The following is a 119,273-nucleotide window of genomic DNA, read 5'->3' on the forward strand; positions in this document are numbered from 1 at the left end:
AAAGACCCTGATGTAGGGAAAGATGGAAGGCACAAGGAGAAGGGGACGACAGAGAATGAGATGGTTGGGCAGTGTTCTTGAAGTGACTGGCATGAGTTTGGCCAAACTGCGGGAGGCAGTGGAGGATAGGGGTGCCTGGCGTGCTCTGGTCCATGGGGTCACAAAGAGTCAGACCCGACTGAACGACTGAACAACAACAACAAACTTGAGAAGTCTAGCTTGCTATAATTAGAAACCACCATTCTTGCACTTCCTTGATGGTTCGTGTACCCTTCCTTAAAAAAACACAACACTCCCAAATCCTTTCTTTAAATAATCAGTTATGCAGCTTCCTCAAACATTTCCTATGTGGAAAAACATTTGCTTCTATCTTTCCCCCATAAGGCTCCCAAGTTTATTGCTCTCAGAGCACTTGGATCCTTTCCAAATTCCATGATAATTTTAAAAATGTTTTTAGGCCACCTTTCAGGATAGAAAGTCCACTCAATGAGACTTACACAAATAGGAAGTAATCAAAACGACATAGGAAGCTGCCTTATGCGAAGCCAGAGCACTAGTCGACCTAGCATGGTCTATGTTGATGGGCAGAAGCTCTCCAAGGTTTTTGGACAGGGGTTTCTGCCAGCCTTATCTGAAGATGCCATTCAGAGCTGTGACCTTCAGCTTGTGAAGGATGTTCTCTGCTATGGTCCTTCCCATAATCAGTGCCAGTTCCAAACACCAAGATGTACCAGCTTCAAATTTTGAAAACTAATTGTTTTACCTCACCTATAGGACAGCTGTGCACATTGCAAAGGGCGCAGTGCTGGCAAAACCCCAGCCGCCAATCATCTTAATTTGCTCAGAGGCCTCTGTTTAAATTAGCATATGCAAATTCGCATCATGGGCCTATGCCCTTGAGGCTTTTAAGAACCTAGAGGCGCCCCTGTATCTAACCCTCAGGGTCTGCATCTGCAGTCTGCTTCTAGCAAACAGCCTGACTGAAACGGAAGGACATCTCAAGATCTAATACTGTGTGCATTCACAGATGATTCTGGTTTTGCCACTATATTATCATCATTCATACTACAGCATACATTATAATTATTCCTACTTGCCCAGGGCAATAACAATTCTTTCCAATTTACTAGAAAAACTGCTCAAACCACTTGGATTGATATATAGGTACACATCAGCAGGTAAAAATCCTATTAATTGTATACAGAAAAGCTCAAGGAGCAAATTATGAAAAAAGACAAAATGATACTTCAAGGTCAGAAGCCAGAAGGCAAATGAAAAGCCCTTTAAAAAGAATTGTGAAGTTTAATATATTGGTCATCCCACATTGTAGTTTTTCATGTTTTCAAAGTCTCGCAGAAACCCATAATGAGAATTATGATGCTAAAGGTCTGTAGCTTGCGTCTGATGCATTAGGCTCATATACGTACTAAAAATAAAATAACACTGTTCCAAACAGGTTATTTATACCAAAAACATCTTTTGCGCTTAATTAAAATGTTATTCTCAAATATATCTTGAAAGCCTAATTTTTAAAAAGCAAACTTTTATCCCCCCCCCAATCTTAGCTGCACTGAATGATTGAAACCTAGTCGAGGACCTTGCAACAAAAATGAAAATATGAGCATGTTATTTCCACTTTTTACTGTGATGGCATTTTATAGTCATCGTAAGCACCACGTTTTCAGTCTTGTCTTTGAGAAGATTGTTTGTCAACCCTTAGAAATAAGGTGATTGATGATTGAATAAATCATTAGGCGTGAAAAGAAGCGTGCTTGCAAAGGATGTGTCTGGGAGAAGAGACAGGTTGTCTCGAAGGCAGAAGTGTACTGTAAAAGCAGAAGGCGACTGTTGTTTCTGCCAGAGATTCAGATCATCTTCCAAGGACTTCTTCACCACAGGAGTTTTCAATGTAGGACCATCCTCTGCAAGGGAAAATTCCTGTGGGTAAAAGGGAAATAGGAAAGCATGGCATGAATTCTAGGAAAGTCACTAGTTTAGGTTCTTTGACAATGATAGGGAACCTGTGGTGAACCTTGAGATGCTGGACTAGAACTCCCAACATGCCTGGCCACCAGCCATGCTGGTGCTGATAGGACTTAGTAGGTTCTATGGATTCAGGAGAGAAACCAGAATTCAAACCATGTGTTTCTTGGCAACTCAGTACAATTAAATTCTGCAGAAAAGCAGTCATTTCATAACTTGTGGTTGTTGCTCTGCTAGAGGAGCTGCGTTAGAGGATAAGGGTGACCAAATATAATTTGATAGACCCAGGATTTATTCCACTGTGAGTTGTGGCTACTATGATGTTACTGGGTTACAAACATTTGTAAATTTATTGTTTTCACAGGTATTATTATTTACAGTAGCTGTCTGTACCAATACATCATCCTTGACACAAGCCCTGTTGGTTGCCTTTATGACAATTCACTCACCATCTGTGGTGTGTGATAAAGGGAATATTTTGCTGCATACCATATTAACTGTAAGTTATAACCAATGCTTTAAAAAAAGACAGTGGGCTTGGTTATTTGGAGCTTCCTTAGAGGGTAAAGATACAGCATTATGTCTTCTGTCAAAAATGTGCATTAGAGCCCATGCGAATGGTGTGCAGGTATATTCACGTACTCTAAAGGAGAAATTGAGCCGAAGTACAGGATTTGACTTCTGAGCATCTTGCCTTTCTGTCTCTTTGACACTATATTTAAAACTCCTGACAATAGTGTCTTCTCTTACAATAACCAACCTATAAAATCTACCTCCCCTGAGACTTACACACACACACACACCACCTTCTTATCTTGCTTAGATCTTTCAGTCTGATCAGTAGCCAAAACCCTGAACCAAAAATGACTTAAGAGAAACAGAAATAAGTTGAACATGCAGTTGGAACAGGCTAGGGTCTAGTAGGTCCCCACCGCAAGCCCCACTGCAAGCTAAATAATGCGTATTACGTACATTGTGGTTCTACCCTTCCCAACCCCTTTAAAGAAAGAAGACAGAATTCTTAGCCCAGCAGATGTCTTTGACAGAGATTAAATTTTAACCCATGGGTGACTCCATGAAAAATGGGTTTTCAAAACCTCTGTGTTCTGAAAGATGCTCCTGAGATGATTGACACAAAGAGCTTGTTAAATTTTAAGTCAGCCTCCTGCTTCCTGCAAGGGCAGGACTGTCAGTTCTAGATACAGAGATGTTCTATCTATTCACAGAGCAGGTAAAAACACAGATAACAACCATGTAAGGTTTCTGTGACAATGCTCCCCATTAGTCTTTCCCACCCATGGCTCAATGAAGGTTCGGGGGCTTTCCCTGCTGGGACTATGTAACATTTCCTAAAGGGATGTTGGATTCAGGGTGTGCCGATACCAACTCCTGCCAGCCAAGTTCTGAACTAGGATAGATTTTTTACTTAAGTGTTACACCTACATATTCAAGCGTTATTTTTGGACATAACTCAGAGGTCAATGTTCTTTCTTTGGTCCAAAAGAACACCGGTTATTCCTTCAGCTCATCATTATGAGACAGAGACACGGCTATCCACAACTTCTGGTAATCTAAATTTGCTGCATGTCTCCAATATCTGCATGCTGGACGTAATTATTAGAATAGAACTGTAGGGCTGGAAAGGACTGTGAGTATCATCTAGTACAGTGGTACCTCAGAAGTCGAACAGAATCCATTCCAGAAGTCCATTCAACTTCCAAAACGTTCAGAAAGTAAGGTGCAGCTTCCGATTGGCTTCTGGGTTTGCGGCGTTTGGGAGCCAAAACGTTCGACTCACAAGGCGTTCGGGATCCAAGGTATGACTGTACAACCCGCTGCAATGCAGCAATATGCAGCTAGCCCGTTTGGGGATTGAACTAGTGGCCTTGGCATTATGAGCACCACACTCTAACCAACCAAGCTAACCGGCAACTACAACACAACACCATGGGATTTAAAGGATATTGTTTTGACTTCTATACAAATGCCTTGATATTTCATGTGATTTCCACTTTCCATCCAATTCTGCCCAACTCATGCTTCTAAAAAGCCCTTGCTACACCTTTGCATTTGCCCACTTTGCAATGGCCACATTGTTTTTAGCTATATAGCAAGGGCCCTCACCTAAGAAGCAAGTTTAAAAGGCTATTATTTATTTTGATGGCTCGCTGAAGTCAGGAAAATAATACCCTCTTGTAAATGCTGTTGCAGAAAAGAGTCAATTTTCATTTTAGTTAGCGGTGATCAGGATCTATTCCTAGATTTGCTGAATAAAGATTTAATCATTAATTCCATGGTGGAAGCAGAGGCACCACAACATCGGAGTAAAAGCAGGCAGTCTTAGATAGATCTTCTCTGCATTGTGGATTCTCCCTTCCTCCCCTAATCCAAGGTGTCTTGTCCCAATGTCATTGGACCGTCACTAAATGCCTCACTGTGTTCTTCACAATGCAGAAGCTCAGCACCTTCAACCCTAGTCTGGAAAGCTGGGAGTGTACACACACACACACAGTGGTACCTCGGGTTACAGACAGTTCAGGTTACAGACGCTTCAGGTTACAGACTCCGCTAACCCAGAAATAGTACCTCAGGTTAAGAACTTTGCTTCAGGATGAGAACAGAAATCGTGTGGTGGCAGCGCAGCGGCAGCGGGAGGCCCCATTAGCTAAAGTGGTACCTCAGGTTAAGAAGAGTTTCAGGTTAAGAACGGACCTCCAGAACGAATTAAGTTCTTAACCCGAGGTACCACTGTATATACCCGGTATATATAATTTATTTTTTTGTTTTTGTTTTTGGAACACTTGGTCTTAGTCTCGAGCAGAAAGAAGCACAGCAGGACAGTCAAAGCAGATTGTGGATGTTGGGAGGGAAAGGGATGAGAAACCTAATAAAACCAGTCCCATAAATTTAGGCCAAGCAAAGGTTTCTAGGAAACAAGATCCGAGTTGGTGGAGACGAGACAAGGTGAGCCACGCCATGCATAAAAAGCAAATCCTCAGAGCTGATCTCCACCCCTTCTGCCATTCCAAGCATATCCATATGAAAGTGTTCTGTGAGCAATCGGGAAACAGTGCGACCCTGGAGAAATAATTAAGAAATGAGCTCTACTGGTTGGTGGCATCTGTCCCGAAAGGGAACAAAAGTGTCTTTTGTGAAGCCTTTTCCGCAGGGGGGGGGGGGGAAGCCTCCTAGAGTTTGAACAGTATCCACAGCCTCCCCTGGAATTAAACCCAAAGCAAAGCTTTATTGTTCCCTTTCACTTTGACTGCTGCATGTGAGGGTGAAAAATCCCAAGAGGTTTTAAAATATTACTGATAGGCTAGGCTTGGCTGCTTTTTCCCTGGGACATGAATCAACTTTATTGCGAAAAACAAAAAGCCATTAGTGTTATTGAGGCACAGACAGTGTCGGTGAATATACGCAGGGGTGAAAGGGTAAACAAATACTTAACAGCATGAAGATATGCTTCTGCTGTTTTGAAAATAGATAGAAAAGGGATTTAAAAAAAAATTTGCCCAGAAAGTAGTGTAGCAAAAATTTCAGACATGAACAAAATCTTAAGAGGTAAAAGATATGAGGCATGCCACTTAAATGTCCCGAATCTCAGGTTTCAAGGGAGGGATGGAGTCTGGTCCCAATTCTTGCATTATTTCGGTATCCTTCGCAGATGACAGTTTCCCTTAGTAGATTAGATCCTGTCAGTCAGATTGTCAAGCGCCCTAAGCAACGAACAAGCTTCACTGCTTTTAAGACAAGAGACTGGAGGAGAAGTTATAAAAAATAAAGTCTGCCACAGGTAAGCTGTGCTTACAAGCCATAGCAGAAGGCAACTCCATTGCATAACAGAATGCAATTATTATTATTATTACTACTAGTAATATTATTACTTATTAATAAACACTCTCAACATGTCTCAACCACAAGTAGATAAAAATGGAGTACTTTTTTTCCTAACAGATCTCAAAAGGTTGTCCCTAGACTATCACTGCATCAGCTCTAATTGGTTAGACATTTTGAGATATAAAAGTAGATTCCTTATAGGACAAGTTAAAAACAACTTTAATCCAATTGATTTCAATGGTAAGTAAGTTCAATTAACTGAATTTCAATCCAATTCATCACCTTCCTGATTTCATCCCATGATGCTCTCTGACCGTGAAACACATTGGTTCTATTGCTCTACAACAGCAAACATAATAAAATACCTTTACAACTTTGGGGATTTTCCTCATATCTTTGGTTGCCTGTGAACTGGTCAGTCCTCCTGTTCCTCAGCTAATGTGACCCCCAAAATATATCTGAGATATTTCCCTAACATAATGGAAGCATCAAATCCATTACTTTGACTTTTTAAAGACTTGTTTTCCTGGCCACAGGACAGATCACAACATGTTCTTGTCTCAATTTATCCTAATGATCTTGTGGATTAGATTAGGCAGAAAGATAATGACTTGCTCAAGGCAACCCACAGAAAGCTTCTTGGCTCAGTGAGATCTGAACTCTGACACCCTACTACTCAAACAATATCTCTAACACTTACCAGGTCCACACCATACATTGCATGCCTGTATTATAAAGTTGTAGCTGCTAGATAAAAAAAAATACCTGCACCATCTCCTCAGAAGCTCAACAACCTTTGCTGATTCAACAGGGTCCATTGGCAGGCGAAGGATCGTCATCGTTGTATCGCCTATTCCTTTGGGAGGGACTTGGTGAAGGGAGAGAGTTAGCCCTAAATTGGGGGGGAGAGAGATAAACAGAGAAGTTTTCTTTAAAGTTGCCTTTAAACCTGTGAATTACAGTAGGAAAAGGGATTATTACTGCATGTGATGTCAAGGCCTATGGTGTACACACATTCACATCAGAGGTAATGCCTAGCTCATAGAGTTAGGTTGATGGAAGGTATATTCAAAATGACATCAAGAACTTCCCATCAAAGCAAGGTGATGGCCATTAAATGGCTAAGCAATGCTTAGCTCCAAGCACACACACACACACACACACACACACACACAATATTCCAACACAACAAAGAGGGTGCTTTCAGTAGTTGCATTTCACTATTCTTCTACAACTTCCAGAGCCTCAGTGAGGGAGGAATACAGCTGCTTACTGCTATTGCTAAAAAGAAAACATCCCTTGGCTTAAATACTACTAGCCTCCCAAGTAAGACCGAGAGCTGGCAGCTGTTCTGCAGTGATTAAAGGATTCACTCATCTTCTAGTGCCTTGCCTTGGCTGAGCATTACACAAAGTTTTTTATGCTATTATCACATAGTTCAGTCCCACTAGTTTTAAGGATTCCATCAAGTTAAAGGGTTCTTTAAAATCCTCAATTCATTTTTAATCTTAAACCATTGATCTCTCTCTGTTTATTTCTTAATACTTCTTCCTAAACAAGGTGAATCTTTATGAAACACCTTGGCAAGGTTCAGCTCAAACAGAAAATGATGGTTAAAGACATTCCACGTCAGGCTATTCATTCATTTAGGCTTAGGCTGGAGACCCCGGAAAGCCACTGCCAATCAGAATACACAGTGTTGATCTCTCCCACCACTTGATACTAAATCCTTTAAAGTGGAGACAGCAGGAATTGAACCTGGGCCTTTCCATATGCAAAGCACGCCTTCAAACCCTCAGCTAACCACAGTTTGCAAAGATATTGATACTCATGGAACAATGGTTTGCTTAAGGTTTTAAAGCAAAACAGAAGCAATCCTTGACTGCAAATCCTGGCCTTTTCTGCACAACTATAGTTTATGCAAACCACAGTTTCCTGAGTTCAGACACCAAAGGAAAGCCATGATGCCACCATAGTCTCTTAGCATGACATGACATGGTTTGAACCTTGGATCTTCTACTGGCAAGGCATGTGGTCTACAGAGCTACACTCCCTTCACACCAACAGAAAAACTGGTTTCAGGCATTCCCTTTTCCCAGGGAACCCACACCTGTTATCCCAAGAATCCTAACTGTTAGAGTGATATAGTATACAGAACAAGTATATCAGTCTGAAGTATAAATAGGATCTAAAATCAGATAACCATTTTGGGGGCTTCATGCAATCTATGAACCTGTTTTTCCCCACTGTGAAAGTGTGTTGGGCAGACTGTTGTTGTTTAGTCGTTTAGTCATGTCCGACTCTTCGTGACTCCGTGGACCAGAGCATGCCAGGCACTCCTGTCTTCCACTGCCTCCTGCAGTTTGGTCAGACTCATGTTGGTAGCTTCGACTACCATTTCTATTCTTTGGTCAGACTCATGTTGGGCAGACTAACAGTGTGTTATACCTTGAGCACAAACTGGTGTCTTGGTTCAATGAATTGTGTTTGCGGGTGTGAAGGAAGGAACACAGCTCATCCAAGTAGGCCATGATTTGCAGCTGGAACCGCCAATTAACACACCTGTTTTTTTCAGGTTAGCCTTAAGGAGACGGGGGGGGGGGCAAAGTTTGTGCAGACTGAGAAAGAGCCTCTAACAGTAATTAAGTGAATTGGGGTTGAATAAACAAATACACAGAATCAATGAAGATAATGAGAAGATGAGATGGGAGTGAACAGAGCAGGCAATAAAAGTGAAGCAGATGTGGAGAGGAGGCAGTATCTAAGCATGTTGTAGAAATAAGCAAGAGGAAAATGAGGAGCATCTTCCCCACCCAACGCAAGGAATCTGGTTAAATCTATACACATTTGTGAATACAAAACCTGCCTTTCTCATGAGACATCTGCTTGTGGCATAACCTGCCATACTCCAGCTGTGAACAGCTTTCAACCGGCATGCATCCACATATACCAACACTCAGGGAAAGGAGGGCAGTGACCAATTGCAGCAGACAGGTATAACAAAACAAAAAGCAAAGCAAAGCAAAACGAGAAAATTAGACCAAGTTAGGGAGCATTTGTATTCCCAGCATGAACACTGGCCATCTCATGGTCCCTAGAGCACTGGGCAACCACTTTGTGTAAACCTGTAAACAGAAGCTACTCAGCTTATGGGGCAGACCAGCCTCTTGCTCTGATTTGCCTCTTGCTCAGCAGAATACCAAAAGCTAAGTCTCAGGCACCGTGGTTCCTTACAGAAACTGAAAGATCACGAGTGCACCCACAGCAATAGGATAGGTGCAGAGTTAGTGTGATGGGAGAGGAAGGCAGAGACTTGGAGGTTCAGTGGGACCACAGACTGCCCCTTGAGCAACAAGGCCCAAACCAAAATAATCCCCTCTGAGAAACCACAGCCTTTATTCCCCCTTCTACTCCTCTCACTTTTAATACAGCATGATTTTATTGCTATTTTCTGGCTGTCAAGTTTATGTAGCTGCTTGTACACCTGCATGTAACTATAAAGGTTCGGGGGGGGGGATCAACAGGCAAAAGAGAGGTGGCAGGAGGGGTGCGAGTGGCACGTCCAATCTGTCGCAATCCATTTCTGCAGAGCGGCAGCAGAACACTTGCTAATGCAGTGAAGATCCCGGGGAAGTCTTGAGCGTTTTGTGACACATGGCGAGATGCTCCCCAGTGTATTCATCTTCCACACAGTCTATTTTACTGCCTATCCATCATTTGGAACAGGCAAAATATGAAAAAGAAAAACCCACACCAACCAACCAAGCAACCCCCCTTCAAGGTGTCTTGAGAATGAGTTTATGTAAGACATCACTCAAGCACATATAGCTGTAAAGCCACTGCTAGGGAAGAAATGCTGGTGGGGGGCAGAAACACAGGTGGGATATTGGAAAATATTTAACAGCCAAAGGGGAGGACATGGCATCAGAAAGCAGAAGCAGGAGACAAATTCAGGAGCTAAAAATCAATGAACTGCTTTAAGGGTACTTGCAGATTTGATAAAGATTGTAGTATGCAGAGACTGAGGGCATTTCATGAAAATGTAGCCCCATCAACAGCCCCATATATACTCCCTTGACTCTCCAGTTGTAATCTTAATGGTGGATCATGCTAACTCAGAAAATAAGTGATGCAAGGCTGCTCAGAGCCCAGCCTTCCACTCTAGCCTCACAACTGGAAATGGAGTCGCAATGGCAATTCCTGTGGCCTGGCAGAAAGACTGCGCTGCAATGCACAAGGAACATATGGCTCAATAAGTTCATTTTAATAGAAAGGAAAGGATCACACAGACGTGAAGCTCCATGGAAATGCAACTCCATGTGCATACCAGAGTTCCCATACCCATCACAGGAAAGGACGATAGGTAACTCTTGAGATATTTCATCATCTGACAACTTGAACCTTATGTTATTCATTGAGTGACACCAACAGTAACAGCATGAATCACCATGTTCTTGTTCGGGGTGCATCTCTATAAGGATTATGAAGGACTCAGCACCCACAGTCTCCATGTCTACAGTCTGCACCTTGTTTTTATAGAATAATAAGTGTTGGAAGGGAACTCGAGGGTCATTTGGCCCAACCCCCTGCAATGCATGAATCTTTTGTCCAATGTGGGGCTTGCACCCATGACCCTGAGATTAAGAGTCTCATGCTCTACCGCCTGAACTATCCACAGGGCATCTATGTTACATCTATTTCTACCCTTTCTCAGCAGTACATTGGGAGTCCTTCCTCATCCCCCCCCCCTTCTCCATCCCAGCACTGGTAGTTTGCAGGTACCCCCTTGAAAATATCCCTTTAAGGTAGAAATGCTGAGGAAATATAGGGAACTGTTGTCCAGACTCAGCCTATATATGATTCCAATTGCTCCCAATACATTAATTGATCTGGATGTAATGGCCTTCCCTTGGAGATAGCTGGCGTTTAGTTTTAGTCATATTGGTCTTCTAGAAATGATTTTAATGGTGTTGGGAAAGAGACTTGAAGGCACTGAGATGCGGGAAAGGGATGTGCACCTGGTCAAAGTGCTCAGACCCTAAATGAAGCAAATGATGTCATATGCTGAGTGGCCATTTCTGGCCACGTTACCAAAGATACTGGAAATGGGATGATGGAGTCAATGACTTCATCCTGTTCTTTGCTTACACAATCGGAGGTGGTGAGGGCATGAATAACTCCACCAATTTACTTTCCTATATTTTTCCATGGAAGCAAAACCATTTCCCTTAGTTGTTGGACTAAAGGGGATTCCAGAATAGGATGGGGAGGAGCAGAAGGAATAGACTTCCTGTTCTAGGAAAGGAAAATAGTTTAAGGCACGGCACAGGAGGAAAACTCTCTCTTCATACTATGAGCTGCTTCATACACTAGAATTTTTCTATATAGATTGGCACTTCTGTGTAGAAAATGGCTGCTGTATCAGTCGGGGTTTTCCCTTCACACCTGTATATGGCAAAACGGCACATACCGGTATCTATATTGCATTCTTCTCATGACAGCAGAGCTTTGCCACTAAGATGCATGTGAGTTGGAGAGGAAGAGAAAGGGGAAAAACCTGCAGCCCTCGAACTGTTTAGTTGAGTGGGGACAGGGGTGGTCTGAAGAATGGATAGGCACCTAATCTCTAAAATATCACCTAAATCCCAGCAGAGACACCACCAGCCTCCCTCAGGCAACCAAAGCTCCCACCCATCCTGCCTCAGAAGTCTGTCTTATTTTGGAAAGAACTCAGCTGCTGTGGCTGAAAAGGGAGGTGGGAGAACCCACCCATCCCACTTGGAGAAGCAAGGATGGACACTCTGGGTTTCCTACTGGTATTGAAGAAGATTCCTGGCACAAGATGTGTGGATGGGGTGCAGGAAAAGTTCTGGAAGCAGGAAAGAGCAACTAGGAAGGGCATAGAGAGGAAACCAAAAAGGGACTTTTGTGCTTTCTGATGGCATGCAATGCTGGAAAGGAGTGGAGGCAGTGATCCATGTCTAAAACAAATGGTGCTGGGGCTAAAGCCCAAACAACTATCACATCATGAGCCTGCATGTTTCTAAAATTGCATGTGGGCATAGATAACTTGCAATTGCTCAGTAGTCAGGATAATGTGCTCCTCAAGTACTCGGAGATACTTTGTCTTATACATTCAAGGACCCAGCCCTGGTAATTTAAAACAGATCTCTAAGAGAGCCCTAGTACGATGAAGCACCATTCTTTTTGGGCGGTGGGGTTCCTTATTTCATTTTTTGGTACCAAGGTAATGTGTATGCAGGTAACTTGCATCTTGAGTTAGGGTTTAGTTGGGGACGAACAACACATTTACATACGAAAATGCATAAAGCCAGGATCTCCTGGTGATGCTGTTTGCCTGGCTCTGGGAAAGAGGCATGAGGGCTCTGGCAGTGTCCTAGAGCCCTCGCGCCTCCTTACCAAAGTCTTTTAAGCACTTGCCCAGCTTTGGGAAGGCGGGGTGGGGTGGGGGAGCTCTAGGACCCTGTCAGAGCCTTGCGCCTCCTTCTCAAATTCCATGGGCCTCACTTACCTAGCTCTGGGATGGCGGTGCTAGGGCTCTGGGATGCTGACTGGTGCAGGTAAGCTCACAAACATCACAGCTTTGCGTAGGTGGGTGGAAGGGAAATAAACAAATGTAGAATAGGTTTCCTCTCTCCCCAATTTATTTATATACCACCACCACCTCCTGTGTGCAAAGCTGAATTGTATGATCATGTGAGCTAGCTTAAGCATAAGACTTGAAAAGGTGGGGTGAGGGGCAATATACCCCGTTCATCTGGCTGGGTTTCCCCAGCCACTCTGGGAGGCTTACAGCACATAAAAAATGGTAAAACTTCAGACATAAAAAAAACTTCCTGACACATGGCTGCCTTCAGATGTCTTCTAAAAGTCAGATGGTTGTTTATCTCCTTGACATCTGTTGGGAGGGCGTTCCATGGGGGGCACCACTACAGAGAAGGCCCTCTGCCTGGTTCCCTGTAATCAGTGAGGGAACCGCCAGTAGGCCCTCAGAGGTGGACCTCCGTGTTAGGGCTCAACAATGGGGGTGCAGACGCTCCTTCAGGTATACTTGTGAAAAAGAGAGAGAGATTGGCTTTAAAGGGGTAGCCAGTGAGAAAATCGGGCTGCAGAAAAATGCCCCACACAGCCTTCAGACATGAGTGTTCTGCTATTGTCATCAAGGGAGTGGGGTGGACACACCAGAGAAATGTTTGGAGGCTACAGGAACCCAACCCATGCCTGGGGAGGAGAGTGGCTGAGTTTTACATATTGATTGACAAAAGAAAGCATCAGGCAAACATCTCTCCCCCCCCACTCCCCTCTTGGGGCTGTGACCTGTGGGTGTGACAGTGTATGCAAACTTCTTCTCTATGCATATCCATGCAGAAAATTAGACATGTGTGAAGCAGCTTCCAGGTTCTTTGTTTCATAAAAACACAAGCTTGAAATGTAGATGGGGTGGGGGTGGAGAGAGGCATGTTCACAGCAGCCCTATTGGAGGCAGCAAAAAACGCAGCTGTTCCAAAAGCAGCTCGCAGACTCTGCTGTGCGTGGCACATTCTCACCTCAAAAGCTCTCAGAACAATTTCTGTACATTATACGCAATGATGTTCCTTTGGAACGGCAGCGCATGTGCCACTCATTAGCATGTCACCAAGAGCAACATCTGCAGTGATGAGCCAGAATTATTATTAGTGCTCCTTCCACCCAGCCCCTCTTTTATCACTCCCCCTTTGCCTCCAAAACTTCTTTACCAGAAAACTGACACTCTCGCTGAGGAGATCAGATTCTGGGAATCAGGGAATATGACAGCATTAGTAGAGAAGCTTCCAAAAAACCCTCTGATGCTCTTTATTAATTTAGAATCCCATGAATATCAATGAAAAATTGAAGAAAAGAGGCATAAAATGCTTGTCTCTTGTGAGGGGTGAATAGTGTGGCAGGTTTCAGTCATTTTGCATGTCATTTTATTTTATTTTTTGCTCTATGCACTGCAATGCTAACATAGACAAATAAGCATATTTCAGGGGAATAAAATGATTTCCAGGTTGTGATTTCTGTATGGTCAAAACTCCAGACTGGGCCAGTACATTTAGCACTTGGGTAGCCTTTCAAAAAGGGACACGGGAGACGCTGTGGGTTAAACCACTGTGCAACTTGGTTTTGCACAAACGCCAGCTCCCTCCGCCTTTAAAGCAAAATGAGCACCGCAACCCGAGAGTCGTTCGCGACTGGACTTAATTGTCAGGGGTCCCTTTACCTTTTAGCCTTGCAAAATAAGGAGATGACACAGTTGCTTCCTGTTTCCTGTATGTAGTACTTTTACTGCTGACCCACCTTCTCCTTGTTGACCACCCACAGACCTGCGCTTGTGAGGCAGCAAAAGCACCACTTCCCTAACACAGGACTACACTGTCCCCAGAGCACGCAATTGTCAGCAGCACACATGTCCAGAACTAACTTTGCTGCTCTGCAGAACACAGAAGTGTCGGCATTTTATTCCATACCACATCACTGTTAACAGCCTATGAAACAGAGATATACATGCAGCTGATTAAGACCTGTCTCTGTTGGATCGAACCAAGTGGCTGTCTAGCACTTCTAAGGCCTGCTTCAGATGTAATGGGGGAAAGCCTATATTCCTGCTAGATGGATGAACATCCCTGACCCCCTCCCATACCTGCTGCACAAAAGATAAGAGGTGGTTAAAGCAAAACAGATGCTTCCAAAGTAAACCATAGTCCTTCCCAGTCATATTCACATTCAAAATTGGCTTGTTTAATTGACAGCTCATTAAAACAAGCCAGCGTATGAAGCCACAATGTGATCTTGTTTCCAGTTTAATCAAACTACAGTTCCCAATGTCTGGACAGGTCAAGGAACTGTGGTTTGTTTTGAAAGTGGAAGCAGATGGATCCAAATTGAGGTGGAGAGAGCAGGGTGGAGCACCTGAACCCAAGACCTCATTCACATGGCAGGAAACCACTGATGTATGTGAACAGCCAGTTAGATGCCCCATAGGAAGTTCAAAAGCAGAGCAAAATAGATCATTCTCTAGTATTCAAAATCTTAAAAGTATGGTACTCTGCTCATCCTTTAGCAGCAGCAATGCTCCAGGGCGTGGAAGAGTGAACCTTCAGCTGAATATCCACCAGTACCCTTTCCAACAAAAAAAACCTATTAAAAATCAATCAGTTTGAATGTACGTCTTTTCCAAAGTCAAACAGATGAGCAAATCTCTCACCTTTGTGGAAATTCTCCTGATTAGCTGGTAATGGGATGTGTGGCTTGAATAAAATTAATCTGTCCCAAACAGCAAAAAGCTTGTGCAGCAGAGATGACAAATAGCTGATCTAATTCACCTTCATATGACCAAACTTCCATTTTATTGCATTCAGCCTCCTCCCTTTTCATCTCTATGGTAGCTACTCACAAACAATAATGTCAGAGGGAAAATGTGCTAAAAGAGGAAGGGGGAAAGGACTGTGCAATTCCTTTCGCTGGAACTTCAGGACTTGCTACTGAGGAGCTAAGGAAAAGGACACAGAAAAGTTTTTCCCATCGGATTGTCTGCTCAGATAAGACCTTGCAACTGACAGATGAGAATACGCTGTGTGCTTGGTTTATAAATATCTCACTCCCCCCCCCCCTTTCCTACATACTTATATATTACTTCAGTGCTTGGACCAGGCAGAATTTTCTCTTGCTGTCATGCTTCATTCCTCAGAGTGCAGATTAAAGGCAGGAAGCAAGGAAGACACTGGGATTAGCCTGAAGTTCTCCCTTGAAAATCAGGAGACCAGACACAAAGGATTCTTGGGGACATATGAACAAGCAGCTGACGTCTGTCACCACAGACTGCTGGAACGTGAATAGACATGTTGGGACAGGGCTTGCTTGTCCCTGTATCCAGAGATTTGAAACAGCAAGGCAGCAGGTTGGTAAACAGAGGCGAATTCAGAAGCCACAAATATGCTGGTGTTCTCAAAGATTCTATTATTCCACCACTTACAAGACACTCAGCAGCAGGCCTTTGTTTTAGTTCCACTGCCAGGGGGACTGCATGGTGAGGTGGCATGACATAGGGTCTTCTCAGTGGTGGCACTCAGGTGTCTCAAATGCCTTCCATTTGAGGATTGACCTGGTGGTGCGTCTTACTTGAGTTTCAAGCTCTAGTTAAAAACCCATCTTTTAAGTCTGGATTTTGCAGGAGGTTGTGATGTGGTCAGCCACTATTGCATATAGCAACACAATTGCTGTATTACTATTCCCCCCCCCCCACGCACAATTTTTTATTTAAAACAAAGACAAAACAACTACATATAGTCAGAGAATCATCTCTGTGCTTTATTACTATGAATTTTTTTAAAAAAATAGATTTAAATTGTAACATTTTATATTTGTTATAACCCATCCTGGGATTTAGATTAGGGACAGACTTATAAATAGAAGCAAACAGCAGCAGCAGCAACAACAATGAAGGGACTCAGGTTCTCTCTGACCTCTTTATTAAACTCAACCTTCTTCCTAAGACCTACCAGTATATAGCACTGGGAAGCAGCTGTAGAATGATTTCTACACAACTGCCTGATCCACAATTGTTCTGCACCTCAAGCTGGCCTGGTTACCAGTATTTCCAAAGTTTCCTACAACAAGGAAAAGTCTAGTGTTTGATTAAACTTTGAAAGGCATTTGGCTGGCCACTCTTAGAATACTGGACTAGTCTGATCTTGCTGGTTCCAACCTATATGCTCTTATATGCTCTCATGTCCTTTAGTAAGGCAACTTTGCAAATAGTTAACTTGCCAGTCTGCTCTGCCATTTGCCACCTCTTTTCTTTCCACCATCTCAACGGCGTCCTGAATATTCCACATCTAGAATAAATGCACTTTAATTGCCATGATTTCAGTGGAATTCAGTACACCTAAATTTCCAGAATTGCATCAAAGGATTTAAAAAATACCAGCACTACACTAACACTTTGAGGTGAAGTTGTTGTTGCTAACTGTTGATTCACAGTACAGTGGTACCTCTGGTTGCGAACGGGATCTGGTCCAGAGCCCCGTTTGCAACCTGAAAGGTCCACAACCTAAAGCGCCGAATCTGCGCACACACATGGTGCGATTCAGTGCTTCTGTGCATGCACCATTCTGGTACTTCCGGGTTCGGCGCATTCGCAACCCGTGCCGAACGCAACCCGAGGTATGGCTGTAAAGGAAAGTTATCTGCCAAAAAGATACAGATGGAAGTGGCATTGTGTAAGGCATTCTAGGGAGCAAATTATGATTCACTTTGATTATTCTAATGATCCTATAGAAATTATCAACAAATTTCTCCTTTAATATGCCACCAGATGTCTAGCTCACAATTCACAGATGGGCTGGTGAGATGGATTTTTAGCTCTGGAATTTGTTCTCTCTTCATGTTAGGAGGCAAACAAAAGTTGAAAATAGGGGGGCATTCATATGGTTTGGGGTGGTAAGGGGTATGTGTGTGTGTGTGTGTGTGTGTGTGTGTGCGTGTTTGATTGGACTGCTGGGGATGGAACAGATGGGGTTCTGAAGACATTCTGTATGTACAATTCTCTAATGGAATATGCTCTTCTCTTCCCAACTAATGCCAAGATCAAACTCTATTCTGGTTGTGTTTATCACAGTGAGAGATGAAAAGCTAGAGCTCGCTCACAGAGGTAAATAATCGGAGATCAATCAGCTACTAATGGAGGGACCACATCATTTTGCTCTGAGTGGGAAAGGCATGCTGGTTTGGCAAAAGAACAGTCTTCTTGATCCTTCTTCTAAAAGCTACCCATAGAGGTAAATCTATTTTTAGCCAGCTCTTGCCAATTTAAATGCAACCTAATGATAAACCCAAGCATGCTGAATATGCAGCTCGAGAAAGAGACAGACTGTGAATTTTCTTTTTACAACAGACAACTAGAAAAAAATAAAGATTTTGTATCGAGGAAAAACTGGTGTAAATTTGCTACATTTACTAGCCACTGTTGTTTCATTCGCACAGCCACCGTAATCCAGCACACACAATTTGTGCACAGAAATCTATTTCTGAACAGGGATTCTTCATTTATAGATTCGGGCATAGGCACATCGTACACCTAGCAGAGTGTACTCTGGGAATCCTGCATCAGGAAAACACACTGAGTAGAAGACCAGGTCCCTGATAGTACTGCTTTGGCAGACACAGTGCTCCACTCTTTCTCTAGACTTCCCCTGACAACTGCCTGTGCCTTCTAAGAAATCTGGTCTGAATGTTATTACCCCAAAGAAATACACGAACTGAGAGTGAGATCATTGGCCTGCCTGTTCTTGCCTACTGTGACTAGCTGCAATTCTCCAAGATCTTTGGCAAGTGGACTTTTCTCTGTCCTGTACCAAAACGTACCGTATTTTAATTGGAGATGTTAGGGATTGAACCTGGGAGCATGTGCTCTACCACTCAACTATTCCTTCCTTTTTCTTGAGCATTCAAATTTTCACACTATATGATTGCTGCTGCTGCTGTAGCACTTCTCCATGTACAGAGAATTTTACACTGTCGGTTGCCTCAACCAAATCCTATGTAGCAGGTTAGGATGCAAGATACTGTATATTCTGGCGTATAAAACTACTTTTTAATCCAGGAAAATCTTCTCAAAAGTCGGGGGTCGTCTTATACGCTGGGTGGAGAATCTGTGGTCGAGTATATCTCAAACACTCTTTTTTAACTGGGAAAGTTGGGGGTCGGCTTATACGCCCAGTCGTCTTATATGCCGGAAAATAGGTAACTATTTTCCCCAAGCTATTTAGTGAATCTCTTTATGTTAAACCAAGCTACAAAAATAATAATAAAGTAAGGTAGTAACTGCTCTAAAATGCACTTAGCTACATCCTCCTGCAATGTGTTTCCTCGGCACTGACGGTTGCCATTCAACACAGCGTTAACATTATTACTATGCCATGACTGTCAAGCTAGTTTGAATTCAGCCTTGCTCACTGGCAAAACTGACTGGCAAAAGGCAACACACAGGCAGCCATTTCATTGCCCTTATGAAAGCCAGCTCTGTGTTGTGCTGCTGCATCCCATTTCTTGCAAATTCAAAAATACACTGCTCTGAATTATAAGTGTTCTATCTGGGAAGATGCAAGTGGAAGGGTTTTGTTTTTGTTTTTGTTTTTTAAAAAAAGATGATCGATCATTAGGAGCTCCACCACCTCTGCACTTGATTGCCAGAGGAAGTTCAGGGCAGTGACTCATCCAGCCACTTGGTACAGCTTTGATAATGCATAAAATTACCAATAAGGAGTTAGGCTCGTGCCACACTGCAATCATAGGAGAGGCTGAAACATGGGATCAACTCACTCATTCAGTATAACCAGTTGTTAAGCACTGTTATTCTTAGAAAGGTTTTTTTTATTTTGCCATAAATTCCTGATATTCTGAAGTTCAAACTGAATTTCTTTAACGACAAGGATTTTTCTCATGGTCTAAAAATTTGGCTTACTGTGCTACCTCATGGTAATGTAATGTATGTTGATTAACAGCCCGATGATAAGATCATTTTGGTGTGAGGTGAGGATATTTATAGCAAGAGTAATAAAAAGACATTGTTATTTAGGGGAATTGAATTTAATTCTAAATTATATTCCGGAAACGTGGGAGATTTCAAGGGGTCAAAAAAAATGGATGTACCGTGCTATATTAGAAGCAAAAAAACTTGTTTTGATGAATTGGAAGAGCCTCAAAAAGTTTCCATTGAGCACATGGATTGGACAGATTAGCTACATACGAAATAATTGCATGTCAATGCAAAATAAGAATGGATAAATATGAAGAAATCTGGAACGAATATTACTTATCAAACCTTTATTAGGCATTTACGAATATTTAAGCGATAAGGCGGACAGTGGTGGGAAGTAGAGGGAGGAGAGAGAGGTAGGAAAATATTGTTTTAAAAGGTGTAGTCATAGGTATATCAGTGTATCCAAATCTGAATTGTCAAATTGTGTTATTAATGTTATTATGGTTTTTGTTGTATGTGTCTTTTGCGGTTGATGTTTGTATCAAAAAAATGATTAAATAATTTTTAAAAAAATGTATGTTCAGTAAATAAGATGCAATTTGGTGGTCAGTCAACAAGTGTGCAGAACTATATTTTCCTCCTGGTTGCCTTCTTTCTATTTACCTGACTATGTGTGTGCCAAATATCCTGCAATGGAACCAGAATATGCTTCTTGTGGAACAAATTCCACTCCCAACTGCTTGAGTTATAAAATGGTTCCAGCGTGCAATAGCTAGCTGAACAAGGGCAAAGAATTTGATTTCCATTTCCCAAAATCAACTCATATATGGGTAAAGGTAAAGAGTCCCTGGATAGTTAAGTCCAGTCAAAGGCGACTATGGGGTTGCGGCGCTCATCTCGCTTTCAGGCCAAGGGAGCAGGTGTTTGTTCACACACAGCTTTCTGGGTCATGTGGCCAGCATGACTAAGCCGCTTCTGCAGCAATGGAACACCATGATGGAAGCCAGAGCATACGGAAACAACGTTTACCTTCCCGCCACAGTGGTACCTATTTATCTACTTGCGCTGGTGTGTTTTGAACTGCTAGGTTTGCAGGAGCTGGGACAGAGCAACGGGAGCTCACCCCATCCTGTGGATTCAAATCACCGATCTTCCAATCGGCAAGCCCAAGAGGCTCAGTGGTTTAGACTACAGTGCCACCCTCGTCATACGTGGTGAGGGACTAGAAGAACAATATGTGAATAAACCTTCTTAGGCCCAGACTCAAAGGTTATGGCATTCTTTTCTCAAAGCAGTACGAATACTCTGCAATGTCTCTTGGAACGAAACAAATTTCAAAATGACAAGAAGACATACTACAGTTGGCGCCTTAACACACACAGGGAAATGGGCAATCCGAGAGACAAAGCAAGGATCTCTACAATCAAAAATCCAATATAATTCCTCAAGGGCAGCTATTCATACAAGTCTACGCACAGCATCAGGCTCTTCTCACTGCTTCACTTCAGAACACCATTCTATCATGCCAAGTTTTTTTGATGCAGCAGAAAAAGCGAAGTCATTATTTAGCTTGCGCTCAGTTTCTTACTGATACTTCCTGGAAGAAAACTATGCTTGGAATGGGGCACACTGATCAATGTGCTAACATGGCATAACAAATCGCAACCTTACCCTGATGCAGCCAATAGCTTAGTCCAGAAAAGCTGCATCCAGATATAAGGAAGCAAATATTTAGGACTGGGGTGTGGGAAAGAAAATGAAACCACTCTCACCAATTTCCTTCAGGCAAAGTGGCTTTTAACAGACAAGAATTCTGCCAAATACCAGCAATACCAGATCTTCGCTAAACACCCCCAGCACTCAATGCCTCTTACTGTATACATTACAAACTGTGTTCTCAGAAACTTCAATCAGATAAGGTTAATGTTAATCAAAATTGACACTGATGGAGAAAATGGTGGAATAGGAGCTTTCTAGAGCTCTGAAAAGATGCATGCCATGTTGAAGCAGGAGACCCAACAGTTTGAGCAGATTCCTGAAAGTCCCAGCAAAGGCTAACAAGGCGAATTAGACCCCTTGGCTCCCAAGTGCTGGCTGCTGACCTACTTTAGGAGCAGAGCGTACCACAATATTATGGTAATGTATTCTGTGTGAGCCAAGCCATGCTTACTTGACTCTAATTGTCCAATCACATCCTGATTTGAGAAACTTATATACATTTTTTTTTCCAGATCAGACTAAGCTATAATTTGGGTAACATTTGCATCTAGGCTTCGCTTCACCTCTCCTCTCCTCTCTTCTCTTCCCTCAACAGATGCCTTTATGCTTTGCCTTAACTCTATCTTGTACTAAAATGTTTTTGGAAGCAGATATACTATCTTGTACCAGGTAGGCTACCCCACCTCCCAATAGCTATTTGTTTAGTGGTTGCACGTAAAGCACAAGTACCCTGTAAATGCAGTTGGATTACAACTCCCATTTCCCCTGACTATTGACTATGCTGGCTGAGAATGATGGGAGCTGGAATCCAAAAACACCTGGGAGCATACCACATTGGCTACTACTGACCTAAAGGATAGCTGTGCACTTATTTTCCTGGGGCTGAGCACTTCTTTGGTGATCACTCACAGCCGAGTAAGATTGTCTTCTATGAACACGGTCTTAACCGTGAGTCCATAAGTGACCAAGGAGAACAATTCTGGATCCACACGTCCTTCCACAGTGGGGACAAGAGACTCACCACATGGTCTTTATAGCTTTATTTCAAGTCTACCTTTGCAACAAAACCATAAGGCAAGCATACCAGCCTCTCAGTGCTACCCTCCTTGTGAGCGCCGCCGCCGCCGCCTTTTATCTACTCATGTCTACCTGAGGAAAGCTGTATTAGGTGCCCAAACATGGGACATTTGCTGGCATTCTTCAGTCAAAGGAAGCAGCAATGAGTGGAGAGGTGGTAAAGGTTAAAAATGATGGGACTGAACCAATACTGGTATGCTCATCTGGATCAGCACTGCACTGTCAAGTCTCTTTCTATACTGCATCTGTCTAAATTGCTGCAAAAAAAATATGGCAGGGGGAGTCATATAAAAGCCTTCATGTGTTATAGCAGAGTCAGTGTTTTCTTTTTCTAAAGGTCACGTCGGGAAGCAAGAGACAAAGCAAATGCCAACAATTACAAATTTAGTATGCAATGGGGAATCTCTTGTCGGTATTAAAAAAAAAAAAGCCATTTAAAGCACTTATGGGAGCACAGGGCTGGGACTGGTCAAAAGATTTAGATCTCAATGCAAGTGATACACTGAAGAATTTAAAAGACCTTCCATTGGGCTTTATAGATTAAGACAGCAGGTCTCATTCTGGTATTTACTAAGGTATCTGTATGGTGTTTTACATCTGGGTTCCTAAACAAAAAGGCACATGTTAAGCTGTTATTTAAGTTGGCAATGGAAAGTTTACTTATGTGTAAGAGAATACTGTATACCCACATAAATGAAAAATTAACTAAACATAGTAAGACTTAAACTAACAAATGTACCCAATGGAAATGAAATTCCGCTGTTGGGAGTTATTTCACTGAAAAGCTTGGTAATCACTGGTGTCAATTACCGATATTCAAATCACGGCCAACACCCTCCTGTGTTGCTGGGGCCAGGTGTACAGACAAAGGTAGTTATCAGTGGAATGTGCCAGCCCTTGTATGAACAAGTACTAATTATTAACCAACAGGATATACTTCACTGAACTACAATCTGCCACTGTTATGAAATCCAACTATGCCATTCAAGAATGGACTTGCTTTCATTCTTAACACAGCAAGAGTGCAAGTAAAAGGTTGCACTGCAGCATCGGAAGTCTCCAACACACAGTCCTGATACATATATCCTAAAGGGTTTAAGCAGGCAAAAGAAGAAGAAGAAGAAGAAAGCCTTCTTATGTAGATCTCTGCCTGAATAAGGACTTGTGTTGCAGCAACTATACAGTAGTTGAATTATTCCAAAATCTTGTGGGTTCCTCGTCCCCTATTCCACTCTAGTTCAAAGCAATTTGCAAAACCACATGAAGTACAGTATTTGAACAACTTGTTTCTATGATTTTTAAAAATATATAATAGGAACTGAATACAGTCAAACTGAGTACAGACAACGAAAGCACAGCTTCCGATTGGCTGCAGGAGCTTCCTGCACTCAAGCAGAAGCTGCGTCAGACTTCTGGCTTCTAAAAAACATTCAAAAACTGGAATACTTACTTTCGGGATTCTGGCATTCGGGAGCCGAAACGTTCCAAAACGGAGGCGTTTGGGAACCAAGGTTTAACTGTACATACTTCTCATAAATATATATAAACTACATCAAACCCCACCCCACCCGAGCCTAGTAGTCTCTTTAACCAATGGCAAGGCTTATGAATCCATGATTTGTTAATAAACGCAGCAGGTAGTGAGTGGGAAGAGGTCATTCTCTTGAGCTAGTCTGTTTTTCCTTGCTTGCCCAGTTCCAAAGTAATGGAAATGCCAAGAATTGGACTGTAAGATCTGCAGGGGGAGTGCTGTTTTCAAGGAAAGAACTGAGTAAGAAGAAAATTAAAATGTTTGAATTTGAGACTTATTGGTCTAACAGTTATAATTAAAGTTAACTAGGAGAAATAATCATGGTGGAATGATGGAACAACTGCATTCACAGGGCTGGAAATGCCCCAAGCCATTGTCTAGAAACTAAGAACTAGGAATGTGGAGTGTTGGTATCTACAAATTTGACTCTTTTGAAATATCTTCCCCACCGAAAGCATAGAGTATATGGAAAGATGGCTTGGCTTCTCAAAGTTTGATCAACTCATGTGCTTGAAAGAGGGGGCACCACTTTAAATCCATGCATGCACATTATTAGACTGTTCACATCTTCATCATTTCTTCCTTGCCTCTGAAATGGCCTTCATGGTGTGATTGTGCAGAGTGATCTCAATTCTTCCAATCCCCATTCAAGTTGTTCGTGCATCAATCAAGGCCTAGCCCATCTAGGGAATAAAGCTCTGCTCATCCCCTCCCCTCCCTCTGGTTCGCTTGCAAACAGATCTCTTTATGCTGCTTCAGCTGTTTCGAGCAACTCACAAGTGGCAAGGTGAAGAGAGAAAATTATAGGCACGGTAAAAACAGTGCTGCGCTTGCAGCTGAAGTAAAAGGGTGTTTTCCCCATCACTCCCATTAAACAGAACAATTAGTTAAACCCAGCAAAAATAGTCATTACCGGTCCCAGCTCCAGCCACCTTGGGACTGACCCCAATAACAATTCAGCATTCAGATACTACAAATTAGATTCAGTGACGATACACACAGTATAATGTTGGAGTTGTTGATGCTGGAGACACAGCATTACGGGTAAGGACTCCCTCCTTAGTGCTTATTCACAACACTAGCATTTTCTGGGTTGTTCCATTAGTGTTCTTCATTCCTCCACTTCTAGATTTTAACAAACACCATGTAACTCAAAAGGTTAGTGGGAAAGGACTTGGAAGTCATGCTTATTCCACCTCAGCAAGGCATACTGAATTTCATCCAACGCTGGATGGCATTCTAAACTGGTGAGCAAACAAAATAAATAATGTGTACTCTACATATTCAGAAGAGAGGGAAAGGAAAGATGTGGCACATTCCAATTTGGGAATGTATCACAACAGAACATGAGGGGCTGTCATGTGATGTTCCCTGGCATCACAAAATGTTTATGGAAAGCTAATATGTCAAGCAGACTGGGGCTTGTTTTCTTCCTTACCTACTAGTCTTCTTTGTGCAGGTAAATGAGGCAGGACTTGTCTTTATGCCTTTTTGTACTCTAAACCAGGCACGGGGAACCTTTAGCCCTTGGGCCCAGTTAGGCCTGTGAGAGGTCCTAATCTGGCCCAGAAGGCTATGCCCATGCTTGAGATCACACCTGCCATCAGGTGTAGAACCAGAAAAGCCATGCCTAGAAAGGAGCAAGGAGTGTTTACTCTGAATGTTCTTCTTCAAGTGCAGCTTCCTTTTAAATGCAGTGCTAAATGCAAGTCCGCTGGGCCAGCTCCCAATCAGAGCTTCTGAGTGGAACCAATCCTTGCCAAAATCAGAGTTTACCTTTGGTGCTGAATTTAAATTGAACTCAAGCCGGGCAACAAAGGGAAAAATGTTCCTTTGCAGATGCAGCTTGAATCCAAACCATCCCTGCCAAGAAGTGGGAAAACACTCCTGATTCTCTCCTTTGAAACTGAGTCACCTGAAACCAGGGTGTTGTCAGGTGATCTGACAGATGTGGCAGGTGCCCTAACAACCTGTCAAAGTGAGGCACGATGGTAAGAGGGGTCTGGACTTGGCCTGGTGCCTCCACAGCTCTGCACTACGAGTGCAGGATTTTGGATGTAATAGTGGAGGTGAGTAGAGCAAAGTATCTCTGTGATCTATACCCATGGGGAAGTGTCCAAGTCATGCCACCTGTTCCTTTTCACCATCAGCCAGTGAGAAGTGCAGATCTAGACATAGGAGGTATCTCCACAGAGACCTGCTCCCCAGTGTAGTCCTCCTTGAATCAAAGCACCCCATGTCTTTCGCGCAGAATGCACCAGAGAAGATGGCATAGGCACCCTAGTATTCTCTTCTCCAGAAACTACCTCTTCTTGTGAAGGAGGCTACCCACAGCCTGAGAGAATGAAAGGCCTTACCATAGACTGCTTCACTCGTGAGAAGGATGAAGTAACTGAGAAGAGGGCTGAATGACTTGAGGTGACTGAGGAGTGCATGTGTGCACACCGAGAAGACAAAATAGTTCACTATTTGTTATGAACTCCCATTAATCTTTATCAGTCTTAGGCCACTCATTTCTCTTCTCACTCACCTCACACTCGTTATATCAAATCTGAAGAGGTCCTGTATTATTTGAACTCCAAACATCTGCCATCAAATTATTTTTCTCTCCCGGTTCAGTGACCTGTGATTCTGCATCACTGAGCAAAAGAGGGTTTATCTGCAGACAACAGGCTTGTCAGTGGAACGCCTGTCTCTCCTAGCTTAAATGTTGTGGGTTCATGATGTTTTTTGGTGGGGGGAGGGGGCTGAAAAATGCAAGGGCTACTCCACAGATGACAAGCTAAGAAGCCACCCGCACCTTTCAACCTGACCTGAACAATCCAAAATAGGTACTTGAGATGGTTAAGTGATCTGTTAAATGATGTCAACTGCTGAAGTAACAGCAGAACATCTACAGTGAAAATGAGCAAATCAGTCAGATATGCTGTGATTTAATTATGCTGTCAGGAGGAAACAGTTCATCAAGCAATAATGATTGATTGCTGATTCCCCCCCGCCCCACCCAAGATGCAGCAGCGTTTTCTAACCGAGAAAAAGAAGTGATCAACTCTACTATCCCACTTTGCCCCTTGCTCTCTTGCTGGATCAACAGGCTCATGGGAAATGCTTTTAAGTGTCCATTTACTGATGTAAATGACAGTGAAGCAATCCAAAAGTGCCAGTGACATCTGCGTGAATGCAGAATGAATTCATTATGATTGGCATCGTTACAACGAACAGCAAATGTATCCATAAGAGCAAGACATTTAAAAGTAATGGTTTTCCAGATTCCTTGTCCATAAAAGTGATAATGAGGAAACTCGTGTAACTACATAAATTAGAGGAAGGCTCGCAAACTGGCAAAGTGCCATTTCAAGGTGTGGGGAGATGTGTTCATGTGCTGATTTCTCTTTAGGAAGGACAGAATTAGGTCTTCTTCGGAAGGCAGCTTCCCCAGGGACTGTAGCATTAAATGTAAAATGGGGGAGGGGGAGAGAGATGGGAAAGAGGGGAGAGAGTGAAAGAATTGGCTGCTCTCCAAGTGATCGTGCCACAAGTGCTAATCTTGTGAGCATCCTTGACTAAAAGAAGGTGGGTACAGTTTGAATAAGGGACACTGATTCAGGGTGTCCTATCCTTGCAAACTCTTCCATCTGTATGTGTCCTTACTGTTTCCCCTTCCACTGTGAGCTGCTTGGGTCTTCTAGCTTCAGTGATTCCAACCAACAAACAGTGTGCTATAGTGGTTAGTGTGTCAGTCTAGGACCTGGAAACCAAATCCCCAATCGGCCATGAAGCTCAACGAGGAGAACCGTGAGCTCCGGGTAGTGGGGGAGGGGAGATATAAATGCAGCAATAAATAAATAAATAAATAAATAAATAAATAAATAAATAAATAAATAAATGTTGCATTTGGAGTCTCTGATGTAGGAGCTCATGAGTACAGTGGTACCTCAGGTTACATACGCTTACATACTCCGCTAACCCAGAAATAATGCTTCAGGTTAAGAACTTTGCTTCAGGATAAGAACAGAAATCGTGCTCTGGTGGCGCAGCAGCAGCGGGAGGCCCCATTAGCTAAAGTGGTGCTTCAGGTTAAGAACAGTTTCAGGTTAAGAATGGACCTCCGGAACGAATTAAGTACGTAACCAGAGGTACCACTGTAGATTGCTAGGCTGATGCTCATGAGCATAATGGACACAAGGTGTGTTGAATGGTTGTGGGAACCTTGTGTGAAGTTCACCAAGGGATCTGTGAGTGTATGTAGAGAACAAGTCAGAGGGGTAGTTTCTAGACTATGCAACTGAATGAAGACATCCTTGTGTTGGTAGTTGCCTATATTTCAATGTTTGGGAAGAACAATATTTAGGAAAATGGTATGAAGACAGCCCCAAATACAAACCTTCCAAGAGCCTTGGGAAAATAAGGTGCTCTCATGTGCAATATGTTTCCAGTCAGATCTTTATCTACAGTGGCATATTGAAAAGTGGCTACATTTTGTATACGATTTCATATTGAGTTTTCAGCAAACCACAGGCAGTTCCATGTAGCACTGGGTATAGGAGTTTGCCCTGCCGTTTGTCCTTCAGGAGAAGGCTTCTGATAGGTTTTTAAGAGGAACTCCAGGAAGTCTATGCAGACATAAAAAATGGATTTTGCTCACAACCCTGGCTACATGAACTCTTCCGGCCGTTATGAATATTGATTGAAAACCTTTTAATTGGTGAGGGACTGTAGCACTCAGAAGACTAATGCGTACAGTTTGATGATCCCAGATTTTGTATAGTTTCCTATATATTGATTACATTTGGAGCCTATAGCCATAGGTTGCCAGAGCGCTCTTGTCCTTGCTTGTCCTCATGACAACACAACACAATGAGATATTTCAGTTTTGTAAATGGAAACTAAGGTTGGGAGAATATGACCTTTGCAATCAAGTCCAATTCTATGCTCAAACTAGCAAAGACTCTAATTTACACACCATCCAGTATAGTAGATCACTCATGAAAGACCGTTCCATATTAGGACTTCAGCAGTGTGCAGAACCACCTCATTTCCCATATTTACGGTTGTACATGCATGTACACAGAAGTGTTAAGAATTTTTCAGCAGGCATGAATCAACCACATAGCTTCCTTCACTATAAAGAGAAACCTTGACGGCATACTTGGCAGAGATTTAAGAAGTGTAGATCTGATGTGTATATCAGAATTAGTCACTCTTTTTGATTGGTGTCCCATTAGCTCAGCTATACGGAACAGGTCACTGAATTTTGCTTCAGCAGTATGCAACATTTCGCTTCACCTGCAAGGATGCTCTTCCAGAAGCCCAGATATTTTTCCACGCTCTTTACTATCAGTAAAACACAGCAATGGTTGGGGGGGGGGATTGTTACTGTGCTTTCAAGTTTCAAATTATTGTTTGTTACAGGTTTCAAAGAAGAAGCGGAGGCGGCGGGGGGGAACTACTGCAACTGGGAAAGGAAACAAGCAGGCACACTGAGAGTCCTTTTTGCCTACTAGCATAAAACACAACTAAATGGACACTCCCAAACTTGTGTGCATCAAAGCTGATATGACTTTTCACTCCAAAGGCACATTACTTCAAAGACATATTGCCGTTTGTGCACAGGGTCTGGAACAAAATAACTCCACAGTCAGCAGAAAAACTCATTTGTACCTCAGTAAGAATTGTTATAGGACGCGGGTGGCGCTGTGGTCTAAACCACTGAGCCTAGGGCTTGCTGATCAGAAGGTCGGTGGTTCGAATCCCCACGACGGGCTGAGCTCCCGTTGTTTGGTCCCTGTTCCTGCCCACCTAGCAGTTCGAAAGCATGTCAAAGTGCAAGTAGATAAATAGGTACTGCTCTGGTGGGAAGGTGACTGGCGTTACCGTGCACTGCTCTGGTTTTGCCAGAAGCGGCTTAGTCATGCTGGTCACATGACCCGGAAGCTGTCTGCGGACAAATGCCGGCTCCCTCGGCCTACAGAGCAAGATAAGCGCCACAACCCCAGAGTCATCTGCGACTGGACCTAACAGTCAGGGGCACCTTTACCTTTATGAATTGTTATTATTACTATTACACTACCTGACTACTCAGTTCAAATAAATACTCAGTTTCAATAGACAATATTAAAACAACAAATTAATACACAGATAATTAAAAATGGTATGCAATTGTTTCCAGCTGAACCAAGAAAGCAATATTTGAGCTAAAAACTCAGCTTTGCTTTGCTTCAGCCCTGCTTATAAAGAAAGTGACAGAATTATAAGAAGCTAATATGTCTAAAACAGACATATCTTTTGAAGAACAAAGGGTTTGTTTTATTACTCAGGTCAAATCAAGTGCATTAACAGCAAACCAAGGGGGATTTCTTCACAAGGGAGAAACAGTACAGATGGCCCAGGCTGTGCCATGGATTAATTCAAAGGCTGCATGTAGCAGCAAGACATTAATTTGTTTGCGGGATCAAACATCTCAGGAATAGCAAATGCAAAGTCAGAGATTAACCAAATCACCAGCAAGAGAGGGCATGGGAAAAGGCATTTTCCAGAGAGCAGTCTGGAGTCAAAGTGTATTTTTCTACTGGCAAAACTCACCTTGATTAAAGTTTGGCTTCGTAAGGTCAGCAAAAAAAAAACCCCTTTACCTAGTGATCCTGAATCCAGTAGACAACCACAGCATTTTTACCATGCGGCGGACACTGTAGAACATATTCTCTTCTACTGTCCATTGTACAACCAGCTATGCAAACACATGCTATCCCCATTTTTGGGTCGTCTAACATCATGGCACAATGAAACTATCAGATTCTGTCTGACATTAATCCAGTAAGTATTTTTTACCATGATTTTAGAAATCTATAAACTAGAAAAGCAGACCCGGAACATATGCATTTTTGACAATTTGCCTTTCCCTGTGCTTGCTTCCTGCCCTGGATGTAGTTACACTCCCTCTAAAGGAGCAGGGATGCACTCTGTGTGTGCTTCTGGATCCAGTCTGTGTGTGCAGTCTGGTTTCTCTGTGTGTGTGTATTTTGTCACTGTGGAACTCAGTGATTTCGAGCACTTTGCACCAGCTGCAGCTGGTACATCGGCTGCAGTGGCTCCTGGACCTGGATAGCTTGACTGCAGTGGTCCAGGAACTGGTAACTTCAAAATTGGAGTACTGCAATGCACTCTATGTGGAGCTTCCCTTGAACTTGGTTTGGAAGCTGCAGTTAATGCAGAAAGCTGCAGCAAGATGGCTGACAGGCATGAGGACTTACTAGCATATTCCACCCTGCTCAGAGATCTGAATTGGCTGCTGATTTGTTACCAGGACATCATTAGTATATAAAGCCCTCAGCACCTTGGGACCAGTTTACTTGAAGGATCATCTTGCCTCATATATGCCCCATGACCGCTTTCATCTATGGAATTTACACTTCAACAAGAGCCATAAAATGGTTCATGCTGCATCTGCAATGAATCAATCTTTTAGTGTGGCAGGACCTATTCTCAAGAACTCTCTGCCTATTAACATCAGGCAGATCCCTTTATTGTACTGCTTTTGACACCTGCTAAAAACTTCTTCATTTTGGCAAGCCTACCCAGTTTTGCCATGTATACTTGATTTTAAATTCTGTTGATTGTATCTGTATTTTTATAAATGTATTTTAAACTATTAACTGCTTAGAAGTTTGTTTGTTTTTGATTTAGCAGTTTATTTTGTTGTTGTTGTTCAAGAGTATTTTCCATGTGATTTAAAAAAGAACCACCCAAATATCACAACTTTTACCATTACTGGCCCCAATGCTCTCTTTAGCAATGACGAACTTTCACAAGCGAAGAAGAGCCAAGGTGTTTTAATTCTGATAACAGTGGCATCCAGGAATCCTCATCAAAATTCAGCCCTATTGCTTCAGGCAGCAACATTAACAAATCCTGTCCCAAAGAGCTCATACTTTATTTCAATATGTAATGTGTTTTATCAGGAAGGCTCAGGGAAAGTTGCATAAATATTTACACTTCTGTATAAAAGAAGAATAAGAAGATCCCCAGCTCCACAGACATGCCACCTCATTTTTTATTCTACGAGAGACGTCTTAAACTCAAACCCAAGAAATTCATGGTTGGCCAAGGTTTCAAACTCGGCCTTCTCTGTTCTAGCATTATAGCCACTGGACCTAAACATTCCCTTTCAATCACTGACTTTAAAACGCAGAGATTTTAAGAGGAAAGAGGTTCAATTTTGTGATATGAAAGACTTGATGCACTTACAGAACAAAACTTCTGGCTGGTGTCTTCATCGGTTACTAAGTTTTATTAATAGGAAATGCGGCATGTGTCTAGCTTCCCCCAATCCACATAAGCAGGGTTCTGAGGTCCTCCTGCTCCCTGCCTGCTCACAAGGTACCTGAGGTATTATTATTATTATTATTATTATTATTATTATTATTATTACCTTCATCAGTTGAAGTGGCTTGGATTTTACAGAGCCAGTTCAGTGCCCTCTCCTCTATATTCATCCCTGCAGGTAGGTAGGGGTAAGAGTGATCTACCGGTATATAGTAATGAAGTTCAGTCCTCCATTTCAGTCTCAGTGACAGATGGACATCACAATTAATTGGGGCCACTTTCAATATCAATGAGTAGCTATGCTTAATTAATAGGGGGGGTTGTTGGTTCTGTTCTTGTTTTGATTATGAATTTTGTGTTTTATGTTGAATTTTCATGCTGTGAACCGCCCTGAGATCTATGTACGAAGGGTGGAATACAAATTTAATAAATAAATAAAGTAATTTGAAAGCCCTTTACATTCAAATATTCACTTTTAACAGGGGTGGGGGAAGTTACATTTGTGGTTGTGGGAGGAATGAGATTGTGGCGGCAATATGGCAAAATTCATTGCTGGGGCTGCAGCTGTTTCTGAGAATCCTGCTTCTCTCTCTGTCTCTCTCCCTATACAAGTTGAGAGAGAGATCATTCTCTTCATTAACTTGCATTAACTATCAGCCCAGGTGCACATGCATGCAGGTGGATTATTATTATTATTATTATTATTATTATTATTATTAAAAAGGTAACCTTTCAAGGACCAGCCACTTTCCACACTGTATGATAAAGAAAGACATTTTGGTCCATATAACTGAAGAGTCTGCCATTTTTTATTGCACTTCACAGTGGCATGTAGCATGGAATGCCACTGTAAACGAGGGAGAGAAGCATTTTGTGCCCCATGAGCAGCAAAAAAACAAAACCCGTGTTTGCAAAAAACAAAACAAAAAACAGTATTTATTTTTATTCTATTTATTTGATATTTTTATATGCTTCACTCTGGAGCACAAGGCAGCCCCACATAAGAAACCATTACACAGCCTTCTAAAATAAACAACAGCCACAAAATATTTACATTTCATTAATAATATGGCTGCTGCAAATGAAAGAAATCGGATTGTATGCATGCAACCACAGCTAATTTCCTGCTTTAGAAGGTACAAAGACAGAACTAGGAACTGGAGTACTGCTTGCCCTCAGGTCTCTGTTGACAGGTCTCTTGCCCTACTGGAGCTGACAATTACCAACACAAAACTAGGCTGTGAGAGGCCTAGACAATTGCGTGTGTGCCTATGTGTTAAAATGATAAGACAAGACAGGAATCCAGTGTGATAACATAAAGAAAAATATAAGATCAGGATGAGTAACAGATGATGATATTGTCTGGAACGTATCAATTTGTTTAGAGAAGGCTGTGCATGATGCCGAATAAATGAAAGGGCGTTTCAGGAATCTCTGAACATAAATGTTTATATCCTGTAAAAATAAATGGCCACAAATAAGAAGGGAAGGATCAAGTGCAGATTAGTTGCAGTATACAAACTGAGAGGCCTAGCGGTCTTCACCCCTCTTTTTAATTGCAGAGCGGGTAATTAAATTAGCAAAGGCATCTCTGATAAATGTGTGCAATCACATGAACTCACCACGAAATAAAAAAGGACAAATGTTTCAATAATTAAGGACCAGAATTAGGCCAATCACCAGAAAGGGGGACAGTGTGCAAGTACACTGAAGTAGAGGAGACTTGGTTTCTCTCTGTGTGTGTATTTTGGAAGTAGAGCATTTTAGTTTGTATCACATATATGAGCAATTTCCTATTGCAGATTACACAGGTCTGGTGCTGAGACACTCTCTAATTAGACCTGTTTCAGGGCATACAATGAGGCCACCATTTAGTCCTCACTGCTTAATTTGTGATTGATCAAACCTAGTCATGTACCGTAGCCTATTGAAACTTTCACTCCATTCCTGAATTCAAGGGAGGCAATAAACCAGAACTATAAAGCATCATGTAGGCTTCCATATCTAACTCATGGGCTGTATTTGGCTTCGTGGGTTCACACACTTATGCATGTCTTACTGGGCATAGCACAACTTCAGCTTTTCAGACTGAAGCACAGTTTGAAAACCAAAGAGAATTGATGGTAACTAGAAGAAAAATAAAAAGTTGGCTCTTTTGATTGGGGTTTTTGCACTTTATAGTCTTTCCCAGGAAATACTATTTGTTCGTAAAAAAAGAAAGAAAGAAGAATGGCTGCTATGGGACAGTATTTATTATGTAGTTCTTTTCTACGTAAGGCAGACATGTATGTAGATAATTAGAACTATGTTCTAAGTTTGGAAGTAAATAACATTGCATGTGCTCAACAACTTAAGTCCAGGATACCATAAGAACTGCCTGAGTATTATCTCAGCTCATTCACTGAGATTTATCTGGAAGAGCACTGATAGTGGTCCTCCATGTTTCAGAGGCCCAACCAGCCTCAACTAGAAGTTGGGGACGCGGGTGGTGCTGTGAGACGCAGGTGGCGCTGTGGTCTAAACCACAGAGCCTTGGGCTTGCCTATCAGAAGGTGGGTGGTTCGAATCCCCGCAATGGAGTGAGATCCCGTTACTTGGTCCCAGCTGTACGCTGGCTCCCTTGGCCAGTAAAGTGAGTTAAACCCCGCAACCCCAGAGTTGTCCGCAACTGGACCTAATGGTCAGGGGTACCTTTACCTTTACCTTAGAAATTGGGCATTTAGAGCCACTGGTCCCATGTTTTGGAACCCTCTTTCAGCAAAGATCTGGCAGGGGTGCTCACTTTTTACTTTCAGGTATCCATTGAAGATTTTTTTATGCTGACAGGCCTATGTAGCTGTTAGAAGCATTTTTGACTGGACAACCATTTTATAATTGTTTTGTACTGTTTTTAATGATGTTTTGTGTTTTATTGTTGTACGGTGCCCTGATATTACAGTATATAAATGGTCAGTATTTATTTATTTAAAAACCTTTATAAAAAATAAATCACACTCTGAACATCTTCGCAAATCTAAAGAAAGTATCTGAAGAAGTGTGCATGCACATGAAAGCTCATACCAAGAACAAACTTAGTTGGTCTCTAAGGTTCTACTGGAAGGAATTTTTTATTTTGTTTTGTTTTGACTATGGCAGACCAACACGGCTACCTACCTGTAAAGATCATAGCAAGCCTCCACCTTGTACCAATTTTAATACCATTTTTGCTTACATACTTATAAGCAATGGAGCTAAGCAGCCTTATTTATGCTAACACAGCTGTTCTGTACACCATAAGAGACGTTATTTTGGATACTAGAGGGTTAATGAATTTCTTTCTTTTTTTTATGAAGAATTTATTAACATTTTCATAACACAACATAAACCCTAACCCACACCTACAAATACACAACAAATACAAATACATATATTGCCAGGATTCTTCTTCTTGTTTATATACCTAAGAAAAAAAATTTCTATTTTCGAATCTTGACGTTTGACTTCCCCTGCCTTTTCACCTTCGGTTTTAAAACTATATTTTACTTCCATAACAACTTTTCTCTAAAAAACAAAACAAAGAATTTAACTTCAAATAAAAGTAACACCATTATCTTAATCTTCATGTTCTAACATAAATCTTAACAAAATATTCTTATAAAATCTAAACTTATTTCTTCTGTCCTTTATCATGCTGCTATTAACATAAAATCTCAATATCTCCTTACTTAATCAAGATAAACTTACAATTAACAACCTTCACCCTCCGATTTCAGATACCATAACAAGCCATTTAAATTTTACAATTCATACTTCACCCCACACCCCCTCTGTCCATTGTCTTTCTCTGTCTTTCGCCGGAACCAATCTTCCAGTTGTCTTCTTTTCCCAAATGTCCACAGGTCCAGGCGGCATTCACAACAAACCTTGCATCGAGCTTCAGGATACACATCCCCTCTTTTCTGGGCTCCTCCGCTTCTTTGTACCATACTTCTTCTTCTTGTAGATATCTTAATTCCTCGTCCCTTGCCCCCGAGCTCCCACCTCGGGGTCTGGATATTACAGATTTTGCCGTTCCGGGACTGCCACCCCCAAAGAACGGTTCTTTTTCCCGGAGTCGCCCAGCCATTTCAAACCATCCTTCAAGCATCCCTTCTAACTCTTTGCCAAGGTTTCCTTCCATTGTGTAAAACTTTTGAAAAGCCTCCTCTGTGGAAAGTAGATTTTTTTTATTTATTATCCCACTCAAGACTTTCAATTTCCGATTGAGCAGCTCCAGTCTCAAGACAGTAAGCATTTCTTCATCCGTTAGTCCAGAGTTCAAAACAAGTTCAAACACAAAGTCCAGCATGTTGGGGGAGGGGGTGAGTGTCAAATTTCAATTCCTGTCTTTTCCTTCCTTTGTTTCAATTGTTTCCCACGTCAGTCCAAATTTCCCATCGCCATTTTTTCTGAAGCCAGAGCGTAAAGACCAAAACTTTAAACGGAGATATTTTCTGCCCACTTAATCCCCAAAGGGAAATCTCAGCAGTCTCATTTTTCAAATTCCAGACACATTATATCCATTGTTGTAGCAGCAGTCACTTAAACTGGTTATTTTCTTTCCTTCTCCCGAAGGGAGGGAGGCAGGCTGCCTTTCCTCTTCCCCCCGGATCATTCCAAAGATAAAAAAGTCAGTCAAGTACTCACAACCACCGGGTTCTTTCAAATCATTAGTGACAGGTAGAACTTAGACGCTCATCTCGGGATTTGTCGCCGCATTTGCATCCCGGTTGGGGCATGTCCCCTATAGCCCGGCTCCGTCGTCCCTTCACCCCCACTCCCCCTTTACAGGGGGAGCAAGGGAAGGGTTCGGAGCCACAACGGGCACAGCCGGGGAGCCCAGGGTGCGGGACGCTCTTCCCGCACCCCACCGGAGCCCCGCTTTGCGGTAGCGGGGCTCCAACCCCCGGGATGGACTGGGCGCTTCGCAGCCGAAGCAGCCCACGACCACCCGCAATGGCGTCGCCGCCGGAAGGTGGGTTAATGAATTTCTGCCTTGAAACGCCATACCTATTTGTTTAGATTCACAGTGATGGATAGAGCAATCCAAATCACCAGTCTGCCATACTGGGTGTGGTTTAGGTGGAATGGAGGTGATTTCCTGCCCCGTCCTGCTCAACTCTGCCAGACTTTGCCAGCAGAGAAGCTCTGCTATCATCAAGGAAGCCCCAGTGGTGTGGAGCATCCTGTTATGTCCACACGAATGGTGGGTGGGCAGGCAGAAGCTACCACTGAGGACACCCCCGACAGTGCAAGCCAGCAGAACAGGCCATTTCAGGAGTGGGACTGGGGAGGCACAGGTTGTGCTGGATCCAATAAGGACCCTGCTGTTGTCATGCGACAAGAACACACCCAAACTGGGCCTCTATGCTTCACCGACCTGGGAGTGGTGCCCCATATTCACCTGTTAGCCTTGCCAGCGTATGTTCTGGGGCTGTGGATGTGGCACTGCTTGCACATCAAGTCCTTCTGATGCTGACCAGGCGTTACGATTCCATCTTATTTTTAAAAGATAGGACACCATAAAAAGAAATGTGCTACTACCCATTTCCAAGGTTTTGACAGCAGGCTGCCTATACCAGATTTCCGCAGAGCCCCCAGGGCTGAGATTTATTTTATAACGAGTTGTGCTAGAAGATGTTTATTAATAGCCTCTTTGACAAAGTATCTTTACCAACAGGTGACCTAGGTGTTCGAGGATATGATGAGGAGTAACAAAAGCAGCAAGCAGCCCTGGATGTTCCTGGCTGTCTTTGTTGAGTGACCAAAGTCATTCTTTGCACTCTTCTGCTTTCGGAAGCCTCTTTGTGTTCATTTACTGTGTCCTTTTGGTACTTAGAACTCAGCAGGGCGAACTGAGAGATGATGATCCACAAAATCTATTCAAAAAAAGTGCTTTGGGAAGATGAGGCTTTCTAATGAAAAAGCTAATTCGGATCTGGGTAATGATATTTACAATTTATACACGAATGTCCAATGTCATTTAGTAAATAAGGAACTGGCCTAGAAAAACAATCCAAAAGACCTACTTCTAATCAATAGGTATAACCACTATTCTAAATTCCCTGACACACAGAAATATAGTTCACACAGGTCAGAATGTGAAATGGTTTTTTGACTGATGAAATAGTGAAACTGAGTGTAAGAAGATAATGGCTTGGATCCTAAATTGTTCCTCTGTTCACGTAAGGGGTGGGGAGGGATGATTCCCATCTAATCTCTGCTCCATCTGCAACTCCTAGGACCATATATCAAACCATTTTCATGGTCCTCCCATCGCAAGAGCATTTTGTGAGGGGACAAGGATTGCAGAGGTAAGCAGGAGTCAGGGAAGCTCTGCTGTGTGAAAAATGAACTCTGTCCTGTACAAGGAAGGAAAATTAGGATCCAAGTCAATGTATTCCTTTAGAACAAAAGGACAAATACATCACCCTAACAGCCTCCTGTGTTTTGACCCCTGAGCTAATCTTATTAAGAGACAGGTTACTAGGCCCTTTGTTGGCGAATGGCACATTAATGAGATCTCCTTGAAATAATCCCATCTCTACTACGCAGAGAAAATTACATTTTCCAGTATGATTATTATGTCACTCAAACACCTCAACTCCAGCATTCAGCGCTTCTCTCCAAATTATAGCGCAGCTTGCCAGGCAGCAAATAAAACCTCTGAAAAAGAAGGGCTTTTTGGAAGGGGGGGGTGCAAGGAAATAAAAAGCAGGGGATGCAACAGAGGGACTATGGCAAAGTTAATTGCGCTTTTAAATGAAGTCCCACACAGTGATGCTTTGTTAGTTGAGTCACACAGATCCCTTTGTCTGAAGCAGGAGTCTAAGAAACAGACCAACAGATTTGGCAGAATTAGGTCACTGCCTTCACAAAAACGACATTCACCAGCATAAAACCATTCCTCAAGGACCTCTACAGGCTGTCGCACGTGTGTCTCAGGAAGGTAAGTATGCTACAAAACTCACCTTAGCAAATAGCCTATACGCCATTCTACCTATCAAGATGACTTGAAAGGTTATGATTAGCTCATTCGCACTGCAACCTTCCTCCAAGGAGCTTTAAGTGACTTTTATACAGCCTGTCCCCTTGTATCATTACAAAACCCGGGAGAGAGGCTAGATTAAGAGGTGGTGATGAGTTTGGGATCTGCAGCTGAAGGTTCTGGCAGTAGAAATCTGCAAGCGGAGAACTATCCAAATTTCTACAGTGAAACTCCTACAGGTGGCAAGATAGTGGTGTTGTAGCTTTCAACCCAACACAGACTAGAGTCTCATTTGGCCTCATAAAGCTCTTGATTCTGGATGAGCTTCCTGGTTCAGGTGTAGACAGGTTGTCTGATTCCTTCACTGAAACACCTTCCTTGCCCCAGGTCCCCAGTGAGCTGCATGGTCAAACACAAATCTAATCCCAGGTCTTCCTGGCCTAAATCTGCCAGCATCACACGAAGAATGGATGCTAATCCATACCAGTAGCACCCCTCCCTTCAGGATACACAAACTCCCTTTCCTTCCTCCATTATTTAATATTATGTTAGTCCCCTTCTCAGCAATCAGATGAGCTAGTTTAGATGGCAGGCTGGATCATTATCTCCCCCACCTCTCACATGCCCGGTTTGACAGGAAGGCATCAGATGTAGGATGGGTGGGTACAGCTTGGCCAAAATCGCCTTTCGGGTCAAGTGAGGAAACCTGGTGGGCATAATTAGGTTCCCCACCTGCGAACTAAATCTTGCCATGCTCCATTTTATTTCCAGGAAACTGAAAGATATGGGATACTTATGTAATCAAGCATCTATGAGAAAGGCAGCAAACATCAAGCCCTCATCAGGATACACAAAAAGCCCACACTACAATTTTATTCCTAGTCAACAAATGCAAGCTACCACTCCCTTCGCCAGAGGGAGTCCTTCACGCTGTTGGCCACTCCCATGAAACATCAAGGCTGAAAGTCAGGGAGAACAGCAGTTTTCATCGAAAATTATCTGCAGAACACCATGTTGGGACACCATGTTGGATATCCCTGCCTTTATATGCAATTGCTAAGACAGATCAGAAAGCATTTGACTGTGTCGACCACAGCAAACTATGGCAAGTTCTTAAAGAAATGGGAGTGCCGGATCACCTCATTTGCCTCTTGAGAAATCTCTATGTGGGACAAGAAGCTACAGTTAGAACTGGATATGGAACAACTGATTGGTTCAAAATTGGGAAAGGAGTACGACAAGGCTGTATATTGTCTCCCTGCTTATTTAACTTATATGCAGAATACATCATGCGAAAGGCTGCACTGGATGAATCCCCAACCGGAATTAAGATTGCCGGAAAAAATATCAACAACCTCCGATATGCTGATGATACTACCTTGATGGCAGAAAGTGAGGAAGAATTGAAGAACCTTTTAATGAGGGTGAAAGAAGAGAGCGCAAAATATGGTCTGAAGCTCAACATCAAAAAAACTAAGATCATGGCCACTGGTCCCATCACCTCCTGGCAAATAGAAGGAGAAGAAATGGAGGCAGTGAGAGATTTCACTTTCTTGGGTTCCATGATCACTGCAGATGGTGACAGCAGTCACGAAATCAGAAGACGCCTGCTTCTTGGGAGAAAAGCAATGACAAACCTAGACAGCATGTTAAAAAGCAAAGACATCACCTTGCCGACAAAAGCCCGTATAGTTAAAGCTATGTTTTTCCCTGTAGTAATGTACGGAAGTGAGAGCTGGACCATAAAGAAGGCTGATCGCCGTAGAATTGATGCTTTTGAATTATGGTGCTGGAGGAGACTCTTGAGAGTCCCGTGGACTGCAAGAAGATCAAACCTATCCATTCTCAAAGAAATCAGCCCTGAGTACTCACTAGAAGGACAGATCCTGAAGTTGAGGCTCCAGTACTTTGGCCACCTCATGAGAAGAGAAGAATCCCTAGAAAAGACCCTGATGTTGGGAAAGATGGAGGGCACAAGGAGAAGGGGACGACAGAGGATGAGATGGTTGGACAGTGTTCTTGAAGCTACTAACATGAGTTTGGCCAAACTGCGAGAGGCAGTGAAGGATAGGCGTGCCTGGCGTGCTCTGGTCCATGGGGTCACGAAGAGTCGGACACGACTGAACGACTGAACAACAACAACAAGACAGATCAGAAGCACAGTGGTACCTTGGTTCTCAAACTTAATCCATTCCAGAAGTCCGTTCCAAAACCAAAGCATTCAAAAACCAAGACGCGCTTTCCCATAGAAAGTAATGCAAAATGGATTGATCCGATCCAGGCTTTTAAAAACAACCTCTAAAACAGCAATTTAACATGATTTTTATTATCTAACGAGACCGTTGGTCCATAAAATGAAAGCAATAATCAATGTACTGTACTATGTACTGTAGATGATAAAAATTAAAATTCTTTTTCTTACCCACACTGATAGTCATTGTTTGGATGGGGGGGGGGGCTTTTATCCATTTCCGCTGTCACACAATCAATCAGTCAGTAGCTGAACTGGGTTCCACACAGTCACAAAGACAAATTAACCGGAAAAGCCTCAAAAACAAAAACGCAAAATAAATAGCAAAAACAGAAGGGCCAAACTTAATCTATTCCGTAAGTCCATTTGACTTCTGAAATGTTCGAAAACCAAGACGCAGCTTCTGATTGGTGCAGGTGCCCCAGAAACAATAGCCAACAACCACATTGGATGTTCGGCTTCCGAAAAGCGTTCAAAAACTGGAACACTTACTTCCAGGTTTTCGGCGTTTGAGAACCAAAGCATTTGAGTACCAAGGCGATTGAGAACCAAGGTACCACTGTACAGCTGTGTACATGCAAATATTTACTGGGGTGCCATCCTCACTGTGAGACAGGTGTGTTTGTTGTGTGCAAGGAAGTGAGTGAGGGGGGGGGGAGAGTGCCAACTAATCAGTATTACATGCTCTCCAACTGGCATTTTGTGTTTGTCTTGTAAATGGACCATGTTGTCTGCAGCACTCCAGGCGCTACCCCCTTTCTAATGATTTTTTTTTTTTTGCATGCTGCCTTTCCAAAAGGTGAATGCCCCCCCAGCCCCCCAAGGAGCTCATTTACCCTGCTTGAAACTACATTATCTCGCATTTCACACCACTTTGCAGACTGCAGAGACTTAAATGGCTACGTGGGGTATGACACACCAACAGCATCTGCGCCCTGCCTTTTCATCTGCGCTGCACTCATATAATTACTGACTTCCCCTTTCTCCTGCAATTATCTCCTCTCTCCCGTCCCCCCCTTAACGATCAGCTGCGGAATTAAGGCGATTTCCCTCACTCTCCCCTTGTTGCCATGACAACAACAACTTGCCTGCACCTGCTGCTAGATGAACAGTGACACTTTTTGGGGGGTGGCGGGGGTGGGGGGGGAGCTATGTGGCGGGAGGCAGAGAAATAGCCACAGTGGGAACACTTTCCTTCCTATTAGCAAAGCATGTGCAGTAAAATGTCAGGAGAGGAGAAGGAGTCACAGGAAGTGAAACGAGGGAACGTGAAATGAAGACACACACACAAAAATAAGTTTGTACTGAGCTTAGGAGGGACGTAATTTCTTCCTTTCCTTCTGATCCACAGACAGCCATGTAACACAATGGTTAGACCCAAGGTACACCCTGAATAAGTTTTCAATAATAATAATAATATGAGAAATAAGCAGAATAGGGACAGACAAGGCGGGGGGTGTCCTCCCCACTTTGCAGGACTGGACAAGCTTGCTGTCATGCAGGTTGTAAAAGAGCATCACTTCAGAAGAACAGGAGTCCCTCTTTCAGGTCCACCATGGAGCTAGCCCTGATAAAATAGCCTTAGTTTGTAAACTTTAAATCTGACAAGGTGCAGTGGTTACAGGTAGGTAGCCGTGTTGGTCTGCCATAGTCAAAACAAAATAAAATAAAAATTCCTTCCAGCAGCACCTTAGAGACCAACTAAGTTTGTTCTTGGTATGAGCTTTCATGTGCATGCACACTTCTTCAGATACCAGTGGTGTCTTTCCCTTCATTTCCACTTCTTCAGGTGCAGTGGTGTCTTTCCCTTCATTTCCAAATGCTGCTGCTTCCCTGCTAGCCATATACAGGTCAATGGAGCAAGAGTACGCATCCCCACCAAAGCTGGGACTGTGTCTCCTCAGAAGGCATGTCCCCAGTATGATCTTAAGGCACAATCCTAGCCACTCAAAAGTAAGTTCAACTGAAGTGGGGCTTACTCCCAGGTAAGTGAGTTTAGGATAGGAACCTTGAGTCTCTGGGTACCCTGAGACAGCACTCACAGGTGACCTTCTGCCCAATGAACTAGGCATCAGAGTCCAATGGAGCTCACCTGCAAGCATGAGGAGTTTCTGCAACTACAGTGACTGTGTTAAACTGGAGCTTTTAGACCTAGAGGCAGATCCTGTTCCCAGTCCTGTGCCAGTTGCTTCAGGCATGTTTGCATCCCTGTGCAACACCTTCCCCCTTCCCTGCTCCCTCAACTGGGGCCTTGGTCTGCCAGCCACTTTCATCCTAGCCATATTAAACATAGTTAATAATGATGGTGATGATGTACCGGTATCTGGAGGCAATTGCTGGCCTTCCCTTGCTCCCTGCCCTTTCACGCTCCAGAGAAACACAACCCGGTTGTTTGTGTCTTCTCCAAAATGCTTGTTTTATTTACAGAAGCAATCCTTCAGGTTACTTCAAGGACAAAACTGTGATTCTGCAAGTTGCTCCAGTGACAAAGCAGTACAGTAGAAATTACATACATATCTAGTTTTTAAAAAGAGACCTACTGATAGCAGCATTTCTGTGTATAAATTCTTCTGCCAATATGAAATTTGTCAAAGTTAAAGATCTGCTGGTGAATCTCCATGAATGATAAAATTGGAAAAACTTGTTACCCAAGTAGGACATGGGTATGCTGAGAATCCCCATGCCAGCAAGGAGTTAATAGTTGGTCCAGTAATATGTATTTTTAAAAGCCCATGACAAACATTTCATCTGCGCAAGCATTTCAGGGTGAGGAGAGGGAGGAAAGTCCTGTTGCACGTGCAGAAGTCCTTGTGTAGGGATTCTGCTTGTTAGCTGAATCCTGCCCACAAAGTGCATTTATCTATAGCCTTGCCTGAACATGCAAGGCTAATAAGGGGGATTGATGAAAACGTCCCTGAAAATGCAGGCTGCTCTTTAGATCTTTGCTTGTTTGGCATGAAGGTCTGCAGAGGGTATCTGAGTGCCACTAAACACGTTTAGAAACCTCCCTGCAATCAAAAAGCCTGATAAGACAACACATGAGATTTCTAAGTGTGTTCATCACAACATATGTAGGAACCTTTGGCAGAGCTTTAGGCTGAACACAAGGAGTTCCAAAGAGGAGCACCTGAGACATGTGGGAGATAGAGGGCTTTGCATGCACATCCTGACCCTTTGTTTAACCCTCACATGCTCAGGTAAAATACCTGAACTGAAGACAGATTTTGTACAGCTCAAAAATTTTAAAAATCACACTTTTAGCCTTTGGAGTACAGTCATACCTTGGTTCTCGAACGGAATCCATTCCAGAAGTCTGTTCGACTTTCGAAAATGTTCAAAAACCAAGGCGCAGCTTCCGATTGGCTGCAGGAGCTTCCTGCACTCAAGCGATATTTGGGTTCCAAAAAATGTTCGCAAACCGGGACACTCACTTCTGGGTTTGTGGCGTTCAGGAGCCAAAACGTTTGAGTACCAAGGCGTTCGAGAACCAAGATACGACTGTATTAGTTCATATAACAAGCAAAATACTTGGGGCAGTGGCACAGGACAGGGACTTTTCACTAGTGGAACCCTATTCCAATTATGGGCTCCCCTTCAAAGTATGTCTGCTGCAGGGATGTTTTACGTTTTGGTGACAGCTGAAGACACATCACTTTGCCCAAGCCCCTGAGTAGGTACGGAGTTCACATATCAGATGCTATTGCTTGCTGCTTTATCTAGCTATGCTCTGTTAATGCTTGGTTGTTGCTGTTTTTTTACATTCTGTATTTTATATGTTTGATTTGATGGTTTTATTGTTCTTTTATGTTAACCTGCCCTGGGTTAACAGGGGCATAAACTGAATTATTAAACAATACTGGATTAATACTAAAGCTGCTGTCACCTTACTATATTTTTATTTCACATTTCTTACAACTGTTGTCGCTCAAAGTGACTCAATTACTATTACTACTACTACTACTAGTAACAGTAGTGTTGTGTATTTGTTGTTGTTCTATATATATAAGACCAACATGAGTCCTTTGATTCATCAAGAACATCGGAAGAAGCTTTTCAAAGCATTACCATTGCTTCAGATGGAAGCAATGTATTAAGAATCATGGTCCCTTTATGTTCCACAGCAAGTATAGGCCATCTATTCAGTGGATTCCAAGCACACCCAGCTGCTGTGTCCCCTGAGATGACAGATAAATTTGACAAAGGACAACCTTTTCTTCTCCGATGCTATTCTAAAGATATCTGCTGGTGTCAACTCAAGTCTCCTGAGCACAGCACTCTATGGGACACAAAACAAATCACTGCCCAGAATTAGACATCTCAGAAAGCAAAATGAGGCCACATACAGTAGAATAGCCTATTTAATCCTCAGTCCTGAAACTAAAAGGGACTTTTCCACTTTAGCTCTTATTTTCAGACACTTGCATGTTATACTAAATTACAACAAATCTGTATTTTCTCTGTCTGCAATTTGAGGGATGATGCCCGCCTCAGATGGCTGTGGCAAGGATTACTGAGATAACGCATAGGAAGTGATTTGAGCACCTGAAATGTGCTGTAGAAATAATAAGGATCACCAATCCCATTCTCAAATCACCTAGATATTGGGCTGGTTACACAAGGGGATTTACAGAGCCCTTTTAGGGAGAGATAAAGTCACATTCATTGCTACAATAAAATTCTAAACCCTCCCAGTGCAGACATTCTAAAAATTGTGGCCAGCTGTCCAAGCAAATTTGTGATAATCAGCTTCTTCCCTTTTCATTCACAGAAGCTGCTCCTATATCAATGAGGAAACACACAACTAGATACCGGTATAACCTATTGCCCCAACATGCTGATACCAAAGTGTGCCTTGCTTTGATTTAAAGAGAACCGTTCGTCTCCCTCTCTCATTATACTAGACTCAATGAATGGTGGGAGAGTCAAGACTCAAGACAGACAAAAGGACAAACCTTCTTCATACCAAGCCTACTTAAAATCTATGGCATCCTGCTACCACAAAGTGTGGCAAATGGTCACCATCTTAGACAGCTTTCAAACTGGATTAGACCAATTCATGAAGAATAAGAATTTTACTGGCTACTAGTCATGATGGCAGCACAGCTTTGAATATCAATTTCTGAGCAGCAGAATCCTGCATTGCTCATGTCTTGCTCTTGCATTTTCCATAGGCAACTGGCTACTGTAGGGAAGTAGGAAAGAAAGAGTATGATGGATTAAATTGGCTCTTGGCCTGATCCAACAGGGTTCTTGTTATATTTTGTAATGCAGTTATGTTTGAGGATTCAATACTAGCCCCTCTGGTTTCCCCTTCTGCCATGTGGACAGGAACCACAATGTCATGAAAGCTATACAGTTCAGATTGCAACTGCAGCCGAAGCTAAGGCAGTTTCTACAGAGGGGCAGTGGAGATATTATAAGCATCTGAGTAACTGTGAAGTGTTCCTTTTCCTCCATTCTTTGTAACTATCCTGATACTTTTTGCGGGGAGGGGGGGATTAATTCACTCCAATCACTCTGTTTACTCATTCCATCTGGCACATGTATGGCAGAAGTTCATTTCTACATAATGAGATTAACAAGTACATGTAAGTTTTCATTTACTGACAGAGTATGCCACGTGGAACTAAATGCAAGCTCAATATAGTTTTTCTGCCTTTATTCCCAGTCAGAAAAGAGTAATACTGCTTCTGTAAACAGAGCCGTCTCAAGGGGATCTGCCGCCCTGGCGCGGCTATCCCTCCGGCGCCCCCGCCATGCCGCCTCTCCGCCGCCTCCCTCCCGCGCTTGCCGCCCCTTGGGAGGGGGGTGGGCGAGTGGGGGATGAGGGGCGTGGTGCTGGAGCGGCGCGGGGCTCTGCGCGCCCTTCCAGCGCTTCCGGGATGGGAGGCGAGGGCGGCCGGCTCGCGCTCCCGCGCGCAGCCGGGCAATTCGCGCTCCGCGCGCAGCCGGGCGGCGCGGCGCGGCTGGGCAGCTCGCGCTGCATCGGGCGGGCGGGCGGGCGGCTGCGCGCGGAGCGCGAGCTGGCCGGCTGCGCCGCGCCATCCGGCTGCGCGCGGGAGCGCGAGCCGGCTGCCCTCGCCTCCCGTCCCGGAAGCGCTGGAAGGGCGCGCAGAGCTCCTGTGCTCTGCTGGGCAGCCAGAGGGCGTGGCGTGGCCGGCCAGCTCCCTTGCCGGGAGGCAGAGGGCGCTGCCGGCAGGCGCTGCCAGCGGGGCTGGAGGGCGGAGGCGCCCTCCAGGCCATTGCGCCCTGGTGCGCCGCGCCACCAGCCCCAATGGATGAGACGGCTCTGTCTGTAAATCAGAAAACAGTATACTACTCAAACACTCTCATTCTTTCGCTATTTTCAGCTTCAATCTTTCATTGTCTTAAATCTTTTAGAAGATCCTTAATTGGAAACGAAAGCCAAGAGCAGCAGTACTCTAAACCCAAGCAAAGAAGAAGAGGGCTTTCAGAATTAACATATAAGTAACCACGGGGTAGTGATTACAGGTTAGACTGGATTTGCTTGGCAGCATACTGAAATGTACAAAATCTTTTTTTGGATCAGCAAGTTGTTAAATGATTAATAGCAAAGTTCTGCTTGCCTGTTGTTTGAGACCATTAGCGCCTGAATTCTGAAATGCAATGTACCTATAGTGGCACAAAGAAGAAATAAAGCATTGCTAAGAAAGGATAAATCATTGGTCTGCAACTGATGGGTCAGGACCCAATATTGGGTTGCGGGCTGAACTACAGGCATCCCCCACTTATGTGCAATCAACTCGTGCACAACTGTGCATATGTGCAGCGCCGGGAAATAATTCCGTAGATTCAAACCAGGAAATGGCAGGAGAGAGTTGTGAGAGTCCTCGCAGGTCATGAGAAGACTCTCCCCAGAGCCCAAAGAGGACTTCAGTGAGGGTGGAGAAAGCACCAAAGAGACCAGAGGCACAGCTTTGTTTAGGCTGCTCAGCCTCCCTGCCTAGCAGCTGATGTGAGTGGCAGTGCAGCAGCAACAGCTATTGTTGCTGTCCCCAGTGTGCCACAGAGCTTCAACTTTGGTTGAAGAGCATTATGTGGAAAGAGGACAGAAGAAAGAGCTGAGGTGTTGGGGAAAATGGGCATCTAGAAGCTTTTTAGAGGGTGCTCCCCACTTACACAATTTTCACTTAGGCACATGACACCTGGAACATAACCCCCACGTAGGTGGAGGGATGCCTGTATGGTAGGTTGCAAAATACAGTTCCAGCACCATACAAATGTATGGTTAAAACCTTAAGTAATGGGTGCCCAAATGCATGTTTGGGCTGAAGATGGGTCCTGGGTCTAAAAAGGTTTCAGACTGATGTTATTCTTGATGTTTCTAATGTGCCTACATCACTGGACCTGTACCTAGTTATGCGGCAAACGAACACTAATGAACACTAAGAACACAATACTGGATATGCATTTGCCCTGAAACAGTGACTATCATGAGGAAACATTACCACAATCTTTACTGGCATGTAGCAGTTAAACTAATTATTATTATTATTTTTAAGAAGAACAATCACTTTTTACATAGGCAGAAAACACACTTTCTGGATACTATGGGTTTCTCCATGTCCTGGGGGGGGGGGAATTGGCATGGATTTGTAGAAAGGCCTACATGACATCTGCTTCATGAGAAAGGGGAATTTTATATCTTGGCAAATTTCTACGAATGCTTAGTTTATGCTCTTCTCAGAGGGAGGAATAAAAGGAAACAGCAAACAGAGGGGATTTCGGAAAATATCTAGGAACAGGAAAGGAAAGACAGAAAAGAGTTACCTAGAGTAATTAAACTTTCTTGTTTAAAAATTTCCCTGTGGAAAAAAGGCCTTTAGAAAGGAGTGACTAAGCACTGGTTAAACCTCAGTTTTCATGCACATCAAATGGCTCTCACCTCAGCCAGTTCTAATCAAATAGAGATAGAGGCAGGACAGATGGAGAGACAATGGACAATTACTCCCTTGTGGGAGAGCCAGGCTATTAACTCAGAGCCAATCTGTGTAAGGTGAGTAGATTGGTCCCATTTGTAATTTCAGGTTCTGCTGGGATCCTGTTAACAATGTATTACTGTCACAGTGAGAAATTTAGTGAGACTAGGACTCCCCCTAAGGCTGCAGTGTTTAATGGGTGCCTGAAGTCTCTCTTGTGGAAGTGCTTTTAGTAATACCACTCCTCATTGCACTGAGGGGAAGGGAACAAAACAGTAAGACAACTATCCATGGTAAAAAATAGCCTCTCATCAATACAGTAAACAATATGCAATGCTGCTAAAACAAGTGCCATACTGACATGCAGGATTTGTCCCTGTTCATCCTACCCCAGGGGTTCTCAAACCTTCAACATTCAGCATCCACTTACGGGAGCTGAAAACTAACGGGTCCCACCTAGAGATGCAAAGGACTGTTAAAAATTGGAAAGAGAACCATATTCTCCTCTCTCACTGCCATTTCCTCCAGCCCGTCACATTTCTAATCCCACCAGTCACAAAATGGTGGCAGATGCAGGCAGAGTTTAGCATAAATGACTGGCAGTTTTAGATAATATTTTCTAATGATACCTAATTCATTTTTTTAAATAAAAAGTCTAAATTCTTTGCCACACTGCTTTCCTTGTGGCAAGACACAACACAGCTCAGCTATCCTCAAGCTAAGTATAGACATTTGCTCTAAAAATATTATGACTCAGGCTCCCCTTTTTAGCCAGACATTGCTGGTCCAAAGGCTCCAAGTGGAGAAGGTATTTTTCTTTCATATTTTTCCATTCCCACCCCCAAATGTCCCTCGCAATATTTTTACTTATCTCCTGAAACTTCTCCTACTAGTCACATTTCATATTCATCCCCTGCCCCGCAGAAACCCATATTTTCATCCTTTCTCCCTGGAGCATCAGTACATGGGTGTTACGGAAATTAGGGGGGGGGGGTCACCTAAGCAAAGTCTCCTCCTGAGTAAACTCATTGAGGTATGGAGTGATGCCCTTAAGGGAACCCATCTCTCTGCCATGATCCAGTAGGCGAGAGACTACAGAGACTACGTACACAGGGAAATGCCTCAGCAGGTAATCTCTGGGTGCTTCAGGAAGCCACTGGGCTAATATCCCTCAACCAGAATCCCATTGTTCTCTCCCAGATAAGTGCTCAAGATATCCTTGCCAATACTTAACACCCATTCACATTTGCTCAGGGCTATCTCCCTGATATTGCTCTGTTTGCCCCATATGTTAATCTTGTTTTTCCTGTATGTTAATCATGTATAACCCTCCCCTTTCATGATGTAGTGATGATGTTTTAGTGATGTAGTAATGATGTTTCCAAACTGTATTCTGGGATATGGTAGGAGTTTTTAAAAGTTCTTGTAACGCTGCTCTCGGTGTGCAGTTTTACTGTAACCTATTGCGCAATAATAAACCCTGTCTTGTCCTTACTCCAGTGGCTGGACTTCTTTTATTTAATTCCACAGAAACCAGTGGGCTTATCCCCAAGGGCCAGGTGCTTGAGCAGTTCCACACCTGGGATTTTCCGTTGCAATGGGGAGTTCCTGGTGCTGGAACTGATCCAACCACTAGGCGATGGCATGGCTAGGGGGCAGGGTAGGAAGGTGAGGCAGCAGCAGGTGAGATGGCAGCAATGGCACTGGCAAAATGTGGGTAACTTATTTTTGTGCACAACGCAATGGCTAAATTCACCTGATTACATCCTAGCTAAATAAGCTGGGTTCCACGCAATCACATTCAGCCCCTTTGCTGCTACTTCACTACTCCCTTTGTGCAAGCAGTAAAGCAACCCTCAAAGCTGGAGTTCATCAAGATTTCCTGTTATGTGTGAAATGTGAATTACGGTTAATGGTTTCCAAATGAGATGGGCTTTTAATATGGCTTGTTCTCTCACTCCACAAACGGCAACAATGAGACCAAACTGGCAGGGCCCCCACAGGAACCAAACTGCAAGCCCCAAAAACACAACAGTTTTTTCCAAAGCGGAATTCTTTGGAAATTTAACAGGACTTCTTCACTGAGAACAACAGACATGATTCTCTGAAAGACAACCTTGATCAATATCCACCATTACTGATTGCCCCCTGCAGCATAAAGTTGCAAGAGACACAATCTTTGCGGTACACAATCTGTAGGGAAACAGCAAAGCCTAGCAGTGCCCAATGCTGATTCACAAAAAGAGAAATTTCTCAGCTGTCCCATAAAGGTCTTTTGGCAGCTAGATCGACATGGAACAGGCTTGTGGAGAGGAAAAAGTGTGAAAATCAATACCCCAGAATCATATGCGACGCATTTGAGTTCATTGGCAGGCATTCCTGAGCAGACAGGATTCCTTGGATGTAGGAAATCTGAAGGTTGCTGCCTCGGTAAAGAGTCAGGGTTTGCATGATTTTGACATAGGACATAAATATGACAAAGATAATAAGGAGAGATAGGCGAGCCGCAGCAGAGAAGGCCACCGCTGCGGTCTATAGAGTAAGTCAGCATATGGAAGACAGCTACAGAAAGGAAAGGGCAAAATGGAAAAAGCAGAAGGACTTGGCATTAGACAGGATGTGAGAAAAAGACTACGCCATTAAGAAAGGAAACAAAAGCACCCTTTGCATCAAGAGAGGAGATAACAAATTAGGTTGGGTGGAAAGTTTAATAGCTTGGTTCCCCTCCCCCCCTCCCCCGAGGGGGGCAACGTTCAGATAAAGCAGGATGAAGAATTTCAATATGAAAGAAAGGAACTGAGGAAAAGTCTGATCCTTTGGAACAGAAACGACACCAGAAAGAAAATATGGCATACATAAGGAAGTTATTTTTCCAATACAAATGCAAGCGTGAAAATATAATCCAGGCTAGTCTTATTAGGGAGAGCTCTCAAAAAGCTGCCATCAATGAAAATAGACTTGCTGAGGAGACTTCCCAGAGCAACAGCAGTGGATACAAGACAGTTTATGTTTAAAAACGTTCTACACTTATAATAACTAACAAGAAGACTGCAAACAGTAGTCCTATAATAAGCAACCACACTGGGGTGGGGATATTGGGAAGACAGAGGGTGAAAGCCTCCGAAAATGAAGACATTATCCTAGGTGCCATGCAAGTCTCCATGAGGCGATAATCCCACAAGGGAGTCACCACAACTACCTCATTCTGGGTATCCAGCCTGTGAAGAAACTATTGTATACCAAACCAAGAAACACCAGGACTGGTTTGATGAGAATGACAGTGAGAAAGACCACCTATCGGCCAATAAATTATGGCATATGCCCCTATGGTCAACAGAGGGTACCACACTTCTAAAAGATAAAAAAGCTATAGAATTGCACTGGAAAGAACATTACCAGCATCTTCCTAATCACAACTCCCCTGTAGCTGCTGAGTTCCTCTCACAAATTCTGCAAAAACAAGCTAGAAATGAGCTTGTAGTATCCCCACATCTGGGAGAGTTGTGATTAACCAAACGAAAAACAACAAAACCAGTGGAACTGATGGGATACCCACCGAAGACTTCAAAGCGGGCAGAATTGAACTTGCACAACAACTTCACAAGCTCATTGAAAAAATCTGGGAGAGAAGATCCCAGCAGACTTTGGGGATGCCAAAATAATCAATCTCTTTTTAAAAGGTGATAGAACGGATTGCAGAAACTATCGAGGCATCTCTTTATTAGTTGCCACCAGCAAAATTCTTGCAAGGATCTTAGCAAACCGTCTCCTACTGTAACTGTATCTGAGGCTACCCTTCCTGAATCCCAAAATGGCTTTTGATGTTCTAAGGGAACAGTGGACAGCTTCAAGAAAAATGCACATGGTGCAGAACTCCATTCATTTCACACCAAATCCACCCTTTGCTGATTAGGGAAAATATCATACACAAAGGCTTTTGCCAGTTCTGCAGCCAACTCTGGCCCACTCCATACTGCAAAAACCAGAAAATTACAAGATGCAATGCCACCTTTCCCCTTACTTTTAAGAGAAGCTGTCTTACTATTATTTCTTTCAGATGTGCCACTTCAAAGCACCATGAACTACTCAATGTAGATACATTAAAATTGCAAGGTCTGCAGTGATATGGAAGAGTAACATACAACAAGCTACTTAGACACCAATAAATTCAGTTGAGCATCTCAGCCTGGAAAATTCCATACCAATTGCCTTGAGTAGTCTTAGTATCAGTGTTAAAACAGCGTCAACATGTCTGCAGCCAACAGAAATGCACAAAAATTTGTGTTGTATCTCTGCACATCATCATCTTGTTGACTTAATCCATTTCCCTTTTCTCTCTTTGTGAATGGACACTTCCCAACTCCCACAAAGTCAAAATTGTTCCCCGAGAACAATGCAGGACAGCCTATGCTTATTGGAAAGGATGGGCATGTGCAGTACTCACCTGAGCATTCATTTGGCTGGCAATCTAGAATGTGCATTAGGAATGCCAAGCTTGCCTTGTATTATTAGAGCATGTCTCCCCTCCTACTGAGGAAAGTATATGGCTATGAAAAATAAGGCCCACAGGGAAGAGAGGAAGAAGCAATCTATTCAGCCTGTCAGCCTGCACCAAACTCAATGTCAAAATAGTGGAAGTCACATTGATAGACTTCATAAGGATTGCAGCGGGCGTTGTCCGAATGAATTCCCCTTTCCCTGCTGTGGTACTGCAGGCAGTGTGTGTGTGTGTGTGTGTGTTTAAAATGCAACAGAAAATAAATGTGATGAAGCCCAATATATATTGGATTAACTTTCCCACAAACAGGGATTGAAGGGATTCACAGAGGAGAGAAAAAACAGTCGAGTGATTGTGTATCTATAAACACATAAAACAGATAAAAAGCAAATAACTGGTCACAGCAAGAGGTAAAAAAATTCATAAACCAGTACAAAGTGCTGTTTTTAACTGACAGTGGTTCAGAACAGCAATACCTGAAGAACATCTTCTCCCCTACAATCCTAACCAGTCTTTTAAGAGCATCATCTGAGGCCCTCCTCTAAGTAAGTGCTCAAGAGGGAGGGCCTTCTATGGAATGCTCTTCCCAAAACAGCCCACCTGGCACCAACATTGCCATCATTCTAGCATCAGGCAAAAACATTTCTTTACCTGAGTGTTGAGATTTTATTGTTGTATCTTAGCGGTTAGTTTAATTTTACAGGTTAATTTTGTGGTGATAATTTAATCTATATTTGGAAGAGGGGGTCTGTTTGACTCTATGTTCTGATATGTTCACTGGAACAGATTTTGTATGTGTGCTTTAATCTCTGAATTTTACATGTGATTTTGCAATTATGTTATCTTTATATTGTACATAACTTGGAGGTGATTTTTATAATTTGGAGGTGATATTTATAAGGCCACTAAAAATCTAAATAATTAACATTGTTTTTAAAAAAGAAAAAAATGTGTACAATAACCTTTGGGTACAATAACATGTGAAATTAGCTTGAATTCAGTTTCCATACTTGGCAATAACCACTGTCACAAGATTATATATAGACCAATATGGCAATTCAGATGCAGACCATAACAGCAGCTCATTAATTGTCCAGAGGGGGCACAATTAGGCTATGGTAAATCATTGTGAGTTAATTCCTGCACCTTATTAGGTAGCATTTTGTTAGCTAAATATGCAATGTAAAAAATTCAAACTAGTATCAGTGGTTGGAAGAGAAATATTTCATTTCATGCCATACTAGCAGCTCTCAGTGTTGCTTGCTTGAAGAAACTTACAAACTGGTTGGGTTTTTTTGTTTTGCTTTCACTATTTAATATACCGGTACATGCTTCCTTGCATTTGGGCAAACGCTTTTAGATCCCTTTGTGTAAAGCTGGCGGGAAGAGTGTTAAAAATGTGCCTCGCCCCCTCCCAAACAAAAGACTGCACAGAACCTAAAGTCAGATCTGAAGCTGTAAAAAAGGAATGCAATCCCAAATGCACACATGGGATTACCAGAATATACCAACAGGGAAGGAAAGCTTACTGCTTCTCTTCCTGACTATAGTTCAAAGCATCAGGCACCACGCAACACAGCTGACTCCCTATCTTTGTCCCCAGTGTTTCATGCCTTGACTTTCAGGAACCACACAGAGATTCCCTTAACCACTGGAGATAACAGGTGTACCCTGGAGGAACCATGGTAGCAATTTCAAAAACGATTTATACATTCAGACTGAAATGAACAACAAAACCCTTGCTTACAGGTCTAGTTTTCACATAAGTGATTCAACGTCTTACTAGCTATAGCCTTGGCTGAAAACCCAAACTTTTACAACTGCCTCCGATAAAACAAACACTGTTCCAGTGTATTTTTAAAATGTTTCAGTCTTATCTTATCCCTATTGGAATTTGCATGCTTATTAGGTGGAAGAAGGGAAGAATGGAGAAAGTAAGAGAAGGTTCTTTTTATCATATGTGGTGGTCTTGTAGTAAGGTTAAAGCTTACTGGGAAATGACAGATAATGAAATGAAAAGGATGTTTAAAATAACATTTGTTTAAAAAAATTGGGGAATTATAGGGACAGAACTACCTAAAATGTATAGAAACTTATTCATGTATGCTACTACAGAGGCAAGAATGTTACTCTCCCCAAAATGGAAAGAAGCAGAAGTCCCCCCAAAAGAAGATGGATACAAAAAGTTATGGAATATGCAGAAATGGCGGAACTTAACAAAAGAATAAGAAATCAAGATAAACTTTTTATAAGGGAATGGAAATGGTTTATTGAATATTTACAGATAAACTGTAAACAGATAAGATCACTGGCAGGATTATTGTAATAACCTGCAGTTTTATAAGAGTATATATTTAAAGTAGTTTAATAAATGAGCAAATTAAGTTAATTTGAATATGCAAAGGATATTGAAAATAAATTTAAGGAACTGCAGAAAGAGGGGGGAAGGAAGTCAAGTTTTGAAATGTTAATGCGATTGTAAAATTAGTGAAAAGTATAAAACTAGTGAAATGTATAAACTTGGAAAGTATAAATACAATTTGAAAAACTAAAAAGAAAGAAAGAAGTGCACTCACCTGTTTTCTTCATCTGTGCTCTGCAGGAAAACACACAAACAAACAAAAATAAAACAACGTTGAGAGCAGCCCTGCAAACACTGATTTTCATGTTTAGACTAGTGTAAGTCATGTATGACAGTCAGATGCAAGGCTTAGTGTTCAATGATAAAAGAGAAGTTCCGCTCAGCTAATGGAGGTCATTATCATTACATTGCAAGCTGCAGGCTACACACAACCAGGAGGGCACACAGAAAAGCTCATTTATTACACTGGGCCTGCGGCAGTAACAACAGCGATCATCTCACCATTCATCCATTAAGCACGCTTGAGCCCTTCACTCCGGATTCTCAGGTCATCCTGGCCAGCTGAGAACAACTCTGGATGCCAATTGCTGAAGACACCACCTCATCCTGCTACGAATGATAGTTGATAACACTTACGCAGTGCTTGGGAGGGGCAGATGGCACATGATTGCACAAGGCCCTAATGGTACCTAGTATTTCACATTACAGTGGTACCACGGGTTACATACGCTTCAGGTTACAGACTCCGCTAACCCAGAAATAACACTTCAGGTTAAGAACTTTGCTTCAGGATAAGAACAGAAATTGTGCTCTGGCGGCGCAGTGGCAGCGGGAGGCCCCATTAGCTAAAGTGGTGCTTCAGGTTAAGAACAGTTTCAGGTTAAGAACGGACCTCCAGAATGAATTAAGTACTTAACCCGAGGTACCACTGTATTATTTTTCCCCCATATGCCCTGGTGCTTAAATGATAAATACCTACAATGCCATAGAAATTGGGCTGGCTCCTTCTTGCCTTCACATAGGCATGTGAACTAAAGGCAACACATGAGCTGAGGCAAAGAAAGAAGCTGGCCCGATGCTCATTAAAGCGTGGCGCATTAAGGACATTTTATATCACATTCTGAGAGAGGAAAGGGCATTGCAATAATCAGTTCTATGTAAATACCACTGTGGAGTTACACAAGCAACATTTTCTCTTCTGCTGAGAAAAGGGCAACATTAAACAAGCTTTGATATCTGCTCACTTTGAGGGTCCGATAAGGAGGAGATGCAAAAATATAAGCTTCCAGTTAATAGAGAAATTTAATAGGCATTTGTTTAAAGAGACAAGCGAGCATATCCATGACATTAAAGAAACGCATATAACTCATCCACGCTTTCTTAAATTATTTGGTAAGCAACTGGTGCTTTTAAATGCAGGCTTGGGCAAACATTACATCAGCAGCCTAGTAGCAGATGGAGAACAGAGAGCCAGGCTTTGCATACTGAATGTCCCAAGTTCAATTCCAAACATCTCCAGTTAAAAACACTCTTAGACCGAGACCTTGAAGAGCAACTGCCACTCAACGTAGCCAGCAATGGCTTAGACACCCTAATGAGAGGACTCTGAATATGGAAACTTCGTGTGTTAATAAGATATCGTGTGTAGCACATAAGCCAGCATCTTTCCATATCCCACCCCTACAACATGAGATTGGCAAAGACACGGTCTTCAGGACAGGGGTGGGGAACCTTTGGCCCTCCAGATGTTTCTGGCCTACAACTCCCCTCATTCCTGGCTATGCTGGCTGAGGCTGATGGGAGTTGGAATTCAGCAACATTGAGAAGGACACAGATTTCCCGCTTCTGCCTCAGAATGTAGTGGTGGGACAGTCCTATTTCTTGAATTATAGCTCTGTTTAAGCTAATGTTTATTCTAGCACCGAGCCTACAGCATTAGTGTTCTATTTCTAGGCTCACCATTTCTTTGTATTTTCTATTTTTTAAAGGGCGGGGAGGAGGAAAAGTTGTATAATAACTATTTAGACAAAGAGAAATATTGCCCAACACAAGGCATAATTAGCTCATGAGCACTGCTAGCTTACGGTATACAGTTTGCAAGAAACAGAGACAAGATGAAGAAGATTGATGTGGAAAATCACTGACTAAGAGGGCTTGACATTTAATTTTTAAAGACACGTGGGTGTACAAACCCCGTTCCTCACAAGACTAAAGGAAGAGAAAATCCCTTTACTCAATAACTGCTACAGAGAGCTTTCCTTCTTGAGGGGGGAAAGCTGCAGAACAGAAAGTGAACAAAAGATACCAAGGTACTAACAGTAAAAACATTTCTGTGATCTATAGAGATCAACAACCTTTCCACCCAACTATCAAAGTACCTATGGTTCCTTTTCTAAGGTGAATCAAAAAATGTGAAATGGGCTCAATCTGTGCTTATAACAATTTAAAAAAAAAAAACCAGTGCAAGTTCTTTCTTAACTTAGTTTCTTAAAATCAGTGATACAACTTTCTAGGAAGTAACTAAAGTTTCACCAAGGTTACATTTGTATTTTTACTCAAGATGTTGGAATAAAGTCTTAGAAGAGGAGTAAAGATAATCTTAACTGTAAGCATGTGCCATGAATTTGCAGGCCACAAATGTGGTACCTCAGGATACGAACGGGATCTGTTCCGAAGCACCTTTCGCATCCTGAGCACCGTGTCTGCGCATGCTCACTGTGCACTTCTGCGCATGTGCGTGATGTCATTCGACGCGCCTGCGCATGTGCGAACCGCCGAACCCGGAAGTAACCCATTCCGGTACTTCTGAGTTCGGCGAGTTCGTAACCCGTAACGAATGCAACACACAGCGTTCGTAACACGAGGTACGACTGTATAATAAAAAAGTACAAGATTCAAGAACTTATTTCTTATTAAGTTTGTCTAGTACTATAAGTACTCAACCACACTTTAAAGTTACATAATATTGGGTAGTTTTCCTTTTACCATTAATCCTGAACTAAGTACCAGGGTCTATCATAGACCTCCTGTTTATGTTATTCATAAACAATGCGGGCTCAAAGCAAACCATCATTCAAGTTTGCAAGTGACACAAAATGATTCCAGATGGTGAAAACCAAAGCAGTCAGTTAAGAGCTCCAAACAGATCCCTCCAACAGCGTTAAGGTCAGCAAAATGGCAAATGATATTTAGTGCAAGAGCAAAGTGATGCACATGGGATGGGAACTGGCTATGAGTATCCAGGAGAGTCCCCTTTGTATTATAGTGGGCAGCTCAAAAAGTCAACTGTGTGGGTGGTAGCAGTTAAAAAAAAAAAAGGCAAATTCCAAGTTAGCCCAATATCATGTCTACTATACAAACCTATGGTACAACCATGTTTGGCATAATGTGTATGATTCCAGTTGCCCTGTTTCGAAAACAGTAACACAGAGATCCATCTTCCCACTGGATTGGTTTCAGTACTTGATTGCACTGACCAAGGGGGTTATAGGGCAATTCTGATAGCTTACGTTTTCAAAACCAAAGAAAGGATGGAGGAAATTCAGAGAATCTTGGCAGGCTCAAGTGGTGCATTCTTTCATAAGGCAGTCAGCTGTTTCACCCCAATCATAGCCTAGGGAAACATAGTTCTGAAGATGCGATGGCTTCACATAGCAGACTCCAGTATAACAATGTAAATAAAGCAGCGTGAAGGGGTTTTGCTTAACAAATCTTACATTTCTGCAATTTTTAATGCCCTTGCAAGTATTTCCTTCCTTTTATTTTTTAAATGCCAATTAAGTTCTGATTTCCTCAATAATTAATTCATTGTTTAAATTAGAATTCTGTTGCCCAGGATTTTTCAAGCGATTTCTCGTCGTGTCCACTCTGGCACATGAACGCCTGACTAATAGTTAATGCTGATGAAGAGGGGTTATATGAAAGAAAATCAAGGTATTCCAAGAGGACCAAGTTGTTGTTGTTTTTTTAAAAAAACTGATCCTTAAGAAATGAATGGGGTGCAGAGTGGGAAGTTGAATAGAAAATCCACAAGCTTCCTTCCCCTCTCCTCGCAATGACACAAACACCTGGCAAGCAACACAACTTGACTGGCAACTCACTTGAATATTTTTCCCTGGCTGGAGTGTGTCTTTGAACTCCAATAGGATAACATGGGTGTGCATAGAAACTAGCCTACCGTACACAGGTCAGTTTTCCATTTGTCACTCTGCCCACTTTTACCTATGGCATGTGACTCTCGGAAAGTTGTCCAGAAAGAATGCAGACTTGAGGGACAGAAAGTTTCCCCACCTACGTTCTAGATCAAAAGGAAGTGACATTTCCCCACCTTTCCCCATCCAAATCCCTCACAGTTGGCACAAGAGAACCACCTATCTAGAGCTGAAGAAGCTATCATAGGGAAAAATTAGCATAGGGTGACAGTTTCTCTCAAGTCATCACTCTGTTTGGCCAAAGGTATCACTGAACTGGGATTCAAACTTGTTTAAGATTCAGGAACCCTTCTGAGGTTCCCTTCTGAGGTAAATGAGGATTCTTCATTATTTTCAAGTTCTCTAGCATGCTTAGTAAGTTGAACCTTCTAGCAAGCCTTTGTCCTGTCTGAGAACAGGACATGAGTTTGAGCCAAAAGGATCAATAAATACCGGTATATATATACATTTACCACCTAGATATTGGTTAACTGACTTTGGATGTATCCCTGCTAGCATAGGTGAGACCACCATTTCACTATAGGTGATTTGGTGTAAAATTCATCAATAGAAAGTCACAGAGTAGATCCAAGTATTTCAGTGTAAGTGTCTCCAATCAGAGTAACTAATTTCTGGTATTCAATGAAAAAAATTATTGGATGAAAGATACTTTTTGTTAATTACAACATTATTGTGAACCACCCAGAGATCTTTTGATGAAGGGTGGTATATTATTATTATTATTATTATTATTATTATTATTATTATTATTATTATTATTATTTCAGCTTAGTGTATCTCAAATGGTCTAGGTCTGCTTTAGGTCTATTATATTATTAAAGTGATTCAGGCCAAGGGGAAGGATGAGATCATCTATGCTTACTTTTACAGCGGCACAATATTTCTAACTGTGCTGTAAATATACCTAGATGCTAGGTATTTGAATTATATGAGTGGTTTACTGAACCCCAAACTGAAAACATAAGACCATCATCATGGCATATAGGAGACAGCTACTGTATACCCAAAGTGGCTAAAACAGCTGCCATATAAAATTCATACCAACCCAAAAACTGTAATAAAAACACAGGCCTATTCTAGGACAAAAAAGCACAGTATCCTCCTCCTTTATAAGAAGAAAGAGGAGCCATCAAATACAACCAAAGTGCAACATTCTACTGTGTTCTTTCCACTTAGATAGAAAGCAGAATTGAAATGAGTAACAAAAATGTGAAAAATTCTCTGTATGGGTCCTGAGATACAAACATCATGCAGCAAAGCGCTGCAGCCTTGCTTCGAAATGGATGGAAGCAGTTGGCTTTGTGCCCTTTCAAACCACCTCAGTCAATTGGGTATCAACATAACCACACACAACTCATAATGTGTTATTACTTACAACTGTGCATATCCCCTTGGAAGTTTAGTGGATTTGTGGCCATCTTTAAATGCTGACAAGCAATAAAGTAGACTAAACCTCTGCATCCATCATAAAGCTTTACGGCCCTCTGCTGTTAACTGCTTCGCATGTACTTTATTTACCTCAGGCTTGAGCATGGCTAGCTCATTAAAGGTGTTCAGCTGCCTTGTGAGCTCTGCCATTTCAGTCATCAGTTTCTCCATGCGGACATCGATTTCTGCCAGAACCTCTGTCGTGTGAGCAGTGGCCAGTGCCTCTTGGAGATCCACCAAGTGGAGAGCTCTTTGCTCCTCTTCACAAACCAGGCGCCGTACTTTGTCGAACTCTTGCTGAATGCACAGCTTCATGGCACCCTGTGTCACCTGAAGTATGAGAGAATAATGGGCTTTTTAAAAGAGAATTTCTGACCATTTAATCTATTTCACGTTTAAGCAGGAATAGTATTGCGATATGGAATCATCACAAACTCGGGGGGGGGGGGGACCTAAACAGATCCCTATGAAAGCTTGGTAGAACAAATATGTTTTCATATGGTGATAGAATCGCATCAATGTCATGGGCCAACCATGCCTCCTGGGAAAGGTAATTCTGTTATGTATTGAAGTTCTCACCCTAGTCCACTAGGGATGTTGTGTATATAGTTTCACACTGCCCACCGTGACTGCAGTTCTCACTCAGGTCCACATGCAAATGAAGGATTGAGAGTGCCGTTCACGGATTGGGTAGCTAGAGAGAGTTGTTACTGTTGCATGTTACTGAGTACTATATAAGCAGGCTGGCTCAGCATTCCAGTTCAGTTCAGTTCCAGCCTGAGAATAAAGAGAGCTGCTTGGAGAATCACTGTGTCGTCTGCTATGTCTACCCACTACTTAATAAATTCCACATCACCACACTATATCCACTGGTGGCACAGCAAGACACACCACGGAGATTAGGATGCCACCAACAATTTGCTCTTTGAGGTGCCTCTTTGACCAGGCTTCTTCAGGTCAGGACTGCTGAACATTGTTTTTGCTGGTTTTACAGATAGATATTATAAGGTATTCTTGTTGCTTTTAACTTGGTGCTTTATTTTAATCTCTCTCTCTCTCTCTCTCTCTCTCTCTCTCTCTCTCTCTCTCGTACACTGCCACAATATCTTTGAATGGTGGGCAGATTAATTTTTAATAAATAAATAAATGAAAATGTGGGTGCAAAATTATTTGAATAAACAAGCAAACAAAGGACTTGTCTTTCTTCCAGAAATAGTGGGTAGTTTATAAATTCTCTGAATAAATAAATAAACTGCTGCTGAATCATTTAAATAAACAAGCCAAGTATTAATATTCTTCCAGAATTTTGCAGAGTACGTAGCTGTTGGAGAGCTAAAATGTGTTCATGGTTTTAAAAAAAAGGTTAAGGGACCCCAGTTAAGTCCAGTCAAAGGCGACTATGGGGTTGCGGCGATCATCTCGCTTTCAGGCTAAGGGACCCTCTGTTTGTCCACAGACAGCTTTCCAGGTCATATGGCCAGCATGACTAAACCACTTCTGGTGCAACAGAACACTGATGAAAGCCAAAGTGCAGGAAAATGATGTTTGCCTTCCTGTCACAGCAGTACCTATTTATCTACTTGCACTGGCATGCTTTCAAACTGCTAGGTTGGTAGGAGCTGGGGCAGAGCAATGGGAGCTCACGCAGATTCGAACCGTTGACCTTCCAATTGGCAAGCCCAAGAGGCTCAGTGGTTTAGGCCACAGCGCCACCCACGTCCCTAGTGTTCATGAGAGGGAAGGGGATCAATGAGTCCATGCACTGTGATCCAAACCCCTGGGACAAATACCTACCTTGCCCACTTCCACAGCCCATCATAGACTTAAACGGATTCTCCGAAACTGGGGTGAAGAACCTTTGGCCATCCAGCCATTGTTTGACTACAACTCCCATCACCACTGACCACTGGGTCAGCAGGCTGGGACTTATGGGAGCTGGAGTCCAACAACAGCTGGAGTCTCAGAAGTTTCTAATCCCTGCTCTCAACAAAGAGAAGAATGGGAGTTCCCTGAAGAGTGAACTTCAGAAGTAGAGTCTGCCAAGCACATCTCATCTCAATTCAAATCTGAATTAAGACAGAATATGTTTTTAGAAACAGTAGAACATCAAGTATTATTTCTTAAACGAATCTTGTCTTAAATGAACAGTAAGGGGTTTTTAAGTGCATATTGAAATGTTGTGAAAATATTAAGTATTACTGTATTATAGAACACTTACACAGTCCAAATTGTGTCTTAAATGAACAATAATTTTTTAAAATAAAATAAAATAAAAATTAAGGCAGAGTGTGGCTCATTATCACCTTGTAAAGGATCTGGTTCCATGCAAGAACTCGTAAGTAAGTAATAAATAAATAAATGTTTAAAGAGACATTTCAAGCTGAGAAAATGAGCCTTAAACCAGAAGACAGCAGCAATGGAGTCACTGTGCCAGCAGTCAATGTTAGCGCCTCCCCGAGAAATTTCTGCTAATCCTGAAGAATATCTGATTTCCTCCAAGCGAGAGCCACAAACCTGATGCATAAATTCACGCTTCTTAAATTGGATAGCTTATTTAAAGAATTAAGAAAAAGTCCTAGATTTCTGAACAGTTGAGCTTCGCTCAGATTATCCTTTTTACACCCTCACTCCCAACTTCTATCCTGAGGAGCAGAAAAAAACATGAAGCGTTTGGTCTTCTACTGGTAGTAGTACATGTACAAAAATACAGGTCGTATTTCCACAGGGTGAGCCAAATGTTGTAATCTATTGACACATAAGACCTGAAGCTTCATGGTAGCAGGAGAGAGAAGAACTGCAACAGTGAAGGCAAGCAAGGCTGATTGCAGCTGTAATGGCACTTCTGCAATCTGCAGTGGGGCAAAGCTGGAGAATTTCTGAAAATAAGTTCTTCCCACAACACACCTCTACTCCTTTATGGAGGAATGAGGTGCCTCATGGTTCATCCTTTGGATTCCTGTTATGTAGATGTGAGAATAATGGAACATATAGACCCACAAGAAATCTTCACATAAAACACAGCATGAAATCCATGTGTACAATTACAAATGACAACTGCTGCAGAGGAGCAAGACCTCTACTTAACACACACACACACACACACACACACACACACACACACACACACACGTACATCATGCATTACATGAAAGGAGATTCCAACTAAACACCAGGAAGAAATGTCCACCAGTTCAACAGTGGAACAGACTCCCATGAAAGATACTGGCCTCTCCTTTCTTGGAGGTTTTTAAGCAGAGGTTGGATGACCATCTGTCAGGTATGATCAAGTTGACATTCCTGCAGGGGGTAGACTAGATCAGTGTTTTTCGACCTTTTTTGGGCAAGGGCACACTTGTTTTATGAAAGGGCACACCACCATTAGAAAATGTTAAAAAATTTAACTCTGTGCCTATATTGACTATATATAAAGTAATTCTCTTGAATAGGAATCAAATAAACACAATTTTTCCCACGGCACACCAGGCAACATCTCACGGCACACTAGTGTGCCGCGGAACAGTGGTTGAAAAACACTGGACTAGATGACCCTTTGGATCCCTTCCAACTCCACAATTCTTTGTTGTTCAGTCGTTCAGTCGTGTCCGACTCTTCGTGACCCCATGGACCAGAGCACGCCAGGCACGCCTATCCTTCACTGCCTCTCGCAGTTTGGCCAAACTCATGTTAGTAGCTTCGAGAACACTGTCCAACCATCTCACACTCTGTCGTCCCCTTCTCCTTGTGCCCTCCATCTTTCCCAACATCAGGGTCTTTTCTAGGGAGTCTTCTCTTCTCATGAGGTGGCCAAAGTACTGGAGCCTCAACTTCAGGATCTGTCCTTCTAGTGAGCACTCAGGGCTGATTTCTTTGAGAATGGATAGGTTTGATCTTCTTGCAGTCCATGGGACTCTCAAGAGTCTCCTCCAGCACCATAATTCAAAAGCATCAATTCTTCGGCGATCAGCCTTCTTTATGGTCCAGCTCTCACTTCCGTACATTACTACTGGGAAAACCATAGCTTTAACTATACGGACCTTTGTCGGCAAGGTGATGTCTCTGCTTTTTAAGATGCTGTCTAGGTTTGTCATTGCTTTTCTCCCAAGAAGCAGGCGTCTTCTAATTTCGTGACTGCTGTCACCATCTGCAGTGATCATGGAACCCAAGAAAGTGAAATCTCTCACTGCCTCCATTTCTTCCCCTTCTATTTGCCAGGAGGTGATGGGACCAGTGGCCATGATCTTAGTTTTTTTGATGTTGAGCTTCAGACCATATTTTGCGCTCTCCTCTTTCACCCTCATTAAAAGGTTCTTTAATTCCTCCTCACTTTCTGCCATCAAGGTAGTATCATCAGCATATCTGAGGTTGTTGATATTTTTTCCGGCAATCTTAATTCCGGTTTGGGATTCATCCAGTCCAGCCTTTCGCATGATGAATTCTGCATATAAATTAAATAAGCAGGGGGACAATATACAGCCTTGTCGTACTCCTTTCCCAATTTTGAACCAATTAGTTGTTCCATATCCAGTTCTAACTGTAGCTTCTTGTCCCACATAGAGATTTCTCAGGAGACAAATGAGGTGATCCGGCACTCCCATTTCTTTAAGAACTTGCCATAGTTTGCTGTGGTCGACACAGTCAAATGCTTTTGCGTAGTCAATGAAGCAGAAGTAGATGTTTTTCTGGAACTCTCTAGCTTTCTCTATAATCCAGCGCATGTTTGCAATTCTATTTTTTTTTTTTATAAGATTTTATTATTTTCCAATAAGACAAAGAAAAAACAAAATACAACATCAACACAAAACATAATAAACAATAAACATAATCAACATAAAAACAATAACAACAATAAAAGCATAAAAAGAACATATACAAACCTTAACCTCTATCTATCTTTATACATTTCTTGTTTCTAACTTCTCTATTTGGGGACTTCCCCCGTTCCCTCCCCTGTCTTCAAAAAACAAATACTTCTTCAAGGTAGCTTTATATATTTTACTTAGTCAAATATCTTAATAACTATGTATCTTATCTTAACGACCTATCTTCACATATTTTGACACATACATCTTTCACATAACAAAAATTCCTCTTACCATTTATATCTAACACATATCTACCAAAGCCGATATTCTGTCTAATTCTGCTCAAATATTCAGTTTAACTGATTTAACTAAATAGTCTTTGAATTTTTTCCACTCCTGTGACACCTTCCCCTCCCTCTGGTCCCGGACTCTGGCGGTCAGTTCTGCGAGTTCCATATATTCCATCATCTTCATCTGCCATTCCTCCACCGTTGGTATCTCTTCTCCTTTCCATGTTCTTGCCAATAGAATTCTAGCTGCTGTTGTGGCATACATGAAAAACACTCTATCCTGACTGGGTATCTCTTCATTGGTTATGCTCAGAAGAAATGCCTCTGGTTTCTTACAAAAGGTAACTTTCATTACCTTCTTGAGCTCATTATAAATCTTATCCCAGAAAGCACTTACCGCTGGGCACAACCACCACATATGAAAAAAGGTACCTTTCGCATGTTTACATTTCCAACATACATCTGACATTTTGGTATTCATCTTGGCAATCTTAACTGGTGTCAAATACCATCTATAAACCATTTTCATTATGTTTTCTCTTAAACCATGACAAGCAGTAAATTTGATACCTTTCTGCCACAATCTCTCCCAGTCATCCATCATAATATTGTGTCCTACATCTTTTGCCCAGTCTATCATTGACGATTTAACCAATTCATCTTTTGTATGCCACTCTAGCAAAAGATTGTACATTTTGGAAAGGTTTTTAAAGTTTGATTCTATCAGTTCTGTTTCCAGTTTTGATTTTTCTACTTGAAAACCAACTTTTTTGTCCATTTTGAATATTTCATGAACCTGGTGATAATGCAGCCAGTCGGGGACCTGACTTTTTACTTGGTCATAGCTTTTTAGCTTAAAAGAGTCCCCTTCCTGCTGCAATATGTCCATATATCTTAACCAGTTTGCAGACATATTCGGTCTCTTATATGCCTTGGCCTCCACTGGAGAGATCCATCTAGGAGTCTTTCTCTCAAGCAGGTCTTTGTATCTAGTCCAAACCTGATATAGGGATTTTCTAACTATATGAGACTTAAAAGTTCTGTGGATTTTAACCTTGTCATACCAAAGGTATGCATGCCAACCAAACATGTTGTCATGTCCCTCCAAGTCCAACACATCAACGTTCTCTAGTTTAAACCAATCCTTTAACCAGCAAAAGGCCGCAGCTTCAAAATAGAGCCTTAAGTCCGGCAGGGCAAAGCCTCCTCTCTCTTTAGAGTCTGTTAAAATCTTAAATTTTATTCTTGGCTTTTTGCCCTGCCATATAAATTTCGATAGGTCCTTTTGCCATTTCTTAAAACAGTCTAGTTTGTCCAAAATTGGTATGGCTTGGAATAAAAACAGCATCCTTGGTAGGACATTCATTTTAACCACTGCTATTCTTCCCATTAACGACAGTTTAAGTCTTGTCCAAATCTCCATATCTTTTTTTATCTCCATCCACAATTTTTCGTAGTTATCCTTATACAGGTTCAGATTCTTGTTTGTGAGATTGATACCTAGATATTTTACGGATTTAACAAAATTGAGGCCTGTGGCTTCTTGTATTCTTTGGATCTGTTCTGCACTCAAATTTTTACCTAAAACCTTGGTTTTCTGCTTATTTAATTTAAAGCCAGCTACAAGTCCAAATTGTTCAATTAATTCCAAGGCTCTGGGGACACTGCTTTCTGGTTCTTGCAGGGATAACATCAAATCGTCTGCGAAGGCGCGTAATTTGTATTCCTTCTCTCCCACTTTGATTCCTTTTGTCTGTTTATCTTTCCGAATCATATTTAGAAGGACTTCCAGGACCGTAATAAAAAGTAAGGAGGAGATAGGGCACCCTTGTCTTGTTCCTTTCTCTACTTCGATCTCCTCCGATATCACACTGTTTACAATGACTTTTGCTCTTTGTTCTGTATAAATGGCCTTAATGCCATTTAAAAATTTTCCTCCAACTCCCATCTTTTCCAAATTCTTTTTCATAAATGTCCAGGATACTTTATCAAAAGCTTTCTCTGCATCAACAAACAATAGTGCCGCATCTGTATTTATGTCTCTCTCCAGTTTTTCTAAAATGTCCACAATAATTCTCGTATTATTGCTTATTTGTCTTCCTGGCAAGAAACCTGCTTGGTCTCTATGTATATAGTCTTTCAACACTCTTTTCAACCTTGTAGCCAAAACATTTGCAAAAATTTTATAATCCACATTCAAAAGGGAAATTGGACGATAATTTTTCATTAGAGTCTTATCTGTATCTGGTTTTGGAATCAGTGTGATAAAGGCTTCTTTCCACGTCTCTGGTGCCCTATCTCCTTCTAGTATTCTATTGCAAACTTCTCTTAACGGCTGCGATAGCCAATCTTTCAGTGTCTTATAATATTTTGCTGTTAGTCCATCCGGTCCTGGAGCCTTCCCCAATTGCATATTGTTTATTGCATCTTCTATTTCTTGCGTCGATATTGGGTGGTTGAGAGTTATTAATTTTTCCTCTGGGACTTTTTGCAATCCATTCTTTTCCAGAAATCGGTCTATCTCTACTTCTTCTATCTTCTCCTCCTTGTACAGTTGCTTGTAAAATCTCTGAAAACACCATCTGATTTCCTCCGGTTTCTCTACGTTTTTTCCATTTACTACCAATTTGCTGATGACATTTGCCTTTTGTCTTTTCTTTAATTGCCAAGCTAGTAGTTTTACACATTTATTAGCAGATTCAAATGTTCTTTGTTTCATCATTTTCACTTTCCATTCAATATCTTGGTTCATAATGTTCGCATATTGGGATTGCAAGTATTTGATTTCTTTTTGGATTTTGACACATCTGGGGTGTCCTCTTAGTTCCTTTTCCTTTTCTTTGATTGATTTTAACAATCTCTCCATTTCTGCACTTTGTTGTTTCTTCTTTTTTGCCTTTTCACTAATGAGGAATCCTCTCATTACCGCTTTACTTGCATCCCAGGCAATCCTTTTCTCCACTTCTGAAGTCCAATTAATCTGAAAATATTCTTTCATCTTTTTCGCCGCTCTTTCTACTAGCTTGGTATCTCTCATCAATGCGTCATCCATTCTCCATCTAAAAGAGTCCTTGGAAATCATTTTTAGGTTTACCTGTACCGGATTATGGTCTGAAAGCGTTTTAGGGCCGATTTCTGCCTTTTGTAATTTTGGAGCCAATTCATTCGAGATCCAGATGTAGTCTATCCTCGACCATGACTGCTGAGATTCGCTGAAATACGTTGCCTCTGTTTCTGTGGGATTTTTTAATCTCCATGAGTCCACCAAATTCAAATTGTCCACCATTTCAAAGAAAGTCTTTGGAAGTTTCCCATCATTTGTTAATTTTGTTCTTTGAGATCTGTCCATTAATGTGGAAACTGCCCCATTAAAATCTCCAAGGCAAACTACCTTATAGTCCAAATAATCCAGCAGCAAGTCATGTATTTTTTTGTAGAAAATCGACTTTCCATCATTTGGTGCATAAAGTCCCAGAATCAAAAATTTTTCGCCTTGTACGTTGATTTCAATTGCGATGTATCTCCCTTCTTCATCTTTAAATAGCTGTCTTGGGCTGTATTTCTCCTTTGCATAAATCACTACTCCTCTCTTCTTGACCTTGTCCGATGATATGAACTCTTGGCCTAATTTTTTGTTCTGTAGTAGTCTTCTGTGACGCCGGACTATGTGGGTTTCCTGTAAACAAATTGCATGTTTGCAATTCTATGATTCTACAATTCATTTTAGATACCCCCTAGGGGTAGGGACCAGTCAAACCTGTTCTTTGTAAATAGATGGCACCATATTGACAGCAGCAGCAAAAGAGATGGGTGGCATGGCCTGGAAAGATCTAATGAAATAAATGCAAGGCAAAGTTTTCCCCAATGGCACAACATTTCAACCATAAACTAGGACAACTATGCTTACTTCTTCCACCTTCTTCTTTTTTAAGTGTAACACATATACTCAGATGGCATGCTGCAGAATACTCAGTCTCTCACATGTACAAATAAAATATTCAATTTCTAAACTAGTCAGAAAATGATATGAGCTGAGGTTGCAGGCGCTGTCAAAAAGGTGCTCATGGCACTTTTGTAATCACATTCCTCACTGCATGTCCATTGGCCTAAAGAAAGTGGCATGCTATTGTGGTTTAAAAGTGTGTGTATTGTGTGTTTTTGTATTTTGTTTAATTTGATTTTGAAAAATCCAATAAATTCTTATGGGGGGGAAAAAACTCAGCACATGCAAAACCTGCACATCAGATGTTGCACTTGAGGTAAGATCAGCACATAAGTACAGAAGATGGAGAGATGCACTACTGCCTAAGCTAACCTTCTTCCGGCAGGGACTTTTTGTACGGCGAAATTGGAAAGCATTTAAACTGATCAGTCTGCTTCACCACTTCAGGACTGTACCATTTTATTCTGCTGAATGCATAATATAGGACTGAGTAGCAAGCGTCCATTGGCTTCACCATAGCCTGCTCATCTGGAAGTATTTGTCAGAAGAACCACTGCACACAAGGAACTCATAAGTAAGCGGTAACAACCCAATGCATGTGCACTGTGATGCAAGTTCCGCCAAGTTTAATGGACTTACTCCCAGGTGAGTATGTATAGAACTGCAGTCTTAACGGTGCATTTCACTAGGACAAGTAGGCTAGAAAACTTACACTCCCAGGGATGCTAGTAACAGGGAAGCTGAGTACTAGTATCTGTTTCCTGCACACCAGGAATACCTGCCAAAGAACCACCAGCCCCGTTTTAAGAATGTGTTAGAAATGAAGGTTCTCCCACTGAACCAGCCAAAATATTCTCTCCAGTTCTATTCCAACTCCTGTATGATTCCTGCAGCCTAGTACTGTATGCGAATGCAACCTGGCTGCGAATAACCAATAAAAACTGAAGCTGCAAATTGCGGAAGGGCATTGTTTCAAACACAGGAGCAATTGTGCAGGTTGTGTGTGTGTGTGTATGTGAACCCTGAAGAGCAACCACATTATTTTTGCAGCACTTTAATTGTAGGTGAGGGGGGAAATAGCAACATAAAACAAGAATATGAAAAAAAAAACTACAGGTACTGGCAGAAGATGCCTTCTTTTGAAAAATGGCAATAGTTAGCTCCGGATTTTTCCAGCAACTCTGCTGTCAGCAAGGAGCATAAGCCACGTTCTCTATTAAATTAGCACCACTGAATGATGACGAAAAATAAGGCGTTGTGCTGAGGTTGTCCTGGAAATTGCTCATGAGGCATTCTGGGGGAGATGCACAGGTCAAGGGTAGGAAGCAGCAAAAAGAGAATGCTGAAACAGCTTACTTGCTTCAGACACATTCATCCTATTAGCCAGAAATGCTGCCAGGTAAAAAGCCAGCCAGCATTTCACCTCCTCAATGAGGCATTGAAGCAACGGTGCAATTTCAAGGACAGTTCTAAAGCCACATATCAAAGCGGAAGCATCGTTAGGGATACACATGTGAATGTAACTTTATTTATTTACAACTGTTAAGAAGTGTTTTCTCAGAAACAGTCTGAAGCAGTTTACAGCATTTTTAAAAAGTCAACCAGTTGGAAGGGCTAAATCCCTACTTAAAAAAAAGGAAAGCATTCCAACTTTTTACAAACCCTAAAAGGGAGGCAGACTTCCTAACTTTTTCAGGAGGAGATTCTAGGGCATTGGGGCCATGACCATAAGGTTCCTGCTTCTAGCAGCCATTGTCCCAGCAGAATGGCTCATACAGAAGGCAGCTGTGGACTTTAAGCAATGATAAAAACAGCAACCCTCCTTGAATTATGCTCAAAAGCAGAGTGGTAGCCAGTGCTGAACCATGGGAATAGGTGACGGTCCATTAGTACCAAAGCTTCCAGGTCATCTTTGAGCATACTGTCATATAGAACACATTCCAAAAATCAATCCTGAAAGTTACAGGAATATGGGTCAGTGTCTATCCTATCTAAGAGAAGCCAGGATGGAAGCCAGAATGGGGGGGGGGGGGACATCAATGAAAGATGGGGTTCTTCAAGGTAAGATGGGGCTCTCTCAACTCACAATAAACCTATGGTTGTGAACCACCCTGAGAACCTGGTAATAGGGTACCCTATAAGTTCTGTTAATATTACCTTTTACTAGTATCATTAACCCTCCTACTACCTCCATAATGCTAAGCCTAACCCCCCACCCTGAGACATCCAAATTCTGTGAAACTGAAGCATCAAGTTGTAAACAGCATTCTAATTCTGAAAGCCTATGCAACCTATTGCATATAAGGAGCAACCATTTTAAGCTTGCAAGCATTTAACTACCCCCAACCCACTCTCTAACATGCACTTGTGCCCAGAAAATTGTCCCTACTCCCACCCCCCACCCACCCCAGTTTGTAACCCACTCTCCCTCCAAAAATACACTTGACCTTCCTTTTGTTTTAAAAGGGTCATTAAACCATTCAAGGCAAAAGTGGGGGGCAGTGAGACAGACATGCACAAAATCAAGACCGAGCCCACGTACCCAGGTTTTAAATCAGCACCAGGTGGTGATTCTTGCTACCCACCTATACAGATGGCTGTGATGTGTCCTTGGATAGCACAGCAGGTAGCTGGTGGGAAAGTGAACAGTGTTGGGGTGGGGGGAGAAGCTCAGCCAAGGAGCACTGGGGGAAATGACTGTTTTATGAATGATTCTTTGGAAGAGTGATTTGCATTAACGGCTCCGAAGATAGGGTTTCCTTGATGCAGAGCGGTACAGCCATCAATATATGTCACTTTCACTCTCTCCACAAGAGGTTCATTGAAACTTCGGTACAAAGCACAGAGGCAAAACAGCAACAGGGTGGAAAGCGCACCACCACACTGGTCTCCTGAAACATAGCCAGGCCCCTGCTCCAATTAAAACTAGATTCTCCGCTCATGAATCAAGCCAATTCAAAGAATTTCAGATTAGTCATTCACCGGCCTCCTGGCCCGTCTGTTTATAAAGCAATTTTGTTCCATTAGGAGTGATGTTTCTGACAACTGCTCAGCAAGCTCATTAGTGCGCTGTGCATTTGCCTTTTGATGGTACTCATCAGCGGCATCCGGACAACTTGCAGAGATATAGATGTGGTTAACGTACAACAACGGATTCATCAAAAGGGTTCTTTCAAAAAAATAAAAACAAAGGTGCCACATCTGGGTATACTGCCAACATCTCCAGAATGTGCCCACTTGTTCTGAAGGCTGGAACAGGTGCTGCCGTTTTCCAGTTCTGCTTTCAAAATAACTCAGCCCCCACGCATGAAGTCTCAGAGAACTCATTTTATTCAGTGAATATATTCCCTTCACACATGAGAAGGGCCTCCAGGTAACACCAAAGCTACATGAGGAATAGGCATGGTATTGCATTTGCAGATGCTGTCACATCTGACTTCATGAACGATGCCACCCCACCAACAGAAACAGCTTTTTGCATTTTCCGTTGCCACACCAGAAGTCATCCAGAGACACAGTTTTGCTGCATGCCCTATACATGGGAAACTGCTCTAGGATCTACACCAGGGGTCCCCAAACTAAGGCCCGTGAGCTGGATACAGCCCGTGCGAGCCAATTACCTGGCCCCCAACGACCCCTGCCACCCGCGGCCACTGCCCGCTCTTACCAGCGCAGCTGCCCATCTCCGGGTCAGCACAGCACCCGAAACAGCTTGTGTGCATGCTCAAGTGTAATTTCTGTTACACTTCTAGCACGGCGCAGCACCAGAAATAGCTTTTGCGCATGTGTAAAGCGTCATTTCCAGGGCACTTCCGAGTCTGCGGAGGCCCCTGCACATGCGCACACACTATTTCCGGTGCCACGCCGCACCAGAAGTGTGCCGGAAATGACGCATGCACACAAGCTATTTCCAGTGCTGTGCCGACCCGGAAAAAGCGAGTGCACACACGTATGGGCGCACACTCCCCCGCCCTCTGGCCCGCCGCGCTATCGGCGCCGGAAGAACCAGCCCGAAGTCAGGTAAGTCTGGGGACCCCTGATCTACACAGAATGCTTAGATCTAAAATTGAGACCAATTCAGCAAAAAATGTATTTCGGGTATACTGGACTATACAAAGTCTCTACAATAAAGCGTTTTTTAAAGCAACTAAATGCTGGAGGTGTAATGCTGTGAATGTCTCACTGAGGAATCCTTTTTGGTTTGAAGTTGATGTCCATATTAATACTGTGTTGCTGAAACCTCTGATATATGTGGATGTTTCAAATTATATACCAGTGGCATGGGGACTTACAACAGGAAAACCCTATGGTCGCTAAGAAACATACTTCAAGCCTGTAAGGATAAATACTCACCATCTATTATGTAATGGTGTGAAGATTTTAATGCCCTTGCTCCATCTGAATATTATTCTATAAACACCTACTTCGTTTAGATAACATTCAGGCATTTGAGTGGCATATATCCATCTGTACGTGTAAATTAAGATGGATGTATTGATGTTTATTGTATTGTGAATGTTAAGGGACTACTGTATATACTCGAGTATAAGCCGACTTTTTCAGCACATTTTTATGCTGAAAAAGCCCCCCTTGGCTTATACTCGAGTGAGGGTCCCCAGCAGAGGCTGTTTTCAGTGGCGGCGGAGGAATGAACAGCCTGAAAGCAGCCCCATCAGGCTTCTCCTTCCTCCTCCGCTGCCTTTGCCGCTGTTGGCTTATACTCAAGTCAATAAGTTTTCCCAGTTTTGTGGTAAAATCAGGTGCCTCGGCTTATATTTGGGTTGGCTTATACTTGAGTATATACAGTATTTTGTTTTTGTTTCCCCCTTTTCTCTTTCCTGCCCTCTTTCTTTAATAAATTTACAATTTTAAAAAAATCAATTGTCTTTTTTTAAAAAAGAGGAAATGAAATTTTGCAGAACAAAGTTAGCGTATACTGTGTGTTGCCAGAACGTTGACCCTCCTCATTCTTCTTCTTTATGACAAGAGGTGGGGAACCTTCAGTCCATGGGATTAATTAGCCCCACTCGGCTAATTAATGTTTCCTAATTAATCTGTTTCAAGCCCAGCCACGCCCACCTGTTTTATACCTGGTGCCATATATATGACATCAGATGTGGGACAAGTAAATATGCAACTCCCCGCAGGCCCTGCCAATCAATGGTGCCTGCAAAGTCTTGTGTCTGCATGGTTTGCTCTGCAGGTAGAAGAAAACAGGTCACATGCATCAGTGTAATGTCAGGTAACTGACAGCCGGCTGGTCTCACTCATCAAAGGTGGCCCTCAGGGGGAACTAAGGATATGGCTCTCTGGCAGGACCCAGTTCTCCACTGCTGCTTTACATCAAAACACAAGCAAGAAACTTAACTTTCCCTGTACATCACTCATAATATGTGAACAGTTTTTACTTACTCATATAGAAACATGTCTATGTCCTCTTTGTTTTCATGAACATTTTGGCAAAGTGTACTCTTATAAACATAATGCATGTAGGAACACTCCCAAGAAACCAGGTCCCAAGGGAATTTGTAAAACACCTGTTGGATATGAATGCATCTTTTCTCAAAACTTAAGGGTAGATTAGGGAGGCAGGTACACTAGCATGATTTAAAGCATAAACTCTCTCTTGGCCTTCAGCATTGTGCCTACTGCTTGCTAACATTTCCCTTTATCTACTAAACACCAACTGATACCAACTCCCTAGAGAGAGTTGTACCATAGCTGCATTTATTTTTATATCATGGCATTTATTTATTTTTTGGAAGTTGCCCCTGCTCAGAATGAGCCCGCGTGTCCTATTTTGCTTTCAGCATCTGACAAGGTCAGTGCCATGAATATCCATAAGGTTAAGGCATTTGGGGTTAGATGGTTTGTGGGGAGGGAGAAAATCTGCTTGCCAATTCATGGGAGAACAGCCTGTGCCGATATTACCAGTGGCATTTTCTCTGTGCCAGGTCCGCTACAGATCAATGGAATGTGTATGCACATGGAGAACCAATTGTGCTGGGAAGATTGCAAATTGAATTACCGGTACTCGACTGCTCTGCTCTTTGCTGCCGAGAGAGCTCTCCTGTCTGTATTACCTTTCCTTTTGCTGCATACATGTGCATGTGTGTGTGCGCGCGCACACACACACACACACAGAGAGAGAGAGAGAGAGAGAGAGGTTGCTCTGTGGCAACTGGATCAGTGTGTTATGTCAGAGTAAAAAAACAACCCCAATGAGTTTCATGATTAAATCATTCTGGGTCTCTTCCTCTTCCCCTGAGTCTCTAGCTTAAGACACTTTCCTCAATGCAAATAAGGCACTTCAGTGCAATCTGAAGTGTGGGGACAATTGGAAGAATAAAGGTTCTGTCATAAGCAGCTCTCGGTTGCTTTATCACCATTATCATTGCAAAGTCCTGTGAGTAGGTACCAAGGGCGCTTAAATTAAATGTCAAATACAATCAAGCACTGGAAACAAAAAGTGGCGTTGCTCAGGGGGAAAGAGCCTGACAGCTTTGCTCTGCTTGTCAAAAGTGTCATTTGCTTCATAATTATCCGTTTGCACAAATGAATCACCATTTGGCAGCGAATATTGCTGAAGACTTGAAATAGCATGAAATGAATAAGAATTGTTTTTTAATAAAAAAAATGAGTAAGAAAAAGCAATGTGGCCTGAAAAATTTTCTTGATGGTGTTTAGCTCAAGGTTTCGTCACTAAGAATAAAGAAGATAGTGGTTTAACACCTTCTCTCTTCAAAAAATAGTAATTGGGCGAGGCGATTTAGCTATATTCTCATCACGGTAGCTAAAACAGGGCAAGTATCATGAGTGATGAAGACAGAGTCTGCAAGAAAAACTTTTTCTATATATACATTCATGTGTTCGTGGCAGCATATTCAGGGATCGAAATATTTCAAGCTTACAGGAAAAGGCACATAAACCATTTGCAAACTAGCCAGCAGATGTTAAGAAAAATTTAAGACAAAGTTAAGACAAATAGGGTTGGCCCTGAAAATACACATCTCAGGTGTCAAAGGCCAGATTAACACCAAAAGCTGTATAGTGAAGGTTCCAACTACCATATTCTTTTTCAGATGAGACAACTAGAACCACATACAGCATTCCAAATACAGTCGCACCACAGATTTGTGTAACGGCACTATGATACTAGAACATTTATTTTCAGTTTCTTTCCTAATGATCCCTAGCATGGAATTTGCCCTTTTCACAGCTACCACACACCCGGTTGACATCTTCATTGAGCTATCCACCATGACCCCAAGGTCTCATTCCTGTTCAGCCGCTGTGAGTTCAGATCCCATGAGTGTACATGTGAAATGAAGATTTTTTTTGTCTCCAATGGACCACCCATTCACTTTGCATGCTCCTTTTGGAGTTATTCATAATCTTTTTTTCCCCCTTTCTTTTAACAACTGTGAATAATTTTGTATCATCCGCAAACTTGGCCACCTCACATCTCACACCTAACTCTAAATCATTTATGAACAAGTTAAAAAGCATAGGTTCCAATATCAATCCTTGGGGGATGCCATTTTCTACATCCCTCCATTGGGCGAACTGTCCCTGTATTCCTAGCCTCTGCTTCCTGTTACAGTGGTACCTCGGGTTATGTACCTGATCCGTTCCGGGGTGCCATTCGCACCCCGAAAAGTACATAACCCGGACATGCGCAGAAGCGTCCGCACGGGAAAATTCACTTCTGGGTTTGCAGGGTTTGTAACCCAAAAAAACGCAACCCGAAGCGGACGTAACCCAAGGAACCACTGTACTTAACCAGTTCCTGATTCACAAGAGGACCTTCTCTCTTATTTCATGACTACTAAATTTACTCAGGAGTCTTTGGTGAGGTACCTTGACAAAAAAAATTGAAAGCTGAAGTGACATTATGTCAGCTTGGTCACCCGTCTGTATGCTTTTTACACTCTCAAGTCATTATAATAGTTTAGAGAGACAGGACTTATCTTTTCAAAAGTCATGTTGGTTCTGCTTCAACAAGGTTTGTTCTTCAATGTGCTTGGTTATTTTATCTTTAACAATACTTTCCACCAGTTTACTCAGGACAGATGGTACCAGTAACTGCCTGCAATTTTGAGGAGCCATTCCCCCCCCCCAAAAAAAAAATTGGTGTTACATTGACTACTTTCCAGTCCTCAGGTGTGGAGGATGATCTTAGGGAGAAGTTACATATTTTTGTTAGACGATAAACAAGTTTACATATGGGTTGTTTGAGAACTCTTGGGTGAATAGCACCCAGACCTGGCATTTAACCAGTTTTTATTTCGTCTATTAGGCCTAGAACTTCGCCTCTCACCACAATTATTTGCCTCAGTTCTTTAGACTCCATTCCTGAAAAAGTTAGCTCAAGGAACAGAGATTTTATTGTATTTCTTGATTGTTGCTATTATTGCACACTGCCTTGGGATCTATTTTTATGAAGGGTAGTTTAGACATCATTAAAAAAATAAATGAATAAAATAAATGTCACCATGCTAAATCCAATACAATTTTGAGATTAAAACATATAACACATACAGCATCTTCATAAGTGGCATTATTTTCTTATTTAGTTAAGTCACATCAATTCTAGAAACTTTAAATTGACTTAAGATTCTCACGGTTCTTGAAACCTCAGGAGCAAAATTCAATTTTATACATGGAAGTCTGATGGGTAAAAACCACAAGGCATACGTCACATGAAAACAGGATGTTTTGATGCAGTCAGAAATAGATGTTCCAGACAATTAGGAAGGATTCAATGAAGTGAAGTAGGAGGTAGTGGAGCACACTCACACACCTCACTTCTCATCAACTTGTTCAGAAACTGCTTTTTTTCCAGAGCAAGACCATTGGAATTGGAATTGACAAAACAAAATAAAATAAAAAAATCCTTCCAGTAGCACCTTAGAGACCAACTAAGTTTGTTCTTGGTATGAGCTTTCGTGTGCATGCACACTTCTTTCAGTGCATGCACACGAAAGCTCATACCAAGAACAGACTTAGTTGGTCTCTAAAGTGCTACTGGAAGGAATTTTTTATTTTATTTTGTTTTGACTATAGCAGACCAACACGGCTACCTGCCTGTCATTGGAACTGAGTTACACGTGTTTAAGGGCTGAACTACGTAGATATGTCACACTCTATCCAGATAGTACAATAAGAATCCTTGCTTATGTCTCCGACTAGTTTCATTCAAGGTTTTCAGGATCTTAGAACTTTTAATTAAACACCACAAAGGGCTATTTAAGAGTTGGCAACTCTGAAGGAGATGCTGTTTCAGATGCAGCTGCTGGAATGCATCCAAGTCCCATATATAGAGAAAGGCAGCTAGATATTTTACTAGACAAAGCCATAAATCTTCACCCACCCTTTGCACAACCATAATGCTAAAAATAACTACAGTGCCTGTGGGACATCAGCATTTGGATTAATCAAGTCCTGTGATGCTAGCGGGAAATTTGCTACAGGAACAACAGCGCCGGAGGATTTTCGGAGCCAGATTGTACAAGTCAAGGATGCGGCAGCATCCAGAGATTGAGGCAGTTTGTTTCTTTCTTAAACAGCTCTTCCAAGACAATTAAAACCAGCAGAAACAGAGACAATTTCACGCAAGCACATAATAGCCCATTAGACGTGTGCAAGAAAGGAACAGAACAGGGTGGACTGTTAAGATCTGAACATAGTTAACGCCTTGGAGTTACAATCTCATTTACTTATACAGAATACTGGCTATTCAGACGTCCATGTTGAACAGCAAAGCTATCTATAAGAGACAGAGCTTCTTAAACACTGTAAGAGTGCCCTCCTTAAGCACATAAAGGAGGCATTCTGGTCTGAGCCTTCCCAAACATCTCAACACAAGTTGCAGTGCTTGTATTTTTCATCATGCATCTTTTACATTTCCCATGACTTAGGTCCAGGAGGTGGCTAACTTGTGGCATTCCAGACATTGCTGGACTACAACTCTCATCATTCCTGACTACTGGCCATGTTGACTGCAGAGGAAGGGAACTGTGACCTCGCTAATGTTGTTGACCACCAGGTTAGTCACTCCTGCTTTAAGGAGTCAGAGCAGAAACATTTTTGGAGAGCGGGGTGGATAACAGCTCCACTTATTTGTAGCTCAGACCCCTCCCCCCCGCCCCAATTTTTTTTAACAGGAGTCAATGCTGAAGATTCCAACTCCAAATGCATTCTGGGAATAGAAAAGGGAGCCTAAGCCACGGTCAACTGTTTATACATCACTTGGGGGGGGGAGGCACTTGACTTGAGAGTGTCAGTAATGGTTATGAACCACTACCACAAACAAAAAATTGCATCATGTTGCTTGCATGCAGTGCTTTTATTTCTGGGGGTACGCAGGAGTACGCATACCCCTAAACATTTTGTGAATCTAAGCTTGGCCTCACTGAGGGCCATTATTTCAATATGAGTAGGAAAATGAGAGTGCCCCAAACATTTTTTTAGAAAAAGAAGCACTGCTTGTCTGATACAGATTTCATAAATAAACTTGAGAGGGTATCTTCTTCTACAACTGTCCTCTCTTCTTTGTTAATATTCCTCAAATATCACCTATTTTATTTAATATTTTATTCTCTTTTCCAACCTTCATCCTAAGTACAGCATTTGTAAACACAAAATTTAAAACAGCAGTTATGGGGGGGGGGAGCAGTAATCTATTAACACAAGATACAATGGTCAATCGCACCAACTTAAGCAGCAGCTGGTGGGGGGGGGAGGCAGGTTTTCAACTGGTACGTAGAGCTGTACAATGTTGGCACTAACCTAACCTCCAAAGGGATTTTTTCCCACAACCTGGGTGATATTATTGAAAAAGCCCTTTGACGGGTAACCAGTTCCCCAGGCATCACTAAATATACCAGGCTTAATGAAATTAATCTCTTAACAGAAGTATTACAGTCATGGATTAACTGCCTTGCTTTTCACTGATGAATCAAGTAACATTTAATCAGTTGCCAGGCCTAAATCACAATACCAACCCCTCCCCCCCCCCCCCGTACAGCAACTTGTATTTATTAATTCTGTACAGATGGCCAACCTAGTTCAAGAGTGTGACCCATAAATCTTGCATTACACTCTGTGATACTGTATTACACAATTACCGTTCTCTTGACCCTGATGACAGCACTTCTCACTTTGACTTTGAAAGCAGAGTGAAGAGCCCACTTCATAATATTGGAAGGGCACAGACTACGGAAACCACACAGCTCCCATGTTGGCACTCAGAAAGTCCCCCTTTGGAAGAGCACCGAGCACACAGCAGATGCTTAAAAACTCAGATTGGAGGATAGTTTTGGAGAAGGGGAGAAGGGGATGACAGAAGACGAGATGGTTGGACAGTGTTCTCGAAGCTACCAACATGAGTCTGACTAAACTGCGGGAGGCAGTGGAAGACAGGAGTGCCTGGCGTGCTCCGGTCCATGGGATCACGAAGAGGCAGACACAACTAAACAACTAAACAACAACAACTCTGCACTTAATAGCTGACAAAAAGGCATTTGAGCAAATAATTTACTCTCTGAAGCAGGTTAAAGAATTGTAGCAAACCAATGCATAGATTTAGAACTAGATAAATATTAATCTACTTTGTTATAAAACATAATAAACATGCTACCTTGTGAGCCAGGGTGGGGAATCTCTGGCCCTGGTGCATGTGTGCATGCAGAAACATATGACTTTTGTGTGTAACCTATGGTAGATAGGTTGAAGCCACATCCATTGCTCTGCCCACTTTTGCCCTGGGCCTCACTCTGCCTTGGGTTTCACTTACAACTGGTATGCAGACCCCAGGATACATTCCATATGGGGAAATAACTTCACCACCCCTGTTGCAGGCAATCAGCAAAGGCTTAAGAACCAATGTGAATATAAATATAGGCTCAGACTGCACACATTAAACCATGGTTTCTCGAAGAAACCATGCTTAAGCCAAAGGACGTTCAGCAGGCAATCAAAGAAACTATGTACAGGTGGGTAGCCGTGTTGGTCTGCCATAGTCGAAACAAAATAGGAAATTCTTTCCAGTAGCACCTTAGAGACCAACTGAGTTTGTTCTTGGTATGAGCTTTCGTGTGCATGCACACTTCTTCAGATACACTGAAACAGATACAAAGAAACTATGGTTTGTTTCATTATATATCTTTGTTTATACCACACCTACTTCCCACCATCAGCTGTCTCTGTGCCTGATTACCCTTAAGCATCACCCAACAGTCACTGGTGCCTTCTATTCCCACCAGAAAAAATATCCACACTCCTTCGCAGCCTGTAGTTTAACCCTTTTCTTCCGCTTCTTCACTCTACAATCACTTTCTATTTTTCATTCCCCAAACCACCATCACAGTTTTTGAAGTAGCCATATCTTCTCCCCTGTACATTTACTTGAAAAGCTGCTCACATTTAAAGGAGGCACATTCCCAAAAAAATTGTTCATTTGCCAACCAAACCAACCAAGCACCCAGCAGCGGAAATGCCTGCAAAGGAACAGCTCAAAGAAATTCCTTTTAAGTTTTCAGTTCCAGCGCATTATGCAGCTGTGAATTAAAGAAGGGTGTGGCTGATTTGGGGCGGAGGGCCCTGTTCTGAAGCTGTTAGCAGTGATGTCGGCTTCAAGAAGAGCACCAGTGAGCTGCTGAGCGTTGAGAGCAGCATAGTTTTCCAGTCGCTCTCGTCCAGCGTTTCCATTGCTTGATGGACAATTTGGGTGGGGTGATGAAACAAATCACAGATATAACCTACTGTAAAAAGAGAAGCCATGTTCATATGTAACTCTAAACTATAGGTGTCAGTAAGCCAACAACGAACCATGGTTTATTTTCACAAACCATGGCGAGTGTAAGGTCCGTGGGGTGGTTGCTCGCGAGTAACCAGGCAAGATTCCAAACCGTCTTTTAAGAGGTTTATTGTGCATGCTATTTACAGTGCAGAGCTACAAGTTCATGTCTGTATCAGTCACTCGCAGAATCCGGGAGTGGCCCCTTCCGGCTGTGACCCCAACATAAGAATTTCAGTATCCCAAATCTCTACCTCCCCTCCTTACATTTCACCCCTCTGCACACTTGGGGCGCCAGAACTGGCGTGCCCTACTCACCCGCTGAGCGAGGGGAGTGCAGGGTCTCTCCAACATCCCCAGAGCCTCTGCTCTCCAGACTCAGAGCTGCCGGCCCCTCCCCACTGGAGACCTCGCTGTTCCCTCTGCTAGAAGAGGACGTGCTGCTGGTCAAGTGGGGCCAGGGCTCTCTGTAACATCCAGAGAGCCCTTCCACCACCCTGCACTGAGCCGGAAACAGTTCCCTGACAGTGAGCAAACAATGGATAAGGCCCTGTGCTAAGCTATGTTTTAATAGCATGACATGCTAACCAGGTCAAAGGGATGCTGGGGTCCGAAAAAGGCCATTAGTCCACCCCTGCTGCCAGTGCAATAAATCCACTATTAAGGCATCCTTTTATAGTGGCCACACAGTCTCTACAGTACTTCAAAACCTCTAATGAAAGAGAGTTCAGCAAACAATCTCTATCATCAAGATGTTCTTCCTAACATTTAGTCAAAATCCTCTTTCTTGTAATTTGGACATGCTGGTTTCGAGCCTACACTCTGGAGCAAGACAGCCCTTCACATATTTGAAGATGACTCTCATATCACATTATTCAACTGACTGAAATTTCCAACGAACAGGTATCCAACTTTCTGTTTGTAGCTAGATGGGGCTAAAAACCAAAAGCCAGTGCGTAGGCAGCTCCAGGGAATGGAATGGGGCACAAAAGAGTACATCCACCTGGCAGCTGTTGCTGTTTAATTTGTAGTTTTAAATTTTCTGTATTGGTTTGCATGCCTTATGTTATTTCAAGTTGTACTTTTCGTCTCTTACTCCTCTGCGAGCTGCTCTAGGAACATAAATCGATGTTGAAGGTGCAGGATATAAATTATGTAAAGGGGGGGGGGGCGCAAGATCATTGGTTTATTTCAGTGGTGGCCCTGAAAGCCTCATTGCTTTCCATGACCTATTATTTGCCCAGTGCAAATAATCTGGGTTTTTTGCCCCCAGAAGTGCTTTTCATTAAAGTAAAACAAAATGAATTTGCACGTTCAATACATAAACATGTAAACGTTTGGTCCAGAGGGCACTCGATTATGTCTATGTGGACTACTGTACAAGAAAGCCAACAGCCTCATCAACTCATTGAAGTGAACATATTTGGTACCCTAATACAATGATTACTGTTTTGGTGCACCACCACTCCCTCCCACAGCAGGTTGGTTGATAATTATGAACTCCAAAAGTAGATATGAACTCCTAAGGAAATGAAGCCAGTATACCCCAGCAGACCAAGAGTTGGGCCTGAAATTAAGCAATCTGGGCTCAAAGAGAGCCAGTGTGGTGTAGTGGTTAAGAGCGGCAGACTCGTAATCTGGGGAACCAGGTTCGTGTCTCCGCTCCTCCACATGCAGCTGCTGGGTGACCTTGGGCTAGTCATACTTCTCTGAAGTCTCTCAGCCCCACTCACCTCACAGAGTGTTTGTTGTGGGGGAGGAAGGGAAAGGAGAATGTTAGCCGCTTTGAGACTCCTTCGGGTAGTGAAAAGTGGGATATCAAATCCAAACTCTTCTTCTTCTTCAAAGCCTCCCTTAGCCATACAGTTCAGTGGGTGACCTTAGGCCAATTATTATTCGACAGTGGAAAGGTTTCCCTCAGGAGGTTGTGATCTCTCTCTCCTTGGAGATTTTTAAGCAGAGGTTGGATTGCTATCTGTCATGGATGCTTTAGTTGAGATTCCAGCATTGCAGGGGGTTGGACTAGATGAACCACTGATTCTGTGGTCATAGCTCAGCGCGACATTGATTTTCAACTGATGGGCCTAGACCCACTACTGATTTGCAGCCTAATGTGGGTAACAAAAGCAATGCTATCACTACAAAAATGTATGGGTTTTAAATGCTAACCAGCTGGTCCCCAAATCTGTGTTTGGGTTAAAGGTAAGCACTGGGTCTGCAAAGGTGTCCTAAGTTACAATAGGCTTGAGTTGCAAATGTTATGCAAATCTTCTTGGAGGAAGGGCTGTATATGGATGAGATAAATAAATAATAGAAAAAAATCATAACCACAATTATATGCTGTTTAGGGAAGACAATTACGGATTGTGCATTTCAAGCCATAAAATGAAAGCGGGCGGGCGGGGGGAGAGAGAGAAAGAGACTACTTATCTCTAGGCACATATGAAGCTGGAAAAAAAAATTGACTGACAGGCTTAATTAGATCTTAATGTAATGTGCAGATAGTCGTTAGCAAGCATTTTTCTCAAGGAGAATGAAAAGACAAAAAAAAAGGCAGCAGGCATTTTATTAACTTACTCTGGGGTCTGCGCACTTGAACTTTAACCTTTCCACCATATCTAGCATGGCCACCTTCAGGTCCACATGTTCTCTGTTCTGAAAGACAAAGAGGGCAACGGTCATGAGACTCTTTTCAACTCTACAAATGCAACAAGGGTTTCCACAAGACAGCTTGGGGGGGGGGGAGCACCAATCTTTCAGCACTTTCTATTAGCTAAGTTGCTATGAGCCCCTGAATACATTCACTCATTCTTCCGGGACTGAGGTTAAGCAAGCAGAGGTCTCAACGAAGAAGAAATGTCTCTGCCAAGAGCACTGGGGAAACTATTGGAATGAAAATTAAATGCAATTGCACAGGCCAAATCATTCATTGCTTGTGTCACATGGCTCAGCTTCAAGCAAGCTCAAATCCTGTTAGATGCTCAGCATTTTTCACCTCTCACCGAAGTCAAGAAGGCAGCCATCTGCAAGGGGTGACTCAGTACCCTTCAGCGTAAAGGCCATGCTGAGAATATGCTGGGCAATGGTGACCTGGCTCCATGTTTCATTTATTTTCTGTAATTGGTATTGGCCGCCCGATAATTTAATCCTGCACTTCCGTGCTTCCAATTGTAAGATGGAGCAGACGGAAAGAACTAATTAAGGAAGTAATCAAGAGTTCACACTTCAAGAAAGGCACAAAGCGCTTGTGGAATCCTGGGAATATTTGTTACTTTTGCTTGAACTATCCTCTCTCCAAAACTAAATTGCAGCTCATAGCTAAGGGACAGGGAGGGCGCAGTAGTGAAACAAGCAATTCAGAGAGGCACACTTGGACTATTTAGTATTTAACATGACTTACGCTTTACACAATAACTTTTTCTGATTGCCTGAGAAGAGATATTTTGAATTTTATCCTCAGTATTTGTCAACCAAAATTTAAAAGATCCAGCATGATCTCATGAAAAATATTTTAGATTTTTTAGTGTCTACATATGGATGTCATGCTAAACCAATGTTTTATCATGACAGAACAAGATTAGGGTTGCCTCCCCTTGTTTCCTCTTCACCCCTCCAATACAGCTGAGGAGCTGTTCAGAAGCTTTCACCTCCATTTTCGATTAGTCACACCCTGCCGTGTTGTCTGACTCCGGCAAGCTGCGGTTAGTTTTAATGCTAGTTTGTTGAAGCAAGCCAGCTTCAAACCAAGACTTACAAAGCTGGCTTGTTTCCGCTAAGCACAGTTAGACTAATCAGAGTTTAGGGTTTGGACATAACAGTAAACCAAGGGTGAGGAAGCTCTTCAAGACTAAGGGCTGCCTTCCCTCATATGCACCATTCTGGAGACCATGTGCTAGTGGCTGAGAGGCAAAAGTGGGCAGGGCTTGAAGCAAAATAGACTGGAGCAATGGATGAGACTCTTAGCTTTGTGCAGAAGAATACACTCCAGCCAGCGTTTGAATTTAGCCAGGCGCAAGGTGCATTTTGCACCTATTGGCCACCTGAGACCAAGTGAAGTGGCCAGAGCACCAGGAATAGTGCCTGACATCTCCACCATCTGGAGGTGCATTCCTGGGGGGGGGGGGGCATTTAATATTTCACACACTAATATATCCCATCCTGGAGAATTCTATCTGTTATATTTTATCTGCACAATCATAATGAATTATAGGAACCAAAAGGTTGTATTGAAAAATACAACTTTCGAGCTATCTGGCCCCAAAATGGCAACTAGATATTCTGTTTTGGCGACTGTAACCCTGGTTTAAGGAGCCATTCGGCACCTAGCTTATATACAGTGGTGCCTCGCAAGACGAAATTAATTCGTTCTGCGAGTGCTGTCATATAGCGACAATTTCGTCTTGCAAAGCACCAACGGGGGAAGAGCAGTTTGATGGGGGGGGAATCGGAATTTTTTTCGTCTTGCGAGGCAAGCCCATTGACAAATTCGTCTTGCGAGTCAGCCATTCGCTAGCGAATGCCATTCGTCTAGCGGGGCACCACTGTATCTGAGTTTCTAACATTGACTCCAGCCACACAAAAGCCAGAGGTTCTACACACACAAACACACACCCCTCTATCTTCCATCCAGGCAAACAAGATGTGTTATCACAGTCCAAGGACACATTCAGACTTGCAGGCCTGAGGTTCCCCACCCCTGCATTAGGCTGCTGTTAACAAAAATCAGAAGCAAAAGCTTTTGAACTCCTCATCAGTTACACCAGGGAGAAAAAGGGGAGCATGCAGACATTCAAAGAGGATAGGCTTGTTCCATTCATGAGAAACCATGGTTTGTGATGTCCAAACACAGTAAGAATAGGAAACTTTTGCAAATTGTTATTTTGGTGCCTAGATAGTCACCAGTTTTGAATTCTGGCAACCTTCCAATTACACTACATCACTGTAAGCACTTCATCCAAGAAAAACGGTCACCAAAACAACGATCTATTTATACTGGGCTGCTCCCAATGAAACACACTTTCTGTAGTTATACACAATTTGGATACACTTCCTCAGCATTTTCCAACAATGACAAAGGCAATCACTCCCACATCCATGTCCCTAGGAAGGTGCCTGCAGGCTTCAAAAAAAAAAATAGCTTCCTGTGACTGTGAGGCAATACTTAAATACTCTCCTATGTATGGCTAACTCATGCATTGTAGCCAGTAAAAATGAAATCGGCTCCATATGTCCAACATTTGGAAAGATCCAAGTCTAAACATTTGGTTGTGCAGGCTTACATGTTCAGGTGTTTTAGAAAAATTTAATTCAGTAATCTTACATCATTTCTGGCCCAAACGAGAGCACCTTGGAAAGAAAGGTTGTACAAACCAAAACCAACTGTAAGGATTAAATGAGAGCTGCTCTAGGATGTAGTCTAGGTGCATGTGCCAAGTCATTCTTGGTTCAAAATCTACCTTAGTCATGGTAGCTGGCCTGAGGCTAATAAATATTTTCTTAATAGGCTCCTCATCTGCCATACCAGAACAATATTGACTTGGCTTACAGCATTGTTGTAAGGGTTACTGAAATAATGTCTGTGAGACACTTCAAACATTGCCCCCCTTCCACAGCAAGGGATAAGGATAAGGAGGAGGAGAAACAAAGCTAATGAAATAAGAAGTTCAAACTAGCAAGGGAACTTGACGTTTCATCAAAAGATAAAGCTGTTTCAATAAAATCTTGCATCCTGATTGTGATGACCTCAATATTACACAGAGAAACTTCATTAGGCTCAGTGAGTAGAGCATTAGACTCTTAAACTCAAGGTTGTGAGTTCGATCCCTATGTTGGGAAAAAGATTCCTGCATTTCAGGGAGTTGGACTAGATGCCCTCTTGGGGTCCTTTCCAATTCTCTGATTTTTTTCTACCTTGTCCAACCCTTTATTCGCTCTCAACACTGAATCTGCTTGCATAATCAGGAGGGAAATTCAAGATTGAGCTATACTAAGAGTGAGGACTATGGCAATGTCACATGACCATATAAGCATACAACATGTATATCCAGATTAGGCAGAGTTGTATCTCAGTAGGTTTTCCATGTGTCTGCAAATATGAGAATCTCTTGTCTAAATAATATGCACAACATGTCCCCAGCCAGCCTTGTGGAACTGATGTTCCATTTCCAGTTTATTATTGTCTGAACATCACAACTTGTTGCACACAGCACTCAGACATGATACTCTTGATTTACAGACTTGTGGAAGGTAGCCCATGTCTTCTAAATGTGGCATGACAAGCACCTCTTAAGAGGCAGCAGATCAGAAATAAGATGGTGGAATGAGCTGTGCCACCTCAGACTGCAGGTAAAGGTAAAGGGACCCCTGACCATTAGGTCCAGTCGCAGATAACTCTGCAGTTGCGGAACTCATCTCGCTTTACTGGCCGAGGGAGCCAGCGTACAGCTTCTGGGTCATGTGGCCAGCATGACTAAGCCGCTTCTGGTGAACCAGAGCAGCACACGGAAACGCCGTTTACCTTACCGCCAGAGCGGTATCTATTTATCTACCTGCACTTTGATGTGCTTTTGAACTGCTATGTTGGCAGGAGCTGAGACCAAGCAACAGGAGCTCACCCCTTCACAGGGATTCAAACCGCCAACCTTCTGATCGGCAAGCCCTAAACTTTGTGGTTTAACCCACAGCGCCACCCGCGTCCCTTCTCAGACTGCAGGTAAAGAGTCACATTTTTAAAAAATGTTCTTTTGTGTAAAATAACTCCCAAATAAAAATCAGTACAGCACAGAGAACTGAGTTGAAACACAGAACAATTCTTCTTGGTAGTTTACTACTTAAAGGGATATGTCTTCCCAACCCACTGATAAATTAAAAATCATCATCATCATCATCTCCCTACATACAATGTTAAGTACATTTCATTCCACCACTTCTTTCCAATTTACACGCAAAGTGTCTCTCCAGGAGCCAATTTATACACAAGAAGCAAAAGGGCATTTCTTGTGCAAATTTTCAATGCATGCCTTGTCACATTTAAATCCACTTACTACACACAGTGGCCTCCAGTTGGAGAACAGCCTTTACCAAATGTGTCATGGGCTTTGAAGACACTTGAACTCAGGACACAAGGGAGAAACATGCTAAGAGGAAGGCACACTTGGCAAATCCACACCGTGATCAACTCCCGCCCATGAAACCAATGTCCCCACTGTGGAAGGACGTGTGGATCCAAAATTGGCCTCCACAATCACCTATAGACTCACTGTTAAAACCGTGTTTATGGAAGACAATCTTACTCAGCTACGAGTGATTGCCAAAGAAGAAGAAGAAGAAGAATTTTCATATAATATCATTGCATCAATGGCCTAAGCCATAAATCACTGGTGTGACCATGAATGATGTGGAAAACAAACAGCAAAACTAACTTTGCATTACAAGCAAGCCAGCACTCATGGTTTGCTCCTCTTCAAGCAAACAGAAGAAAATTTGTTTGTGGTAACCCATAGTTTGTTTGGAACTGTGACTTACTCTTATGTGTACAAACAGGGCCACTGCCAATACACAAATTGTTACTTGCAGCTTGAAAGTGAGAAGTGCAGTGCAATAGCCCACATGGCCAACTACAAAGTCCTCCTATTATTTATCAGCTGATGAATGGTTTGCATATCACTTTCCCCTGTTGATGCCTTCAGTTTCCACATAAGGAAAAGGAAAGGAAATGGCCAAAGCTGCAAAGCTTTGAAAAAATGATCACAGGAGACCTAACACACCAACCTGGCAATGCTTCTTAAAACTTGTTCATCAGTTTTGTGTGTCATACAAGTATCAATCTGACCAATCCTCTAGATGCCCACTTTCCCCCCAGCCTTTCTGAATACATTGAGGGAAATGAAATATTTCATCCAGAAATAAACAAAAGTTAAAAAAAAGAACTGTAAGGCGCAGTATTCTGCGGGCACACAGTAAAGATGCTGGGAGTTAAAATAAGTCCTGTATCCCCCACCCCCATCTATATGCACTCAGTCCTTTTAAAAGCATACCAAGAACAAGAGGAGTCTGTTTCTCACTAGAAGTTGCAAGCCTGCAGAATACCTCCTCCCCCAAATCTATTTTGGCAGCTGGAAAAGTTAACACCATCATTGAAACACCTACAGTTCTGTGAACAGCTACTGTTTTCTAGGGATCGCCCAAAAACAAAGTGCTTATGTTTGAGAGAAAGCCTAAAATTAGATGTATCAGCTGTTCTTTGGTTTGCATGGGATATTTTGTAACAGCAGACTATGGCAACCTTGGCCTCTCGGTCTCTGTTTCCTTCCTGCACAAGAGGAAATAGACACATTCAGCAAGAGAATGGGTAGCCCCTGAAAGCTACATACTACCGGTACACCAGGGTCAGCAAACTGTTTCAGCAGGGGGCCGGTCCACTGTCCCTCAGACCTTGTGGGGGGCCAGACTATATTTTTTGGGGGGATGAGCGAATTCCTATCCCCCACAAATAACCCAGAGATGCATTTTAAATAAAAGCACACATTCTACTCATGTAAAAACACCAGGCAGGCCCCACAAATAACCCAGAGATGCATTTTAAATAAAAGCACACATTCTTCATGTAAAAACACACTGATTTCCAGACCGTCCACAGGCCAGATTGAGAAGGCGATTGGTTCAGATCTGGCCCTCAGACCTTAGTTTGCCTACCCATGTACTACACAGTCAATAGCAAGTCATTTCTATTCAGTAAACAATAGGTCAGATGTTGCCAACAAGTCAGGATAAGGAAGTGATGTGTTAAAATTGGCTTATAAATCCTGTTGTTTAGAAGCCATTGACTACACTTCCCAGTTTGCATGTAAAAGGAATCTATGGTTAAGTCCAGCTTCTTGATTTGTTTCCCTGCTCGTACAAGGGAGCTGCATGTGAGCACATAGCACATGTGCACAAGGTTCCTTTCATGGTGTACACTTAGCAGATGTCAAGATAACAACAGCTAGTGAGAACTATTGCCTTCACACCCTGTTTGTAGGCAACAGGATAATCACTGCAGGAAATGGGACGCTAGGATAAATGTACCGCAGGGCTCTTATGTTCTTATTCCCAAATACCATTGTATTTGGCAAAAACAAGGAGCAGGAATTGCAGTAGCAACATACATGGTTGTCAGGCAGCAAGCAAGTTCCAAACATAGGGAAAGCAACAGCAAGGGATACATTTTAATTTAATCCAGTGATGTCCAGTGGTGACAGCTGCATAAAGCCAATTCTGAAACCACCTTCCCCGCCCCCTAAATTGACATGACTTTCTCAGCTGCTTGATGGGCAAGAAATCAACATGTGCACCTCTCCTGGGATAGAATTCAGTTATGGGATGAGCTGCTCCCACTGAATTTTTCTTGTAATGGCAATGTGAAATGCAGACAGGCTCTTTCAGGAAGGATGGTAGCCTTAGCAAGAAGTATACCGCTTCCATCTGGCTCTATAGGCATGGTTCTTTACTACCAAGTTAACCCAAATTCCTTACTCATGGAGATTCCCTCAAACTTCTTCCACTACATAGTTCTGGTCAACTCCTTAGAGCTACTTTATAATAACTGAGGATTAAGGCTTGCAGTCTTAGGGTGCAATCCTATACACACTTGGGAGTAAGGTCCAATAAACTCAACGGTGCTCAACTCAAATTAGGCATGCAAAGAATTGCACTGCAAGACCTGTATTGTTGTTCCAGTTTTTTGTACACTGCTTAGAGATTTTTTATTTATTTAATTTCTATACCACTTAATATATTATCACTCAATCCCTGCGGGACATGATCCTCAGGGCTCCCACTTTGCCATCAATGGTCTTGTTGAGGGGGACCATTGCAATCATAAAGTCTGCTTACTGCAAGGAGCTGAAAGGTAATTAACCAATTAACTCTGGTTCTTTCTGACCATAGCGCCACAGAAAACATGTATTCAACAACCTTCTGGTAAACAAAGTCGCTAACAAGGAGTCTGAAAGCACTTTCTGCTTGATCAGCTGGGGAAAGCACTTTTAGAGCCTATTTCATAAAAGGAGAAACGGGCCATCAGAGACTTCCTTGCCACGCCTCCACTTCTGCCACATCCCTTTCCGTTGGCCGCACAAAAGCTCCCGTGACACTCCGAAGCGGCAGTGGAAGGGTGCACAAGCCACAGCACCCAGTCAGAGGGGTGGGACTGGTGAATTCTGCTACCCAGAAGAACGAACACCCGATAAACCTATCCAGCACCCAAACTTCCCAGTGCGCTTATGAACGCGCCTTCCGAAGTGGTCCCCGCCCACAGCCCTTTAACAAGTGCGCTTTCCGGGGTGCCATGCTGCCTGCATTCCAACCAAAGGAGCGCCGCTGGCTTTTGGGCTAGCGCCTGCTCAGGATCCTTACCCGGACGGCTTCGTAGGCGTCGTTGAGCGTGATGATCTCGTGCTGCTGGTGGGAGCCTGACACGGCGCACAGCACGCAGATGATCTTCTCGTGCTCCTTGCAGTACAAGCTGAGGTCTTCGCCGTGCTCCTCGCACTTCCTGCGCTCCGCCTTGCGCTCCCCTTCTCCGACTCCGGGGACCCGCTCCGGCTCCGCGGCCTCCCTGCCCGGCGGCTCCGCAGCGGCCACGCCAGCCGTCCGGTGGGCGCCGTACTTGCGGCTGTGCTCCTGGGCGTGAGGCCCGCAGAAGGAGAAGCCGCAGTCCTCGCAGGCCTGCACGGCCCTCTGCGCCTCGTCTGGCTCGCACACGTCGCAGGTGCCATCTTGGAGGCACTCCTCGTCGCTCGCTCTCCTCTCGGAAGCCATCGTCGGCCGAAGGCAGGAAAGGCCCTTCGCTGGCCGGCGGTGGAAGGGAGCAAGCGGGCGGGGAAGACCAGGACGCCTCGTCGCCTGCAAAGCGGAGCTCGCTCACTTCCCGCGACAACTGTCCAGCCTCGGAGACTTTGAGCTCTGCGCTGCTGTTTTGCTTTCCTTTGCAAAAGCCACCTTTCTTTCGGGTCCTTGTTTATTTCCTGCCAGCTTCTTAGCAACTTTGGGCCAAGATCTAACACATTCCCACCCCCACCCCCACCCCAAAAAATCCCTCCCAGTGCACCCTTTTTTCTTAACGGCACTCCTTGGTTCAGCCCCCCCCCCCCCCCCGCGCGCGCTTTATTCCGCAGCAAGCGCGCTAGTTTCGCTTCTGGGGCGCAGGACCCGTGTGAGTGTGTGTGTACATGCGCGTGTTTAACTTCCTGAGTCACTTAAAGCGGCGATGCTTTTGCTCCTCTGCTCTTGAGGGGCTGGCGTGGCGCGCATCGCGAGCGCGGCCAAGCCATGGTGGTTTGAAAAGGGATTTCCTCGACATATGGGATTCATTAAGGCCTCTCCTTTTAAAAAAGAAAAAACAAAGAAAACAAAATTAAAAAAAGAGATTTCCTCTTGTGGTGAGGAGGGGGGAAATGCGCGCGCGTTTCTGTACCCGGTTGAAAAGCCAGGCGTGTTCATTGGGAGCGGAGCCCCAAGCAGCCTAATAACCGGTCTGGCAATAATCAGCAGAAGCTCTTTGAAGTCGAGAGAATGTTTTCTTTTTCCCACTATTGTACTAAGAGGAGATAAAGGAAAGAAGCAAATTGGCTGGTTCTCTTTCTTGGCTTCAGGGTGCCTTGAAAACTAGGATTTGCCATTCCAATAAGGAAGTTTTTATTTTTATTTTCTTTTTAATGCAGATTTGTTTAAGCCTCAGTTTGCAGCAAGTACTATAACACGATATTTCCTGATCAGGCTGTCTGCCTGGCCCCCAAAGCGCTGTTTCCAAGCCTGTGTTCCAGAGGACAAAGGAGATGAACCGTGGCCGAAAATGTGGAGGGAAGGGTTAATTGGCCATTCACACAACTCCTTCTATCACTGAGTTCAGTGAGTTACTTCCAAGTAAGAGTAAGAGCTAGTGTTTAAGTCCTATTGCCCAGTTACTAGAGAGTTGTACCCACCTGGTGCCAACCAGGTGTTCTGGATAACAACACCCATCACGGGCTGCACTTGCAGAGGCTGATGGGAATCGTGGTCCAAAACATTTGGAGGTCAGATTCGCAATGGGCCAGCTGCAATAGATAATTTTTGTTGTTGTTGTTCAGTCGTTCAGTCGTGTCCGACTCTTCTTGACCCCATGGACCAGAGCACGCCAGGCACGCCTATCCTTCACTGCCTCTCGCAGTTTGGCCAAACTCATGTTAGTAGCTTCGAGAACACTGTCCAACCATCTCATCCTCTGTCGTCCCCTTCTCCTTGTGCCCTCCATCTTTCCCAACATCAGGGTCTTTTCCAGGGAGTCTTCCCTTCTCATGAGGTGGCCAAAGTACTGGAGCCTCAACTTCAGGATCTGTCCTTCTAGTGAGCACTCAGGGCTGATTTCTTTAAGAATGGATAGGTTTGATCTTGCAGTCCATGGGACTCTCAAGAGTCTCCTCCAGCACCATAATTCAAAAGCATCAATAGATAATAAATGTTTACATTGTTGGAGATTTGTTGCCTCAAGCAGCAACTGTGTTTCAAAGAGGTGGTTTATTATAGCAGAAAAGTTGTGTTGCCAATTGTGTTGCCACCTGAGATGGCAGTCATGACTTCATGTTTTGGCCAACCTTTCAGTCCCTCTATAGATAGAAAGTTAATTTCAATGGAAAACCCAACATTATATGATCTGAGATCATAACATTTCCGTTTATGGTAGCCAGAAATGGATTCAGCACTGATTGAATTTAGTTCGGCTCATAATTAAACGCCCAAAACAGTTTGCAAAATTGCTACAGCAACTCTGCTCTGCTTCAGATTACTTGAACATGAAAACATCCCATGGTGATTGCTGGTGCATGACTTGCCCTGATGTTACAGTGGAGCCAATAGCATCAGGAAATCAAACAAAACTCATGAAAAACAAATTGGCATCTGCACAGTGCCTCATATGTCATGAAGCAGATTTGCCAGGCAGAGGTGTGCCAGAATTTGCACCTGCTGGAAATGCACAAGTATCAAAGATACTTGGGCAGTTGTTTAATTTGCCACTTATTATGAAATATATGTTTGTGCCTCTTGAGCCATTGCATTTTGGGGGGTATACTCCTTCTAGGGGGTTGTTAGGGAAGAGTAGTACCTCATGCTCCTGGAGTGGTTTTGTCCACCTTGGGTCCCCACCCTGAACTCGGCTCTCACCTGTGGCTCCTAGAAGCTGTCAGCATGTGACAGCATGCTGGGAAAGGGCTTTGACTGGCTGGCTCAACCAGGTGAGGGTAGCCAATGGGTCTCAAAACTTAGTTAGATCAGGTGGTCCCCTGCATGCAAGGACAGGCTTCGACATTGAGAGAAGATGGTTTCTGCATGTGCTGTAGAGAGAAATGAGGGGTAGATGTTACATTAAAATTAAAAATTAAAAAATTCCTTCCATTAGCACCTAGAGACCAACTAAGTTTGTTCTTGGTATGAACTTTCGTGTGCATGCACACTTCTTCAGATACCTTCTTCAGCACACAAAAGCTCATACCAAGAACAAACTTAGTTGGTCTCTAAGGTGCATCTGGAAGGAATTTTTTTATTTTGTTTTGACTATGGCAGACCAACACGGCTACCTACCTATAACTGGAACCATTAAGCAGTTTGTAAGTTATAAACATGAATGGGAGTCGCATCACAAAGTGTTGTGACTGCCTGCTTAATGTCAGCATTGGGATTATTTTTTACTGTTGCAATTCCCTTTACAGCAGGAATGGGGAATCTTTCTCAGCTAAAGGGTTGCATTCACTTCTGGTTAGCCTTACATGAATCTGCACACCAGTGATGGCTGAGGGAGAGGCAAAAGTGAGCTGAACAATAATTGGAAATTTTACCTTTCTACAGTATGCTAGTTACTACACACACACACACCCCCTCTCATCCATACAAGTGAGAGGCATTACTGGAGCTCAAGGACATGTTCCAGCCAGGCAGAAACATTCAAGGAGGGTGCAAAGGAGACATATGGCCTGGAGAGGAGTATGTGGCTGGGAAGAGTCCCAAAAGCTGGATAAGAGAGGCTTGGAGGGCTGAATTTGGCCCCTGGGCCTGTGGTTGCCCACCACCTGTGTTACAGTATAACATAGTGGGAAGAGAGAGCTCACAGTTTAGACATCAGAGGTGAAGTACTAGTAACTAGATGAGAGGGTGAAAACAGAATGAAGAGAAGAAGCAATGTGTTACAAAAGATGAATGTGAGCAAATGGGGGGGAAAACCAAACCCAAATTTAACTTAGTTTTGGATGTTATTAGACTTCATTTTGGTTGGAGATGAGGACTGGGGGTTAGGGACCAAGGAATGATCTGTAAACATCCAATGCTTTTGAGTGTGAGTTAAGGAGTAGTTAGTGATCTGGTCTAGAAGAAGAACATTGTGATTTTAATTGGGCTATTAAAAGCTTTTTGTGGGTATTTATCTTGATCTTTTATACATTGCTGCCTTTTATCTTCCATAGCTCAAGGGCCAGTTCAACAATTACTATCATAGCTTGTGAAAAATAGCTTTTGCCGTTCTACCCATTGGCTATTACAGACAGCTTCCTTATCATATGAACACATTCTCCCAGAATATATTAGGGATGGCAGGTCATAAACCAAGGCTCTTTGAAGCCCAAAAATTGTCTGCTTTGTCACCAAGCTCCCTTCTATCATCCTGTTATGTCTTACGCTCTCATGGTAGCTAATGGATTGGTCCCATTGAAGGGGAGGTCTGATACTATCTCCATTAACTAAGACATGTTAGTCTTGATGGCCTTTGGTTTGAGGTATCCAGCTCTCACCTGGATAATACTTGTATACACAGTGGTCTTTGGTTTACTGTTAGCTTGTCTACCAGTTGACCCTTCTTATATGTTCTAGACTTGCTTCTTCATGCACCCTAGTATCCAGCTTGTCAAAAGTTGCATGGGACGATATCTTTATGTTGGCCATTGTTTTCCATTGGTTTTCCAGATATTCTGGCTCTTTGCCATAGGTACTTCTTGGATAAATGTGTATTGGTTCCTATGTGTTAACCATCTGCATTTCTGCCATATCTATGTTCCTCTAGTCTGATCCCATCTACATCTTGATGAGCCCTGGTTGCTGCTGCTCTGAATCTACTTGAGAATCCCACTTTCTTGACACATGCAAGTACTGTGCTTGACCGGCAAGCCTGCTTCAACAAGCCTGCCTTTTTCTGTAAGTTGTATCTACCAACTCAGTTGAACACATGAATTTGGTCTTTTCAAAGCTATAGTCTTCTTATGAGTAGATAGCAGATTGTAGACCAGGGGGTGAGAAATCTCTGGCTCTCCAGATGTTCTTGGTCTGCATTTCCCATCATCCCTCACCATTGGCCATGCTAGCTGTTCCCCATCCTTCATAGAGACAGATGACAGGAAGCTGTAACTGTGAAGGGTCCATCATAATAGCTCTTGGAGAAACATGGTGGAATAAGCCTGTTCTCTTCTTCCATCCTTTAGTAAGGTTAAGCACCTGGAAGTGCACACAGAAAGATACTGCTTCCTGGTACAGACCCTAACAACTGGTACTTGGTCTCAATGGACCAATGATGGGGAAGGAAGGACCATGTATCTCCAGACTTGACTGCATGTTATATCGCAGGAGCCCAGCTCCTCTCATCCCTGTTTGCCTACTGTGGAAGCTTGGAAAACACAGTTCATCATGACAAGCAGTCTGCAAGTAAAATAAAGCCTAAAAGAACCCCATATGGCCTTTTCCATACCTTTTCCCCTCTTGCCATGATTATCTAGCACTCCACAGAAATATCTTCCCAGCCATATTTGCACTGCAGGCGCTGTGGGACTGAGCCTTCATAAAAGGTTTACAAGATGCTTCCCCTCTTGGGTGTTAGTGCAGGCCTCTGCCATTCCTGAGGAGTCCTCTGTTTGAACTCTTAAGCTGACAGATGTTTTTGTGGTACCTAAATGTTTTAAAACGTGTTGTCTGTATTGCCGGAAATAACATGTTTTGAAGTGAACAAAAGAGGATAACAGATTTCTCGGGGTATGGTTGCCAGATGAAAATACTAAAAAAAGAAGAAGCAACAGGCATTAACTGCTGCAGCATTTGCTCAATGGAGCTACAGTGTTCTGAAATGCAGGAGGCCCATTGTGTTTTCCTAAGGCTATGGTGTTCTAAAATAACAAGCGTCTTTTCAAATGTGGTGCATTTGCAATTGCTTGTGAGAAATGAGTAGGGTTTTTGCATGGCAGCTCCATCTACATTTAGACTTCGATTTCTGCCTCAAAACCTAACGGCACAGCCGAGAGCCATTTTAATTGTTTTGCAGCTTTACCCCTCTTTCTAATGTTCCTTTCACCATTGCACACAGGCCCAGTTTGCACATAATGCTAATCCAAGCCATGACTTAGTGTGAGCTTGCCGCCTCCTGTAGAGGATGCTGGGATCTAAGCCTTGGTTTGAAGCCCAGACTCTGGTTTCTGTCAATCAGCAAACCATGAGCTGTAACCAAGGTTTGTTCTTGGGTTACAGCTCATGGTTTGCTTTGTGAGCACCTCAAGTGTGCTATTGTGCACATGGATGCTACCTTAGTAATCCTTGATCTAGATTTTAGATCTAGATTTTACAAGCTGCTCAGACCTCAGAACAAAAGTTGGTTTTACTGTGGTTTCTAATGCTGTGTGAAACTGTTAGAGGTGCATAAGCCATTTTAAGTTTTTTTAACTGTACTTTTAAAAATATACATTTCTTAAAATATATATTCATGCAACAGAAGGCAGTGGGAGGGAAGAACCCAATAGTGCATCAAAGAGTAGGAGTTGAACTTTTCTCTGTACTACCTTTGAATATACATGGCTGTACATGTAGGCATATTTTGATAGGAAATCTGACACCATCCATTTAAACACCTAGTCCGGAGTATGCAAACACACATGCTGTTGCCACTGGTCAAAACACAAATGATAGTGTATACTGTAGACACATCATACAAGACAGAAAATAGGGAGAGAACATGATACATTTTACTATTTTTTACTTATTCTTCCTGTAGACCATACTGCAGTTGGTTAGGATTTAATGCTTCAGAATAAGAAACAACACACAATGTAATGTATAATTGTAAGACAAAAAAATTAGTAGAGCTGGGTACAGGTACTAGATATTTTTTTCACCTGCATCTCAACTTTTCTTCTAGGAGCTCAAGGTGGTCCTCATTTTATCTTCACCACAACTCTGTGATGTAGGTTAGACTGAAAGTCAGGGAGTGGTCCAAGGGCACCCAGGGAGCTTCTTGGCTGAGTGGGGATTTCGAATCCGAGTCTCCTGTGTCCTGGCTTAACACTTCAATCATGATGTACAAATCCTGTTTTGTGTACTGAGCACAGAGGGGTCTGGAATGCAGCAGGAATCTCATACACTTTCATGTACTGTGCAAATGGCTAAAATTGTAATCTCATGGTATGGAGGTGGGGAACCAGGAGCACTGATTTGTATCCAATGGTACCCTGGAAGCCGAACCCGTCCCACTTCCAAAACGTTCGGAAACCAAGGTGTGGCTGCCGATTGGCTGCAGGAAGCTCCTGCCGCCAACCGGAAGCCGTGCCAGACATTTGGGTTCCAAAAGAACGTTCACAAACCAGAACACTTACTTCCGTGTTTGCAGTGTCCAGAAGTCAAAGTGTTCAACTCGCAAGTCGTTTGTTAACAAAGGTATGACTGTACTGTAACAAAGCAGCATGCATCAATTAAATAGTGACACTAGAAGGATGCATTGCACACCATACATTTTAAGCACACATGCCTGACAAAGGATCCAGGGAACTGTAGCTTGCTAAGGCTGCTGGGAATTGTAGCTCTGTGAGGGGTAAATGCAGTTTTCAGGATTCATGTGTGCGTGTGTCAAATAGAAGGGGAAGAAATGGAGGCAGTGAGAGATTTCACTTTCTTGGGTTCCATGAACACTGCAGATGCTGACAGCAGTCACGAAATTAGAAGACGCCTGCTTCTTGGGAGAAAAGCAATGACAAACCTAGACAGCATCTTAAAAAGCAAAGACATCACCTTGCCGACAAAGGTCCGTATAGTTAAAGCTATGGTTTTCCCAGTAGTAATGTACGGAAGTGAGAGCTGGACCATCAAGAAGGCTGATCGCCGAAGAATTGATGCTTTTGAATTATGGTGCTGGAGGAGACTCTTGAGAGTCCCATGGACTGCAAGAAGATCAAACCTATCCATTCTCAAGGAAATCGGCCCTGAGTGCTCACTAGAAGGACAGATCCTGAAGTTGAGGCTCCAGTACTTTGGCCACCTCATGAGAAGAGAAGACTCCCTAGAAAAGACCCTGATGTTGGGAAAGATGGAGGGCACAAGGAGAAGGGGACGACAGAGGATGAGATGGTTGGACAGTGTTCTCGAAGCTACTAACATGAGTTTGGCCAAACTGCGAGAGGCAGTGAAGGATAGGCGTGCCTGGCGTGCTCTGGTCCATGGGGTCACGAAGAGTCGGACACGACTGAATGACTGAACAACAACAAGTGTATGCTTTAAATGTGCTCTAAATGTATGACCACAGAATTGTAGAGTTGGAAGGGACCCCAAGGGTGATCTAGTCCAACCCCCTGCAATGCAGGAATCTCAGCTAAAGCATCCATGACAGATGGCCGTCCAACCTCTGCATAAAAACCTCCAAGGAGCAGAAAGTCCACACCCTCCTGACTCTCAGCAGTGGAATGATCCTACTCCAAATCTGGACACTCCAAAAGAAATCAGCCATGCAGTTTCTATACTTGAATGTCTTTGGAGAAATTATGAAATAAGCTATAGGTTCTAGGACAATATTCTGATACCTAAAATTACCCTTAACTGATATATTATGGAGAAGAAGTGGCAGGTTTTTTTATTTTTTTAAACTATTTTCATTGGGGTTTTCTTTTGTATATAGACTTAAATGCTTTCCCTGAAAATAATGGTAGGCTAATTTCACTCATAGCATCACTAAGCTATTTACCTGCTTCCACAAAATGGATTTACTTACTCTCTTCTGCAGAGAATCTTTTAGTATGTTAAGTAAGCTATCCTTTTTATTCAAAAATGACTACAATTTAAAGTTTGTGGGATTAATCACAAAGCTATTTGCATTCCTTGCCACAGTAATGAAAAGAGTAAATTCCAGAAAGGGAGTGGGGAATCATATTTTTTAATATTGAGACTGTAAAGCAGACAACTTTTGTCATGAAATGCAAGCCATGAGAGTTTATGGCCAGTTTCATTTTAGCAGGCAGTCCCCAAAGATCACCTTATCTGATTTCCTGCTGTTCCCATATTAACTGATATCTTATCTTATTAGAGTGCATGGCAGCAAAATGTAATGTCCTCTTGTTGAATAAATCCATTTCTGAAATGTTATAAATGAAAGAGTCACAGCTGTCGCTAATGTTCCATGTCTGTGGATGAACATAACCTGTCAGAGTTGCCAGAGAAAGGGTTTGATTTAACTCCTAAATATTCCATCCTGCTACCTGAGAATATTCTAAATAAGTTATTTTGTGGGCTAAGCTGAATTATTCACATGTCTGTATTGCTCCTTTTATGCACAGTCACAAAGACAAAAAAGAATAAGGACAGAGCCATTTAACAACTCCTGAAACTATGTTGTCATTTGGAATGAAACTATTCCTTAATCATCATTTTCTCTAATTATTGTTACACATTGCTTCACTGTAAACAGTATCATCTAACAAGAACACAAAAACATCTATCCATATTTGTTGTTGTTCAGTCGTTCAGTCATGTCCGACTCTTCGTGACCCCATGGACCAGAGCACGCCAGGCACGCCTATCCTTCACTGCCTCCCACAGTCTGGCCAAACTCATGTTAGTAGCTTCGAGAACACTGTCCAACCATCTCATCCTCTGTCGTCCCCTTCTCCTGGTGCCCTCCATCTTTCCCAACATCAGGGTCTTTTCCAGGGAGTCTTCTCTTCTCATGAGGTGGCCAAAGTACTGGAGCCTCAACTTCAGGATCTGTCCTTCTAGTGAGCACTCAGGGCCGATTTCCTTGTGAATGGATAGGTTTGATCTTCTTGCAGTCCATGGGACTCTCAAGAGTCTCCTCCAGCACCATAATTCAAAAGCATCAATTCTTCAGCAATCAGCCTTCTTGATCCATATTTAGAAACTATTATTATTTATCAAAGTTGATTTCATATCAATGGAACATTGTTCTTATATATTGTTGTCACATCCCTTCTAATGCATCTGCCCCTTGTAATGCACATTATGTGAACATCTGAGAATAAAAATATACTCTTTCCAGGAATTATTGGTAAAAATGTGATGATGCTCAGCAAAGATGTGGTAGGTTCCTTTTCAGGGTTTACCATTTACTGGTAGGCCAGTGGTGTTCAAACTTTCAGCTATGGAACATTTTCTGAAGAACCCCTGTCAAAGAAGGAACCCCTGAAATCCCCAAGCAGATTCATTTAGCCCCACAAACAGAAACCCACACAAGGACTTCTGCTACCGCTACTCCCCCACTAAATGGCTTTGTGGGGTTCAGGAGGATACAATGCAGAAGCGTCTAGGGCAATTGCTAGAGCGCTTGCTCAGTTAATGTGGGACATTGAACAACTGACTAACAACAACACAGAAATCTATCATTTGCCCAGTCACAGCAAACCATGTGGGCTTGATTAGGCCCACCAGACCTCTGAATTTGGCCTGTGAGGCCATTTTGGATCAACTATGCCCACCTGATATCCCAGTGGAGATCTGTTATCTCCACATTAAGTGAGGAATTCAACACAGAGGAGATTGTTCCATCAGCACATGCACTGCAGCTTGCCAGGCAGAATGCTCTCCCCATCCTCCTGTTTGTGTTGTGGGACTACACTACTCGGCACTATTGTGGGACCAAAGATGTCTACTCAGAAGTAAGCCCCATCGACCTCAGTGGGACTTACTTCCAAATCAGTGTGCACTCTCCTCTGTGCCGCAAACCATACCACTGCTTATTTAACAACTCCTTGCATTATGTCACAACCTTAGGTCTGCTTTCGATGTTTCTTTGGAACACTTTGAGGTCATTTCTTCAGTCACATGCATAGCCTAAAGACTCTTAACATGTAAACTGGGAACTTGTGACTTTTAACTAAGGTGAAACTATATAATCTGTCAGGTACATTTGAAACTCCTATAATTCCTGCATTTTCTATACTTCATATCCATGAGCTTACAGCTACAACAGGCCCATTTCATGAGTGAAATTCTTAGAACATTTGTGAACCCAACCATTTGATGTTAAATGAAATCCAGCCATCCTGTCCCCAATTTCATCTGTATATATCCTTTTAAAGGTAAAAGTGAATTATGAACAAACAAATGCTAATGCACAGCTATAGACCTCCCTTCAGCGGTGCCCCTGAGTCTTCCTTTACTTCAGTTGTGGAAAAGCTATTTTTTGCAGTAAGAAGCTAATTTGTTCAGTCTTGCTCTGTGTCCCTTTGGCTTTGATATAAGAATTCTATCCACCCAAGCCTCCAGATTATTGACTTCTTTTGACCCCTGAGCTGAGATTTTCATCCATTCCCTAATAATTCATTTAACTTGAGTGGGAAACTACTGTTTCCAGCAGTAGCATTCAGGAGCAAGCAATAATCATGCAACCAGTGGGAAACGATAATCTGAAATGAAATGAACCCATTTCAGTGAAAGCCTGCTGAGGCGGGTTTGATTTTTTTTTGCTGCTCTTCAGAAACCCTCAGTCCAATATAATTTTGAGAGAAAACTCTTACTGTTCAACTGTATTTTTGCTTCAGCTACAAAAGCACATCTAAGAAACCATGTCAAAACAGCACTAGAAAATGGTAAAAATATGATTTGTTGGTTTTAAATGCAGGTATATGTTTGTCAGTGGTACATTTGTTTCAGATAGTTCAGTCTAGTAGTTCCTTTCAATGAACTTCTGGGGTGGGGAATATTTTCAACCTGAGGGCCACATTCCTTTCTGAGAAACCTTCCAGGGGCACATACCAGTGGTAGGCATGGCTAGAGCCAAAAAAGTGGGCAGAGCCATGTACATTATATTAATTTTAGCTTGCAATATGGGGCTGGTTTCAATACATGCTCCCACAACTGCTCTCTATCCTCCATCCAGGCAAGCAGGAGTTATTCTCAAAGTTCAAGGGCTCATTCCAGCCAGGCAAAAGCACTTGAGGGTTTATGTAGCAAGGCTGGGGAGTGGCCTGGCCTGGAGAGAGGCCCAAGAGCCAGACAGAGAGGCCTCCCCGAGCCTGAGGTTCTCCACCCCTCTTCTAGAGGTTATAACATAGTTTTGAGTCATGGGGGCTGAAGGCTTCATCCTGCAGCAGGTAGTTAGCCACTTGCCCTTTCCACCCCTTCCTGCTTTATCATCAGGCAGCTTCTTAAATCTGGGCTGCTGGACCCTCTCAGACAGGTGCTAGGGGGCTAGAGCATCTCAGCAATGATACCATTCCCAGGCTTGGCGTATAGGGGTGGAGCATGTGAGAACAGGAGTTCCTTGTCTTCCTCTTCTTACTGGCTTGGAAACCAAGGCACAGCATCTGAAGCTCCTGCAGCCAATTGGAAGCTGCATCAGACGTTCACGTTCCCTTGAACGTTCGCAAACCGTTTGCAGCATTCGGGAGCCAAAACGTTTGACTCTCAATGCATTCGAGATCCAAGGTACAACTGTACTTTCTTCTTCTCTGAGCCTGGTATTATTTATTTATTTATTTATTTAGATTTTATTGAAACTTTAATGGGTTTCACAAATGAGTCCATTTTACTCTTGCATCTTCTCAATTGTTTCCTCCTTGTACTTTCCTTTCCTGGTATTTTGACCATTGATGGTATTTTGGGTTCATGCCAAGGCCCACTGTCAGCCTAACATGCCAGCCCAGCAGCATCCATCTATTTGGAAGTCGACACATAGCATCTTCACATGCCACAGGAAGACTGTGTGCGTGTGTTCATTCCTGCTTCCTAAAAAAGTAGCCAGCCAGGTAGAAGCAGACAGAAGGGAGAGGATCTTAGGAAGCAGGCAAGAAAGTGTCTCTGGTTCTGTCTTTTGCAGGATCCTTTCCCTTGCCAAAAAAGAAAAAAAAAATCCCCTCCAGATGTCTTGTACCTCCCTCAGAGAGGGATCTGGCTCGCATCTGGGAATCACTGTGTTAATCTCGTAATGCAATAATCATGAGCTGCAAAGAGAAGAGCAAATTCCACATATGAGAACTGGCAAGTAACACAATCACGCCGAGATTTATGACAATAAAGACACAGTGTAATCTTATGCTTAGACTTTCTGCAGCATCTTAATCACCTAGTTAATTCTGGTTATACCCTTTAGATAAATATCATTAACCCAGTTTACAGATGGAGAAACTGGGGCAGACATATTGTATAATTTGTCCAAGGCTGATTCAGCAAATGTGTTAATATTCAGTACACTCTGACACTTAGATAAATTACACGTGCACACAACACACTTCTTGTTTTTCATTACTCATGGTTCTTAATGGGACTACTTTGCATTATATGCTATATGGACCCTTGTCTTATGATAAATCTGGGCCAATTCATCCATTACATATCCCACTGCCACCACATGTAGCAATGTGTATGTGGGAATGCAGGTGGAAAACATTAATGCCTTTTATCTATTCTTCTGCTTGTGGAGATTTCTTTTCACATGGATGGATGTTTGCGTGTTGTGTGTGTGGCTAGACTGGAAGCAAGCTAGCTTCGGTGCTGTGGAGTAGACAACATGGTGCGCAGTTCTAGCCGCTTTCCCATCTCCAGCCCTACATAATATTCAGCAGCTGCACATTACATCCGCACAACTCCACACTACGCAGCAGCATTCCAAATTGGATAGCCCATTAGCTGGTGGAAGAGATACATTTTTTTCCTCAGAATATATTGTAGATTTTAAACTTTGGGAAAAAGCAATAATCTCAAACCTGAAGCACTTTCTTGGTGGAAGTCATACGCATCTCACATAGCAAATGACTACCACCTGTGCACTTGTTCCTCTGCAAAGTGATCCTCTGAAAAAGCCCTTAAAGATCATTAACAGCGTTTTGATGGAAACTGAAATGTCAGAAACAAAACATAAGTACCTATCAGTAGAAGATTCACAAAGGGGAAATATGATTCCACACCCCCTTTTGACATTTTTCATTGATGGGGAAATGTCGTTCAGACCTAGTGAGATGTAACCTAGTATTGTAATACTTCTCTATCAGAGCATCAAAAACATGTGCCTCCATAATGTCTTCTTGTAAACTTGAATGCTGTCAGCTTTAAGGCCCACTCTTACCTATTGGATAGTGTGAGGTGGAGACAGATTTAGGTGAGCAAATTGTCGACGATTTTTGACAAACATTTGCCAGACCAATACATGAATCATTTTAATACGTTGTGTTTTTGCCACCATTTGGATTTTATTTTATTTTATTGCCTCAGGCACCAAGATGTCTGAGGCCATCACTGTGTAAATGACAGGAAAGCCTTTTTGTTGAGATAATCAATGCTGCCCTCTCTGCCTTCAGAGCCTCAAAGCATTTGCTTGTGTGATACACTCAAAGAACTGAGGAGAATTTTCAATCAGCCTGTGAACTTTAGAGGGCCCAGCCAAGGATCAAATGTCTGTGAAGGTGACACCAATCCTTCACATGGACAGCAGTATGTTATCACAGGGATTGAACACCATGCATAATGTAGTAAATGGTCTACAGAGGGTTCTCTGAAAGAGATAAAACTAACAGGTTTGGGGGGGCTGCTCTTTATGACAAATGAGACTCGCAACAACAAAGCTGTTGACACAGAAGCAAGGAGAACCAACACTCACAGCTTTTGACTTTTTGCCAACTTTCTGTACATTAAGTGGCCCCCTCAACCCATAAATTAGTTGGCATAATGCTTTCATCCCCACAAAGTCTCACAGTCAAGTCACCATGAATCATAAAGGGGGCATTGTTGGGTGTTCAAGCTGCATGATGATCATGTGTACTTGAGGAGCTCCTAGCAGCAGTGCTTTTTTCCCCCTAAAAAAGATGTTTAGGAGTACTCTCATTTTGACTCAAGAGAACCACCATTTTATAGTTCAAATCGGGGAAAATAAATACAGTAAATGGACAAAAATACAAAGATTCACAAAATGTTTAGGGGTATGTGTCCCCCTGCACTCCCCAGAAAAAGCACTGCCTAGCAGGATTAAATGGCAAAGGAGAGCAAAGCATGAGAGAATCCTAATCAAGGATCAAACGCCATGCTCTTTAGTTTTAAACCATCCCTGACTCTGCGTTCATCATCTGAGGTCCTTCTTTGTGTGCCTCCTCCAAGTAGGTCTGGAGGGTGGCAACACAAGAACGGGATTTTTATGCAGTGGATACCCATTTGTGGAATGCTCTGCCCAAGGAGGTTCACCTGGTGCCTTCATTATATTTTTTAGGCTCCAGGCAAAAACGTTCCTTTTCAACCAGGCCTTTGGCTGATTAATATTCTACAGCCTTTTAAATGTATCTGTGGGAAGCGGGGATTATTGTTTTGTTTTACTTATTTACTAATTTTTATCCTGCATTTTATAAAATAAAATAAAATAAAATAAAATACTGGACCTAGAAGTGATTTTACTGGTGCTACAGTGGTACCTTGGTTTTCGAGCGTCTCAGAAGTTGAATGTTTTGGTTTTCAAATGCCAAAAACGCAGAAGTAAATGCTTTCGTTTTTGAACACACCTCAGAAGTCAAATTGCTTCTGCTGAGTTTTTTTCCCCAATTTTCTCTATTGAATTTCCTGGCCACCCTTTGCGCCTCGGTTTTTGAACATTTTGGAAGTCAAACGGTCTTCTGGAATGGATTAGATTTGAAAACCAAAGTACCACTGTGTTTGCCTTTGGAGCAACATTTTCCCAACGTTGTTCTCGAGCTGTTTTTCGAGTACGACTCCCATCAACCCTACCTAGCAGGACCAGTGGTCAGGGATTATGGGAACTGTGGTCTAAAAGCAGCTGGAGACCCAAGTTTGGGAAACCCTGCTTTAGAGGAATGTCAGATGATTGGCAGGTGCAAGGGGATTTGCCAACCCTATGCTTGGTAAAGCACTGAGTACAGGGCTGGCAAAACTGTTTTCTGTAAGGAACAGCTGTGTGGCCAAGTTACCTAGCCACATTTCTGCTTGCCTCATATCTGATGTCACATAAGATGTCAGGTGTGGGGCAAGCACCTGCAGACCCTCCAAGTGTCCCTATTTTCCAGGGGCATCCCTGATTTGGAGAAGCCATCCCGGTTTCTGATTTGATCCCGGAATGTCTCACCTTTCCTTAGGATGTCCCTATTTTCATTGGAGAAATGTTGGGGGGTTTGGAGTTATCCAACCCTGGAGCTGTCTAAAGGCAATCCTATATAGGGAAGTTTTTTAATGTTTGATATTTTATTATGTTTTTTAGATATATATGAAGCCGTCAAGAGTGGCTGGGGCAACCCAGTAAGATGTGTGGGGCATAAATAGTAAAAATTATCATTATGGAATGGGACACCTCTATTTTCATTGGGAAAATGTTGGAGGGTATGCAGGTGTGGTCCAGGGAAAGCAGCCTCCTGAACTTGCTAGGCCAAATGTGGCTTGCAGGCTGAAGGCTGAAAGTTACCTGTGCAAAGCGCATTGATGGACTCATGGCAGGCAAGTAGTTGCTGCTGCCGCCATGGCCCCACCTATTTTGCATGGCATTATACTCAGAACAAAGGAAAACAAAATACAGGTACTGAATGTGAAACTACTTCAGATTCCAGGAGTGCTGGAGAGAGGGAAGCTGAGGAAGGAGGAGGGAGAGAATGGATTGCCTTGAGGTGAGATGTCATGCGGAATTTTTAACAGCAGTCACCCAATGAGTATTGATAGAGCAAACTTGGTGCTCTGTGAGAAGCATATGAATGCTGATGACTACTGAAGCTTCCATTAAGAGCAGCTTAACTCCAGCGATAGTGTTATACCCACAAACAAAACAAGTAAATAGACTCTTTTGTAGAAAGCAAAGGGGGTGGGGGGTGGTATGACCTTAGCAGGAAGAGCATCAAACTCAGGAATTTGAAGTTATTGCCTGGAGACTTCCCATGATACCACCACCATCTGAAGCATATAATTCTTAAAATACAGTGCATAACAGATGTTCACCAGGTCACAAACGACAGGAATGAGAGAGTAGTTTGGTTCTATGCACTCTGAGTCGCTCTTAGTTCTATAAAACATGTCCCCCAGGAAGAACCGCAGCTCAGTGAAATGTGTTTTCATAGGCAAAAGGTTCTACCTTCCATGTCCAACATCTCTAGGCAGGGTTAGTGTTGGGTTTCTATTCCTCTCGCTGTGCAGATATTGTGTTGCATTGGTTCATCACATGTCTGTGTGTTATGCATTCCAGCACTGACTGTTGGAATCACGGGAGTGGATGTTTACTGTATTCTGTTTCCGTTTGTTTTTGCTTTCACTTCTGACTTCTGGAAGACCAGAGAGAGGGAGACATGTTTGCTTTTGTTCTGCTTTATGCTTAATAAAGGAGCTCCGTGCTCACAACCTCAGCCTAGCTCTCACTACGTTTTATCTCTGCTGGACGTGTGCTCCATGTCTCCAAGACATGAGTCACTCTAGGGAATGCTGTCGGAACTCCCTAGAGCTGCACGCTGATGGAGGGACAGGCTGGAAACGTTCTTGTAGTTTGCCTGGGGGTCGTCCATGCCCCCGGCTGACCCGACAGATAGAAGAGTTCTGTCTGAAACCCTGGGAGACTGCTGCCAGCCAGTTAGACAATCCTGAGCTAGATGCACCAATGGTTTGACTCTGTATGGGTCAGTTTCCTATGCTCAAAGGTGGCTAGGACTGCGGCTCTACAGTGCGATCCTAAGTATCTTTATTGAGAATTTAGTCCCTCTGACTTCAATGAGACTTATTATCTAGTAAGTATGCTTTGTAGCGTAATAAAAGTTGGCTGTTTTTGTTTACCTCCAAAATGCCATTTAAGCTGTAGGATCACTTTCCATAAAGTGCTTGGAAAAGAGTAAATTACAATCGTAGAGTATGTTTTAGATGTTGTTGTTTTTTAGGTGTTTTAACAGTTTTTAAACATTTTAAATTGATGCTTTTGAATTATGGTGCTGGAGGAGACTCTTGAGAGTCCCATGGACTGCAAGAAGATCAAACCTATCCATTCTCAAAGAAATCAGCCCTGAGTGCTCACTAGAAGGACAGATCCTGAAGTTGAGGCTCCAGTACTTTGGCCACCTCATGAGAAGAGAAGACTCCCTAGAAAAGACCCTGATGTTGGGAAAGATGGAGGGCACAAGGAGAAGGGGACGACAGAGGATGAGATGGTTGGACAGTGTTCTCGAAGCTACTAACATGAGTTTGGCCAAACTGCGAGAGGCAGTGAAGGATAGGCGTGCCTGGCGTGCTCTGGTCCATGGGGTCACGAAGAGTCGGACACGACTGAACGACTGAACAACAACAACAACAAAAACATTTTAAATATATTTCATAACTGTTTTTGAATGTTTTAAATATGGTTTTTACCCCCCCTCCCAATAAATGTGTTTTCTGCCCTGGGATCCTTTGGGAGGAAGGGCAGGAGAGAAATTGAATCAATAAAAATAAATAAATAAATAAATATGAATCTGTCAGAATCATTTCCAAATCTAGAGAGTCCTGATTCTGCTGTACATTGTACTAGGTGTCTAACTGAATGATATGAAGTCAGTATAGCAGGGATCCCCAAACTAAGGCCCGGGGGCCGGATGCAACCCAATCGCCTTCTAAATTCGGCCCGTGGACGGTCCGGGAATCAGCATGTTTTTACATGAGTAGAATGTGTCCTTTTATTTAAAACGCACCTCTGGCTTATTTGTGGGGCCTGCCTGGTGTTTTTACATGAGTAGAATGTGTGCTTTTATTTAAAATGCATCTCTGGGTTATTTGTGGGGCATAGGAATTCGTTCATATTTTTTTTCCAAAATATAGTCCGGCCCCCCACAAGGTCTGAGGGACAGTGGACAGGCCCCCTGCTGAAAAAGTTTGCTGACCCCTGCAGTGTAGTATAGTTGGTAGGGTTACGCAAATGAGAAGTTGTCTATGAAAGCCTGTAGTTGTAGGCAAGTCACTTTTGTTCTCTTACTCCCTTACCCCGCCTGCAATATATGGGTCATCATATTTATTTATTTTTCATAATTACCTTTATTGTCACAACAACCATGGAAGTAGGCTAAGTGACAGTGACTGGCCAGAGATCTTAATGTCCACAAGTACAGGGTCAGCCCAATACATTTTAGCACCTGAGGTGGATTCCAAAATGGCGCCTCCTTCCCTGCCAGGGAAAAAGGGGTGATGGAAGATCTACATCAGGAACAAAGGGGTTAGAAAGATCTACATTGACATCTGCTTGCCCGGTGGATCCTGCTGACTGAGGTGGCTGTCTTACCTGGTCTCATGGGTGGGCCGGCCCTGACTAAGTATATAATAGGGGTGGTCCATCAGATGACTGGGAAAATGTATCCAGAGTGCTTTAAGTACTTTGGGAAAGCTGTTATGTAAGTCCCAAGCATTGTTATGGTCAGTATTGGTCTCTTCACATGAGCAAGAACCAGGTCCAACTGTTTTCTAGTTTTCCAGTCCAAAAGGACTGATGTCCAGTACCCTGCCCTCTTGAAAGGTGTATTCAGGTCCTACTGTTACGGAAATTATGGGGGGGGGGTCACCTAAGCAAAGTCTCCTCCCGAGTAAACTCATTGGGGTACAGAGTGATGCCCTTAAGGGAACCCATCTCTCTGCCATGATCCAGTAGGCGAGAGACCACATACACAAGGAAGTGCCTCAGCAGGTAATCTCTGGGTGCTTCAGGAAGCCACTGGGCTAATATCCCTCAACTGGAATCCCATTGTTCTCTCCCAGATAAGTGCTCAAGATATCCTTGCCAATACTTAACACCCATTCACATTTGCTCAGGGCTATCTCCCTGATATTGCTCCATTTCCCCCATATGTTAATCTTGTTTTTCCTATATGTTAATCATGTATAACCCCCCCCCCTTTCGTGATGTAGTAATGATGTGTTAGTGATGTAGTAATGATGTTTCCAAACTGTATTCTGGGATATGGTAGGAGTTTTTAAAAGTTCTTGTAACGCTGCTCTCGGTGTGCAGTTTTACTGTAACCTATTGCGCAATAAACCCTGTCTTGTCCTTGCTCCAGTGGCTGGACTTCTTTTATTTAACTCTGCAGAAACCAGTGGGGTTATCCCCAAGGGCCAGGTGCCTGGACAGTTCCACACCTGGGATTTTCCGTTACAGTATATATACTTGTCCATCATTCAACCATCATGAAAACAAGCCCCAGTGAATTTAACCACAGTTTGGCAAGAGCTCAGTTACCTCCTAAGCTACTGATAGCGAAATGATAGAGTCTACGTGCTAAAGCTGGGGCAGATTAGCTTCGAACAAGAAGCCTTACTGCTTCCAGAGTAAAATCTTGCCGTCTTGTAATTTCTTAATTTCCTGAAATTTATGCCCCAATAAAAGATTTTCTTTTCAAAATTACCATCTTAAAGTTCTGCATATCGCTGCAATTAAATTGAGGGAATATCATAAATGCATGTTACATGGCTAATTTCATACTGCTGTGTCCTTTTAATAGTAATTTGCAATTTGCGCTTTTGCAAACTGGTAGGTATCCTGACTAGCGAAAATTCTATAACCTCATTGTGTTGGAGACCAAACCAAAAGAAAGCGCATTGCGTGGGAAGGTGTTTGCAATGCCAGATATGAAATCATATAACTTTGAAAGTCCCAATCTTTCTTCATTCTCACATACTGATAATGCCTTACAGTGCAAGGCTATACGTGCAAAACCTCCGATCTCCAAAATGCTAATTTCATGTAAAATGCGTGTGTGGTTTTATTGTCCATAAAAGCAATCCCCCACACACCAGGGGAAATCTGCCCATAGAAAACTCTGGGAGCTTGATGCAGGTAAATTTATTCATTTAGCACCACAAGTGTGCCTGTGCTTTCAGAGTCCAAGGGCACAGGTCTCTGTCCTGAAAAGCTTACAATTTAATATTCAATGCAGGGGAAACAAAGGAAGGTGAGATCAATGGAGCTGGGGGAGTGGGTGGAACAGGGAAGAAACAGGTGGTTGTTTAGTTACAGGCTCAGTTACAGTAGAGCAAGGGAACTTAAATTAACTGTGACTAATTCCATTGGAAGCAATTGGTTTCAATGGCACAAAACCGTCCTATACACATTTACTCAGAAGTGGCACTTAAGTCAACAGGATTATTTAATTCAAGGTAAGTGTGCTATCTTGATGCTTTATGCTACAGTCCCTGTTACCTGAGAACAAGCCCCGCTGAATTCAAAAACAGTAGAAAAGCTCCTGGGATTGTGCAATTCCTTCTGCGTGGGCATAGTTAGGATTGCGCTATCATACTCCTTTTAGCTGGATTGAAACCGATGGTGGCTTCGGGTGGATTCAGATCACTCCTTTCCCTTTTGAGATCAGGAAGGAAAGTGAAGGTCACTGATAGGTTCTGATGAGCTGCTATTGCTGCTGATGCTGTTCACAAACCTAAGTCCTACATCAGACACTTTTCTTGGACTACCCTAACATTTTCCAGGTTTCCTCTCCTGCCGCTTACCTACCGATAGCACCAGGCTCTCTCTTTTCAGGTTCCTTTCTGCTAGTAACAAAAGCGTGATGCACCATGGGGAAGGGAAAGCCATTCCATCTGCTTAGCAGCAGCAACAACAAAAACCGTGGAACAAGCCCCTTCCCCCCATCCCAGCAATAAGTTGCCCTGAGCCATGCAGGGTTGACCAGCTGGTTTCTCATCTCCGTTAACTGAGCAGCAAAGCACAGAACTGCCTTCCTTGTAGCAATCAGGTTGTCATTTCCCCTCTTAATATTGTCCTTTCCACACCCCCCCCCCTCCTCCTGCCAGTAGTTGCTTCTTGCTTTTTGCAACGATCTCCCTGGCCACTTCAGTCTTTGGAAAGCTGGGAGTGTGCCTCCCCTGCCAAATCATGGCAAAGGTTGCTTTTTGAGTATTTCCAGCACAACTGGGCCTGGCCTTGCACATGGCAGTGTTGTAAGAATTTAAGGTCTTTTATTTATATATATATATAATATTATTAATTCACCAAGCAAACACAGGAAAAACACGCCTCACACCATTCTTCACTCCCAACTGACAAACTATTTCTCTGCAAGGAGGAAGGAGGTGAGTAGCCCTCTGCCTGAGTGATAATCTCTGGCATTCTGATGGGCCATTTCCCATGGATTTGGCCCGGGCTAGAACAAAGGACGGTCATTAGCCCTGCCTGCCCAGGACAGGAAACCATGAACACTTTTGTTTTGCTGAAGTGTGTGTCTGGGAGGGGTTCAAGGAGGGATGGCACAGGTATGAGAATTCTCAGGTTACCTCCTCTGACCATCCCAATTTGTGATGTAATTCTGATGTATGTATGATGTATGGAGGGGTGGTCTTGAGCAGGAGGGGGGCAATTTCAAAAGTCTATATAGGAGCTTGCGCTCCATTGTTCTAGGTCTTTTGCTTGCAAGACACCCTGTTGCAACAGTTCCTAATAAACAAGGGGCACCTGCCTTGCTTTGGGAGACTCGGTATTGTCTTTGTCTTTGTGCTGCGTTGTTACTCGTCTCATTATGGGTTGGAATGGCTGAGAATCGGAACAGGCAGTGGTTTTTCAGTAGCAAACCACAGGCTGAAATTATTGTGCAAGTCACCGCTGATTAGCTTAGCTTGAAAAAACATGTAATTTGTGCATTCCACCACAACCCTCCGCAACACGGGTTGAGCTGTGCTGAACAAACTCCAGCGGGCAAAGGCTTCCTTCAGCTGATACAGGGATAAATTATCTATGCCTCCTGTTTTCATTAGCACATTAATTTTCTTCTTCGAAGGACTTCTGTCAAACTTTTGTTCAGCTTCTTCAAAGTCCTTTGAGATCGGTGGATAAAAGGTGTGCTACTATCTAAGCGGAAATCACTTTTTTATTATTAATTCACTCCTGAAATCCAAGGCACGGGTTAGTGTTAATAACCATTATTATCTATGGTCTATTTCCCCATCCTTTTACAGGATGATGTCAATAAATCCAAAAAAAATTGTGAACGTAGAAAATGTGAAAAGATTAGTAGATATTGTTACAGCTAAAGGAATAGAGGGATCCATTGGGAAATGTGTATTTGTTCTCGTATTGTCCTAATGGAAACAATTAAATGCTGATGAACTTTCTGATCTGCTTTCTGCTGTGATCAGTGAGCAAATTCCTTCCCGCACTGAAAATAAATTCTGCAAATGATAAGGTACATATTGATACTTGCTGTTAACTGAAAAGAAACTTACGATCACTATTAAAATGCCAGTACTCTGGAAAATAACAGTGAAGCAAACACTTATTTGCACATGTATCGTAAAATGGTTTCTCTCACACTCTCAGTATATAACCATAAATGGTGTTTCAGAAAGGTTTCTGGAACATCAATTATATTTCTGGAAGTGTACTTTTAGCCACAGAGAAAGCGCTGGGTGTGGTAGTGAAGGAGACGAAGGAGGAGCTGATGGTGGAACTGGACATATTAAGCAGCTCCATACTGGGGGCTCAACTTAACATCACAGGCTAATATGTATAACAAAAGTCACATTTTTATTGCATTTGCAATTGCGAGCCAGTGTGGTGTAGTGGTTAAGAGCGGTAGACTCGTTATCTGGGGAACCGGGTTCGCGTCTCCACTCCTCCACATGCAGCTGCTGGGTGACCTTGGGCTAGTCACACTTCTTTGAAGTCTCTCAGCCCCACTCACCTCACAGAGTGTTTGTTGTGGGGGAGGAAGGAAAAGGAGAATGTTAGCCGCTTTGAGACTCCTTCGGGTAGTGATAAAGCGGGATATCAAATCCAAACTCTTCTTCTTCATCATCTGGAAGATCACAGGGTCCTACGACTTTAATAGCTGTGGATGGTCTCCAGAATAGGTACAGGTAATTCACATATAGAATCCTAGAGTTGGAAGAGACCACAAGGGCCATCCAGTCCAACCCCCTGCCAAGCAGGAAACACCATCAAAGCATTCCTGACAGATGGCTGTCAAGCCTCCGCTTAAAGACCTCCAAAGGAGGAGACTCCACCACACTCCACACACATATAGGACTGGATGTTCTGATCTGTGTTACAGGGGAAGAAACCAGAGCCAGATTTAGGACAGCGTGGCTGGTTCCCCCACACTGGGCAGCAGTAGGGGTGCCACAGGGCACCTCGATATGATTTAGTGCACACACAGAATGGAAGTCATGAGGCAGGTGTGCCCAATTTCAGCCTCGCACAGGGTTCTGCTGAAATTTAAAATATCAGAGTCAGCCCCTTAAGAAACAGCAGTTCTGGAGTTGAAGAGAGGAGAAGATGTCAATTTAGTGTACAGTAATATAGGAATCTACATTGTACCAAGTCAGAACATTAGCTCAGTGGTGTCTACACTGAATGGTAGCAACTCTGGGATTTCAGACAGGGTTCTTTCCCACCCCTAGCTGAAGAAGCTGGGGATTGACCTTCTGTATGCAATGAAGTTGTCGCGTCGCTGAACTACAGTCCTTTAGAGCCAGCTCCTACTCCAGGTGCAGAAACTAGTGTTGTGCAATCTGCTTCAGGGTGTGTGTGTGGGTGTGTGCTTGCCTCCACTATCCTGCGCTTCAATGTACATAAAAAAGCAAATATTAGAAAGCCAACATCAGCCTCCAGTGTTCTCATCCAAAGGAAACAAAACCCTGTAGCAGTCCTCATAACATTTCACTGCTATGGGAAGCCACAAAGTACCTTGTTATGTTCCTTGTCCATGATGGATGCAGGGCGAACCGAAAGCTAGTGGACTACATAGTATGGTGGTGTGAAAATAATAATAAAATACACATGTCAATTTTCAATCATTAAAGGTGCTGTTAATAATACAAAAATATGTGCTTAAATTCTCCGGAGGTACAATCTACAGCATTCGATTTCACCCTACCATATGCTTCCAGGCTGTCAGTAATTTTTTCTTTCTTTCTTTACATTCTGCAGATCAGCTGTGCATCACAAGCCGGTGTGAAAGCTGTCAGTCATTAGATAACATCTTTTGTCACCTGCTGACAGACACTTGAAAAGCCACATTAACGCCTTTAATGGAAATCCCTCGCCCAAATCACAACTCTCAGATTTGCTCTTCCTCAGGAAAGAATATAGCATGCAAAATAAAGTTCAGGACAGGAAAATCCATTTAAGAGTTCTAATGCGGCAATGCAATTTGCAAAAATCGTGAGATTGTTTAACGATTCTGGTAGGCTTGACCTTTCTGGTGTCTATACCTCTCCTTCCGTGCCATTTACTGAAAGCATAAAAATGTATAATGTGCTCCTGGTTTGGCTTTAGAATAATTTCCAGGAATTGAAAAAGTACATATGGTACCTCAGCTATAGTTTTCACCCAAAATCTTGTTAAAAGCAGAAAACCACCTCTCTCTCTCTCTCTCTCTCTGGTAAACTTGTCTGGTTTGTGTTCCTCCAGGTTTTCCATTCACTTCAGGGCTGTGGATATTTGCCTGTCAGGTACCTAATTTCTCACAGAAGAATTGAATAGTCTTCTTTTTTTCTGTGAACATATGTTTCCAGGCTACTTTTGAGTAAGTGTTGAGTTGTTAACACCTGTTAGCAAACATGGAAT

The 119,273-nt window shown here is 42.8% G+C and overlaps 1 protein-coding gene across 1 annotated transcript; it reads right to left on the bottom strand.

The window, feature by feature from the left end:
• Positions 1-1,552: 1,552 nt before the first annotated feature.
• TRIM44 (tripartite motif containing 44) lies at positions 1,553-94,565 on the bottom strand. Its single transcript, XM_033149761.1, has 6 exons — positions 93,920-94,565; positions 86,102-86,179; positions 61,781-62,020; positions 56,266-56,285; positions 6,589-6,715; positions 1,553-1,938 (listed from the first exon to the last, which is right to left on the bottom strand). Exons 1-5 carry the CDS (start codon positions 94,322-94,324, stop codon positions 6,628-6,630), a joined length of 831 nt encoding a protein of 276 aa, XP_033005652.1. The 5' UTR covers positions 94,325-94,565; the 3' UTR covers positions 1,553-1,938; positions 6,589-6,627.
• Between the last annotated feature and the right edge of the window lie 24,708 nt (positions 94,566-119,273).

Source organism: Lacerta agilis, chromosome 1 (assembly GCF_009819535.1).
Source record: "Lacerta agilis isolate rLacAgi1 chromosome 1, rLacAgi1.pri, whole genome shotgun sequence".
NCBI classification, from domain to species: Eukaryota; Metazoa; Chordata; class Lepidosauria; order Squamata; family Lacertidae; genus Lacerta; species Lacerta agilis.

Coding starts and splice junctions, on each gene's coding strand:
- TRIM44 (XM_033149761.1), bottom strand. CDS start 94,324: ATGGCTTCCGAGAGGAGAGCGAGCGACGAGGAGTGCCTCCAAGATGGC. Junction 62,021..86,101: donor TCAAGTGCGCAGACCCCAGA/GTAAGTTAATAA, acceptor CTCATACTTCAG/GTGACACAGGGTGCCATGAA. Junction 6,716..56,265: donor AGCACAGATGAAGAAAACAG/GTGAGTGCACTT, acceptor CCCCCAATTTAG/GGCTAACTCTCTCCCTTCAC.